At 42.5% G+C, this 109,116-nt stretch overlaps 2 protein-coding genes and 1 long non-coding RNA gene across 3 annotated transcripts; 2 read left to right on the top strand and 1 right to left on the bottom strand.

The window, feature by feature from the left end:
• Window positions 1-873: 873 nt before the first annotated feature.
• On the bottom strand, window positions 874-17,703 carry LOC141572074 (uncharacterized). The gene is made up of 4 exons (XR_012497132.1): window positions 17,481-17,703; window positions 17,170-17,246; window positions 13,941-14,046; window positions 874-3,807 (listed from the first exon to the last, which is right to left on the bottom strand). It is a non-coding gene; the product is annotated as an uncharacterized LOC141572074 (long non-coding RNA).
• An 87-nt stretch (window positions 17,704-17,790) lies between these two features.
• Window positions 17,791-42,090, top strand: CLSPN (claspin). The gene is made up of 25 exons (XM_019726506.2): window positions 17,791-17,945; window positions 21,112-21,220; window positions 21,746-22,194; window positions 22,780-22,941; window positions 23,621-23,698; window positions 24,545-24,617; window positions 25,198-25,306; window positions 25,484-26,064; window positions 28,425-28,616; window positions 30,234-30,460; window positions 31,396-31,574; window positions 31,675-31,739; window positions 32,298-32,497; window positions 32,822-32,976; window positions 33,562-33,788; window positions 34,780-34,891; window positions 35,785-35,860; window positions 36,094-36,197; window positions 38,076-38,240; window positions 38,348-38,469; window positions 38,712-38,839; window positions 39,170-39,275; window positions 39,879-39,961; window positions 40,217-40,378; window positions 40,695-42,090. The coding sequence occupies exons 1-25, from the start codon at window positions 17,922-17,924 to the stop codon at window positions 40,803-40,805; spliced, it is 3,999 nt and encodes a 1,332-aa protein (XP_019582065.2). The 5' UTR covers window positions 17,791-17,921; the 3' UTR covers window positions 40,806-42,090.
• Window positions 42,091-54,219: 12,129 nt separating this feature from the next.
• Window positions 54,220-58,223, top strand: LG06H1orf216 (linkage group 06 C1orf216 homolog). Its single transcript, XM_019726504.2, has 2 exons — window positions 54,220-54,407; window positions 57,050-58,223. Exon 2 carries the CDS (start codon window positions 57,055-57,057, stop codon window positions 57,739-57,741), a length of 687 nt encoding a protein of 228 aa, XP_019582063.2. The 5' UTR covers window positions 54,220-54,407; window positions 57,050-57,054; the 3' UTR covers window positions 57,742-58,223.
• The last annotated feature ends 50,893 nt before the right edge of the window (window positions 58,224-109,116 follow it).

Below are 109,116 nucleotides of genomic sequence, written 5' to 3'. Positions count from 1 at the left end.
ATGAGGTCATTAGGATGAGCCCTAATCCAATATGACTGATGTGCTTATGAAAAGGGGAAATTTGGACACATACACAGATATGGACAGAGGAAAGACTGTAAAGAGACACAGGGAAAACACCATGTAAGGATGGAGGATTGAAGTGATGCATGTACAAGCCAAGGAACACCAAGGATTGACCACAAACCACCTGAAACTAGGAAAAGGCAATGATAGATTCCCCTACAGGTTTCAGAGGGCGCATAGCCCTGCCAACACCTTGATTTTAGACTTGTAGCCTCAAGAACTATGAGACAATACATTTCTGTTGTTTTAAGCCACCCTGTTTGGGGAATTTTGTTACAATTGCCCTAGGAAACTAATACAGGGAGTAAAGGTGGAAAGAGGGAGGACAGGAAGCAAGTTATTACAATGATCCATCTCAATGTTGATGGTGGCCTGGATGAAGGTGGTAGCTGTGGACTCTGGATATGTTTTGAAGACAGAATTTGCTGATGGACTGAATAGGGGGTATAAAAAAAAGAACAGACATTAAGGATAATTCCAAAGGCTTAGTGCTGTTGTACCCCAGATGCCGCATCTCTGTGCCTGAGGTTTTTCTGAGATGTTCAAAAGGAAAGCCACTCTAATAATTCCTACCTTAGACTGGAAGTGCTGGGAAATTAACCCCATGTAGGGGAAGCCTTCAAATGGTGAGTTTCAGGAGTTGGTGTATAAATATCCCAGTTCCCTTGTCCCTCAGGTGGGATAATTCTGACACATGTATTACACGGTTTCCCACAAGATAAGTTCCAGTCAATCAGTGATAGCTGGCTTAACAACGTATCTTTTTTTTTTTAATTAAAGTTTATTGAGGTGACAATTGTTAGTAAAGTTACATAGATTTCAGGTATACAATTCTGTATTACATCATCTATAAATCACATTGTGTGTTCACCACCCAGAGTCAGTTGTCCTTCCATCACCATATATTTGATCCCCTTTACTCTCATCTACCACCCCTCTCCCGACTAAACCTCTGGTAACCACTAAACCATTGTCTGTGTCTATGAGTTTTTGTTTCTCATTTGTTTGTCTTGTTCTTTGATTGTTTTTGGTTTATATACCACATATCTGTGAAATCATATGGTTCTCTACTTTTTCTGTCTGACTTATTTCGCTTAGCATTATAATAACAACACATCTTTATTAGCTGTCTTCTCTTTCATATATCATTTCCTCACTCTCTTATTAGTGGCTCCTGCTTCTCTAAAATAAACTATTTGTACTTGAATCCTTATCTCAGAGTCTGCTTTTGGGGAAACCCAATCTAATACACAATGTGTATTTCAGCTTGAGCAACTGGAAAGACATTTATTAATATTGATTTACTCATAAATTGACATTCATTAAGATGGGGAAGACTCTAGCAGTACAGATTCTTGGGGGAGGGAAGATCAGTAGTACATTTTGAACGTATTGGTTTTGGGGTGCCTATTAGGTTCACGAAGTGGAGAGGTTGAGTAGGCATAGAGATATACAGTCTGAAGTTGGGGCAAAATTGATCTAGAGATATATATTTGGGAGTCAAGAGCATATAGATAAGATTTAAAGTCATGAGGCTGGATGAGATCACTAAAGGAGTGAGTATAGATGGATTAGAAAAGAGGTCCTGGGGTTGGTAGTGTCTTGGACCCTGTCACATTTAAAGGTAAAGGAAATGAGGATGATTCGGCAAAGAAAATTGAGAAGGACTGCACGATAATGTAGGCAAAAAATAAGAGTGTGTGGCATCCCAGAAACTAAGGGAGGCAAGTATTATATTAGTCCCTTTTTTGGTTTGTTTTAGTCTCCTTTATTTATTTTGAAGGCTTTCATCAAATGTTCGGTAATCCTTTTTTTGTCCATTTACATTGAAGAGTCAGGTATTAAAAGGTTGATTTGAATTCTGGATCCATGTGTGGAGTTTGTCATTTGGTGGCTTTCATAACAGAAGCTACCTCTTTAGGTTATTTTTCTGAGGCTGTTCAATTTCTCCAGAGAAAAATTCCCCATTTTCATGCCTAGGGAGGGAATAACCTACCCACCAAGTAAGGAGACAGTGGGGATGGGGTGAGAGTGGATAGAGAAGCGTGTTTTCTTTTTGTTCAGTAGGTAAACTTCCAAGTAATCTATCTTTTGCTAGTAAGGCACCTCTCTGGTTCTATTGCTCCACAGGCTAAACCTCCAGACTCCTGCCAGGGAGGAGGAATCATCTGACAGATGCAGCATTGTAGAGGGGACTTGGAGGCTAGTGGATCCTTACAGAGACTTTCATCCAGTCCTCTTGTCTTCAACCTGTTCTTCTCCCTGGGTCTTTCTTCCTGGGTCCTCTAGAACTTGCGCTTAGCTGGAACTCTGTGGCAGGAAATGGCTCGCTTCTCATTAGCACTACCTCTGCAGACACTTGGTATGCAGCTTTCTCAGCCCTGCTAATTTTTTCACTTAGCTTCCCATCTTTTCATTCTCTGATGTCTCCTACGCTCTTTATCCTTCTGGGTTTATTCATTTCCTTTCATTTTTGTGGGGCTCCAAGAAGGAGAAGAGATCAACATATGAGGTCAGACAATTAAGTTCACAAACTCATCCTAGAAAAAGTGCTACATACCCCATTGCTAAATATCACTAAGGTCACCTTCGAAGTACTCCCCTTGGGAAACTATGCACTGACGCCAGTGCCTAGCCCACCCTTCAAAGCAATTTTGGAACTCTTTTTCTGGAATGGCCATCAGAGCAGTCGTTGTGTTACCCTTGATGTCCTGAATGTCATCAAAATGTCTTCCTTTCAATATTTCCTTTATCTTTGGGTAAAGAAAGAAGTCACTGGGGACCAGATCAGGTGAGTATGGAGGGTGTTCCATTACAGTTATTTGTTACTGGCTAAAAACTCCCTCAGTGCCATGTGAGCTGGTGCATTGTCATGATGCAAGAGCCATAAATTGTTGGTGAAAAGTTCAGGTCGTCTAACTTTTTCATGCAGCCTTTTCAGCACTTCCAAATAATAAACTTGGTTAACTGTCCCGTTGGTACAAATTCGTAATGAATAATCCCTCCGATATAAAAAAAAGATTAGCAACATTGTTGCAACTGATGGGGAAACTGACCTTAAAATGGTTCCCTGCCACGTGGAACTGAGCTAAAATGGTGGCCCCAGCAGACAGAGAAATCCCCAGCCTAAGCCCCCGCCCACTTCTGCATGACCCCCTCCAAGCCACTCCTTAAGCCAATCACGAGAGGACACCTACCCCTTCCCCAACTCAAGGAAGTCCCCAACCCATAAAAACCTGCTCAAATCCTTGCGAGGGGCTCAGTCTTTTGGGAAGGATCCCGCTGAGCCCGCCAGCGTAATAAAGCTGATTCTCCTAACTCTCTTGAGTGCCACTTGGGTTCTTTCCGGTCTTGGATTCTGCAGCACAATTTCGCGAACTTCATTGTCAGACCTTGTATGTATTTACATTACCATGTTTCCTTTTCAACAACAGTGTTTTGAGACCATCAAATGAATAGCAATATTCTAGGTTCTGGGACCAGAATTTCAAGAGAGATGTGAGATTTTCCCTTGAGAAGCCATATTACTTAGAGTTCATGGTGCTTCTGGTCTTCCGCAGTAGCTCTTGTTTTCTTTTTCCTAGAGGCTAGAAGTGGGCCAGAAGAGTTTCTGCCTGCTTCATCCATCCATCTTACAGCCACCTCGCTTGCCAAGGAGCCAACTCAGGTTGACTCCTGTTGTCAAGTCTTATATGTTCGTGATATCCACATAGGACGATATACACATAATTGTATTAAGCCCTAAAAGGATGAATGGAATTTATGAAATTATGAAAAGGAATCTCTAAGTTATATGGGAAAAATATTTGGAAATCTTAGCTGAGAGTATGGCTTAAAGTATATGGAGTGGGTAGGGTGATTTGGGCCACAAATTTTAATTTATATCACTGTCCACACAGCCTGGTATTTCTGAATCTGCCAAAGTTGATGCTAATAATGATTGAAAACATTTTTATAATGTTTGTTATGAGCCAGTACCATTCTATATTAACTTATAATATAAATAATTATATATTAACTGTATAATCCTCAGCAACCCTACGAGGTAGGTACTACCATTATCTCCAATTTACCACTAAAGAAACTAAAGTACAAAGGAGTTAAATACAAGGCTAAGAAGAACAGAATTGAATCTAGGCATTCTAACTCCAGAGCCCAGATGCTATACTGCCTCTCTTCTTAGGGCTAGATCGTATTTTACTTTCTTTAACTCATTAGATAAAAATTTTAGGAGACCAAAATTTGGAAATCAATCAAAGTCTTCCCATGCCATTTGTTTCTTATTATATTTTACATCCAGGCAATATCTTGGTGGGAGCCTCAATAATTTTTAGTCTTCTGTTTAAAAATAGGATTTTTCAACCATCTGAATAGTCCTGGACCCTGAAGTGGTTATTGCTTCTCTGTAGTTGCAGTCAGTGGTGGGGTGGATGTCTGCAACCTTACAACAGAGTCTCGGGGTACTTAAGCACTTGGTCTGGGTTGCAGTTCCAACAAAAAGGGTCATTCTGATAATTTCTGTTATTTTCCCAGGCAGTTTGTGGGCTCCTGGTGAAATTCAATTACAATGTCCTTTTTTCTTATTTGGGACATATAAAAAAGTATTTTCTGAATCTATTTAGGGATTTACTCATAAAAAAAATAAAAAAAGAGGTGAGCAGGGACACTGCAGGCCTTAACTGAGGATACCACAGTCATTATGCTTTCTCCATTACGACTGGGAGAAAGATCTCCCAAGTCATAAGAAATCAGGCATGAGACTAAATCTCCAGTAACTCCCAATCTAGCAGGCAAACTGTAAAGTAGAAAGAGATCAGTTCAGAAATTTGGGAACTGGCTTAAAGCATAAAGAGTTTAATGGAATATTGTTGGTGTTCAGAGTCCTGCTGAAGGGAAAATCCTGATACGCCCTTAAAACTTTTGAAACCAGTAGTAAACTGAATCTAACTAGAGCAGCAACAAAGCTCAGACTCAGCTCAACTACAGGGAAGACCGACTAATTTCCCCCACATTAGTGACCTGACAAAAGGGAGATTGCCCTTTTCTATGTATTTTGGTCTCTACAATTCTTTTACACAAAAACATTTAATTAAAAATTAATTTGGGGAACGTACAGAGGGATAGTGGATGGGGGGCGGGGGGTTCACACAGTGTGAGGGATATAAATGATAAACGTCTAAGTTTTGCTTTGTCTTGTGCACCTGAAACTAATAAAAAAATAAATAAAAAATAAATAAAAATTATGAGTGGGGCGGCTGGTTGGCTCAGTGGTTAGAGTGCAGTGCTCATAACACCAAGGTCACCAGTTCGATTCTCACATGGGCCAGTGAGCTGCACCCTCCACAACTAGATTGAAAAAAACGACTTGACCTGGAGCTGAACTACGCCCTCCACAACTAGATTGAAGGACAACGACTTGACATGGAGCTGATGGGTCCTGGAAAAACACATGGTTCCCCAATATTCCCCCCAAAAAATTTAAAAAAATAAATTATGAGACACAAGTGTAAAAATAGTGCTAGAAGCAGTGATAGCTCTAGACATCTTATTAAAGATATGAAGTGATAGCTCAGATTTAAAATGACTAAACTCTTAAAAAATTTAAAAAATGAAATGATTAAACTCTTTAAAATAGCTATGACAAATATGTAAAAGTTCTAGTGGAAAAGGTGGATAAAATGCATGAACAGATGGGGAATTTCAGCAGAGAGGTGGGAACTATAAAAGAGAACCAAATGGAAGTGCTATAAATGAAAAATAAAATGTAAGAAAAGAAGAATGTTTTTCAATGGGCTTAGCAGCAGACTGAACACAGCAGAGGAAAGAATCAGCTGCTTGAAGACAGGTCCGTATAAATTATCCAAATTAAAATACAAAGAGGGAAAAAAGTGTGAGAAATATGGAATAGAGTGTTCAAGAACCAAGAAAATATTAAATGTCCTAGCATATGTTAATTGGGGTCCCAGACAGAGAAAATCAACAAAAACATATTTGAAAAGATAATAGTTGAGAGTTTTCTAAAATGGGTGAAAGATAAAATGTACAGATCCAAGAAATATATTGCAATCCTGCAAATCCCAAGCAGGATATACATATATATCCACACCTAGTCAAACTACTGAAAACTAAAGATAAGTGTTATATTTTAAAAGCAGCCAGAAAAGATATATTGCATACAGGGGAGCAATTATACAAGGTATGGATGACATCAGAAATGGAGGCCAAAGACAATGGATAACACCTTTAAAGTTATAGAAGAAAAAAACAAAAATATTCTTCAAAAATGAAGATGAAATCAAAACATTTGCAGGTAGACAAAAGCTGAGAGAATCTGTTTCAGGCAGACCTGTGTTATAAGAAATGCTAAAAGAAGTTCTAGAAGCTGATAGGAAATGATACTAGATGAAAATTCAGATCCGCAGGAAGAAATGAAGAGCACCAGAAATGGTAAATATCTGGATTAAATATGAAAGACCTTTTCAAAAATGATCCCTAATTATATTTATATATGTTATACTCACATGTATATGTAATATATTGTGGGATTTATAAATATATGACAAGGATTGAAAGGGCAGAGGTGGGTGAATGAAATTGTATTCTTGCAAAGTTTCCTACATTATTCATAAAAGAGTCCAATATGATTGCAAGGTGACAGCCATACCTTGATTAATGGTCATAATATAAAAGTCTCATTTGCTTTCACAAGATGGAAAAATTATAGCATTGCTGCACCACACATTTCATTTGGTGATCAATAAGCATCTGGGCTTATTGATCAAATATGTATCCTTATATTGCAAATTCACATCTAACAGCCTCCTAAAAACTTGGCATTTCTAACAGAGTTGACATATCTTTTAATAAGATAACAGGGTCATGCATCTGTAAATACAGAAAAGAAACATCCTGGAGGACTGGGAAGAGCACTGGACTTTGGGTTAGAAAGACTAGATTTGAACCCTAGCTAAACTATCAATCAGCTATGTGATCCTGAATAATAATCCCTTTTTCCTTCTCTGGGTCTTAGTTTTCATCTATAAACATAGCACCGACCTTGTAGCTTTGTTGTGTTGATTAAATAACATATAAGAAGGGTCTAGTCTAGGGCCTGGCACATCAGTTCCTTCTCAAAAATAATAGTTGAATCTGATGTCATAGTATTTGGAAAGCTAGAGGGAGCTCAAAGGGGGGAAACGGAAGTATTAACAGATAGAAAAAGAATATTGACTGGAAGCTACTTGAAGGCAGACAACATCTTCATGTCTTTACCATCTCTGTTCTTTGAATATAACTAAGTGCTCTGCTTAGCAAGTCTGTTGACTTGAAATGATCTTGTCAGGCAAGAAGAGCAAGAGAATTCCAGAAAATTATAGCCCAAATGTTGCTTCTAATGTTTGGTGACAAGAAGAAGCTAAGCCCTTGCTTAGAATTAGACTAGTCTTTCTGCATCCAGTCCATCATTTCATCTTATGGTTTAATGGTGGTGAAAGGAATTAGCACTTATTTAGTGCCTCCCGTGTTGCCTGCCAATCAGTGAGTGGGAGGTCTTAACATATACCATCTCATTTAATCATTATTTTGTTTGGCAAAAGTTGAAACTGAGAAAAGTGACTTCCCCACTGTTACGTGCCTGGTAAGTGGATCTCTCTGATGCCAATGCCAGGCTTGCTCCATTGCACCTGCTGCACCCCTGACTCTTGCCTCACCTGGGCTACATCAACGATGTCCTCACTGGTGTGCCTGTCTCCAGTAGTTTTCTTCCCAACCCATTCTTCAGACTGTAGCAAGCTAACTTCCTAAAATATTGTATTGTCTCCCTTGACTCAACACTGGTTCGTTTCTCTTTGGTAATGTGGGTCCAAATGATTTGTTTGGCGTTTAATGGTGGCAAGAATCAATTTGTTATTGACTTTAGACAAATCATCTCCTGTGGCAAACTGACCCAAGCCAATTTGTTCATTTATCAACTATATTATATTAATAAACATTTACTTAATTATTGAGTGGGTTTTTTTGGTTGTTGTTATTGCAGGGGTGAGGGGCAGAAATCAGTAACCTCCAACAGTGAGAGATCGGTCACATAGTCCTTTGCCAAACCTTAGTACCAAGTGGTGTGTTACGATGAAAACAAGTCTCACACTGAAATCTGCCACATGCTCAAATATTTACTAACAAGCAGGCAAAACCAGTCATACAACTTGTAAGCTCAATGCAGTCCCAGCTCTTGATCTTTTTAGACATTTTGCCAAGCACTTTTTGCATGAAAGGTTTACCTTAAGTAAATAGTATTCTAGCAGCAGGATTCATCTAACCTGCTAGTCAGAATCAGGTAGCAGGGTTCCCCACTAAATGGGGAGGAAAAGACTGAATAGGTCCCAGCCCATTACTGGGCTCACTAGATTCTTATATCTTGGTCAGACAAGGGTGGAGGTGCCTGTACAATACAATACTTCTAGCCAAATCACATAGCTTGACACTACTCTTTTCCACCCAGGAAAAACCGTATCTAACATCTAAACATATTACAGCCTTCTAGTGATGACTGGAGATAAAGATAGTTTGAAGTTCTTGTTGTAACTGCTACTGGAATATGGACTATTAATTAGAATTTCTCAGATACTAATTAATCATTCCTAGCATTTATGTTTCTTATTAGGGTACTTCAAATGTTAACTAATAGCCTCCAAGGTTTACACTAAAACTAGTCAATACACATATATCAAACTTTCTAGTCTAAAATATTTTAACATATATCATGTGTTTAACATATATAACTTTATATTATATATTATAATATTTAATATAAGTAAATTACAGACAACATAACACCTTCTCTGGGGTTCAGTTTGTTTTAGATGAGGAGGTAGAATGAGCTGACTTCTAAAGTTTCTTCCGTGACCCTATAAATGGATCTTAATGCAATTGGAAGGATCTGGGTTAGGATCATGAAAAAACATATTGATAGTTGCTAGAGGGTCGTCAAGCAGGAAAATCTGCTTTATTAGAAAACTCCAATATTTTCTTCAAAGTGTTTATTTTTCTAAAATAGCAGCTCTTCTCCTTAGTCTCCAGCCATACCTGTCATCCTCTAACTCCCTTTTTAATAAACATTTTTAAATTATTGGGGTATTATTGATATCGAATCATTATGTTGTATGCCTGAAACTAATATAATGTTGTATGTATATGCGTATATCATGAAATGATCACTACAATAAGTCTAGGTAACATCTATCACCATACATAGTTACAGAATATTTTTTCTTGTTATAAGAACTTCTACAATCTACTCTCCTAGCAACTTTGAAATATGCAATACAGTATTATTAACTATAGTCACCATGCAGTACATTACATCTCCTGGACTTATTTTATAACTGGAAGTTTGTACCTTTTGATCCCCTTCACCCATTTTGCCTACCCTCCACCCCCTGCCTCTGTTAACCACCAATCTGTTCTCTGTAGCTATGAGCTCAGTTTGTTTTTTAGATTCCACATGTAAGTAAAATCATGTGGTATTTGTCTTTCTCTGTGACTTATTTCACTAAGCATAATACCCTCAAGGTCCATGCCTGTTGTTGTAAATGGCAAGATTTCATTCTTCATTCTTTTTTATGGCAGAATAACATTCCTGTGTGTGTGTGTGTGTGTCTTTCATACCATGTTTCCCCCAAAATAAGACCGGGTCTTATATTAATTTTTGCTCCAAGACACATTAGGGCTTATGTTCAGGGGATGTCATTCTGAAAAATCATGGTAGGGCTTATTTTCTAGTTAGGTCCTATTTTCGGGGAAACATGGAATATATATACATATATATATACACACACATATAAGTATATATATATATATCATATATACCATATATACCACATCTTCTCTATCCACTCATCTACTGATGGATAATTAGGTTGTTTCCGTATCTTGGCTATTGTAAATAATGCTGCAGTGAACATGGGTGTACATATATCTTTTTAAGTTAGTGTTTTCATTTTCTTCAGATAAATATGCAAAGTGAAATTGCTGAATAATATGGTAATTTAATTTTTGAGGACCCTCCATACTGTTTTCCATAGCGGCTGCACCAATTTACATTCCCATCAACAGTAACAAGGATTCCCTTTTCTCCATATCCTCATCAACACTTGTTATTTCTTGTCTTTTGATAACAGCTATTCTATTAGGTTGGTGTAGAAGTAATTGCGGTTTAAAAGGTTAAAAATAATTGCAAAAAGCACAATTACTATTGCACCAACCTAACAATGTGAGGTGATATCTCATTTTGTGGTTGTGATTTGCATTTTCCCAATGATTAGTGATGTTGAGCACCTTTTCATGTACCTATTGGCCATCTGTACGTTTTCTTTCAAAAAATGTCTATTCAGTTTCTGTGCCCATTTTTTTTTTTAATTTTATTTTATTAAATTTATTGGGGTGACAATTGTTAATAAAATTACATAGATTTCAGGTGTACAATTCTGTATTACATCATCTATAAATCCCATTGTGTGTTCATCACCCAGAGTCAGTTCTCCTTCCATCACCGTATATTCGATCCCCCTTACCCTCATCTCCCACCCCCCACCCCCCACCCTCTGTGCCCATTTTTTAATTGGATTTTTTTCTTTTTTTTTTTGCTATTGAGTTGTATGAGTTCTTTATATATTTTGGATATTAACCCCTTATAAGCTATATGATTTGCAAATACTTTCTCCCATTAAATAGGTTGGTTTTTCATTTTGTGGACAGGTTCCTCTGCTGGGCAGAAGCTTTTTAGTTTGATGTCATCCCACTTCTTTTTTTTTCCATTTTAATGTTTTAGTTTTTTATACTTTTTTTTTTACCCTTCTTCTGCCTCCCCCCTCCACTCTGGTTCAAGCTGTTGTTTCTCAGTCTAGTTGTGTAGGACACAGCTCCCTGGCCCATGCTGGTGTTATGAGCCTTGTGCTTCGCCCGGCTGAGGCAGTCAGTCGCCGGTCAATCAGTTGGCTGCTCACTGTGGCTCACTGCAGCTCTCGCTGGTTGCCGGCCGCTCATGATGGCTTCCCCCTGCTCATGGCAGCACACGGTAGCCCACGGTAGCCCACAGTAGCCCACGGCAGCACACAGCAGCATTAGGAGCACGGCACTCCAACCACCTGAGCCACCGGGCCGGCCCTATACTTTCTTTAAAAATTTACTTTAAGTGTGTTTTTCCAGGACCCTTCAGCTCCAAGTCAAGTAGTTGTTTCAATCTAGCTGTGGAAGGCGCAGCTCACAGTGGCCCATGTGGGGATCAAACCAGCAACCTTGTTGTTAAGATCGCTCTAACCAACTGAGTTAACTGGCCGGCCCCTACTTGTTTATTTTTGCTTTTGCTGCCTTTGCTTTAGGTGTCAGATCCCAAAAAGCATCGCCAAGATTGATCTACAGGAGTTTACTGCCTGTTTTCTTCTAGGAATTTTATGGTTTCAGGTCGAAGTCTTGATCCATTTTGAGTTAATTTTTTGGTATGGTATATAGTGGTACAGTTCACTCTTTTGCATGTAGCTGTCCAGTTTTCTCAATACCATTTATTGAAGAGACTGGTCTTTCCCTATTGTATATTCCTAGATCCTTTGTTGTAAGTCAATAGACCCTATATACTCGTACATAGGTTTATTTCAGGGCTCTCTATTCTGTTCCATTGGCCTACATATGTTGTCTGTTTTATGCCAATACCTTAAGGCTTAGCTTCAAAAGCTATATACACAATATTACTTTCACTATATTCTGTTGATCAACACAAGTAACAAGAACAGCCCAGATTTAAGAGACTGGGAATTATATGGGAGGTGTAGCAAAATCGCACTGAAAAAGGGAGAGGACACAGAGAGCTGTGATTATTCTAACAATCTATTACAATGCTCAATAAAGGTTTGTAGACTGAATGAATGACTATTATATCATGTCTAAAGTTCCATGTTTCATATTCAAAGTCTGCTGTAATCTTGCTTCCAGAGCATGATCTCATATCTTTCTTATAGCACTCATCAAAATCTGCTTTGTAATGTATTTATTTGCACATATGTTTTATCTTCAAAGGTATCTTGTCTTGTTCTCTTTATATATCTCATATATCTAGCACATACGCAGGCTCCAAACAGACACTCTGTAGATCCTTATTGAGCTGAATTTAATTCAACAACCTTGACATCCTATCCCCTACCTTCCGTTCCATCATCATAAAGCACTAGTTGAACAATTCCCTGAAAATCTTACCATCATTCATGTCTTCGTGCCTTTACCCATTCCATTTTCCCTGCCTAAAATACTCTCCCTCTACCTCTTTGCTTATTTTGTGCTTCTCACTGACATTTAACAACTTTGGCCCCACCCACTGAATTTCAATAGAGGCAGGGTCATTATAACAACCATGATATATCCCCTGGTTGAATACCACTAGTGAAACCATTCTTTGGGTCTACAGTGGGAACAATATTGTTTTATCTATACAGTACCACCTCCTGTCCTAGGAAGTATTCCTTCCCTGTCTCCAACTAAATTGTGCTTGAAGGAGTTACTATATTCCTATAAGATTCTGCCCTTCTAGGTACAATTGAATTATCTGGAATGTCTTGAAGGGGATCAGGCATTAAGAGTCAATTAAAAATTTAATACAAAGTAAGAGTGGAGCAGGTCCCCTTTGTCCTAATGATAGAATCTCCTGCCGCTAAACATATATATATGAGTAGAGTCTCCCTAGACTGGTTGAGGCATATGTGATTGAGATGCAATAGACCAAGTCCTGAAGATGCTAATGTCTAAATAAACACCACTGACACCACCAAGCTATTAAATTTCTATAGGGTTTTAGGTCAAGGTTGGGTCATGAAAACACCTGGGTTTTTACAAAAACTGAATAAAAAAGCCTGAGGAAAAAATTTGAATAAAGAAGGGCAGGGAATTTCTCTTATACATTTTTCCTGGGGAGACAGCCAGAAAGAAAAAAGGAATTGAAGAGAAAATATATGAATGGACTACAAAAAGCTGCTGAATTAAGGTTTTGGGTACTGTATGGATAGCAGTTTGGAAATGGAATGGGGAGATGAACCTGTGTCTGGGGAGCACCTCTTTAGTCACCAGAAAAGCAGAGAGAGAGAGAGAGAGAGAGAGAGAGAGAGAGATCCCCAATTTGGACAATGGGTGGCCATGGATGAGCTAGGAAGTGGCAAACTTTTATTCTACGTTTTAACTTGTACCAAGCTAAAGTGAGTCTGTGTTTGAAATTAGTGACCTATATTCTCAATTTTGATGAATGGTACCACAATCTGTCAATTTACCAATCCAGAAACTTAAGAGTCATAAGAGCCACACTGTCTCCACTGTCCCTTGTCCCTCAAGGTTAGTCATCCAACAACCTTGTCAATTTTGCCTGTTTTTTTCCAGTCCATCTCCTCCTCTCCATTGTTACTATCATTGACTTAGTTCAGGTCCTCATAACCTCCCACTTAGACAACTGGTCTACCTGCCTCCAGTCTAATCCCCTTCCAACCCATCCTCAGATGCTGCCAGAATAATCTTTCTCAAATATATATCTAACCATGTCACTCTCCTTCTTAACAACTCTCCCACCCCCCAGCTACCCAGTTCATAACTGTCTACAAACTAAACTTTAAGCATAGCATTCTACATTTTTCCTTTCTTGTTTAACTTTCAGCCATCCCCACCCCCCACCACACATACATACACACCCAGTATTCTAGTCATACTAACCTATTTTCAGTTCCCCAAACACAACATGCTTTATCAAGTCCCTACACATACCTGGAATGCCTTCTCCTCCCGTGCCAGCCTGGAGAACTCCAATCTGTCTTTGAAATTCAGTTCAGGAGTCATATTCCCCGACTTACCCCAGGCAGTCAGCTGCTCCTCTCTCAGGGCCTTGCAGCTATTTGCACACACTTACACTATTACACGAGCTTATTTGCTTGTCTGTCTCCAGCCAGCAATGGAAACCTGAAAACAAGACTGTAGTTTATTTATCTTAATATTCTCTGTTTCTAGCATAGGTTTAAAATAGGTGCTCAAAGTTTGTTGACTGAGTGGGTGAATATTTTATAGGTACTTTAGGTTGCCAAAAGTTGAGGTAAAGGAGCTTCAGCATACAAAAAGCTGATGGTGCGTGTGCCGTCATGCCTTGGCAAAATGCCCCAGTATTTTTTGTTTTTGTTTTTTAGGCCATGTTTTTTTAATCATTCATTTCACAATTATTTATTAAGCACTCACTATGTATCAGGTCCTGTGCCATTTTTAAAGGTCAGGGGGTACATTAAGCAAGAAAAATAGCCCTGGCCTTCAAACAGGGTACTCTTCAAGAGAAGCTTTATAACTACATGGAATTACAGTACAAATTTTTTAAAGCAGATTCTGGGAGATGCAATTATTTCACTGTACCAAAGTAAAGCTTGAACAACTCTGAATAATTTTTAAATTAAAAATTAAAAAATGGGCAGGCCCGGTGGCTCAGGTGGTTGGAGTTCTGCGCTCCTAACGCTGAAGCCTGCCGGTTGGATTCCTACATGGGCCAGTGGGCTCTCAACCACAAGGTTGCTGGTTGGACTCCTCGACTCCGGCAAGGGATGGTGGGCTGCGCCCCCTGCAACTAACAAGGGCCACTGGACCTGGAGCTGAGCTGTGCCCTCCACAACTAAGACCAAAAGGACAACAACTTGAAGCTGAACGGCACCCTCCACAACTAAGATTGAAAGGACAACAACTTTACTTGGAAAAAGTCCTAGAAGTACACACTGTTCCCCAATAAAGTCCTGTTCCCCCTTCCCCCCACCCCAAAAAAAGGTTTTACCGTGGGATAGAGTAATAGGTAGACTGACATGACCAAGCCCTGCCACATGGTGGCAGTGTGTCTCCAGGAATGAAGATTCAGCGGCCTAGTACATTAGAAAAGCAAGTAGTTCTCACACTTTACTCCAGAGGAATAGCAGCACTAAAAATATAACATGGTAGCCTTTCTCAATTTGCAGAAAAGATGAACTAAAAGATATAATTTAATCAATGTTTTCCCTCCAAACTTAAGCCTTTGGAATCTGCTTTTGTTTGTCTGTCAGCAAGCAAATATAAATAGAATTTTGGAATGAGCTAAGCATGTTACATTCCACGGCTTATTTTTTCAGAGACATATAATCTCAGAATTGCTTTCCTATGTTGTTTTTGGGTAATATAATGATAGATCCTACTAGTGAAAATGTTTCCTAATTTACATGACCAGATCAAGTGTGTCAGTACTGCAAAATATTTCCTATATAGTACCTTACTTCCGGATGCTCTGCCAATTAAACCCATTTGAGAATTATGATCTAATCTATTGTTTTCTAATAACAAATAGAGTAAACAAGGCTCTGAGATGCTAAATGACTTCTCTAAGGTCACAAAGCCATTTACGGGATAGGTTCACTGGCTTATCCCTGCAAAGTGAACATTCCAGACCTTTCTCTTACTGTCATCCATCAACTTCATAAACAGAACTTGTTGGATGATTGACTTTGAGAAACAAGAGACAGAGAGGAGCCAATGTGACTCCCAGTTTTCTGAATTGGTGAGTTATGGATTATGGTGCCATTCATCAAAGTTGAGAATACAGACTGCTAATTCCAAATACAGACTCTCTTTAGCTTGGCACAAGTTAATACAAAGAATAAAATGTTTTCCCTTCCTAGCTTACCCCTTCCACCCATTGTCCAAATCAGACTGATTTGGACTGAAGAGGAGCTCTATAAAGAGAAGCAAATACTAATAAGTTCTGAAAATGCTAATAGCAGGAGTATTATCTCATTTATTCACTTCCAGAGGGGGTTCAAGAATAATAATATAGTTTTCAAGTGACTGAATTAACTAGTTCAACAATTGACTAAGCCCTTTGCTCTCAAAGTATGGTTTCCATACCACCAGCATTAAAAATACCTGGGAACTTGTTAGAAATGCAAATTCTTGGGCCTCGCATGAGACTTACTAAATGAGAAAATCTGGGAGTGGGGTCTAACAATCTATTTTTATCACCCCTTCAGATCATTCTGATGAATGCTCAAACTTGAGAATGAGTTTTCTAGATAGTGAGGATACGGTGTTAAAGAAAACAAAGTGCCTGACCTCTTGGAGCAACAATATACAAATAGATAAAATTTTACGCAGAGGTGAGAGTTATCAGGAAAACCAAAACAGGGGACAGAGGGAGAACGTAGGGGGTCCTCAGGCAAGGTCTTTCTGAGGAGTATGAGCTCTGGAGTCAGATTGAAGAGAATGTGAATATGGGCTCCACCAGTTACTAGCCTTCTAAAGGTTTAATTTCCTCATTTGCTAAAATGGAGGTAGTAATATTACTTACTTTACAAAGTTACTCTGAAGATTAAATAAGATAATGGTTGCAAAATTCTTGCAACTGTTTCTGTCACAGGGTAACCCCTCAATAATGTTGGCTGTCCAAACATGAGGGAGGAGTGTATAGATGTATATTTGGGAATTATCAATTAAAAATTAATAGCAAAGTGGGTGGAAAGGTGGATAGACTGAGATGTGAGAGAAGAGAATGGATGGTAGGCTCTTTTTGGTGGGGGCAGAAGTGGGTTGAGAAGTGGTGAAGAGGTGAAGAAATGAAGATGAGGAGAGAGAACTTTTATCCTAACCCAGCTAAAGGTGGAAACTTTGAAGAGAAGGCCAGTGGATTGGGTGACTAACTATCCTGGTTTTCCTGGGACTGTAGAGAGTCCCAGGAGGTGGGACTTTCCATGCTAAAACTGAGAAAGTCCTGGGAAAATTGGGATGAGTTGGTCGCCCTAATAGTGGATAGGGTCATGGGGGTGAAGTGGAGGTGCTAATACTGTGACCTTTCTTTCTTGGTACCCTTTGATCTCCTGCTTACAATAATTTTGTGAAGTACCTACCAGTAGTTTGACTCAACCTGAAGCCAGAGGGCAAGGTAGCTCAAGAATGCAGTGGAGAGAAGTCCACCTTGGTTGGACAAAGCAGGATAAGGAAAGACAGAGAATGGACCCGGAGGGGCAAAAACATAGTAACCAGCACAGTGGCAAGGGATTAGAATTGTCTGGAATTAATCTTATTCCATACCTTTTATTCTTTTGCCTGCCTTGTCCAAAGAGCTTAGGAGTGGGATGGGTGGGCGTTTTCTGCATCCTTGAATTAACCTTAAATAAAATTATAAAGGTTATCCAACGATATTCTTTAGTATCTGAGCAGCCCACAAAATTTTACTTCCTTGATGTTCAGTGGTGTGAGTGCTACCGGTATGTACAAGAAGGAGTAGGTAAGATGTAGCGGCTCCAGGGATGGAGGTCCTGGAGAAAATCCCCACAAGGCCACTAGACTCTAGTATGGGATAGGGATGCCCGCAGGTGCCCAAGAATTTTCTTCCAACTTACTTCCTGCTTGGAGGGCTTACTCCTCATATTGCTGCTTGATGGGAGCTGTCGCGCTACGGTAAAGATCAAAGATCAAATGCCACCACTTGCACAGTAGCGTCTAGCAAGGCCAGAGGGCCCGACGGCCAGGCGGCCAGGATACCTCCACTCGCCCCCGGGCTCAGTAGGCAAGGGGTACCGCGACCCGCCAACCCAAAGCAGATTATACTTGTAGAGCTGGTCGAAAGCGCCTCGTGATTGGTAGGACCGACTGGGGCGTGGCTTCATATAGAAAGCCTCCTCTGGATTGGTGCAAATCATCGAGGGCGGGGCCTCCACTCTGGCTAGGCGCGAAAGCTCGAAAGTCGCTGCCGGGCTGGAGACGGCGGGAGCAGCTGTTCAGCCGCTGAGGGAACCGGAATCCTCTTTCGTATCGAACGCAGTGCTGGAGAGACCGGAGTCATGACGGGCGAAGTGGCTTCTGAAGTGAGTTCATACACATGCCTCCATCCGCGGCTGCGGAGGCTGGGCGCTGAGGAGTAGGGTGGAGCAGGGGTAGTGCCTGGCAGAGTGGGTCGCGGAGTCTGGGAGGACTACAGCTCCCGGCGTGCACCGCGGGGGCTCGGCCTCGCGGCCAGGGGATAGACTCCTCGACCCCTCGATCTCCGGGTCCAGTCCCGGTGCTCGGGTTCTCACGCCTCGGCCTTCTCGGCCATGTTGCTCCTGGTCTTTGCGGCGCGCTCAGCGGACCGCGCACCCCCTCAGCCTGCGCCGCCCGCCCTCTCCTTTGGCGCGTTTCCTGCCATGGGAGCTCTTCCTTTCCAGAGAGCTCCAAAAGAGAGGAAGGCCCAAGCCGAACCGGGCGGCTGGGATGCGGGGCAGAATTCTCTGTATGTGGACGGCGAGGTCTAAAGGAGTTCATAAGAGGTCATCGCGCCGAATCCGAGAGGGGAAGTAACAGTCTCTAGGCCTCCGGGATGGTGGCTGGCTGATCGCTGGCGGAATAGGGTATAGAAACTAGTTTCCAGTCCTGTGTTCTTTTCTGGGTGGGATCTAGAGTGAGACACTCGCCTTGGGAGCTAAATTCAAGGAGACGCCAAAAAACTCAGTAATCAAGATCATATTTTAATGCAACATTAAAAAAACAAATGAATGCAAAAAAAATCCCATTACTTGCTATTGAGTAAAATGTCAAACGTAAAGGCAAAATCTGACTCTAAGCTTGCACCCCTCAGCCTCACCTTACCCTCATTCTGACCCTAGTTTCAATAAAACTTTATTTACAAAAGCAGATGGCTGACCTCATGATTTAAAAAAATATATATATATATATTGCCTTAAGATATTATCTTGATTAGTGAGTTTTTTGAGACCCTCTCTCCTCACCCAGGTCCTGGCCCTGTCTTTCAACGGTTGCTGGTACTGCTACAAATTGCCTAGAATACAGTAATGAACAACATCACCACGTATTGAGCTGTGTAGTTACCTACACTCAGTTTCCAGATCCACAAACAGAACTAATAGTCTCCCTGGATTGTTGGGAGGATCATCAGCACATACATGGTGATCCTCAGTGATTCTTTAGTACATGTTATTTTTGCTTATTATTTTAATAATTGTACCAATCATTCAAGTCAATTTAACAGTTGTTGGAGAAGCCTTTAGGGTGAGGCCTTGTCCTCTATTACATGACAGATATTAATATTTTTCACCTTATTAAGTTGATTCAGAGCCCTAAGGACACTAAGGAGGTTGGAGACTTGGCATCTAGGGCAGCTTGGTCACTAACTGATCAAATCACCCCACACACCTCTCCTTAGATTTTTTACTTGTGGTGTTTAAAATGATTTGTTTGGAAATTTTCAAACATACCAATGTAGAAGGGCTAGTATAATGAACCGATCACCTAACTTCAACAATTATCAAATCGTGCCAGTCTTGTTTCATTTATACCCCCACCCATTTCCCCCTCACTGGATTATTTAGAAGCAAATTCTAGACATTATTTCATCTAGAAATATTCCAGTATGCATCTCTAAAAGACAAGGGCTTTCCAAAAAAGATAACCACAATATTATTACCATACCTAAAAAATTAGAATTATTGTTTAATATTAAATAGCTAGTCAGTGTAGATTTCCTTCACACACACACACACACACACACACACACTTCACACTCACTCTCAGTTTGTTTGAATCAGGACCCACAGAAAGGCGGAATATTGTGGTTGTTGATATGTGTGTATAGGTCCCCCTCCCTCTCTTTTTTCTTGCAATTTATTGTTAAAGAAATCACATTGTGGTCCTGTAGAGTTTCCCACACCTGGGTTGCATCTCTATGTTATTTAATGTCATTTGGATATACTGAGAAACAGTTCACATAGAAAAGGCGTAATAAATGCCTGATTCTTTTCCTTTATTTACCATTATAGTACCCCCACTTATCCACAGGATATACTTTCCAAGACTCCCAGTGGATGCCTGAAACTGCGATAGTACTGAACCCTATATATACTATGTTTTTTTCCTATATATACATACCTATAATAAAGTTTAATTTATAAATTAGGTGCAGTAAGAGGTTAACAACAGTAATAATAAAATAGAACAATTATAGTAATACACTGTAGTAAAAGTTATGTGAGTGTGGTCTCTTGCTCCAAATATCTTAATATAACCATCCCTTACTTGCCGTAAATGGCTTGGTGTCACTTGTTTTGGGGGATTCCTTGCTGAAGTGTTCACATGGGCCCAGTGCTTTCTGGTGCAACACATTACTGTCAATTGGAACATGTTTTCTGTTCATGTTTTCCACCCACAAATTTAATGCCTTTCCCATCTTAATTAAGCACTTATCCAAACACTGTGGCCGTAACTTTTGCAGTTTGAGGTGCTACATCAAAAGCAGCACAAATTTCTTTTTCCTTCTCTACAATTTCACAGATAGATTAGTTCTTACTGCAGATCTTAGCAACCTCAGCATATAATGTTTTTTTCTTTCCTTATTAAGTTGAGAACTTTCACCTTTTTACTTAAAAGAAGCACTTTATGGCTTATCTTTAGTGTGTTTAAATTGGCAACATCACTGCTCTTGCCCTTTGGGGCCATTATTAAGTAAAATAAGGGTGACTTGAACACAAGCACTGTGATATCAGGACAGTCGATCTGATAACTGAGGCAGCTACTAAACGACTAACAGCTGGGGAGTGTATACAGTGTGGATACGATGGATAAAGGGGGGATTCACGTCCTGGATGGGCCGAGCGGGATGGTGTGAGATTTCATCATGCTACTCAGAACAGCATGCAATTGAAAACTTATGAATTATTTCTTCAGTTTTCCATTTAATATTTTCGGACCACAGTTAACCACAGGTAACTGAAATCATGGAAAGTGAAACCGTGGGGTAAGGCGGAGGACTACTGTACTCAGTGTTGGTTCTATAGTATCTTTCAAAGGTGAACGATGAATTTTTGTTTGTTTTTTGTCCAGTAATTCTTAATGTCATCCTTCTTTGAACCATTGCATTGTTTTTTTGGGGTTTTTTTTCCCCCTTATTTCATCCTGATGACCCCATGATGACTTGTTTATAATTATGTACTTAAAGCTTTCTGTCGCCTGGTTAATGCAAAGTATATTCTCACTTTCTAGGTTCACCTAGAAATCAATGATTTAAAACTCATTTCACAAGAAGAAGCAGATAGTCCTTCAGACAGTGGACAGGGCAGCTGTGAACTAATTGGACCCTTGAGTGAAAGAGGTTTGTAATAGTACATTTATTTTTAGGAATAGAATGTGGGAGCCTAGGTTGTAAGTGGATTGGATTGATTTCATTATTCTCTTGATTTATTAAATTAGTAATGCCCAACCTTATTGTTTATTGTATTTATTATAAAAGCAAAATAGTAATGTTTGTGCTCTTTTGAAAAAAACATTTCTATTATATCATTGAATGTCTGAAATGTCTAGAAGCTACCACATTGCCTCGTTGAATGCATTCATCCTATAATAAAAGGATTTTTCACACCTGCCAGAATGATTAGAACAACTTTATCCATTGTAAACACATATAATTAGACTTCTCAGTAAGAGACATTTTTCCAGGGAAAATGTTTTTCAAAATGTATTTTTAGATTTACTTTGCTACAATCAGTTCTTAATGGTAGTTACATAATTTCATAAGGTGATATATCACTTGGATAATTGGATATGTTTTTGAAGAAGTAGTGTGGCTAGGAGGAAGGCTAACTGACAGTAGACCTCTAAAAAAAATTGTTTCCTCCAGATTCAGATGAAGAGATATTTGTGAGTAAGAAACTGAAAAGCAGAAAGGTGCTAGAAGACAGTGATTCTGAAAGCGAGAATACAAATGCCTCCCCAGAGAAAACTACCGATGACAGTGTCGAGGAAGAAAATAAAGAGAACTTATACGCTGGAAAAAATGGCAAAGTCAGAAGGATTTACAAAACTCTGGCAGACAGTGATGAAAGTGACATCGAAGAGTCTTTGTATCGGGAAAATCTTGAAACCCAAGTGACACCTTGCTTGGAGCTGGGTCTCCAATCTGAAAACTCAGTGGACTTTACAGTTGACAGAAAGCAGTCCAAAAAACCCATACGTGAGAAAGAAGGAACTGGAGGAAAAGCAAAAGTAAAATCAAAGAGAAGAGGAGAGAAAGAGGAGAGAAAGATGGAAAAAATTAGGCGGCTAAAAAAGAAGGAAACAAAAAATGAGGTACATTTTAAAGAACAACTTGCTATTTCTAAGGCAATTCATATTTTTAAAAATACTGCTTTTAGTTCTTGAGATTGTTTCTGCACTCAGAATATAGCTTTGAGTTCATTGTTTTGCATTGCAAGTAATGAGGTATGTGATTTAAAACTTGCTCTCATTTTGCATTACAGATACATTGAGGGCACTTCTAGGTAAATGGGTTTCTGCTTTTCTTTGTGAGCACCTGGGGTAATTCTTTGCAGCTTCTGATCTAATGAAAATTAACTTTAAAAGGATTTTTCACGTGTTCATCAGTCAGAAGTCTCGTTCGCCAACTAGAAAAACCATTTTCATGTTTTATAAACTAGCAGCTTCGTATGTATTTAATTGACTGTTCAAAAATTTACTGTTTACTAAGTTAGTTTTGGACAGTTGCATAAAATCAGTGTGGATTTATGGCATGACTATGGGTTAGGAACCAGTGAGGATGTTCCAGAATGCCATATTTTTGCCTATAGATGAAACATGTTTTTTTCTGGCCTGATCCAAATTGCCATACGATGTTGTGAAATATTGGATTTTGCTTTTTCTTTATGCATCATCCAGGAAGATGATGTGACACAGCCATTTAATGATAGTGGCTGTCTTCTTGCGGATAAAGACCTTTTTGAAACTGGGTTGGAGGAGGACAGTAATTCTCCATTGGAAGATGAAGAGTCGTTAGAATCCATAAGGGCAGCTGTGAAAAACAAAGTAAAAAAGCACAAGGCAAGTAAAAGATTGCAATAAGAGCTACCCTATTGCTTCTAACCTTTGTTTTGTTTTCTGATTTACTATTGGAACTTTCTTTTTTTTTTTTTTTTTTCCAACTGGAGGAAAACACATGTCAATTGATTGAAGTTTTACAGCTGTCAATTTTGGAATCATGCAGTACAAGTGATTGGTCAATTTGTTTTAAAAACTAGTATTTTGATCACCTTCATAGGAATGTTGGACAAAAAAGTAAGATACTTTATGTTGTGTAAGAAGCAGGTAAGTAATGGGACAGAGATATAAATTTTATAATCCTGTGGCCTCTAAGAAATGAACCTATAGGGTTTTCGGAAGGGTATCAAAGAGACGCATCAGTCAAAGCATCATTGTCCTGAGTGTTTGGAAGCACAGTTATTCTTTCTAAGATTATCTTTAGCTCCCTGGGAGTCATTGTCCCTCCTTAGGGATAGATATAATACAGAGCTATAAGAAATGAGGGCCCAAACTCCATTGGAGACATTTGTTTTCTAGGCATTATAGGATGCTATTTAAAGTTTTCTGTTTGATAATTATTGATTTATTAATGTAGCATGATGTAATGTTGGAATGTAAAAGCAATCTTTGAGTAAGCAACATTCTCTTATTTCAGTTTCCTTTTTGTCCATATCATTCAACTTGTGATCTTTTATTTTAGAAAAAGGAACTGTCTTTGGAGAGTGGGGTCTCTTTATTTGAAGAAGAAAATGAGTTATCAAAAGGCACCATGAAAAAGGTGAGGTAGAGCCCTGTATTATATTGTTGTCATGTTGACCTCTTTCCCCAGGAGACTGTAAATTTCTCAAGGATAAATATTTGATCATATTTATCATATTTTCTGGTTACTCAAGATACTGCTTTGTACATAGGAGGGAAATGATGTAGGAGATTTTTTTTCTGTGAGTGTGTGAGTGCCAGGATCGTGTCTCGTGAAACCGAAGAATGGAAACATGGACCAAGGAGAGGACAGGAGTTGTAAAAGAAGATAGTTTATTAAAAAGCAAAGAAATGCAGCTCCTGAGCGGGAGGGGGTTCCCGAATGGGATGACCCCTGACTGAGGCAAAAGCTTTTACTTTTATACCTCCCCTTGTTTGGGGAAGGGGAGCTGGCGCCTTTTAATGGAATTCATCTATCAGGTTTGTTCTGTTTGCCCATCCTGAAGGGATTAGCAAAATAACCCAGTTTTATCTATCAGATCTGTTGCTTTTGTCTGGCAAAAAGGAATTTTACAAGATAATTTATTAACATCAGTGTGGTGTTACATTTTGTCCTGGAGTGAATGAGTTACTTCAGAACCTGGAGTTTTAGGATACGGCTGTCTTTTGTTTATTTTACCAGGGACCATTTCTGTCTGCTTAACAACATGCTAACTAACCTGTCTCAATACAAATATGGATTAGATTGAATTAATTCTATCTGACTTGCAAATAAATGAGCTCCTTGACTTTAGATTGTATTGAGCTTATTAGTGTTAACTATTCCCTCTCCATCCTCCTTTCTTGGAGAGAGCAGACTCTTGATGGGTAAATATCTTTCTGGATGATAGCATTAATGTAAGTCTCACTTTTTGTTTTCTTGAAGGAAAGGAAGGCAGCCAAGTTAAGTAAGGAAGCATTAAAACAACTGCACAGTGAAACTCAGCGCCTTATTCGAGGTAATACAAATCAGCACAGTAAACCTTGAGGCAAATCACAATATTTCTTTATAAGCTCAACTTAGATGTTGGGGATTTTTGTTTTTTAATACTGCTAGTATGAATTGGATTATAATATCAAGTTTAGAATTGATCTTGGTGAATGGCCAAGCCCTTTGGTGAATTGTTCTAAAGCCCCTGGGACATTACTACAAACTGAGAAAATTTCTAGAACTGTAGTGGTAGTAAGGAGAGAGGTTTTTTAAAATGATTTTCTATGGACCAGCTGCATCAGGACACCTTTGGGAACTTTTCAAATATGTAAATTCTTAGGCCCCACAGAACTAAGAATTTCTGTAGGCTTGAGAGGGGGTCCAAGAATCCATATTTTTAAAAAACTTCCTGGATCAGTTTGATTTCGCAACCAGGTTACTACTGGTCTTCAGGGAGTTCTTTTTTACTCAAATCCTGTCTTTAGTAAAGCCAGGATTGTTTTCTATTTCTGGTGATGTCTTTGGCTATACTGTTTAGTTAACTGAATATGAAATGACATTTCAGAATATACAGTGTACAGATTTGCTTGTTTTGTTCCATTTTATAGAGTCTGCACTTAATCTTCCATATCATATGCCTGAGAATAAAACCATTCACGATTTCTTCAAACGTAAACCGCGGCCCACTTGCCAAGGAAATGCCATGGCACTACTGAAGTAAGAACCCTCTTTCCTGTGATTACAATCCTCATAAACATTCAGTTTTGTAGCAAACAAAAAGTTTAGATTCCTTACACCCTTAAAGTTGATTGAACTGATTCATTATGTGCTCAAGGATGAGCGTGTTTCACATTTAGGATAATTTTCAACTCTAGCTCATTTCCCCTTCTCTAGGTCATCTAGGTATCAATCAAGCCATCACAAAGAAATCCTAGACACTACAAACACAACTGAGATGATTAGTGACCCCCTTAACAAAGATTCTGAGCAGACAACAGGTGCAGGATATGAAATGGAAATGAATGCCCTCCCTGCAGTTTCAAAGGAACCCCAGAGCACTATCGGATCAGGCGCGTCTTGCCATAAGGATTTGATGGGAAGTGAAGAGCTAGAAATTCAGGAGAAACAGAAGCAGAGTGATGTTAGACCTTCACCTGGGGACAGGTCAGTGGCACAACAGGAGTCCGGCTTCCTCGGGAACACGGACGGTGAGGGGTATCAGACTGGAGGGCTTGTGGCACCTGAACCTGATGCCCTGGAGGGAGAAGAAGACCTGAAAGAAGCAGAAGGAGCAGATGAGAAGGTGGAAGAGCCCAGGCAGCAAACTAAATCAGCAGCAGTTGTGCCACCTGAGAAAATGAGGCGGTTCACTGTGGATAGACTTAAACAATTGGGAGTGGATGTTTTCGTTCAGCCTCGGCTGGGTGCTGATGAAGATTCCTTTGTGATACTTGAAGAGCCTGAAACCAACAGAGGTAATCCTTTGAATTGTGGGGCGCCTCTCCAGAGCGATTTATTCTGGCAGTTTTCAATTATATGCTACTTTGGAGGGCGGGGAATGCAGGAGAAACAGATAACCACACATGATCTTATTCTACAGATGTATAGGGACACCTTGTTTTATTGCGCGTTACTTTGCTGTACTTCACAGATGTTGCTTTTTTTTAAACAAATTGAAGGCAAGCCGCTCCACCAGCAAAGAGATTACAACTCGCTTTATTGCGGTGGTCTAGAAGCACACCCACGATATCACTGAGATATGTCTGTACCAGATATGGGTAGAATCCCATTTAGATACATTTGGAAGGCTGTCAGAATGTTCTAAACCTTGTTTAAAATGGAAGCCCGTTGATAGGTTAATATACAAAAGTACATTGCTATTATGGTATGATAGTCATAAAAACGTTACTATTCAGTTTTACACAGTTAAACATTTTGGTTCAGGAAATTGTCTGCAAAACTGAACTTTTTTCCCCCCACTCATTCAACAGATATTAAACTATCCACTACATGCCAGATGCTGTAGAGCATACCAAGGAAAATCTGACAATTATCCTACACTTACGGTACTTACACTCTAGTAGGGAAGATAAATATACAAGAGAGAAAGTGGTGACATTTTATAACAAACATGTCACTGATAATTGCAAAAAAATAGTGTGAAGAAAAAGGAAAAGTATTCTTTGCTGAAAAACATTTAGAATACAGTGCTGTGAGAGCTCAGAGGAGGGATAGGTTTCTTCCAATAGGTGGTTAAAGGAAGGGTTGAAGGTGGATTCAATTTCTTGCTCACTGCCTTCCCCTTTATACATTGAGTAGGGTCTTCTGGCTTGTTTCCTTCTTTATCCCCAGTGCTTCCATAGTGGATGAAACATTGTAGGCATTCATATTTATTGAATGAATGAATGATCCTTCAAGACAGAACTCAAGTATTTTCACATTAGGTAAACTTCCTGACTCGTGGGTAGAATTGGGTGTTCCCTCTGCGTTGAGGCAGTGTGTGGCATGATAATTAAGAACTCGTGCTCTATAGCAAGACTCGGGTTTGAATCTAGACTGTGCTACTGACTGTTTAACCTTGAGTATGCTATTTGGCCTCTGTAAGCCATCTTTCTCTAAAAATGAAATAAGAGTCCTATCTGGCTCACAGGACTAGTATGAGGATTTGTTGAAATCATGCGTACAATTAGCATCAAGAGGCCCTCAAATAGTGGTTGCCACTTCTAATATTGTTGGTGAAATTAATACAGCAAGACTCTCCTTTAGTAAACAGCTTGTGGTTGGCAGATGCTTTGTCAGCCACAGTATTTGGTGTGTAAAATTTGCTCAGTGAGTCTTTGTTGATTGAATGGATGGACTTTGTGGAAATGGAGAGAAGAACATTCTTGGAAGGGACAGAAAGCGCTCCACATGATACATATTGGGAGGATGGGCAAGTCATTTTGACCAGAACAGGAGGTAGGGTGGAAGGTTGTGTAACAGAACTAGTATAGCTCCATTGGCAAAGAAGTGTGGGAATGAGCTGTTTTCCAGAACATGGAGGGGATGTTTTATGTGGGAATAGCAGTTACCTAAACAGTTCCAGATTAAGAGATGGGGAAGAAACATTTTTTGAGCACTTATTATACTAGAAACTGCTAAATTTTGTTGTATGGGACTAGAAGTTATCTAAACAGTCTTGGACTGAGAGACGGGAAAGGGAAGAAACCTATTTTTAAGTACCCACTATATAGGTTCTTGTATACAAGTTGGGTGTGTCGTTCAGGGTCCACCTATATGTGGGATTTCCTTTCTGATTGTACTGATTATGTTAGTATAACAGTTTCACCAAGAAACTTTTCTAGGCCTGCTGCTGAGTTATATCACTGACTGGATTGACTGTCATTTTTATTTTTTAATTGACCTTGCCCATATTTAATAAGATGGCTAATAAATAGTGAAATGTTCAAATAGGGAATTTTTTAAAAGACTGAAACCAATGAAAAATTAAGCCCTTGAATAATTGAGAATTATGGTATTTTTTTCTACCAGTTTGATACTTTTTAAAAAGAATTGCAAATATTTAGAAACATCAGTTGTAAATTTCCACCCTAAAATGATTTTTGAAGTATTCTGAGGAAGAAGAGTTGCAGCAGTCCATTAATTTGGGTTAAGTTACAGGAATTCCACACATGTGTTAAGTAGCAAAGGAGTGTTTGGTGTCTCATTGTGGTTTTTCTTTTTTCCCTACAACTTTGTCCAGCTTATATAATTTAGCTTTTCATTCTTAATTGGAATCTGAAAGGAAAGAGTTTGAATATGGCAAACTGACATCCTGTCTGACCTTTGGGTTTAGAACTGGAGGCCTTGAAGCAGCGTTTCTGGAAGCATGCTAATCCAGCGGCCAAACCCAGGGCCGGTCAGAAGGTCAATGTGAACATTGTAGTGAAAGATGTGAGCACTGATGGAAAGGAAGAGCTAAAGGCAGATGTGGTGCCTGTGACTTTGGCAGCTGAGAAGCTAGAGGGAGTAAGCCACGCAAAACCAGGTATTTGAGTTTCCTTTTGTTTGCTTTGCACATTGTACTCCGGCAGGTCTTTATAGCCACTGAAGACACTTACAGTGAAGAGTTACAGAATCTTTTTTCTTGGATATTTTGGAGATTGAACAGCAGTATCTCTCGCATGATTCACATGTACCATTCCCTAGATGTGTGGGGTGCGTAAGATGACTTTATTTCTTAAGATAGCCTTTGTCTTATTTTTGAAAAAACTAAATGTCCATTGTGGAAAAAACATAGGAAGAATAGACGGAAACTTCTACAATTGTGTCAGAAATGACTTCTAGGATCATATTGTTACATCTGTCTTTTTAAACTCTTTGCATGTGTGTACATATGTGTGTGTTGAAAAAAACAATAACAATGATCATACCATTCATTCTGCTGTGTAACCTGCTTTTTTGTTTGGACAACGTGTTAGGAACAGGTCTGTTGTTCCCACTCCCGTTTTGAAAATATGAGTAATGTGTCACATAGGAAAAAATGTAAAACACTGAGAGAAAGGTATAAAATGAAAAATTATCTTCCCGAAGGCAACTTAACTTTTTTTGTGTTATAGGAAAATTCTTATGCATACACCAGTGTGAGAGAGAGGGGGAGAGAGAGAGAGAGAGAGAGAGATTGAATACTTACTCTCTGCTAGGCATTGCTCTAGGTGCTTTACAGTAAATAACGTTAGTATTCTTGTTTTATGTATGAAGAAATGATATACAAAGCATTCACACGGCTTCCTCAAGTAGTAGAACCAGCAGCCTAATCCAGACCACCTAACTCCAGAGCTCAGATACACATTACATTGCTTTTGGGGATATTTTAAAAAGCTGCATAATATTCTATTGTGTGAATATAACATGATTTGTTTAACCATACTCCTATTAATGAACATCTTCTTTGTTCCAGTTTTTGGTATTTCATATAGTGTTATATCCTAGTATGAGATATATGTTGGTATATCTGAATGCAAAATTCTTTACAGTGGAGTCATTGAGTCAAATTTGGCTATATACTTCATTGTCCTTCAAGATAGTTGTACCAATTTTACACTCTGAATCACAGTATGTAAGAGTTCCTGTTTCCTCCTGTCAATGCATGCTATCAAACCTTCTAATTGTTATGAAATATGTCATAAGTTATGTTATTTTGATTTGTTTCTTTAATTAGAAGTTAGGTTAAGCATTTTTAATTTGTTTATTAACAGTATATGTTCATTTTTCTGTGAACTCCCAGTTCATATCCTTTGCCCATTTTACTCTTGAATTGGTTCTTTTTTTCTTTAAAAAAAGATAAATTTATCAGTGTTTTCCTTCATGGCTTCTGAGCCAGACTCGAAGTCCCACTGCTCCCACTTTCTTTGCCCTTTTAATAATAATTTTATAATCTCTGTGAAGTATGTCATCCCAGGGTGTAGAACATAATTCTGAAAATTTTCTTACACTTCAATTCATAATTTATTAAAATAACAAAAGCCTAGAATACTAAGGTCTCTGACTTTCCTTTTAGGATATGACTAGTACACTTATGGAGGTGCCTAAAACGCACACTCATATTACTGTAATATGTAGTCAGTTGTTATGTCTAAAGCATTTCTTCACATGTTCTGTTCAGGCGAAAAGCTTCAGATGCTGAAAGCTAAACTGCAAGAAGCAATGAAACTCCGAAGGTTTGAGGAGCGCCAAAAGCGCCAGGCATTGTTTAACTTAGATAATGAAGATGGATTTGAAGAAGAGGAGGAGGAGGAAGAAATGACTGATGAGTCTGAGGAAGATGGAGAAGGGGAGGAAGAGGAAAAGTTAGAAGAAGGAGAGGAGGAAGAAGAGGAAGCCAATCAGGGGGTTTCTGGAAATTATGTAATTTTGGTACTTGGTCATGACAAATAAGGGAAAGAGAAAATCAGATTTGAATAAGAGGATGATAAGCATGTTCAATTTTATAAGCGGTTTTAGGGATAAAGATGGATGCAGCTCCTCAGATGTACCTAAATCCTAGTGCATTTAGTGCCGTTAGCACCGTTGCACACCTGCAGTTCACAGAGCTATGGCTTGGCTTGTGTTAGTTTCCATATTGTAATATAATGCTGATAACTGAGATGGCTTCGTGTAAACAGGGACTTTCATCTTTGTTGTTTATTTAGGTTTCTCTGTATAGAATAAAAAGCAGTTTTGACCTTGGCCAGGCTGAGGTCTGGAATGAATGCTCAGGCAGGCCGAGATCTTCCTGAGTTAATTTCATTCTTCGTTGAGGAGGGTATTTGTAGAGGGGCCTCTTGCCCTTGTTCTATAATATTGTTTTCTGCCAAGGGAAGATAGATGATGATAGGATGTTTGGTAATAGAAAAAAGAAAAGCTTCCTGGTTTGAATGCGGAAGTCACTCGAAAGAGTTGGTTAATATTTAATCTGGGTAAAGGAAGAAGAAAACAGTGGCTGAATTGGGCAGCACGTCAGTCTGTGGTTGGGTTGAGGTCAGTAGTCGTCCTGAAGTCTCAGGCGAATCTTTTAACCTCTCATTGCCACAGTAAGATGGTAATTCCAGTCTTCATAATCCTGTAGCAATTTGGGGAGGATAAAAGGTAGAATAAAACGAGTATAAAAGAGCTCTAAAAGTGTCAGGGAAAATTATGTCATTGATAAGATTAGATTGAGCTTCCTTCAGGTTTACCTTCTCAGATGTAAGATGTGACCAAGCAGCCGTATTTCAGGCTAACGCTGTGTTTGCTTTAAAATGTTTTGACGTGTATTATTTTGTTTTGGGGCGGTATAATTGATAAAGGTTGAAGAATTCCTTCTCAGTAATGAAGACATAGAAAGCAAAGATGAGAAAGAAATGGATAAAGAAAACAATGATGACAGTAGCGAAACTGGCAAGTCGGTTGGCCTTCTGTCTGTCCTCAAGCCTCTGTCATCAGATTCTACCTCATTTCTATTTAAGGACAACTCTTCCAAGATGGAGTAAGTAATTCTCACTAAGGAAAGATATGATTTCCCCAGGATTTGCCCCTTAAAAGGAGCAGCAACAGATACTCGAACAATTTACCTTCTTATTTTGTAGTTACTTTCCTACTGAAGAAAAGTCAGAAACAGACGAAAACTCAGGCAAAAGACCTAGCAAACTGGGTAAGTAGTGACTCTTCTGCAGACTTTTCTTTGATCCTCCAGCTTTGATACTTAAGAACTACAGTTCTATTCGATTCCATGTTTTGAACCTTCGTGGACTTTTCCTAGTCTTACAAGTGGCAGTGAAAGCAATTGATGAATTAGAGTATTTTTCTTTGTTCAGTTTTTGAACACTTATACACAGTTTCTTTATAGGTGACCCTGGGCACAGTTTCTTTATAGGTGACAATAGGTCTGTAGTACATATGTGTTGATTGCATGAACCAGGAAACATTTCCAGGAAGAGGTATAAGTGATTCGATAATGGAGGGAGAGAACATAGGCTTAGGCGGGTGACAGAAGGAACTTGCACGTGTTGCTTAGCTCAGAGTGATAAACCTTGACTGTATAATGCTATGTTAGTACTATAATTTACCTGTAACTTAATGTTTTGGAACATATAACTTGAGAGGTTTGCCTATGAATGTTACCTGACAGTTTCACTCTCAACTCTTTTTCCTAAACAAACCCACTTTATTTTTGGAATCACACACTTAAAACTTACTTCCCTTTCGTTAGATGAAGATGATTCATGCTCACTGCTAACAAAGGAGAGCAGCCACAATAGCAGCTTTGAGCTGATTGCCTCTACAATTCCATCCTATCAGCCTTGCAACAGACAAACAGGCCGCGGGACTAGTTTTCTCCCAACAGCTGCAGGATTCAGATCTCCGTCCCCTGGGCTCTTTCGAGCCAGTTTGGTCAGCTCAGCTTCTAAGGTAAGATGGTAATGGTTTTCTGATCTCCTCCCCCTTTTGCTTCCCACAGTGCTAAATAAAGTGTGTCCAAGCCAACCAACTCCCACCACATTATGTATGTTCAGTTTAAAAATCCACCCCCTTTGTGTATTAAACACAAACTTCATCCAGTGTTCTTACTTTTTTGGAGATATTTTTCTTTATGCTTCTCTTGGCTACGCATTGTCCTCCTCAACTGCAATTGCCTGAGAGTCGATTAAATACTGCAAATAGCAACTTCTGTTGTTGTCATGACAGTGAATGACATTTGTAAAGTGTTTTTGTTTGGTTTTATTTCGGTGCCAGAGTTCAGGAAAGCTGTCTGAGCCTTCACTTCCCATAGAGGATTCCCAGGATCTGTATAACGCCTCCCCAGAGCCTAAGACACTTTTCCTAGGAGCAGGAGACTTCCAGTTCTGTTTAGAAGATGACACTCAGAGCCAACTGTTGGATGCAGATGGGTAGGTAGTTTTATGTTTCTGTGGGTGGGATGGTGCTGGGTACTGCTTAATTTTGCTTAAAAATAAAGTGAGCTTCTGTCACTCCATCTGTGCTTTCTCTTCTGAGAAAGAGAAGGTGTACAGACCATTAGTATTTACATTGTACAAGTTTGAACAAAGTCTCTCCAGAAAATAAAACGTAAATAGCCCTTGCTGGCATTCTAATCCTTCGATCTCTGCCTTATTTGAAATGCATAGCTCTTGTCAAGGCATCAAATTTCCCTGTATCTTTCCTCCTGTTATGATTGTTGGGTGGGAGTGAGAATTGACAGACCTGTGGCACATGACATGTATATAGCCCCAAGCCCTTACTAAGCATTATCTGAAGCCAAAATTATCCTTTACTCTTTACCTTTTGAATAGCATTTATTCTTTCATAAAATATGCCCCTCCCTCTTTAGGTTATCACAAGGCTAAAGGTTGAATCTTTTGTCTTTTGGTTTGGGATTCAGCTTCTAACTTTGGTATTGGAAATGAGAGCAGTTTTTTACCCACTGCTTTGTTTATTCCCTAGAGAGTTTCTTACATTCTTCATTGTGCTTGTAGGTTCTTAAATGTTAGAAACCACAGGAACCAGTACCAAGCTTTGAAGCCTCGATTGCCGTTGGCCAGTATGGATGAGAATGCCATGGATGCTAATATGGATGAACTGTTGGATTTGTGTACTGGAAAGTTCACATCTCAGGCTGAAAAAGCTCTGCCCAGGAAGAGCGACAAGAAAGAGAACATGGAGGAACTTCTGAATCTTTGTTCAGGAAAATTCACTTCTCAGGGTAAATACCCACCAATGAGCATCAGGCTTACCGCAACCAAACATCTTAAGTCAGTGTCCTTGAAAAGAAGCCCCTTACGGTCGGGTGAAAAGTTTATAGAAAACAGAGTGTGATGGATTCTTGCATGTGGGTTGAATTCACTGCTTCTTAGCTCTGTGACATTTAGATCCCTTCTTTTTTTTTACCCCCTTCTTCCGCCTCCCCCGGTTCAAGCCATTGTTTCCCAGTCTAGTGGTGTAGGACACAGTTCCTTGGCCCATGCTGGTGATATGAGCCTTGTGCTCCCCCCTCCCCCTCCCCCGGCAGTCGGTCACCAGTCGTCAATCAGCTGCTCATGGCAGATCTTGCCAGCTGCTGGCCACTCACGCTGGCCACCGGCCGCTCATGGCAGCACACGGTAGCCCACGGCAGCTCATGGCAGCCCACACCAACCTCCGGCTGCTCAAGGCAGCCCAGCTCCAGGGAGACCTGTTATTCACAATCTTAGCTATAGAGGGCACAGCTCACTGGCCCATGTGGGAATCGAACCAGCGATCTCATTAGCACAGTGCTCCAACCACCTGAGCTACCAGGCCGGCCCCCACTTATTTTCTTAGGGTAGTAAAATGTCGACTTAAGATTGCTCTAGCTTTGGCCATGTGATTTGTCATTTATGGTCAATATATGCAAAGCTTAGAAAAGTGTCTGGTGTGTAGTGAACTTTATATAAATGCTAATTATTATGTCCACCTGCACACCCCTTTCTCCCCCAGACACTTCTGCTATAATGTAAGCTCTGTGGGAGTTGTGATCTTTATTTTGTTTACTCCTGTATCCCTGGTGCCTGGCACATAGTAAGCACTAAGGGTTTGTTGAATGAATGAATAGATGGTGAGCTCTTTTTAGCAAGCTTACCTTTGAACTGTACTGAGCTGGCATGTCGTTAGATGGCTGGGAAAAGGATAAAGCTGTCATTCCTTGGTAACAAATCTTTTTCTTTGTTATGATGTAGATGCCTCCACTCTAGCTCCATCAGAGTTAAATAAACAGGAGAAGGAGAGCAGCATGAGTGATCCGATGGAAGAAGCACTTGCTCTTTGTTCAGGCTCTTTCCCAACAGACAGGTGAGTCTCAGTGATTAGGAGAAACTTGTAAAAAACAAACAAGGAAAGGAAAAGGAAAAACAAACAGAAAATAACAAGAATTGGTGAGGCTAGAGAAATTGAACCGTTGTGCTCTGTTGGTAGGAATGAAAAAAGAAGCTGCTGTGGAAAACAGTATGGCAGGTCCTCAAAAAATTAAAAATAGAATATGATTCAGCAATACCATTTTTGGGTATATATACAAAAAAAGTGAAAACAGGGACTCATAGATGTTTGTACACCCATGTTCATAAAAGCATTATTCATAATAGTCAAAAGGTGGAAGCTTCCCAAGTGGATAAACAAAATGTGGCGTGTGTATGTATGTGTGTGTGTATGTGTGTACACAATATTATTCAGCCTAAAAATAAAGGAAATTCTCATGCTGCAATATGGATGAACTGTGAGGACATTATGCTAAGTGAATAAGCCAATCACAAAAATACAAATACTGTATGACTCCACTTACATGAGGTACTTAGAATAGTCAAAGTACTATTCTAAGAGGCAGAAAGTAGAAAGGGCTGGGAGGGTGGAATAGGGGGTTACTTTTTTAAAGAGTATAGAGTTTCAGTTTTGCAAGATAAGAGTTCTGGAGGTTGTTTGCACAACGACCTTGTGACATGTACTATGTCACAACCATACACACTGAATGTACTTAACACTACTGAACTGTATACTTAAAAGTGGGTAAGATGGTAAATTTTATGTTACGTGTATTTTATCACAATTGAAAAAAATTTTTTTAAGGGCATGATAATCTTGTTTCCTGTTTCTTGAAGAGATTGTTGGTACTAATAAAATCTTTTCAATTCTTACGTTCTTGTAGTTTGCTTTGAATAACTTATTTATTGACTTGTTCATGTGCATTTTAGGGAAGAAGAAGGTGAAGAGGAGGAATTTGGAGACTTTCGGCTTGTCTCAAATGATGATGAGTTTGATAGTGATCAGGTGAGCTTGAAGGGAAAAGTAATCATAACTGAACTCCGTGTATTGCTGCTATGTGGTTTTTTGTTTTTGGTTTTTTCTAGTTTGAGTTTTTGAGAATTCTAAGGTTGGCATCTTATCAGAAGCAGTTTCCTAGAATAAGATGTTTGGGCAGAAGTTTATCAATCCTGTTTCAGTTGAGGACACATTTTATTCTGCGTAACTTTGGGTGTGATCCTTCCTATATGATTTTGCAGGATAAGCTCAGTGACTCTGATAACGAAGATGTGGCACTGGAAGACGATGAAGATGATGATGAAGAACAGCTCCTGAGGCAATCCGAGAAATTGAAAAGGCAAATGTAGGTGTGAGTTCCATTCCTTCAATCGCTAGAAAGTTCTCCCAACAGTTGAGTTGTAACCTGCCACCTTTTTAACTAAGTTCGTTGGTTCTATTTTTTCTGTTTGTGGTTAGCACAGGTGAAATAAAATCTGTTCGCATGATAGCTCTTAAGTATCCCAAGATGGTCCTGTCCTCCTTAAGTGATTTCTGTACTGAACATCTTTAGTTTCTTCAGTTGTTTCTCACATGGCATTGCTTCCATACCCCTCACGTCCTGGATATTCTCTTTATTTTCAGGTGTGGTCTGATTACTGCTGTGTGTAGTTGTCCAACCACATTCCTTATTCTGGATGCATACTACTGAGAATGTAACCAAAGGCCGTAAGAACTGAGTCACAGATCCTAAGGATCTAGTAGACAACTAAAATTCCCCGGATCCTTTTTCCTATGAATTACTGTCATTCCAGGTTTTCCTCAGCCTCGTCTTGGGCAAATGACCCCCATTTATTTTGTTTTAATATTTTCTTGTTGTACTGATCATAAAAGCAAACCAATTTATTTTCGACTTTAAAAGAATATACAAAGATAGAAATAAAAAGTCACCCATGTCCACCATCCAGAATATTTATGAAAGTGTTCCTGGTAATTACTGCCTCATGACCTTTCTTGTGCATATATTTTAGTATAGTTGAAATCTCTACAACTTTTTCACATGTACAATTTTGCTTTCTTTCCCGCTTAGCAATTATCCATAAGCAATTCCCCATGATGTTACAAGTTTTATAATCATTTTAATAGGTATTCAATATTATACTGTATGGGGATGGCTTTTGGGATTCACATATAGGACATCGTATTGATCCCTATTAGATTTATATTATTGTTTTTAGCCCATCATTCCAGTCTACTAAGACCACTTTTGGGTTCTAATTTATCACTTGTCAAATTATCTCATACAGCTTTGGGTCATCTATAGATTTTTCTAAGGCAGTGGTTCTTAAACCTTCTTTAACTGCAGAGTCCTTTGTTCAAATGAAATCTTATAAAGAATAACACTAAAAGTTGAACTCCTCAAAGTGTGGATGGGAAGATTGGGAAGCTTAGTGGCTAGTAGCCCCTGAAGGAATTCCCCAGAAACTCTAGGATTTAGAGAAACTCCGCTTTAAAAAAAATAACAAGTCTATGATGAAAATCATCCTTCAGAAAATCATCAAACTTCGGCTACTCATGAGCATCGATAACAGGACTTTGGATCCAGAGTGACAGTAGTTTTGTTCTCAGTGGGAACTGAAGTCAGGAAAACTAACTAGTAGTGGATTTGGTTACAAGTAACTCTGAGCCTCAGTCATGCCTCTAACTTGGGGTCAAGATTTGGTGGACTGTAAGAGATGCCAGTCTATTTCCTTTCTATATCATTCTATCTCTAGTCTGCCTCCTAAAGCTAGTGAGCGTAAATACAAAACAAGATAGTTTGAACCTTCTAGCAGGTGTAGCTCAAATTTATAGAGGAGATTGACAGTTCTAGCTTTAAAGTCACCTACCTAATTGAATCCCTGTTCTGCTGCCTCCTAGCTGTGTGACCTTGGGTAAGTTGTTTACTCTCTGTGTCTCAGTTCCTTCAACTGTAAATTAAAGGGAATAATAGTACCCCCTCCTGAGATAATGTGACGATGCCCGTAAAGCACAGTTATTGTCACACAGTATTATTAAATGATAGACTTTTAAGTATCAAAATGTATTACTATAAAGTTAAGCCTATTGTTATTATTATTGTTATTAGTGGTGGCTCAATGTTCAGCTTTTCTCATTGCTTCAATATTCTGTGTGTGTCTTCATTTTTAAAAAAAATTATGTGTATACCTTGTTGCATTTTCTAATCTTCAAAATTATTTTCCAGGAGATTGAAGAAATACCTGGAGGATGAGGCAGAGGTGTCCGGGAGTGATGTGGGAAGTGAAGACGAGTATGACGGGGAAGAAATTAATGAATACGAAGAGGATGTAATTGATGAAGTTCTTCCTTCTGATGAGGAATTGCAGAGTCAAATCAAGAAAATACACATGTCAGTATCCCAATAAGTCCTTCTGAGTAATGGGGTGTGTCTTACGGCAGGCCCTGTGACCAGCCAGAGTGTTCCTGGGTTTGAACACCCTACTTCTCCTGTTGTAGGAAAACGATGTTGGATGATGATAAGCGACAGCTGCGTTTATACCAAGAGATGTACCTTGCTGATGGGGATCTGCACAGTGATGGTCCCGGACGAATGAGGAAATTCCGGTGGAAAAACATAGGTATCTTGGTGGCTGCCTTTAGAAGCAAATGGTACAATGTGCATGTTTGTCTAGTTTAAGATGACAAGTGGAAATCAAAACTATAGCAGGCTGTTATGGAGGATCTGTAACCATTATTATCTATCAGTGGTTGGGAGGAGTCTGTTGGTATGTGGTAGATGAGAAGCGTTCACTTGTGTCTGTCCAGGCATCCGCTCCTATGGGAATTGCAGCATGCTGATAGCCTTAACTCTTTGCTTTAGATGATGCTTCCCAGATGGACTTGTTCCACAGAGACTCTGATGATGAACAGATCGAAGAACAGCTTGATGAGACAGAAGCCAGATGGAGGAAGGAGCGAATTGAACGAGAGCAGTGGCTTCGGGACCAGGTAGGAAGTATGCAAGAAATTCACCTCTTCTGACCCTAGTGTATGAGGAGAGGACCTAGTCACCACGCTTGTCGTGGTAGTTTCAAAATCTTGGGCAACAGATTGCTGTCCCTTTTAATCCTTGAATTTTCTTTTGTACTTTGGGAAGGTTTACCATGGGCAATTCTCTTCATGTTTGTCCCAAATCAATTTTTTTTCCCTAAAGCAACAAAAGGCTGGAAGAAGGAAAACAAATGATATCCCAGTTACTTTAGCTTCACAATCCAGGCTGCGCTTACTATTTGGGGCAGCTGTAGACTTCTGTTAATGCTGTCTGATTTTGGTTTGCAGGCACAGCAGGGGAAAATTGCAGCTGAAGAAGAAGAAGAAATTGGGGAAGACAGTCAATTTATGATGCTGGCCAAAAAAGTTACAGCCAAAGCGCTGCAGAAAAATGGTGAGCTCTTATTCCTCCTTGGGGTCTAGTCCCCTGGATGGTTAGTGCGGGAGCCTTGGAGGTGACCCCAACCTTCAGGGGCTGTTGCAACTTAGTTATGGGTCTGTGTCTAATACTGTCTTAAAGAGGCCCTTCAGAGATGGGAAAGACAGTGTTCTTGGCTCTTAGACTATTGATTGGGCAGTGGATATTTTCATTGTGTGTAGAGGGAGTTGTTTTTCCTTTTGCTTTAAGCTCTAAGACAGTTCAGAGGAGTGAATTTTGGGTTTCTTATCTAGTTGCCAAGGATTCTATACCTAAGTGTTAGAACTGGAATTTGAACCCAGACATATCTAACTCCAGAGTTAAGGCTCTTAAACACTACTTCACACTTTTAACCACTCTCATCTTTTCTTATTACTGTTAATGATTAGTCGATCAGTTCAGCTTGGTTGTCTTTCTTCACGTAGCCACTTATTATAGTTTCAAGTCACCATTGTAAAATAATCAGAGTTCCTATGGCTTTAGTTGATTGGTTTAGTTAAAGGCTCCTTAGCTTGTTTAGATTTAAAAGTAATTCTACCCAGTTTTGCCCAGAATAAGCCTCTCTGTCTTTCTTTTCAGCCAAACGCACTATGGTTATTGAAGAATCAAAGTCTTTACCCAGAAATCCTTTTGAAGCCATCAGACCAGGAAGTGCCCACCAGGTGGGTCGAGGACCTTGTTAACCTGATGTCATGACCTACCTTGTTATAAAGGCCCAGGTCCAGCTAAGGGAATGCTGTCATTAGGGGAGGGAGGTGGCTGCAGGAAGTGGAACTAGATGGCGAAGGACCCTTCTATCTTCTACTAAGTGGGGTAGGAATATGTCCCCTCAATACCTGAGGAGGCATGGACACACTGACTTCTCATTCTTTCTTTGGCACTTGGAATTTGATACCAAATGACTCTTCTGTCCTCAGCTGAAGACAGGCTCACTGCTAAACCAGCCCAAAGCTGTGCTGCAGAAACTGGCTGCCCTCTCTGACCTCAACCCCAGTGCTCCCCGAAATTCAAGAAACTTTGTCTTCCATACACTTTCTCCTGTCAAGGCTGAGGAAGCAAAGGAATCGTCTAAGCCTCAGGTAGGGAATTTGAGATTTGATTTGGTGGCTTTCCAAAGCAAATTTATTTATTTTTTAATTTAAAAAATACAGATTCCTGTTTGCAGGCTTATGCTGCAGTGTTAATCTTGCACCCCCCAGTAAGGTGCCAGGGTATTGTTACCCCGAGTAGGTAATCAGTTTTAAAACTTGCCTGGAAAGTTTATATTGCTTTCCTTTTTTTTTTTTTCTGTTGTGAATCGTCCATGATTTAACGATGAGTTCCTGAAGAGCTAATTGAAGGTAAGTACTTGAATGAGGGTTTTGAACTGGCCTTGACTCTCTCTCTGCTCTCTAGGTGAGGAGAAGGGGTCCATCTGTAATGACAACTCCTTCACCTAAGCGCCTCAAAACAGATGGTAGCACTTCAGGACTAAAGCAGAGCATCTTCAGATACTTGGAAAGTTAACACCATCAAGGGTGCCAGCACCTACGCCGAGGCTACGTTGAGAAGTTTCTGACTTTGAAAGTTGGAATTGATGCTCACATGGATGATTCTGCCCTTCGTTCATAATCAGTGCATTCAAGTTGCCGACAGAGATTTCAGTTCTTTCCTCTGCGTGGCTCTGGACCTCTCTTTCCTTTCCTAGTATTACTCCCTGGGTTGGCCACTAATCTTAATTCTGCAGTGTTTACAGCATTGCCTCATGGGACACTCGGATAAAGACTTACTTCCTGCATTAAACATTATCCTAGCAGTTTCCTGAGTTGATACCTCTTTGTGAAAGGGGTGGTAAGAGGAAGAGAAGGAAAAAGTGGCATTACAGAAAATTACAGAAAGCAGTGACTGTTGATACCAGCATGACTCCTTCACAGCCCTAAGATCTGCACCACGGTGACCAGGACTCAGTGAAAGAGAGACTTCTTAGGCAGAGGACCTACGAAGAACCACAAGATGGGCTGTTCTCTTAGTCTTGCCCTTTCTATTTTCTTGTATGCCTCTTCTCAAGACAGCCTCAAGCTCCCAATTAACCTTTGCTTCCTTTATGATAAGGACTCAAACTGGTACCCAAGTCAGAAAGACCTTGCCCCCAATTTTCTGGTCTATAGGGATGATGATAAAGGGTTACACCTAATGTCTGTCCACATGAGCTATCCCAATGGGTAGAGAACTCTCCTAGGACTAAATTCTTCATTTAAAACACTATTGCTCAAGGACCACCCTTCTCATCCTGACAAAAAGAAATATAACCATTATTTATTGCATTCAACTGGGTGGAGTAAATTGCCCTAACCAGTCAGAGGACAATTTAATGCTTCATTACTTATTTTGAGAGAAGATCACGATGGGATTTAATCAAAATATTGTTAAGAGAATTGCTATCACTCCTGAGTTTCCCTAAACTTCCATGAGGCACTCAGATTTTAGACAGATTTTTTTTTCCCCCCTCAGAACTGAGCATCATTGCTGCTTTGGAAAAACATGCCATGTGAATAATGTGGTTTCAGTGTCAGAAGCTGGACTTGGGAAGTTAGATGAATTGTACCAGGTTTTTTTTATTGGCAGGTGAGGAACACCAATTTAACTGGTGGAATGAGGGTATAGGTTTTCTCCAGTTGTTGCTAATACACAAGATGCTGACTTGGACAGAATTTATGTTTGTATATTTGTAATCTTGTAATGAGGAAAATGTATATAAAGATGTTTTAATATGTATGTGGTTTTTCAATAAATCTCAGTGCCTTGAAGGCAGGATTTGCTGTCCAGATTGAATGCTCATTCTTAGGTCAGTGCCTGTCTAATGTTGACCATTTTGTTTTCAGACTCTCTTCCAGGGAAGCCCTCTGGGTCTCAAGTGACAGACTGCTGCAATTGTCCCCTCACTGGCTTCTCAACTCCAGTGATTTGATCAAATTAACTTACCAAGTGGTTTGGGTACAGTGCAGGTGAGGAGAGTTTACATAAATGGTACCTCTTATTAACAACCCTTTGACTGGCAGCCATGGGTCCAAGGTGAAAGTTATTGTCCCTCCCGTTGAGCTCTCTAAACAGTGTCCAAGGCTAGGCAGTCCTTGCCGGGCAAAAGAGAACTGGGAAGGAGGGCTAGAGATTTCTCCCCTTGTTGCTTTCCTTTTTGGGGGGGAGAGATTGAGTCTCTTTGGAATTGATCAAATCAATGCCTGATAAATCTGGGGAGCAAATCGTTTCTGTTCTGAGGGTCCATAAAGAAAGCACTCTGAAGAAAGAAAAGTTGAGTCTTACGGTTTAGGTCATTCTCCCCCATGCCAGTATAGCTGTCATAAGTCAAACTAAGCCTTGATCTTCGTAACAGAATTGAAGTGGAGAGTTGTGACCTTACTTACATGCCCTGTGCCCAAAGCCTTGGGCCATCAGCTTCAGCTATGTTTTAATGAAACAGGCCCCAGAGCTGCTGCTATGGCTCCTTTCCCTCCACTAGTCGGAAATTGCATACTTGCAAGAATATGAGTCTGGGAGACAGAGTATGCTCAGTGTCAGTCCTTTTACCACCTCCTTGTTTCACAGACTGGTGTAGGGACACATGGTGTTCACTTCATTTTAACAGGTCTCTGACCTCATTAATTTGGTCCACAGTTAATGGCAGTTACACAAGCCATTGTAGGGTCTCTTCCATAAAACATCAGGTTGTGTTCACCAAAGCACTGTAGAGACGGGTGCTCAACTCGTTGTGCATCCCTCATGTTCTCAACTGCTTCTCTACAAATGTTACTCCACTTTGAGAATGTCGAATGGCTCAGATTGGGCATTTTTGGTCTTCATCTCCTAGAGTTGTCTAAGACAGGGCTTCCTGTCCTGAGACGTGTGCACCTAAGGATAGGGGACTGAACAGGAGGAGTATTGTCATGACATTATCTGGTTGTACCCTCCTTGAGACTGTATTATGTCTCCTACCTTGTATCTTACTCACTGCCTGGCACATGGCCTGAAATGTAGTGTTGCCCAGCAAAGACTGAATGAATAATATCACACCTTTCAGAGCCTGTTTATATCTGTAAAATGGTGATAGTAATTCATGTCTCAGTTGCTGTGAAGCTTGAGTTGGAAACTATGAGGTCTGAAAATTAAGTTCATGAACTCACCCTAGAAAAAGTGCTACGTACCTCATTGCTGAATATCACTATGGTCACCTTTGAAATACTCCCCTTGGGAAGCTATGCACCGACGCCATCGCATAGTCCACCCTTCAAAGCAATTTTGGAATTCTTTCTGGAATGGCCATCACAGCTGTTGTCATATTACCCTTGATGTCCTGAATATCATCAAAATGTCTTCCTTTCAATATTTCCTTTATCTCTGGGTAAAGAAAGAAGTCATCGGGGGCCAGATCAGGTGAGTAGGGAGGATGTTGCAATACAGCTATTTGTTGACTGGCTGAAAACTCCCTCACAGACAGTGCCGTGTGAGCTGGTGCATTGTCGTGATGCAAGAGCCACGAATTGTTGGCAAAAAGTTCAGGTCGTCTAACTTTTCACGCAGACTTTTCAGCACTTCCAAATAGTAAACTTGGTTAACTGTTTGTCCAGTTGGTACAAATTCATAATGAATCATCCCTCTGATATCAAAAAAGTTAGCAATGTGGCTCGAACAAGATTGCAAACTAAATTGTCAGACCTCATATTGCATTATGTCAAGTGCCACTCTGCAAGCCTAAGAAATTGCCAATGTTATAATTGCATCGTGTTTTGCAGACCACTCCTTAAAGGGCTGTTGTCTCGTAAGCATCTCAAAGTTAATATTTTTAAAAATGTGATCTTTCTTCCCTAAAAACCTGCTCATCCTCTGGTGTTTCTCATTTCATTCAGTAGAGGGTACCTCCACACACCCAGTCACTCAGGCTGGAAACTTGAAGGACATTCCTGACACGACCTTCCTACTCCCATAATCCCTTGAAGTCCTATTATTTCTACTTTCAAATTACATCTTAAATCAGCTCAGGTCTTACAGTTCTATAGCCAATAACCAATTCCAAGATTCCATTAACTTCTTGCCAGGATACTGCAGTAGCCTCCTGATCTCCCCATTCCTATCTTTGCTTCCCTTCCGTCCAATCGGCACAGCAGCTGGAAGGTGACCTTTGTATAAACATAAATGGGAGGATGCCCCTCCCCCACGTAAGACCTTCCAATGTCTTCCATTGTACTCAAAATTAAGTTCAGACTCCTCATGACATACAAGGCCTTCCAGAATAGAGCTCTGCCTTTCAACCTCCTGTCCACTCTTTCCATTCACATTACACTCAGCTTCAGGGCTTTCCTGGAATGCCCTTCCCTCCACCCTCCTTTGTCTGGCTAATGTATAATTCTCCAGATGTTGGTTTCTATCTAACCCTCAAAGATGTCTTCCATTACCATGTTACCACCACTTTCTTAATTAGGTTACCTCTGTTAGTTTCCTAGTCTTTTTTTTCTTTTCCTTTTTATCTTTTATCACAGTTTGCCACCTTAATGTTTGTTTAGGTCTGTTTTCCCCATTAGACTAAATTCTGTGAAAGCAGACACCATATCTATTTTGTTTAAAAAAATTATGCTTTGGGTAGCACCATGCCTGGCACATAGAATAATATCTCAATGCTTATTAAATATTGAGTGATCTGAAGTCTGGGAAAGCTAATGGTGAAAAACTTGGAGCTGAATCTCCTACAAAGAAGCTTTCTAGTGTGGGATAGAAGTGGTTGCTACGTGAGAACTTAAATCCTTGCTCTGCAACTTACAAGTGACATGACCTTGGATAAGTCATTTCCTCTGAACTTTTTTCCTCAACTGGCAAATGAGGCTAAAGTGAAATGCCTTGCTTTAGCTCACAGGCTTAGGATCAAAGGGACAAATGAATGTGAATTGATTGAGGCCGAGATAATGCTCGCTAACCCACTGCCGAGGAAGGGGTGATGCTGATGCCTCATGTTATGGTCTGGCTGAGTGGGAAAGAGGCCTAGCCTCACCGAAATCCACAGCTACCAGTCCATGGGCCTATCTCAGGACCAGTGATGCCTAGCTCTGTGCTGGGACTTGTGAGAGTGGTCAGCATACAGGTATGCTTGTGTGCCTGGCCTCTCACAGTGAGCTGGGGAAACAGGCCTTGTATATGGCTGATGGCACCTCAGATTTTTACCTTTTGAGACCCAGGTGCCAGATCTCTCTGTCTCTAGTTGTATTGTCTTGGTCTGTACTATCCACGTCCTTCCCATCCCCTCTCATGTCCTCTCTTCTCTCACCTTAAAGGTTTTTCATTTTCAGTTTATTGATCTAGTTCTTCCCTGTGGTGGGATACATGATGGGAAAATGGGGTTTGAAACAGCTACAGCCTAAGGGTGATTGGCAGAAACTATGGAGCTGGACACCTGGGTTCTTTCCCTTCATTTTATAAGGAACCACGGTCTGGGTTTCTTGATGGCTGGTGGTCTAGAAGTAGGGGTGAAGAGGCAGCTCCCAGCTCCAGACTGGAGAATCACTGGGCCTAGTCTAAGGGGTGGAAAGTGCTGGGGCAGAGTTGGGAGTGAGGCATGGTGTAGGTTTTTCATCCCCCGTCTTTTTCTCAGAGGCTGAGGGAAGGAAAAAAGCTAACTGCCCACCCCTCTCTTTGTTTGTCTTGTCTAATTTAACTTACGTTATTTATCAAATAGACAGGTTATTTGGAAAACCAGATGGACCCAGGCAAAAATCATCTGGGTTTTCCAAATGTGAAAAATTAGGTTCTGGGGGCCCAGGAGGAAAGGCTCTGCGTGTGTGTGTGTGTGTGTGTGTGTGTGTGTGTGTGTGTAAGTGAGGAGTATTATGGGTACTTTATGGCTCTGTAGTCAGACACAGAAATTGCTCCATGACATCCAAGCTTCTCCCCGTCCTCTTTTTCCTTCAATTTCTTTATGATTAGAATATAAATGAGAAAACTAAAATTTTTATGTTGATGGCTGGGAATGCTGAAAGGTTTAGTTGGCCAAGGATGAGAACATGTCAGGGGTATCATAGAGCAACAGCTGATAGCTTTTTCTGTCTCTCCAGCTCTCACCTTCTACAGAGCCAGTGGGTTAGTAAGAGGTGCAGGGTGCAGAGAGATTTCTGGAGCAGAAACCTCCACTTGTCCCTTCGATGTTGTTCTCCCAAAACGATCGCAGCAGATATGGAAGTTAGATATTAGGGGAAGAGCTTACCCTTTCATAACTTTGATGATCAGATGGCCAAAAACACTGGGGATTCAGGGTTGTCTCTCCATTAAATTGCCAGGGAAGGAGCTAGCTCTGTAGTTAACGACCAGGAATATTAAAACCTGTGGTTCTGTTACCTCTGAGCAGCAAGGAAGGAATTGAAGCAGGGGGCTCTGGAGGCATGACTCTTGGCTGCAAGAGAGGAAATGATCTGGCCGAAAGCAGAGAGAGAGCCATCTCTCTACATACACACATGCACTAACACAGAACAGAGCCAAGACCCTTTCTGGCCCGAGGAATCTGGCAGCAGCAATAGCACTTGTCCCATTGTGTGAGTGTCATTATTTTAAAGTGTTATTGGCCTGTGAAAGCCACTTAATAACTTGAGCTCATCGGAATAATCTGAGTTAATACTAGCTCCACAGTTGTGAGGATTAAATTTAAAAAAAAAAAAGTAGACAGTCTGCCTCCAGGCCTAGCACATAGTAAACCTCAGTGAGTGCGAGTTGAATGAATGAATCTGAGCAGTAAGGCTCCCCTGACCATTTCCAAAAGTCAGTATATAACTGAGAATTATGGGCTGTCCCATTGGACCTGGAGCCTGAGACATGATCTTACCCTGCCATTCATTTAACACATGTTTAATGACTAGCTGTGGTGTGTGGGGTAGACCCCACGATGTACCATCCCATCTTTCTTCACTGAAGGCCTTGACCCAGCTCCCGGGAGCACTGCAGACAGAGAGCCTTCCGCAGTCAGCCGCTTTGGGGATTGCCTCAGCTGCAGAGAACACCTTGCCAAGATCATGCCCCTTTTCAATACAGCCCACATCGAATGACAGCTGGCCATGTCAGCTCATTTCAGGACAATTCTGAAAGGCCATTCTAGCTTCAGAGCTCCCCTGGGGGTTGGCTGAGGCTATCATGGACTTGCATGGCAGTTCAGCTTCTGTCCTCTCCCTTCCACAAATGTTGATCCAAAGGGCACTTCGTAATAAACATCCTGCATGCTAAACAGTCGGCTAGTCCTGGGGGCCCAGGCACGAGGACAGAAAAGGACAGACTCCTGTGCAGTTTCCAAGCATGGGAGGTGTTGATGCTGTCTTCTTACACCCACCAGAGGGCAGCATCATCAAAGCAACCTGCCCTCCTGAGGCTCAGCGAGTCCCCTGCGGCCTTTTCCTGGTTGGTCCCCTCTAACTTCTGTTATGCAGGATTCCCTCCCGTAGGGTGACCACTCTTCTATCTAAGGGAAGACAACTTTCTGAAACTGTGGAGGCCTTTGTTTTGTCAGTCTCTACAACCCCCCCCCCAACCACCAATCCCCCCCCACACACACACACACACACACTGAAGGCCAATCTGTCTTCCTGCTGCGACCCCTCCCCCCTCCTCAGCGGGGCAACCTCCTTGCCCAGGATCTTCCAGCGCTCCACACTTCTTACCACCCACAATACATTTGTTTTCTGTGTGACAAGGTAATTATGAGCTTGGGGCCAGAAGGCCCAGGGGCCCGTCTGAGGATGGTCACTTCAATCTGGTTCTCCCTGTTCTGCTAACGTTATTGATTTTTAGTTTTATTTATTATGATGATTTTTGTGTGCGTGTGATCTGGCCCTGGTGACACGAGGTATGAAGGCGAGAGGGCAAGAACACATTTATTCTTGTCACAATTTAGCTTCTTGAAACCACCTACCCACCCGACATTTTTTTTTTTAATCTACTGGTTTCAGTATCTTTGTTTACCTGTCTTCATGCTGTCTTCCTAATCCCCATAGTCTCCCAAAGATTCTTCCAGGAATCAGAGCTAGATGTGGTTGAAGGATGGGGGCTGCGGAGAGAAGTGGTGACAGCAAACATGGCACCTTTTGTTAACAGCCATTAACTCATCCATCAAACCTTTATTGCATTCCCATTACCTGTCAATTATTTCTAGGCTAAGCTCCCCAACTCCCTGCTTCTTTCCCATTTCTTCCTCCTGGCGTAGTCCTGAGTCAGGCCAGGCTCTGTACCTTTTTTTCTCTACATCAGTTTCTCTGACTGTGAGATGGGTGAGAGAAAAACTTGATCAAGAACCTTTCAGAGAGAGTGGGATTGGGATTGGGTGGACCCAACTCAAATTTTGCCTGCCTGTCCTGCAGGCTAGTAAAGGCCTCCCATAATGTACTCTAATCTACTTCCTTATGGGCAAGAGGAAGGGCAGGCTTTAGGCAATAAATTACAAGTAGGAGGGGGCACTCTTAACCGGGATGATTGCCATGGGAATCGGCCGAGGCCAAGGGCGATTTGTGAGGCCACGTTCCCCCAGCCTGTTTACTCTGTGTGTGCCAGGAGAATGAATAAATCATTGTTCAGGGGCGGGATGCAGCTGCCGGGCTCCTCCCCTCGGCACATGCCCCGACTTCAGCTCCTCCATTGAGGGCTGCTGGAGCAGAGCAGTTTATACACCCAGCTCCCCAAATCCTATTGAGGCCTCCCCCTCCGCACGAGCCACCGGCTCCAAGCCCATTCAGCCTGGCCCTTTGTGCTGGAGGTTAAGTGGTTACATGTGGGGGGCACCCAGAAAGGACCTGTCAGGCCCTGAAAGGCTGTGCTGATACTGAACCCTCCTACTAGTGAATGGGGTGGGTGGAGGAGAGGTGGGCGGCCAGAGGGTGGGGTGGGGTGGGGGAGAAGGCCTGGGGATTATGGAGCCCACAGAGGCAGCTGCTAGGAAGGGGGTGGAACAGGCACCCCCTTGTCTCATTCCTCCTTCAGCTTCTCTGTTGTGCTCTGGGGTGTTCAGCAGCCTTGGGACCTTGGGTTTGGCTGTTCTGGTCTCTTGGTGGAAGAGAGGTTTGGTAGAGATCATTTACCACCTGGTCTTCATTTACCACAAGAGTGCATTGGGGATAAAGAGTCTACAGTAACTTTTATTCTTCCAGCAGCTCCAAAACACCCCTCAGTTTCTTCTTTTTCCCTTGAGGTGTGGGAGGGCAGGTGGGTGGCAGGGAGTCATGTCCTAGGTTCATTTGGACACTGTCCACTGAGCTTTAAAAGCTTCCTGGGAGCCACCTCAGGAGCTGTTTAAGGTGAAGGGTTCAGGGGAGGAGAGATGATCTCAAACTGGGTGTATTACAAAGATTTTTGCCTGAAAATAAAAGATTCTTACGCTTCAAAAAAAATTTAAAACTTCAGATTTGATGTACCTCCCCCTCATTTATAGCTGAAGAAACAGTCATATTGGGGGTAGGAATGGCCCTGTCTTACCTAACGTGATCACACAGCAATTTCTAGATAGAATGGCACTACCGTGTTTCGCCGAATATAAGACCTAGCCAGACAATCAGCTCTAATGCGTCTTTTGGAGCAAAAATTAATATAAGACCTGATATTATATTATATTATATTATATTATATTATATTATATTATATTATATTATAAAGACCCGGTCTTATATTATAGTAAAATAAGACCGGGTCTTATAATATAATGTAATATAATATAATATACTATAATACATATAATATAATATAACATAATACCCGGTCTTATTTTACTATAATAAAATTTTACTTTTGCGGTAAAATAAGACCGGGTCTTATATTAATTTTTGCTCCAAAAGACGCATTAGAGCTGATTGTCCGGCTAGGTCTTATTTTCAGGGAAACACAGTATATCTTTAAGAGGCAGAGGACACATGGATGAAGAAAATGAGGTCACCAGCTTTGTGGGCCTTCCTTTCCCAAGATGAGCTAATTCTGGGGAATGATTTTCCTTCTAATCTGCCTTAAGGGCTCTCTGGTATATCAGTTGTCCTCCAGAACTGCGCCTGATCTTGGGAGTCCAAGTAACAATATTCACATCATAATGTTTTTTAACAATGTTCAAGGCCGTATTATCTTTATGTAACCTAAAAAGATTAAAATGATTGATTTGTCTAAGTTCCCTAAGCTATGTGAGGAGGTTGGCAGATGATAGCTCAGGAAAAGAGAAGAAAGCAGGTAGCAAGCAATGTAGCTTGTACTCCAGGACTAGACGCCTGTGCTTTGCTCTGATGTGAAACTTTTGGGGGCTTCCTCAGTTATTTCCCTGCTGCCCCCAGGAAGAAGCCTAGCTCCTGGGAATGGCAGTCAGACCTTTCACCACTTGGCCCACTTTATCCTCCAGCCTCATCTCCTACCTCCATTTCCCCACAAGATCCAGTCACACTGGCCTCTGTGTTGTCTGAAAACACTCTAAACACACACGCCACCTACAGTCTCCTCTGCCTTCTCCTGCTTTCTCTCTGTGAGCTTCTAGTTATCTTTTAAAGCTTGGCTCAGATATCACCTCTGTGAAGCCTTTCCTCACCTTCTTACGTACTCATTACTTTTGCCTTCCAGCTCTGTTTCAGGGCCCGCCACATTGTATAGCTCACTCTTTTTCTATTTTTCTTTCTAAACAGGGAACTCCCTAAGGCCACCGCCAGCTCTAATTCCGCTCTGAATCCCCAGCACAGTACTTGGCACAAAGTAAGCACGCCATAACTGTGTGCTGAATGTGAACAAATTGACGGGAAGGGGCAGGTCTTTGATGTTGAAACACCTTGATCCTACCCATTCCTTTCTTCCTGGGAGAACTAACATTCAAAAATTATCTGCTTATAGAGGAACTCATGCCTGTCCTAGTTGCTGGAGTAGAAATTCCTTTCATCTTCCCTTGTTTCCTTACCTGACACCCCAGGCCCCCAGGGCCAGGACCTGGCTACTCGCTGCTAGCCTCTCTTGGCTCTGACTTCTGTCTGCTTGCCAAGATTATCTCTCACTGCTAGGTCTTGGTGATGGGCTGGCCCGCTGCAGATCCCTGTTCAGGCTGGTACTGACCATTTCTGGTGATTTCGGTGTGTCTGCCAATTAAGTCTCTGCAATCTAAGTAGTTGGGTGGACATAGTCGCAGATACCGCTTCACTGAGGGTGACAGATTCCCTGGTATCCTGACTGAGGATGCTTCTGGCCAATGAATAACAGACATCTATACATCTGCTTTTCTGTGGTCATGTAGACACGAACACCTCTGCCTTCTGGGGTTTTTTTATTCTCCAGGCTCCTAGCTCTTTGAAAATTATGGAGTGGCCAGGCCCACTGTCTGAGCACTTACTGCATTAATTATACAGTGCTAGAGTATTCCATACACTGTTTCCTTCCACTAAGAAAAGAGAGGCTACAGTCTGATGCCCTTGGAATTCACTGGACTTATCAGGTATTATGTTATTTAGAACAACTAGCTTTATAGAAAAATGGAATGAACAATTGATGACTTGGCTATGCCAGGTTGGGTTTTGCTATGCCGAGTACAATATAGGTATTAAATCAACAATCAGTATATAATTGTTGGTCTTTTGTAGCCAGAACACATATAAAGAGGTAGAGATGGGTGTGATACCTTCCATGATTGTACCTAATGACTTTCTCGAAGAGTTTCCTTCCTGTCTCTGATATCCTGGTTCTGCAGGCCAGGAGGTTTTAGCAGCTAGGGAGGAATGTTTCTAACCAGGGAACACAAAGATGATTCCACTGCATTTTAAGCTCCTCATAATATAAGAGGAACAGAAGAAAGGAGGTTACAGTGTAGGCTGATCTGATAAAGGCTATCAAGGGGAAATAGAGTTGCTACCACTTAATGAGGGCTGAGAGGTTCATGCATGAGTGGGACCCAAGGGTGTTCTATTAATCAGCATTCTTTTGATTGCTAGTGAAAGAAATTCCACTCAAGTTAGGCTTGGTAAAATGAGGGCCTTATTGGAAGGTATACAAAGGCCTCAGGAAACAGGGACAGGAACTTCACGAGGACTTCTGTCTTTCGTCTCCACTTCTATGTGTCAATATCATTTTCTCCTACTAAAAACTGACTTCTACTTGCCAGAGAATGTGAATGTTACAGCTTACATCTTTCCTGCTTTGTCTTCCTTTAATTTTATTTCAGAAAGTCGCAGAGAAGGGCTCTGACTGACTCCCCGGGAGTGGGGAGCTCTATCTCTGGACTCACCAGGCTCCTGTTTAACCCACGTGGTTAGAGCTGGGAGAGACAGAGCCAAAGTAGAGGTGGGGCGGAGCTGTTCTGGGCCCAGCAAACATTCAGATGACATTATGGCTGTATGGCATGGGAAGATTTGCATAACTCCAGACCACTGAAGCTCAGAGCCTTTAGGATTGAGGGTTTGGATCACCTCATAAGGAAGCAAACTCCGGCTGAAGGCAAGGGAAACTTGCAGTGGTTAAAGGAAAAGGGAAGACTAGTTAGGTCTTGGAACCTGATGTAGAAATAGGGCCGAGGTCTCCACCTGTATATTCTTAGCTGGGGGAGTGTCCAAAGTTTGAGATACTTTTGCTTTCTCCCTTTTATTTCCTTTTCCCTCTTAAAATAGGAGTTGTCATAATCATGAAATAGTTTTTTTCTTCTTCCACTCTCCTTATTTTTATACATAGGATTTGTTGGTGTGATTTAGTGTGCCGTTTAGTCTCTAAGTTGCAGAATGGTGAGTTGGAATCAAGTTGAAACTGGAAGAGGATGCCCCATCATGGAGATCACAGAGTTGAATTCTTCCTCATTAAAACAAACAAACAAAAACAAAACAAAAAAAGCAGCAAAAGAGAGGGATGAGGGAAAGATAAGGCATTTTAAATGTATTATGGTTCAAAGATGACTCCATGTTAGTTTAGTTTAATTTTGAAATGGGGTGCTGGGTACATGAGGAAGGTGTAGCCAATTGTGTAGTTTGCTCAGTAAAATGGGGATGTGGAAGGGACCTTCTGGAAGCTCACCGTGTCTTGAAAGCTAAATTTGTCCCAGTCTTCTTTCTGAGGTTGCCTTAGTTAAGAACTTAATTTAAGAAGTCTTAAGTTCCCGAACACCAGCCATTGCTTTTTGGTGTTTATCATTAAAGTCAGCAATTACTCTGTTTTCTTTAATTGCAAACTGGGCCCCCAAACCCTCAATTCCCCCAAAGAGGAAGAAAGTGAGGGGATCAGGCTTCAGTAAATGGAAACTGAGAAAAGCTCACTGCACTGGCACCAGAGAGGCATTCGTCGCCCTGTGGGAAGCCACCCGGGCCTGGGTGCAGGACAGTAGCCCCATGCCTGACCCAGAGTAGATTTTCTTTCCTCTCTTAAAAATGTAGCTTTCGTAAGTGGCTTTAATAACTAAGCATAAAATGAATACAGAATTTCCAATTGTGATAGAGACTATAAAGAAAAGGAACAAAATGCCCAGGGATAATATAATTAAGGGATCAGAGAAGGTTGATCTGAGAAGAGATCTGAAATATGAGAGGGGGGAGAGAATGTTAGGCAGAGGGAACAGTGTTTGCAAAAGCCGCATGGCAGGCAGAAAGAAGCGTCAAGCCCGGTTGCAGAGATGGAGCGCAAAGGCTGGAGCCGGAGAAGCAGACAGGGCAGGACGATCAGAATTCTGAGGCTGCTGCCTTAAGGATCTACCTTGCAACGGGTTTTTGGCAGGAGGGTGGTGACATGATCCGATTTTCATTTTGAAAATGTCAGTGTCTCCGCAGTGAGGCAAGCCGATCGGAGAGGCCCAGTGAAGGCAGTTAGGAAATAAAACTGTACCTGCAAGGCCTCGGTCAAGGCTGCGGAAGGCGAAGGAGGGGAGGCGGATCCCGCGCTCCGGCCTCCGAGCGCGGCTCCGCGGGAAACCGAACCGGCCCACGTGGGCCAGGCGGCCCCGCCCAGAGCGCTGACGCCGCCCGGCTCCGCAGTCCGCAACTAGGGCTGGGTGCACCGCTCCGGAACCCCGCACCCCACGCCCGAGTCCCGCGTGACGCCCAGGCCGAGGGACTCCTCAGCCCCGAGGGACGAGTTCCCGTCGTGGGTCCCGCGGAACCAGAGCCAGCCACGCTGGGCAGACGCCTCCAGGCGGTGAGTCCAGACACTGAGGTTCGGGGGCGAGGAAGGAAACCAAAGCCTCGGCCCAGCTGCCCCCGAACGGAGAGATTAGGGAAGGATGGTCTCTATCCTTTGTCTCCGGGGGTAGTCTTCCTCTTCCACTAGGCTAGGCAGGAAGGGAGGCCGCTTCCCCCTGTCTTTACAGAATCACCCTTCCCCCTACCCACCCACCCCTCGACCCCGGCAGACTGCGGATTAGCTTGGAGAGAAGCCTGACCCCGGGTGTCTGGGTTTCCATTTTACCCTCTCTGAGAACCCCGCTATTCGTAGCACCACCCTCACTGCTTCCCAGCCTCCTTCGTGGCCCCGCCCAAGTTTAGGAAAAAGAAAACATTTGGGCGGGGAAGAGCTACTGGCACCTTGTTTAGCAGGGAGGGAGTTGGTAGGTTACGAAGGGACGGTCCCTACATCATTCCCCCAGGACTTCTGCCCACTACTGGAGGTGGGGAGGGTCCCTGCCACTTCCACTATCCTCTCACTCTTACTGATCCCACATTTTTCTAATCCTAGTAGTAGATGGTCAGCGGAAACCTCTTGTCAATTCAAATACTAATTTTGGTAAAGCTGGTTGTTGGGGAGGAAAGAAGAGCGTAGTATGCCCTCCCTCCAGGGCCTCAGGATGGAGCAAGCTGGAGGGACACAAGATGGTAGGCATGGAGGGAAGGGGACAAGGTCCAAGAGAGGCTTGTCTGTGCGTGTGTGGGTGCGTGGGTGGGGGTTCTCCTTGGGCAGAGGAGGGAACTGAACCCAGCTCTTCTAGCCCTGGGCAATAGGCAGTAGCGTCCTGCTCCTACTGTTGGCCCCCATCCATGAGTGTAGATATCCCGCTCTCACCCCCATTTACTCACCCAGCAAGTGTGGACTGACACTTGCTTAAATGCCAAGCTCCATGCTGTCTCCTAGAAATATGATGGAAAATAGAGGAGTTCCACGTCTAGTCAGGCAGCCAGATTTATGAACTGCTTTTACAAGAGAGTTAAACAAAAATTGAATAGACATTTACTGACCATCAACTATGTGCCAGGGACAAAAAAAAAACACATGAATAAGACAGTGTGTACCCAGGGCTGTGGGGACCCAAAGGGAGGCAGTGTTTATGTATATTGGGGCAGTGGGGAGAATTTCAGGATGGCTTCAGAAACAGGGGATATAAGAGCTGAGTTTTGAAGTACAAAAAGGAATTTGCTGGGCGGAGAAGGGAGGATCTTAGAGAGCAGGGGCGAGGAAAGGTATGGCAGACTAAGGGAACTGTGTGAGGAGAATGACGGTGCATTCTGAGACCTCTGAGCAGTTTCTTGCGGTGGGAGGGGCAGAGCATCTAGAGGCAAGTCTGGAAGGGTGAGCAGAGGCCGGATGAAGCACAGCCGGGCAGGCTGTGGAGAGATTTAGCAGAAGTTTAGGGAAGGCAGTGGGAGCTGTGCCCAATCAAATTTTCATTTTTTTTAAAATAAAGCTTTTTTTCTTTTTTTCTTTTTTTTAAAGATTTTATTGGTGAAGGGAAACAGGACTTTATTGGGGAACAGTGTGTACTTCCAGGTCTTTTTCCAAGTCAAGTTGTTGTCCTTTCGATCTTACTTGTGGAGGGCGCAGCTCAGCTCCAGGTCCAGTTGCCATTGTTAGCTGCAGTGGGCACAGCCCACCATCCCTTGCAGGTTGTTATTAGCTGCAGGGGGCATAGCCCACCATCCCTTGCGGGAGTCCAACCCGCAACCATGTGGTTGAGAGGACACGAGCTCCAACCGACTAAACCATCCTGGAGCTCAGCGGCAGCTCAGCTCAAGGTGTCATGTTCAATCTTAGTTGCAGGGGGCGGAGCCCACCATCCCTTGTGGGAGTTGAGGAATCAAACCGGCAACCTTGTGGTTGAGAGCCCACTGGCCCATGTGGGAATCGAACCTGCAGCCTTTGGTGTTAGGAGCATGGAGCTCCAACTGCCTCAGCCACCGGGCCGGCCCCTCAAATTTTCATTTTTAACTGCAGGCAGAAAGATCAGTGAAAAGGCTGTGGCATTCAGTAATCCAGGTAAGAAATGGCCTGAACCAAGTGAAAGTGAGGGGAGATATATGTGCATAAACACAGAGGTTTTTAAGAGGAAGAATTGTCAGTGTTTGGTGGCCGATGAGATGACAGAAGAAAGCAGAGTCCAGGATGCGTTCAAGTTTCTGGTTGGAGTGACTGAATGGAGAGTGAGGTCATTTTGCTAAGGACACTGAAGATGGTGAGCTGGTTTGGACGTGTAGAATTTGAGGGGCCTGTGGTTGGTTGCAGAGTTGGGTATCCGTTGGATCTGGGCTGGAGACAGATCTGAGAGTCAACAGCACATGATGGTTGTTGAAGCTACAGCAGAGGATGAGGTCACCTGGGGGAGAAGTGCATAGAATGAGAAGACAACATGCTTCAGAGGGCTGAGGGAAAACCCTCTGCAGGAGACCGAGAAGTTACAGTCAGAGAGGGAGGAGGAAAACCACGAAGGGAGATGTTAGCAGAGACCAGAGAAAGGGACTGAAGGAGCAGCCAGGCTCCCGCTTGCTGCCTTGTCCCTGCAGCTAGGTTGCCTGGACTCAGGTATCCCACCCTCTCCTGCTCTGACTCATTCTTCTGCTTCCCCTCTACAGACCAGATGTTCGCCATCCAGCCAGGGGTGGCTGAGGGGGGCCAGTTTCTGGGGGGCCCACCTTCTGGAGTATGTCAGCCTGAGTTCCAACCAGACAGCAACTCCAACTTCATGGCAAGTGCCAAGGATGCCAATGAGAATTGGAGTGGGATGCCAGGCCACGTGGAGCCCATTCTGATGAAGAACTCCGAGTTGCCCTCTGATAACCAGTCCTTCCAGGCCCCTGGACTTCCTGAGGGGGAGGTCCGAAGCCCACCAGAAGGGGCAGAGATCCCCAGAGCTGAGCCTGAGAAGATGGGTGGTGCTGGCACAGTCAGCTCCCCTCTGGAGGACAATGGCTATGCCAGCAGCTCCCTGAGCATTGACAGCCCTAGCAGCAGCCCTGAGCCTGCCTGTGGGACCCCTCCAGGCCCTGGCCCTTCAGATCCCTTTTTGCCCTCGGTGGCCCAGGCTATGCAGAAGCTGCAGGCTCAAGAACGATACAAAGAGCAGGAGAAGGAGAAGCACCACATGCACTTGGTGATGTACCGTCGCCTGGCTCTGCTCCAGTGGATCCGAGGTCTGCAGCACCAGTTGATTGACCAGCAGGCCCGCCTGCAGGAGAGCTTCGATACCATCCTAGACAACCGGAAGGAGCTTATCCGCTGTCTCCAACAGAGGGCAGCACCATCCAGACCCCAGGACCAGGGCTAAGAGCATGCCTCCATGGGGTGCAAGGGGTATCTGTAAATATTTGCAGGCATGAATGCGGTTGTGCACAAGTACGTGATTATTAGCTGGTATGAGTGCAGCTAAGGATAAGTGAGTAGTATGTGCTAACATGTAGTGGATATGTGTAGGCACGTATGAATCAGCACCTGTGCACCAGCTTGCATGTGTGGTGTGTACACACGAGCTAACTTACGTGCAGGCCTATGTATGAGTGTGTCCATCTGTGTATGTGTAGCATGTATGTAAGAGGGAGTAAACTTGTATATGCATATGTGGACGGGCACCCAGAAGTGTGTGTATACGAGTATATGCATGAGTGAGGATGTACAATTGACCCTTGAATAACACAGGTTTGAACTGCATAGGTCTGCTTATGAGTATATGTGGATTTTTTCAATACATATGTATAGCACTGTAAGTGTATTTTCTCTTATGATTTTCTTAATAACATTTCCTCTTCTCTAGCTTACTTAATAGTACTGTGTTTCCCAGAAAATACTAAGACCTAGCCAGACAATCAGCTCTAATGCATCTTTTGGAGCAAAAATTAATATGAGACCTGGTCTTATTTTACTATACTATAAGACCGGATCTTTATAATATAATATAATAATATAATATAATATTATAATATAATTAATATAATATAATACCAGGTGTTATATTAATTTTTGCTTCAAAAGACACATTAGAGCTGATGGTCCGGCTAGGTCTTATTTTCGGGGAAACACGGTAAGGATAATAGTAAGTATGTGGTGCCTATAACATACAAAATATGTGTTAATCGACTTTATGTTATCAGTAAGGCTTCTGGTCAATAGGCTATTTAGTAGTTAAATTTGGGGGGAGTCAAAAGTTATACACGGATTTTTGACTGTGTCAGGGGTCAGCAGCACTAAACCCTGTGTTCAAGGGCAACTGTATATGCAAAAGATGTATGTGCCTATGAGCGAGTTTGAGTGTGCAGGCTTGTGGTGGGTGTATGTGAGGGAACCCTTGTGTGTGCAGGCCTATGGGTAGGGATACATGTGTGTAGGTGCAGGCATGGGAAGTGTAGATTAGGAATGTGTATTTGCAGGCAGACTTGTGAGCAAGAGTGTGCAAGTATATATTCAGTTGCACATGTGGAGCATCCATCCATACCCTATGTTACCCATGGGCTGCCATAGCCTTTTTTCTCCACAGGGTCCCACTGCTTCCTGGAAAGAGGGCGACCTGCTGTCATTTATCTGAGGCTTATGGCTGATCCATTCTCTGGGGATTTCCCAGGCCACCTCTCCTCCCTCTCTTCACTCCTCCTAGACCTTGCTTTGCTAAGGCTGCTGTCCCTGATGATGGATTTGCTGTAGGTGGTCGCTGCTTTAGCCTGCCATGGCTTTTTGGCTGCAGTTTTGCCAGGGCAATTGGTAGAGAATTAATTTCAGGGAGGGGAGCTGGGGGTGGTGATCGACACCATGGTAGGAATGGGGGGCAGGATCAGAGAAGAAGATAGGGGACTGGCCCTCTTGAACTCTGCCTTTGGGTACATGGGAGATGGGGCTGGGGGAGATGATGATGGCAGAACCCTGTGAAGAATAGGAGAATGGGAATTCTAAAATACCAGTTCCAAATAAACCATACCTCTGCACTGCAGAGGAGCTTTTGCAGACCATACAGCTTCTGATGAAAAGAAATGTGTGCTTATGAGCTTGCAAGGAATGGACAAGGTGATCCCAGGGTGTTGGGAAAAATCGCCCTTCCCTCTCTCTGCCTCTACTTCGTATGGCTCCCTGGCTCTAACAACACTGGATGTTGAATGAGTTTGGTCCGTTTCCCTGAAATTAGCCTGTCTGGGCCAGGAGGAGGCACAGTTCAGCTTTCAAGGGTGGGCAGGAGCAGTGTCAGCCCAGCCTCTGGAAGCTCTTAGGATGCTGGGTCATACCCTCGTCCATCACTGTATGGCCCTTTGAATGGGGCTTGACAGGTTCCAGCAGAAGCTCTGTGAGATGGAAAGTGGGTGAGTTCTGGGAAGAGCCAAGGACAAAGGTAGCCAAGCAATGTTGGCCTCTGAGAGCCAAGAGGATGCAAAATCCTGATGGGTGAGCTGTGGCATGGATGTCACCAACACTGCCTCTGGCCCTTAGTCTTCCTATCTACAAAATGTGGGGGCTCTTTCTGATGATCTCTAAAGAGTTCCATTCCTGATGGGGGGTGGTGGTGAAACAAACAGGGAGTGAGGCTGAAGCAATGACCCTGGGGACTTTGTGTCTAACTCTTGCATGTTGAGTGTAAACCAAGATAAATAAACTGGAACAGAAAAATGCATTTCTTATTTTTTTTAAAGGTTTTTGTTAAAAAATATAGCTAACATACAACATTATATTAGTTTCAGGGGTACACCATAGTTATTCAACATTTATATACCTAAAGGAGTGATCACCATAAGTCCAGCAACCATCTGACACCACACTATGCTATCACCATATTATTGACTATATTCCCCATGCTGTACATTACACCCCCATGACTTATTTGTTTTATACCTGGAAATTGGAACCCCATTCCTCTTCACCTTCCACTCCCTTTTTAAATTTTCCAATGACATGTAACATTCAGTATTGTTATGTATTAACTTCAGTTGTACAGCATAGTGGTTAGACATTTGTATAATTTAAGAAGCGATCCCCCTGACTAGTCTAGTACCTGGCACTATACAGTTAATTAACATATTATTGACTATATTCTCTATGTTTTACTTTACATCCCCATGACTATTCTGTAACTACTAATTTGTACTTCTTAATCCCTTCACCTTTTTCACCCTATCCCCCAAACCCCCTCCCATCTATCACCCCAATAAATCTAGTACCCATCTGACACCATACATAGTTGTTACAGTATTATTGACTCTATTCCTTGTGCTATACCCTTCATCCCCATGACTACTGTGTAACAACCAATGTGTACTTCTTAATCCCCCTTTTTCATCCATCCCCCAACCCCCCTCCCATCTGGCAACCATCAAAATGTTCTTTGTATCTATGAGTGTTTCTGTTTTGTTTGTTTGTTTATTCTTTAGATTCCACATATAAGTGAAATTATATTGCATCTGTCTTCCTCTGACACTCAGAACAATGCCCTCCAAGTCCATCAATGCCACGCAAATGACAAGAACTTATTCCCTTCCATGGCCAAACCATATTCCATTGTATATATGTACCATTTCCTCTTTGTCCATTCATCCATCAGTGGACACCCAGGCAGCCTCTACATCTTTGCTATTGTAAATAATGCTGCAATGAACATATGAATGCACACATCTCCTCAAAGCAGTGTTTTGGGTTTCTTCAGATAAATACCCAGAAGTGGGATTACTGGGTCCTTCTTTGTCTCTTGTTATAGACTTTGTTTTAAAGTCTATTTTGTCTTTTTGTCTGGTATAGGTATTGCTACCCCAGCTCCCTCCCCCTCCCCCATTTTCATAAAATAACTTTTCCATCCCTTTACTTTCAGTTTGTGTCTGTTTTTCAATCTGAGGTGAGTCTCTTGTAGGAAACATATGTAAGAGTTCTGTTTTCTTATCCTTTCAGCCACCCTATGTTTTTGATCAGAGCATTTAATCCATTTACATTTCAAGTAATTGTTGGTAGATATGTAATTATTGTCATTTTGTTCATATTTTTTATTTGTTTTGTCTTAAAGAAGTCGCTCTAACATTCCTTGTAGTACTGGTTTGGTGGTGATGAATTCCTTTAGCTTTTTCTTGTCTGGGAAGCTCTTTATTTGTCCTTCAATTTTAAATTATATCCTTGCTGGGTAGTGTAGTCTTGGTTGTAGATCCTGGCTTTTCATCACTTTGAATATTTCCTGCCAATCCCTTCTGGCCTGCAAAGTTTCTGCTGAAAAATCAGCTGACAATCTTATGGGAGCTCCCTTGTAAGTTACTAGTTGCCTTTCTCTTGCTGTTTTTAGGATTGTCTTTAACCGTTTCCATTTTAATTATAATGTGTCTTGGTGTGGGCCTGTTTGAGTTCATCCTGTTTGTGACTCTCTGCACTTCCTGGACTTGTATATCTATTTTCTTCTCTAGGTTAGGAAAGTTTCCAGTCATTATTTCTTCAAAAAGATTCTCAGTCCCTTGCTTTCTCTCTGGTACCCATATGATGCGAATGTTGTTATGCTTGATGATATCCCAGAGGTCTCTTAAACTATCCTCATTTTTTTGTATTCTTTTTTCTTTTTGTTGTTCCGATTGGCTGTATTATGTTACCTTGTCTTCCAAATCACTGATTCGATCCTCTGCTTCATCTAGTCTGCTGATGATTCCTTCTAGTGCATTCTTCATTTCAGTTATTGTATTCTTCACTTCTGACTGGTTCATTTTTATGGTTTCTATGTCTTTTTTTTTTTAAGGTGGGCGCAGCTCACAGTGGCCCATGTGGGGACTGAACCAGCAACCTTGGTGCTACCAGCATCACACTCTAACCAACTGAGCTAACCAGCCACCCCCTCTATGTCCTTTTTTATGCTTGCTATCTCTTTGTTGAAGTTCTCACTAAGTTTCTTGAGCATCCTTATAACCATTGTTTTGAACTCTGGTAGATTGCTTGCCTCCATTTTGTTTAGTTCTTTTTCTGGAGTTTTCTTTCATTTGGGACGCATTTCTTTGTTTCCTCATTTTGGCTGCCTGTGTTTATTTCTATGTATTAGGTATATCTGCTATATTTCCCAGTCTTGGCCAGATAGCCTTTTATAATAGGTGTGCTGTGGGGCCCATTGGCACAGTCTCCCTGGTCACCTGTGCTGGGTGCCCCAGGAGTGTCCCTTCTGTGGGTTGTGTATGCTCTCCTGTTATAGCTAAACCTTGATTGCTATTGGCATGTTGGTGGATGAAATTGACCCTCAGGCTGATTGGCTGTGGGGTTTGCCCATGTCCACAGCTTATGGGCTACTATGCAGCGGGAGTACCTCACAGAGCAGGGTTTACCCCAGCCAACTCTGTTGCCTGTTGAGACTGCCCTTTGTGTGTGCTGCTTGTGGAGCTAATTGGGTGGTGGTCTGCTGTGGTCTGAAGCCCACCTCCAAGTATGTTGGTTCTGGGGCTTCTTAGGAGGGGCCCCGGTGCAGGCCCAGGTCAGCCACTGCCTGTGATTGGCCAGTTACTACCTGGTAAGAACTACAAAATGATCCACGGTTGTTCGCTGCCTGAGCTAAACCTAGAGGCGCACGGGAGAGGCCACACTGTGAACTGAGGATGGCTGCCACCAGTACCAGGCCTGGGATTACTCAACAAAAGCTAGGATACCTGGAGGCCAATTGCCACCTGCCAGCTTGCTTAAGGTCCAGCCACTGATAAAGCCTCCTGCAGTACACAAGCTGAATGAGGCAGAGTCTCAGGGAGTCACTAGAGTGTGAAGAGTTGTGGTCACCATGTTAATGTAGACTGGTTTGGTGCCAGTGTTGAGTCTGGAGCTACTCAGCAAAAGCCTCAGAGCACACTGAGGCCAGTCACTGCCTACCTGGGGTCCGTGGTATCTGATAGTTTTCCAAGAAAAAGCGCAATGTGGGAGGGGCTGGCTGCTTGTAGAGAAAGTGCCTCCGCCTGTGAGTGATTTGGGTGGGGCAGGGTCCCAGTTGAGTCAGCAGGGTAGAACAGCAGAACTCACCAGGTCAATCAGATTTAAATTTGGCCGTAAGCATAGGGGGTGGACTTAACATAGGAAAGATGGCGTCCACTTGCCAGCTGTATAGGAGGACCCCTCACTGTGAAATTACCGACTGTCCTCCAGTCCTCCCCCTGAAGGCACACACCTCAGTCTACCCCCCATATGTCTCTGAGGCCCCCTGAGTTACTGTCCCTCTGCTGGAGCCCAAGGTGAGTGCCTGCGAGTGAGTCTGTGCACGGGCCATTTGAGAGGATGTCTTGGGTTTCCTGCAGCCTTCCATCCCACCTGAATGGTCAGAATCCCCTCTGTTTTTCACAGCCAAGTGTTGTAAGGGCTTATCTTCCCAGCACCAGTACTCTGAGCGGGGCAGCCTGGTGTGGAAGGCTGGTCTCTCTCGCTCATCCAGGGGGACCTCCAGAGCTGATATCTCCTTCCTGATTCTCAACTGCCAAATGGAGGTTTGGGGATCATTCTGCTTCTCTGCCCCTCCTACCAGTCTCCATGTGGCTTCTTTATAATTTTAGTTATAGGACTTACGTTCAGCTAGACTTCAGATGGTTCTCCAGGTTGATTTATAATTTGGTTGACATATCAGGGCTCCATGTAGTGGCTATCTCTAAGGAGATTGAATGCCCTCTGGTAGCAGCCTATGACCTACCAGTCTGTTTCCTACAAGCCTCACCCAAATTGAGTGTTAGCGTCTCCTAATTGCAGCAAGAACAAGTGACAGGAACAGGAAAGCCATGAGATCTGTGAGTGCCTGATCAGGAAGGCTTTGTGGAGGAATAGAAGCCTAGAGAATGAGTAGAAGTTGAAGCAACAGAAGAGTGCTATTTGGTGTAGACTGGACCCAGATGTCTTGGATCCTCCACTTGCTAGCTGTACCTCATTTTTCTCAGCTGTGAAATGGGAGCAATTAGTATTTCTCTCATTGGGTTCTATGAGAGTTAAATGAGTTTACACATATAAAGGGCTTAGACCTGAGCTTGGCACATAGAAAGTAGTCCATAGATGTTATTATCTGACTAGGAAAGGATGAGGAGGCCGTCAGAGGTCGGAGATGCCCCGGGGCAGTTGTGCTGTATGTTAAAAAGTGTTGTTAAAGGGCCGTGAGTCCCAGACCCTTTAGTTTAATGGGTGCTGGTGGTGAGAAGAGGGACATAAGATGGGGATGCTCTGGGGTCTGAGCCAGGCTTCAAATGAACACTCATATACATGCCCACACCCACACACACAGAGGCACCAGACCCTACACTTATGCATGCATTCACACTCATGCGCACACAAAAGCACTGACACTCACAAATGCACATTCTTGGACATAGACATACGTGCGTGTTCCCTCTGCTTCCCCACCCCTCTCAGAAACACGATTGCACCCAGACTGGGGAGGTTTAAATGCCCCAGCAGCCCCCTGAGACTCTCCCAGCCCCAGCACCAGATAGCCAGAAATGTGTCTGCTTCTCTCCAGGCCTGAAGGCTTCTCTAGCCAAACCATATCCTTACCCTGTTCGTCCCCCAAGCCCCTAGGCTCAGAACCTGTCCATCCTCTAATCGCTCCTTTCTCATTTATCACCAGTAGATTTGAGAAGAGATTCATTTGGTTGTGGGACTGGCGGGCGCAGGGAGGGAGGAGGCGTGGGAGAAAGGGGTGTTTGCACTAAAGTCAGGGCCGCGGGAGGGGCCTAGGTTCCCCAAGGGCCTGTACATCTCCCCCGCCCCCATGAAAGAGGGCTCCGGCGGTGGGCTGCGAGCAGTCCGAGAGCTCCCGGCTGGGGGCCACGACCTTGCCCCATAAGGGGGCGCGATGTGGAGCTCCAGTGCTCTGTGCTGGGGAAGGAGGAGAGGGCTGGAGGCTGGCGTTCAGCTGGTGTTCAGCGGTCCCTGGGCGGGGCTCGTCCCCGGAAAGGCGAAGACAAAGGGGCAGCCACTCCGGACCCAGTGCCGCCTGGAGCCGCGTGGGCGGGGCTCTACACAAAGCAGGGGTCGGGCGGGGCCGAGCCCGCCCCACGCGCCAGCGCGACCCCCACTGCTGATCCGCACCCCTGCGAGCGACGTTCCCTACGCCTAATCCCAACAAGCATGAAAACGGCTGGGGCCGGCCCGCCAGCAGGCCCTTTGTCCTAGCCTCTCACGGGACAGCTGCAGCCGGAATCCCTCCTCGCTTTTGTGTCTCCTCCCCTGCCGCCCCTGTCGCCTTCCCCACCTCAGCTGCCTGGAAGGCCGGCAGCCTTCCAGGGCTTTCGCCTTGGGCATTTGGACGCACAAAGGGGGGCAGCGCCCCTAATCTGGGGGAGGGAGAGGATTAACCCTAGGGTCTGCGAGGGTTGGGGCCCTGGAAGGAAGAGCAAGAGAGGGCTACAGGGTAAACCTTTCGCTGGGTGTGCAGGGGTGTGCAGGCGATGTGGGCCACAGGTGAGAACGTAGATGTGAGACTGGACCTGTGGGTGTGAATGTCTGAGTGGGTGCGAGTTAGCAGGCTGGAGGGGACTCAGGTGGTTCCGCATGCTTCTTGGACTCCTCCAGCCAGCCCCAACACCCAGTATTCAGACAGCTCTCTGTAGCCCTTGATGTTCCCCTGGGCTGTCCTGGGACCTCTTCTCTCCACACTCCTCCTGGGATCTCCTCCACTCTGTGCCTTCAGTCCCCACCTATCCTGGGGACTCCAACACCTCTGTCTCCAGCAGGGCCTCTGCCTCCCACCCCCACTTGTATATCCAACTGGCCACTGGACAGTTCCACCCAGATGACCCAGAGCAACTCAAGCTTCCTATGTCCTAAACTGAGCTCATCTCCACACCCACACATTGGGTCACTCCGCTCAGTCATTTAGGGTGTGAGTTTCAGCCCTCCTAGTCACTCCTCATGGCACTCAGTCACCAAGTCCAGTCCCTTCCATCTCCCAAGCACATCTCCAGCCCATGCCTTCCTCTCCACTCCAACTCCCCCCACCTTGGTTCAGGCCACTATCATCTCTCACCTGGACAACTGGAAGGGCTCCTGGTCTGGCTCCCTCCCTTCCATTTGCCACACTACTCGAATATGGATTCCTATAAGAATCTTCCAATGTAAGACCTTTCCAAGGCTTTCTAGTGGCTCAACATGCTTAGCTTGACTTGCCAGGCCTTCTCTATCTGGTTCCTACATCCTTGCTGACTTGATACGAGTATTTCCCGAGGGTCTGGTGTTCCACACGTTACTGTCCTGTCTGCAAAGACCATCCTCAGGAGCCTTCATGGAGATTTTTCTCTCTCAGGAAAGGGAATGAAATCGCTGGCTAGCCTTGTTCCTCACAGACCCATCCTTCAGAGCCCCAGGTTCAGGGGACTACAGGGCAATGGATGATTCAGGGAAGCCAGACCCTCCAAAGATGGTGAGTGTTGGCTCAGCCTTGCCCACACAATGCCTGTCACATGCAGGACAGCTGGGTTCCTCCCAAGCTGATGAAGACTTGCCCTTCCTTGGGCTCCCTCAGGCCATTATGACTGCAGAGGCCACGCCAGGTGCCTGAATCCCCAGGGATGCTGGACACCCTTGCCTCTGTCCCAGATCTCTCAGGATGGACCACATCCCCAGAGGGCCCTGAACTCCACAGCCTGCAAGCATGTCTGCATCACACTGTTCCTCTCACCATTGTCACCAGGCACCTACCTCCTCCCAGGCACTGCCAGGAACCTGCCTCCAAGGTGCTCCTCACATCCTCATCTTAGTCACAGACAGGAAATTCCTGGGTTCAACAAATATTTGTTGCCTACCATGTGCCACGCCCTTTGCTAGGCACTGGGGACCCACATGAATCAGACACAGTCCCATCTTGCTGGACTTCACAGTCTATTCGGGAAGACAGACCCAGACATGGGTAATGAGAGGGCAGTGTGGTAAGTGCTAATAGAAGTCTGTACAGGGTGCTATGGAAGCATTTCCAAAACATGTCCTAACAGGCGGGACGTAAAAGATTTCTGTGATCACAGGGTCTTGGGAAACACTGGGGTAAATGATGTCAGCTGGACTTCTTTATTGCAGGACTCCTCAGGGCCTTTACTGTGCCAGTTATGTGTTGTGGATTCCGGAGAGAAGGGCTTCTCAAGCTGTTTGAGCATGAAACCCTTTTTTCATGGGTCATTTTATAGATTGAGTGTTCCAGGCATCACATTTGGGAAACTTTAGTGTGGGAACCTAGAAAATGGAGATACTCGTTCTGTGTTTGGGGTACAGAGAAGAATGAGGGACAATCAGGAAAGAGTTCACAGAGCAGCCGATGTCAACCTGGAAGATGAGTAAAAGAGCATCCTAGGAAAAGTGAAAAGGACTTGCTCTGGGGAGGCTGGAACCAGCGGCCTCTGAGGGTTTAGAAGCAGGGCACTGTCCCAGAGACAGAGGAAGCTTTCTGAGCCACCAACTGCAGTGTGGAAAAGGGCTTTATCTGTACAACTGTTATGAATACTCACCCTCATGAGCTTGGCCCGAAACATCACATTACTTCCTGGGATGCTGGGCAGAATACTAAGGACAGTAAAATATCCCACTAGTGTGTGAGCCAGCCATACCCCTGTTTTCAGGGACACTCAGGACCTTCACAGTTTGGGTGTCTATGGGGTAGTAACAGGTGCAGACTGGGAACACCAGGAGCCAGTCTTCTGAAGAGAGGTGTTTTGTACCAGCGTCACTGGGCTTCATTATGGGAGCCAACAAGACTCCCTCAAAAGATCTTCCTTGCTTTGTGTCAGCTGAATTTGCTTCTGCAGGAACTGTCAACATAGGTTCAGTCCAGAACATGCAGATGTATACAGATGTATATGTGTGTGTCCAGACCTCTGTGAGGAAGTCCAAAGCTTTTTTTTTTCCTTTTTCTGGTAGGGCTGCTGAGTTTCCATGCTATGCTTATCCTCATCTGTTATTCCCATCCCCGTAGCCAGCTAACCTCTTCCCACTCTTAACACCGTCTTTCCCAACTGACTTCTCCATTATAGCCCATACCATCTCCGTAACAGCAACAATAAGAGAAAGAAACAGAAGAAGGAAGAGGAGGAGGAGGCAGAAGAGGGAGTGGGAGGAGAAGAGCATGCCCAGGGTGCTTCCTTTGTGCCTGGGCAGGCACTGTTCTTGGTGCTCTACGTGTGTTAACCCAGAATAGCTACCTATGCTGCTTCCTGTGCCTCGAGTGCTTAAAACCCTCATACAGCCTCCCAGGACTCACAAACCACCTTACCCCTAAATTCATCCCTATCCCCCAAACTCACCCACACAGAAGAAGCAGACTCTTCTAAGTGATTGCCTGGCTCCCCCACGCTCCAATTTGTCTCAGTACAATCACCACCTTGCTCTGCATAATGAAACTTCTTTAATATGGGACACTCAGATACTCCCCTAATTCTGAGATCTTCTAGTCTGTGTGTGTGTGCTTGCGTGTGTGCGCGTGTGTGTACATGCATGCACGCACATGCACGTAGTGTTTTGGGATGGCTACATACTTATCTAACAGATGAGGAGACTGAGGCTGGGAGAGGAGAAAGGAGATCTTTCTGACTCATCAGGAAATGGCAAATTACATGATGGATTCTCCTCGTACCTTGTTTCTTCATAATACCGGTATGCAACATTTTCCAAATCATTTCCAGTTCTGTTATTTGACTATAGAATAGGCACAATCAACACCATCTTTCAGTGGGGAAGCTATAGTCAAGGTCAAACAGCATTAACTATGGACGCTGACCTTGTGATTATGAGCCTCTCACCCAGTGAGGCAGGAGTGGTTAGGGTACCACAGCCTTATAAACCTCGCCCAGAGAAGGATAAATGCCTTTAGAAGCCCCTTACCAAATTAGCAGGCTCCGCTCCGCTCCCCATTATAACAACATCCCCTGATGTATGCTCACACTTTTACTCTATTTCCCATTGCTTTCTCTTACTACATTGAGAAGGAGGCATTGGCATGCCTTTTTATAAAAGAAGAAATGGGGCTCAGAGAGGTTAAGTGATGTGCTTGTGATGGAGCAAGGACCCTGCTCATTCAACTAACTACATCCTCAACTGCCCAGGTCCTACCCAGGTTGCTATTGAATTTGGTGGCAGCAGTGTGGCAGGACTTAAAGGAAAGGCTTGCACATACATGCAGGGAGGGTTTCCGGCTCAATGGGAGTACCTTTGGCATTTGGATAATTCTTTGAGTGAGACTGTCCTTGGCAATGTAAGGTCCCAATTTAGCATCCCGGTCCCCTAGACATGAAATACCAATAACCCTGCCTACCCAATTATTGAGACAACCGAAAGGTCTCTTTCATATTTTTAAAAGCTCCCTATAGGGGTAGTGTCTTCCCACACTTCCTTCTTCCCCCTGCCACTTAGAACCACAGGATTAGGGTCTCAGCTTTGGACACTGGTCCTCTTTCTATTTTTCCCAGTCTCAGGACCCCTTCTTCTTGGGCTCTCTCAGCGAGAAAGTGTCAAGAGTTATTGAGGTGTCAGCTCCAACCTGCTTCTGAGGCCTAAGGAAGCTGTTCTTTTAAAGAGGCTGGTTCCCAGGACCGAGGGAGGGTGAGGGAGGGTGATGGGAAGTGGGACGGGTGGTAGAAGGAAAGGAGGGAAAGGACCCCCCCCCCCAGGCCTCACCTTATCACCACACTCTGCATTATTACCCACCTAATGCAGCATCCTTTTAAATAATATATGCAAAGTTTTCCCTCTCAATTTATCTCCTCAGGCAAGCTAGCTCAACTCCAGCTTGTTAATAGAAAAAATGCAAATAAGGCCTCCCATTTCTCTCCCCCAGCCCCTAGGCTCTGGACAGTTAATGTGATTTCCTTCTTTTGGGGAATTTCTCTATTTCCATTGAAACCTTTTTTTTTGGGGGGGGGGGGCTGAGGAGTAACGCTTTTCCCAAGTGCCATCCAGAGGGGATAGTGTTAGAAGGGCCAGAACAGCTCAAGTAGAAATTTGAGGAAATCACTCTATTATGAAGCCTCCCCCTTTCTGAGCCTCTGTCTCCTCATCTGAGATCTCAATTAGTCCTTCCCAGGACTGCTGTGAGGCTGAATGGAGGGCAAGGCATGGAGCCCTGCACCGTGCAGGGACACCTTTTCAGTTTAAACCTGCTATGCCTGGTGGATACAGAAATGGAGAAAACAGATATGGCTTCTGCCTTCATGAAGCTCACAGTCTAGCACGAAAAAGAACCCACAGATCATGTGAAATTTTTTAAAGCAATTATAGGACACCTTAATTAAGCAATCAGAGTCAATATCATCATAGTGAGACAAATGGACATCCACTTCCTGATGTGAAGCCCTGAGGATGCACCACTCTGCCAAAGAGGCAGAAAACAAGAAAGGCAGAACAGGGAGGGAAACAATCAGACAAACATGAATTCAGAGTCAGCCTAGGAAATAGTGGCTGGGGCTCTTTAGAAATACCAGTGTCATAAAAGAAGAATGAACTCTTCCAGATTAAAGGGGCTAAAGAGACTATACAACCAAATGCAATGCACAATTCTGGATCAGATACTGGATTGGAAAACATTTCTGTGAAGAAATTGAGACATTTGGCAAAATGTGAATATGAATTGTATTATAGGCGTTTTATTGTATCTATCTTAAATTTCCTGAATATGATCATCATATTATGGTGAGGGGACAGAGTCCCAGAGAGCAGTTTCCAGGCTCTCAGCCTCACGTGGAAAGATGCTGGCTGGGGTAGTAGATGGCCATCAGCTGTGATTGGCTGGCCATCAGCTGTAACCAGTTAGCCAATTAGCCACTGATATAACTGCTGTAACTGCATTGGTTGGTTGGTTGGTTGGTTAGTTGGTAGGCAGAAAAGTGGACAGCGGATTGCAGATCATGTGGCTACTACTTCTTGTGTGTGTCTTGCCCAGCTGCCAGCGAGACTGGGGTGCAGGAAGACCCCTTGTTGGGGTACTGGCGGATGTTTGCTCCCTCTGTCTCCAGCCCAGCTGCCAGCAAGAATATAGTGATATGACTCCCCTATCTATGGCTCCATGGGTGTTCCTTTTTGGCCTCACCATGTCCTGCATTATTATGGGGGGAGCGGGGCCAGAGACCCCGCATGACACCCTGCGTGACATATGGTTACATAGAAATCTCCTTCTTTTGGGGAAATATATGTGGAAATGGTTAGGGGTCAAAGATCATCATATTTGCGACTTAGCTTTGTATGGTTCAGAGAACAAATATGGCAAAATATTAGCAATTGGTGAATTAGGTGAGAAATTTAGGGATGTTCATTGAATTACTTTTGCAACTTTTCCATAGGTTTAAAATTTTTCAAAATAAAATTGAAAAAAGAAAAAAATATGGCTTTTAAAAAGCAAGATAATGCTATCTATTATAACTATGATTTTGAAAGTCCTTATCTTTTAGAGACACTTGCTATATACCGTGTTTCCCTCAAAATAACACTGGGTCTTATATTAATCTTTGCTCTAAAAGACACATTAGGGCTTATGTTCAGGGGATGTCATCCTGAAAAATCATGCTATGGCTTATTTTCCAGTTAAGTCTTATTTTGGGGGAAACGCAATATATAAAACATTTTCAGGTGAAATAAAATGACCTGTATTATTTGCTTAAAAATAATACAGGAGAAGGGAAGTAGTTTGGGGTTTAGGTTGGCCATCTGTTGATAATTGAAGTTGTATGATGAAAATATTCTCTTTTTTTATATTTAAATTTTCTATAATAATAAAAAAAGTATTGTTGTTTTTAAGAAAAGCAATTACAAGAAATGTGATGAGTGTCAGGAGAGAAGTATGGGTCTAGCAGGGGAACACAATCCAGTGGAGGGATTTGGAGCAGGCTTTCTGGAAGAGAGTCTTTAAGCAAAGACAGAGTGAGTGGGGCCAAAGAGGGTTGAGTAGGGGTGAGGTGGGAAATCGCTCTCCAGGACAATGGGCCAACAGATACAAGAGTGAGATAGCCTGGTGGGGTTTGTAGGACCTTAAAGTAGAGTAGAGAGGAGAGGCCAGGTGGAGAATGGGGAGGGATGGAGCTAGAGAGGACCTTGAATGCCAGGTATGGGTTTGGGGATTTTATCCTGAGGGCAATAGAGAGTTTTAAGCAGGGAAAGGCCATCTGACAGGATCAGATTTGCATTTGAGAAAGCCCACTCTGGTGCTTTGTGGGCTAATAGGAAGATGCAAGGCTAGGGACAGTTAGAAGCTTCAGTCCTGTGAGTTGGATCTGAATCGCTTCTCTTCCCCAAGGCTTCCTGACCGTGCTGCCTCCATCCCCAACTAAGGAAGGAGCTTGGGTACCTGATTTCTAACATGAGACCAACCCACCCCCAAAGCTCCAATGGCTGTCGTTCCATCTCCAATTCCCTTTGCCTCTATCATTACAGGGAAGAAATATGGCTGGCGATTAAGAGTTTTGGACTCTAATGCCAGGCTGCCTGGATTTAGTTTCCTCCTCTGCCTCTTACTAGCTGATGACCTTGGACCAATTTCTTTACTTTAACTTCCTCATCTGTAAAATAGGGATGACAATAATATTATTTATTTCACAGGGAAGTTGTGAGGATTAAATGCATTGATATGTATCAGGTGCTTAGAACAGTGTGTGGCCCATAATAAAGACTATCGACCGGCAGAAAATAACTCTCCAGAAAATCCACTAAAAGAACAGTTTATTCGGGAAAAGAAAAAGAAACAAAGCCACCAAGGAGTGTGTATATGCACACTCGCTGGTAGGTGTCCCAACCAGCCACCCACGTGGAAAAAAGAGGGCCAAGACCAACAGGGCTTCCCCCTTTATTTTCATCCTTACCCCAGAAGTTCAACAGGAAGTCAAGACTAGAGAGTTAACAAGGGGCCCAGCTCCACCCATAGTCCTCCCAGCTCTATGGTTAAGCATTTTAAGATGCCAGTTCACTTTTATCAGGACTTAATAAGTCTACTCTGTACCAAGTACTGTCCTGGAAGGATGCCAATAGATGGAAAGGGAAGAGAAGACAGGTTCTTCATCCTCAAAGACCTCAGCCGTACCGGACAGATGGAACACATGTCAAAAAAAGAGAGCAACATCAGAGCACTGTATTACATTATTTACAATATTAAATGCATCTGGAAACAACCAAATGTCCATTAATAGGAGAATGGCTAAGGAAATTGTTACATGCAGTAATGTTTACAAAGAGGTTGAGAAAATTCCCATTTTATCATATTAGGGGGAAAAAGCCAGAAGCAGAACTTCAAATGTCACATCACTTCAATAATATTTTTGAAAGAATAGAGGGTGAAAAATTCAAAGGAAACACACTGAAATATTTACAGTAGTTACCTCTAGATGGTGCTATGTGGGTGTGGTTTAACTTTTTAAAATCTGTCTCCAAAATATCTAATAATATGCATGAATTACTTTTATAGTGGGAACATTTCAATTTTACTTTGTTTTTAAAAAAATGTCTTTTGGTTGCAAATGAATAATGGTAAGCATCATTAGCCATCAAGAAAATGCAAACCAAACCACAAAGTTACCACTTCACACCCACAAGGATGGCTATAACCAAAACAACAGATGATAAGTATTGGTGAGGATATAGAGAGATTGGAACACTCACCACCTGCTGGTGGGAATATAAAATGATGCAGTTCGGAAAACAATCTAACAATTCTTCAAAAGGTTAAACGTACAGTTAACACAATTCCACAACCCAGCAATTTCACTCCTAGTACATATATACCCAAGAAAATTGAAAACATATATTCACACAAAAACTTGTGCATGGTGAGTGTTCATAGTAGCCAAAAGTGGAAACAACCCAAATGTCCATCAAATGATGAATGGATAAACAAAATGTCATATGGTATATCCATATACTGAAATATTGCTTAGCAATAATAAAAAAATGAAGTACTGATGCATTTTTATTTATTATATTACATTACATATTATATTGTAAAAATAATAAGGCTACTAACTACAACTTTGAAAAGTAGGGTTGTGTGGGATTATAAATGTCCGGTGGTGACTCCATAATTATTGGGTAAAAGGGCCCTGGGATAGCAATCTGATGGAATGGAGTGGATCTTAAAGTTGCATTTCCATTGCACTTCACATACTAAGAAAATCAAAGAATGAGGGGGAGGTTATGGTGGAGGAAGAAGGGTTAAAGAGACCAGGGATGACTTTAATACAAGAACTCTTAGCGTGCTGGTGTATTTTGTTCCAGAATGTTTTCCCTGATCATACTTTTTACATAGTTGCAATCGTAATGCATAAGCATGATGAATCCTAATATTTTGATTTAACATTGCAATAATCACTTTCCACACTGTTACATAGACTTTTTGACCATTATTTTAAATGATTTTATAATGTCACATAGAACAAACTACACCTTACTTAACTCATTCTCTACTGTAAAATATTTAAGTTGCTTCCATTTTTTAAAACTATAATTAATAATGCTATAATTAATATCTTTGTTCGTATTTTTCCTCATATTTCAAGCTATTTTTGGGGTAGATTCTCAGAGCTGCAATTCCTGCATCAAGGATCTTTATGATTCTTGAGAAATATTGTAAAGTCATTTTCCAAAGACATCCTTGCAAATTTAATAAATACCAAATCAATTATTAGGTATAACTGAATACATAACAATTAACAAAATACACTATATCTTGTTATATATAATATTACAATTAACTCTACATATTATTGAAACTGTTATTTTAATTTCCTTCCTTCCTTTTTTCTTTCCTTCTTTCTTTTCCTCTTGATTTCTAGTGAGGTTAAATATTTCTCTCTCTCTCTTTTTAAACAGTATCCAAATCCACCTTTCATTTAGCACCTATTCTGTGCTATTTCCACGGAACCTGTTGGAAGGTAGTTGAAGTACAGAGCCATAACACGGTTGTGAGGGCCTGAACCAGGTCAGTGGTGGTGGAAAGGAAGAGATGGGGATGAATTCAAGAGACTTTAGGCAAAGTTTAATGCCCTCTATGGGACGAGGTATTAGTTGGATGTAGGATAAAGCAGAGGGAAGATAACTGACTTGACTTGACAAGCCTAGGAATCTGGTCATAACACTAGAGAACCCAGAAAAGGAGCAGGTTCAGTCTGGGGCATATTGAGTTTGAGATACCCAAGGACATCCAAGTGATGCCTGGTGTCGTGGATGCCGTGGTATATCACCCAGCTCCCTATTTCAGGGCCAAAACACTCATTCCCCATTTCTGGAAGGCTTCATGGCTGAGTGCTCTCAGCTGAGTCCCCCTCTGTGTTTACGCTCAGGGAAGGATAGCCCCTCGTCCACAGTGACACTGCCTTTGTAGAAAGCTAACATCATATGACTGACCCCTGTGGGGATATAAAGGCCGGGCACCCTTGCTCAAGGCAGGACACATCTGAAGGCCATCCAGATTCCAGAGCTCATTATGGGATTGGTTGTGGCTTTGGTTTTGACTGCCCCATTCCTTCATCTGCCCAACTTTACTTCCTTCCCTCCACCACTGATGTTGATTGACCTCAAGAGCACAGCCCAGTAAACTTTCTGCCCACAGATCTCCATCTCAGAGTGTTTTTCAGGGAATCAACTTCAGGCAGTTGGAAACGCATATCTGGGGTTGGGAGGAGAGTTTGTCTGAGAAATAGGGATTTGGGGACCATTTGTCATAACAAGGATGGTGGAAGTAGGATAGTGGATGAGATGATGGGAGGTGAGGGGCCAGAGAGCAGAGACTGTATCTTAGGGAATGGAGACCTACATTGAGGGGGTGGGAAGAAGAAGAATAGACAGAGAAGGGAGCAGAGGCATGACAATGCAGGATTGATGAACGTCGTTTCAGGAGGGACAGCCAGTCAGTGACTCTTGGATGTTGACAGAGTCCAGGCCACTTCTGCTTATTTGAGGGTTAAAGGTACATTAAAAAAATGTCTAATACCCAAACGGTGTGCTTTAGATGCGGTATAATTTAAATGCTTCCATTAATAAATTAATTATTTTAATAATGACACAAAATTACAAAAAATCTATGTTTGATCTCATTGGAAATAAAATTAAAAGTACAAAAACAATTTAAAACTACAGGCTCTTCATGCATAGGAAGCCTGGGCCAAAAGTCTTTCCTGGTCACTGACTGTCCCCCCTCCCCCTACACCAGGTCCTGCAGTCAGCAGAAGCTGACCTGGTCAGAATTCGGAAAACAAAAACAGAAAATAGCAAGTGTTGGCAAGGATGTGTAGAAATTGGAACCCTTGTGCATTGCTGGCAGGAATGTAAAATGGTACAGCTGCTGTGGAAAACAATATGGCAATTCCTCAAAAAATTAAACATAGAGTGACCATACGATCCAGAAATTTCACCTCTGGGTAAATGCCCAAAAGAATTGAAAGCAGGGACTCAAACATGTTCATAGGAGCATTATTCACAGTAACCAAAAGGCGGAAGCAGTCCAAGTGTTTGTCAGTGATGGCTATGTAAGCAAAATGTGGTATACACATGCAATGGCATCTTATTCAGCCTTAAAAAGGAGGGAAATTCTGACACATGCTGCAACATGGAGGAAACTTGAGGACATTATGCAAAGTGAAATAAGCCAATCAGAAAAGGACGACTACTGTAAGATTCCACCTATATGAGGTGCATAGAATAATCAAATTCAGAGAGACAGAAAGCAGAATGGTGGTTGCCAGGGGTTGGGGAAGGGAGGAATGAGGAGTTATTGTTTAACAGGTACAGAGTTTCAGTTTTGCAAGATAAAAAGAGAGAATTCTAGAGATGGTGATGGCTGTACAACAGTGTGAATTTACTTAATGCTACAGAACTGTACACTTAAAAATGGTTAAGATGGTAAATTTTGTTATGTATATTTTACCACACACAGAAAAATTGATTGCCACAAGCTCCACCCTTGTGAGAGTGCATCTATCACGGACTTGCCTGGACCAATTAGACCTAAGTGATGTCATACAGTCCACACTCATCATAAGCAAATAGCACTCAAGTTACACCAGCCATCAGAGCTTAGGAACTAAACTAACTCTGTAGGTGATGTGGCATTTTATAGGTTGTAATTAAAACATGAATTATTTGTAGTGGGTGACTGAAAAAATAATTAGCTTATACCCACTGGAAAAACCAAAAATTGTTTACAAGTAAGGAGCGTGGACAGTTTGAATCAGGTGTTGCAGAATAATTCAAGTTCTGCTTTTGGAAGGATTCACATCTTCAACTTAGGTAACCTGTGCCTTTTGGAAGAAAGAGAACTTGAACTCATGTCAGTGGGCTTGACAGCCAGTGGTGACTGGAAGGAAGTCCAAAGATGGTTATGTTATCATCATGGTCTGTGTGAATGGTGCCCTAGAAATATACAGTCTGCAACCTGCACAATCACGAGGAGCAACCTGGGTGGCAGGCAGTGGGTTAGAGGAACACGTAAACACTTTCCAGAATCTTCAGAAATACGTGGGAGAAGTGGTGGACTGTGGTCACCCAAGATGGGGGCTGGGATTACTGTTATTTGAAAAAAGCCTCCAAGGCACATTAGAGAATCTCCAGTTTACGTGTGGGCCGATGTGTGTTTACTGGACACAGAGGTCACCCTCCCCTCGGGCAGGTGAGAGCAGAGGGAAGGGCTTTCTTCCTAGTGCCAAGGGCTTGGTGTGATGCCCTTGATGATTAGAATGGTGTTAGTACAACTCCCATAGATGTAGGCACTCTTCCAGAACAGATGTGAATTGTTGTGGGCTGTGAGGGCTGAAATCGGATCCTGAGGTGCTGACTTTAGAGACAAACCAGCCCTTCCTGGCCCAGTGGTTCAGCTCGGCCCCATTCCCATTGTCCTAATTCTAGGGTCAGAGAAGGAGGACCCAGCGCAGAAGTTAAGGGCTCTGAGCTTAGTGAGTGTGCTGGGTTCCTGTGACTCTAGTGTTTTGGGTGGGGGGAGGGGGCACTGAGGAGCCTTCCCAGAATGCACTTAGGCCTCTTTGAGGGGCTGAGCTGGGGCTCCAGAGGCTTGGAGTTCTGGCCAAGTGTCTGCTCCAGTGCTGGGCAACCAGTCAGCCTCCCAGCCTTGTTCTTGGTTCTCTAACCCTTCCCCACCCCACCCCCAGTTCACCAGAGATGTGGCTGCTGGTTTTCTCCAGGCAGGTGCATAGACTGGCAAAGCCCAGGGGAGAAAGCAGTCCCATTCCTTCCCCAGGACCATCTTTGCCTCTCTTTACAACGTCTTTCCCAGGAGGTCTTTTGAGGAAATGGAGTGAGAGCCAGAACAGAGTTAAGCCTCTGGCTCTTTATTAAAGACGTGTGTGTGTGTGTGTGTGTGTGTGTGTGTGTGTGTGTGTGTGTGTGTGAGAGAGAGAGAGAGAGAGAGAAGTGTGCTGAAAAATGAATGTGTCCCTTTTCCAATTTCCCCACAGCTTTTACCTCCCAGACCTGCTCATCTGTGCAGGTGGACCCCGGGCTTGTCATTAAGTCTCTGGCTCTGACACCTCTGCAGCTTCCATGCCTGGGGCACCTCTGCTTCTCCCTCTTCCTCCCCCTCTCCCTCCCACTCTCAGCTTCAGCTTCCTACTGCCATCCAGCTTCCCTGAAGTTGCTGCCTTCCATTCCAGTGCCCCACCCCAGTGCCAGCCCCTCAGCTGCTCTCCAACAGCATTGAGCTCCTAGATAACTGGAGGAAGAGACAGAGGAAGGAAAAAGAGGAGGAATGCGGAGAATATAACAGAGTCTAGAAAGATCAAGTTTAGGGAAGAATCAGTCAGTCTAGCTATTTTATGCTCATCTATTCACTTAACCATATGCCCACTGGCCTGTCTTTCTCCCCTACTCTCTCTCTTTCTGTGTTTTCCTTCGATCTATTCTCTCTCTCTCTCTCTCTCTCTCTCTCTCTCTCTCTCTCTCTCTCTGCTCTCTCTCCCCCTGATCAAGTCCCAGTCAAATAGAACTACAAAGCAATTTACATGTAACAAATAATTTCCAAGCTCTCCTTTTAGAAATGTTTACTTTCACCTAATACTCCCACTTTGCTTCCACTCTCTGCCCAAGGATGATTTGTACCTATCCCCCTTCTCTCTCTCCTTTCTTTAAAAAAAAAAAAAAATTTAAAGAGGCAGGGGCCCGGGTCACAAGCCGGGGCGCCCCGCAGCCACCAGCTTCCCTGGGTGAGCGTCCCTCTCTCTCACTCTTTCTACTTACTCCACGCAGGTGCACCTGTGCCTCTCCATCTTCTCATTAGCATCCAAATTCCCTCACCCTTGACCTCCTGCAATACCTGCCTAACATCCATTCCAGGCTGGCCCACTGAGGTTGGTGGGAGGGATTCCCATGGCCTTTCTTCCCTCAAGGTGTACTCATTGATGCCCCTCTCTATTTCCACAGCATCCCACATGCTCAGACCTCCCCTGCTCTCCTTCCCCAGGTCCCTACCTATTCTCATCCCTTAACCAGGGCCAAGCTACTGACTCCGCCTAGCCATGGATGTGAACCCCCTCAGTTTGTCCCTTCTGCCCCAACTCAACTGACCTCTGCGCTCTCCTTATCCTTCTTTCCCTCTGGATTCTGATTTTCCCTTCGGGGAAAGCCCAATAACAACCTTTTTAAAAATTGAGATATTATTAACATATAACATTATATTAGTTTCAGGTGTACAAAATAATGACTTGATATTTGCATACACTGTTAAATGATCACCACAATAAGTCTAGTTATCATCCATCACCATACATAGTTTCAATTTTTTTTCTTGTGATAGAAGTTTTAAGATTTACTCTCCTAGCAACTTTCAAATAAGCAATACAGTATTATTAGCTATAGTCACCATGCTGTACTTTACATCCCCTTGACTTATTTATTTTATAACTGGAAGTGTGTACCTTTTGGTCCCCTTCACCCATTTTGCCTATGCCCCATCCTCCCTTCCCTCTGCTTTGAACAGTTTGTTCTCTGTATCTATGAGCTTGTTTTTCATTTTGTTTGTTTTGTTTAGATTGCACATATAAGAGAGATCATGTAGTATTTGTCTTTCTCTGTCTGACTTATTTCATTTAGCATAATGCCCTCAAGGTCCATGCCTGTTGTCACAAATGTCAAGATTCCATTCTTTTTCATGGCTGAGTAACATTCCTCTGTGTGTGTGTGTGTGTGTGTGTGTGTGTGTGTGTGTGTGATATCTTCTTTATCTGTTCATCCATCGAAGGACACTTAGGCTGTTTCCACATCTTGACTATTGTAAATAATGTTGCAGAGAACGGGGGGGGGGTGCATATATCATTTTGGGTTAGTGTTTTCTCTGGATAAATACTCAGAAGTGGAGTTGTTGGATCATATGGTAGTTCTATTTCTATTTTGGGGGATACCTCCACACTGTTTTCCATATTGGCTGCACCAATTTACATTCCCATCAACAGTGCACAAGGGTTTCCTTTTCCCTATATCCTAGGCAATGTTTGTTATTTCTTGTCTTTTTGACAATAGCCATCCTAACAGGTGTGAAGTGATATCTTATTGTGGACAACATTGGGTTTAATCTGAGCTTTCTCTAGCCTTCGTGGGACACCTTTCTTTCCTGTCTCTTCTGCCTGCACTGTTTCCTTCCCTCAGCGCACAAACATCTTCCCCTCCACCCCTTGTGTCACTACCAGCTCAGTCTTCTCTCTGCAAAGTCCCACTTCAGGTGAAGGATCTCCTATGTCCTCTCCATCACCTCCCTTTCACTTTTTAATTCACTACAATTAGGCTTCCCCCACTACTCCATGAAAAAACTCTCACCAGTGTAACAAATGACCTCCATGACTTCAAACTTAATGGTATCCATTACGGAATGAATACCATTTATTTAATTTGTCCACAATGCAGTTTTATATAATACACTTTCTTGCATCATTTTTCTCTATTGTCTTCAGGAAAATCATTATCTCCATGTTCTTATCATGACTTTGCAATAATTTCTTCCTAGCATTTCTACTTAAAATGTCAGACTGAGTTGCTATTCTGATCCAAGCACATAGAAATGTGGGTTAGAAGGTTTTAGGGTTTTTCCTTCCAATTAAAAAAAATGTGTAGCTGAGCTTGAAATCAACAAAGGCAAACTTTCAAATGCCAAAACAACACTGAATTCCTTCAGTGGTGAGTGGGAACCAAAGCCATGTAGCCCATGAAAGTGTTGAAATCTAAGTCAAAAGTACAGGCTATAACTACATATTTATCAACAGTTATTTTAACGTAAAAGGATTAAATGTTCCAATCAAAAGGCATAGGGTGGCTGAATGGAAAAGAAAACAAGGCCCCTATGTGTGTTGCCTACAAGAGACTCACTTCAGATCAAAGGACACACACAAGACTGAAGGTAAAGGGATAGAAAAAGATATTTCATGAAAATGGAAACAAACAAACAAAAAAAGCTGGGGTAGCAACACTTGCACCAGACTAAATAGACTTTAAAACAAAGGCTATAACAAGTGACAAAGAAGGATCCAGTAATTCTACTTCTGGGTATTTATCTGTAAAAACCCAAAACACTAATTCAAAAAGACATATGGATCCATATGTTCATTGCAGCATTATTTGCAATAGCCCAGACATGGAAGCAACCTAAATGTCCATCAATGGATAAATAGATAAAGAAGAAGGGGCATATACATATATACAATGGAATATTACTCAGCCATAAAAAATGAAATCTTGCCATCTGCAGCAACATGGATGGACCTAGAAGGTATTATGCTAACTGAAATAAGTCAGACAGAGAAAGATAAATACCATATGATTTCACTTATATGTGGAATCTAATGAACAAAAAAAAAATGAACAAACAAAACATAAACAGACCCATAGATACAGAGAACATTTTTTTATTCATTATATTATTTTTTACTTGTATCAGTATGTTTTAAATATTTTATAATTAAAAACCAACATTATTATTCTGATGTTTACACTAATCTACTTAAACTGTAAAAAAATATTCTCACAAGTGAATGTAGTTTTTCACTGTTGGATATATGCAGTTATCTTTCTTCCTTTAAAAAATATTTCGTTGGCTTTGTGGTATTTATTTCATCAAATTGCCATCAAAATACATTGTAAAAGTATTCTACTCAAATTAGCTTTTCCCTTTTCTGAGAAATGGGAAAAGACAAGGATTGTGTTTATATTCTTATTCTGAGTTGTTTTGGCTTTTTAATTATTTTATATGATAGAAGATTCAAGTTAAAATATTTTCATGAGCTTTTACACTATTTAGATGCCTTAAGATACTCAGCTATTTTTGTAACATTTTTTTATTAGTTTCAGGTGCACAAAACAATGTAAGTTAGACATTTATCATTTATATCCCTCACACAGTGACAACTGTGACACCCCTCCCCCCCAAAGAACATTTTGATGGTTTCCAGATGGGAGAGAGGTTGGGGGATGGGTTAAAAAGGAGAAGGGATTGAGGAGTACAAATTGGTAGTTACAAAATAGTCATGAGAATGTAAAGTGTAGCATAGGGAATACAGCCAATAATATTGTAATAATTATGTATGGTGTCAGGTGGGTACTAAGTTTGCAAACTTGTTGCAATGATGTTGCTAACCTTTTTTGATATCAGAGGGGTTATTCATTATGAATTTGTACAAACTGGACACACAGTTAACCAAGTTTACTATTTGGAAGTGCTGAAAAGGCTGCGTGAAAAAGTTAGATGACCTGAACTTTTGCCAACAATTCATGGCTCTTGCATCATGACAATGCACCAGCTCACGTGGCACTGTCTGTGAGGGAGTTTTTAGCCAGTAAACAAATAATTGTATTAAAGCACCCTCCCTACTCACCTGAAGATAAAGGAAATATTGAAAGGAAGACATTTTTATGACATTCAGGACATCAAGGGTAATACGACAGCTCCGATGGCCATTCCAGAAAAAGAATTCCAAAATTGCTTTGAAGGGTGGACTAGGTGCTGGCTTTGGTGCATAGCTTCCCAAGAGGAGTACTTCGAAGGTGACCATAGTGATATTCAGGAATGAGGTAGGTAGCACTTTTTCTAGGATGAGTTCGCTAACTTAATTGTCAGACCTCATAAGTTTTATAAATGTCTAACCACTATGTTGTACATCTGAAACTATAATAATATTGTATGTCAACTGTAACTGAAAAATAAAAATATTGAAAAATAAAAAATGCTTTTAAAAAGAAAAAAAGAATGAATAATGTTAAAAAGTTTTCCAAATATTTAAAGAAATGTCCTATCTCCTTTATAGGCTTCTCCTTCTCTAATCATCCTAAATATTGTTATTCCCTTGAATTCTATCCTCTTTTATTTTTCTGACTCTACTTGTGAAATCATATCCACACAAATGCTTTCAACTATCATCTAGAAACTGATGCTTCAAAATTCCCTCTCTTCATTCTTGCCTTTGGGCCCATAGATGCAACTGTCTGATGGACATCCCCCTTTGAATGTCCCATAGATTCCTCAACGCATCATGCTCAAACCAAATTCACCACCTTCCTTAAACTCAGTCCTCCTCCAGGTTCCCGCTCACGGTAGATGGCACCAGTAACCACTCAGGGGCCCAAGCTATAGACCTGGACATCGTGCTTCACTTGGTGTCCCTGAATCCAATCAGGTACTGACTTCTAACCTGTTTCTTAAATCCACCTGTCCTTTCCCAAGTCATTGCCTTGATTCAGGCCACCCTCATCCCGAGCCTTGCCTGTAAAGGCAAGTAAGCTTTTACTTGTAAGCATGGACTTAAACGAGGCCAAACAACCGGCACGGTGCCTGGAAGAAATTAACTACTTAATAAATGATAGGTATTTAGTTTTTTAAAAATTAGATGATCATAAACACTTTGTGAAGTAGGTGCTACTCTTATTCCTATTCTGGAGTTGAAAAACTGATGCTTACAGAAACTAATGTCACTTACCCGAAGTCACATGGCTTTCTGATTGAAGACCTCCAGCTCTTAACCACTGTGCTACACGGCTTCACTTACCACATGATGTTTTTAGTATATGTGCTGCCGAAGCGAGCACGACCAGATGATGTTTTAATCATAGAGAGACGTGTTCTATGTCCTTCAACATATCAGAAGCTGGTCAAGGTCAGGGACTAGATTGAATTTGTTTCTGTGTTATTAATAAATATTTGCTGAATTGAATCTGATTGAGAGGTTTGATGATGGAGTTGACACTGGATGGATGCCCACAATGATTAATGGTAGAGTTAGTCAAGAGATTTGCAGGAGGGGGGTTGATTGTGGGCAAGAGGTAGGTTTGGGGGCATATGGAAAGAGGGGCTTGAGGAGTGGAGCACCTTAAGGACATTGCCTGGGAGTTTGAGCCTCTGGCCCTATAGCTATTCCACCTTGATGGTCTTTCTGGCTTTATTTGGGGAGGAGGGGTAGGAATGAAGGGTGTGTATGTTGGTACTGAAGGGGTCACATTGTAAGCATCCAAACTCTTCGTTGATCCTCTGGATGGAGAAGAAAGAAATATCGGGCTCATCTCCCAGAAAAAAATTGTGCCTGATTCAAAGCCAGCTATAGAATGTCAGTTTCTTAGTTTTGGCAAATGTACCAAGGCACTGTGAAATGTTAACAATGGGGAAATTGAGTGAGGGGTATACAGGAACTCTCTGTACTATCTTTGTAACTTTTCTATAAATCCACAATTATTCCAAAATAAAAAGTTTATTAAAAACAGAAAAAGAAGGTACAGCGGAACCTATGGCTGGACTCCCAGAAGAGCGCAGCCTCTGAACAGAGAAAGGAAAGCTATTGGTCTTATACAAGCTAGTTTGCTGCTCCAAACTTCAGTTTGTTCATCTGTGCAACGGCGAAACGTCCTTTTGCAGTGAACATGCCAGGGATATGGTGATAACAAAATGAGCAAAGGAACAGGAAAGAGGGCAGGATCTCAGCAGAGCAGTGAGATTCAGGACTAGCGTACAGGTTCAGCAGGGAAGCAAACCCAAGCCCTGGGCAGAGGCAATGGTGGGGCAGGGTTCAGCTCATTCCAATATACCAGATACTGAGGCCAGCTAATTCAAGACCTCTGTCCTGGTAATAAGGCAGGGGTCTGCTTGATGGGGCAGGGGCAGGCAGAGACTACCATTTCCTCAGAGATGATGGCCCCGAAGCCTGGACACTGGATGCCTTAACTCTGGCTCCTCCTATCCTCCTGGATCTCCTGGGAGAGGTGGACAGTTCAGGGGAGGTTGAGGGGGCCAGAGCCCAGTAAAAGTAATAGCTCAGGTTCTGGCCCCAGAGAACGGGTCCTCCCAACCCCCATCCATGGAGGCAGCCAGGCAGGTAGCAGCTCATGGCCAGAGGGACAAAGTGGCAACTTTGGACTAGGGACAATTAGTGAAGCTGGGTTGTGGCGGGTAGAAGCTAGGCATTCCTGCACGCCTGGGCCCTCCTTTGCATTAATTACCAGCTGACACGGTTTGTGCACTGTTCTCCCTTTATGCTATTTTAATTAACAGAGATCTCCTCCGAGCAAACCAGCTGCTGTGTAAGTTGTCAAACTGTCAGCACACATAGGATGGGCGCCATGGGGACGTTAAGTGTGGGAATCATCAAGGGGCTCCCCATCTCCTGGCGTATTTGAACCTTTCTCTAAACTCTCTGCAGTAGTAATAATGGGCAGAAGTATATCAAGATCAAGAACTTGGCTTTGGGACAAGGGCCAAGTGAAAACAAGGGAATCCCACCTCCCCATGGGAAGGAGTGGTCAGCAACGACAGCAGGGATGCCCCTGGGAACACCTGTGACACCTCTCCTAAATCTTGGATATTTCACACCCTCATTTGAATAAAATCGTAAGCCTCTTTGTTCTTTGGTACAGTTGCTCTTCTTCTGGGCCAGCCCACTCTCTCGCCATCTTGAGAGTGTGTTATAATATTTCCTTTCTTTTGATAAATCCACAGCTTGTTTGGCTTTGTTTGCGTTGCCTATTCTGTATGTCCTGGAATTCCTTCTTGCAATGATACAAGAACACTTTTCCTCCAATAACACCCCCATAAAAGACCTGGTTCCTTAGAGGCAGAGGTTGGGAGCCCCAGAACACAGCCCACCATCACCCATGACAAGGGGACTCAGCAGAAGCTTAATCCCACACTGGATAGCTGTGGAGGTGTTGTGGCAGAGGAGTACTATGTGAGCAACTGGAGACCTGATTATTTGTAGCATGCCATCATCGTCCATGACAGTTTAGGGGTGTCTGAAAATCTCCCAGGATTTGCTTTAGGATTGGAATGATTTTTTAAAAAAATGGAACTTGGTTTTGGGTTCAGACAGACTTAGGTTTGAACTTTGACTCTGTCACTCATTTGCTGTGAGAATTTGGGCAAATCACTGAACCTTTCTGACTCTTGTTTTCCTCATCTGAAAAGTGGAAACAGTAATGCTTATCTTTAAATCTGTTTTCCTGGTCAGTATAGGGTTTCCCACAGGCCCTTTATAAGTTCATTATGGCCAGAGAAGAACCTTTAACTATAACATATATGGGAGAAATTCCTAGAGTTCTCATTATTGAATTTCCATTTTTCTCTGTACTCTCAGCCTATGTTCAGTGAACCCCTGTTTTCCCAGTACCTTTGCCTCCTGACAAATCACTGGGACCCTCCAATCCTCTTCCCCCAGGTTCATCCCTTCCTTAGCAGGTCCAGGGATGGACTGAGCATTCTCCTTGAGGTTCTTAAAGTTTACGTGCAACTAGCCTCACTGAATAACTGGACAAATAAATAAATGGATGGGAGGGGCTTTAAGGAGGAGCTGATGGCTGAGTTGAGCTCTGAAGGATCAATTATTTAGGTAAAAGGAGGGATTGAGGGTAGGAGAGGGTGTTTTAGGCAGAGATAATACTATGTTCAAATGCCCTAAGGCAAGAGATAGCATGGTATATTTGAGGAGCTGAGAAGGGTTTAGTTGAACTGAAAAGATGTGTAGAAGGCAAAGAGGTAGGGTGAGAGATGAGCCTACAGAGGAAGGTGGGGTCTGAACACGGAGGGCATCGTTAAGTCCTTTTTCAGAGTTTGAATCTTATGCTGTATGCAATGAGAGGCCAATGAGGGATGTTATGCAGCAAAAGGATGCAGTCAGATTTGTGGTGTAAAAGGATTACTTAGATGAGGTACAGAGGATAAGTTAGAAAAGGCAGGAGTGGATCCAGGGCACCCAGTTAGGAGGGCGTTGTTTGAATTCAAGTTAAAGCTGAGAGTCTCAGTTGGGATGAAGAGAACTAGACTTCTTTACCTTTTGAAGGTCTTTAGGAGACATAAGCTACAGAATTAATATTCACTGGACACGGGAAGTTGAAGAATAGGGCAGAAGAAGAAGAGGCCAATAAGGGGTGGCCAAAGAGATAAGACAAGAGAGAGTCAAAATTTGCCAAGACAGGAGACAGCCTGACAATTTGTTGGGAGGTGAAATCATTTGCTAACTGACATGTCGTCCCTGGCTCCTGGATGTTGAGTCAACTCAGCCCTCTTTGGACTGGAAGACTCTCAGCTTAATTTTGTGCAAGCAGGTGAGCCTCAGTGTGTGTGTGTGTATGTGTGTGTGCGTGTTAGCCTGACCTATTTCTGTAGGTCTACAGGGGAGTGTGTGAGCATGTCTTAATGGAGTCATGGACCCATGTGAACATACATACTGCAGCCAAACAGTGTGTGCTTTTGTGTGAATCTGTGTGTGTAAGATTGATACATGAGAGCCTCTGCGTGTGTTCATGGGCTTATGTGTGCGTGAGACTGTTTGTCAATAATTATAAAAATAATACATAATATTTGTATCATTCATATTTTACAGAGCATTTAGATATGCTGATCATTTGATCCCCACTACCTAGTGAAGAATATGGGATGGAATATTCAATAAAATTTCCACGTACGTTAAAGATGTCTACTGTGTGGCAGGTAGTGTGTTGGAAAGGGTATATGTGGGTGCAGGGCGTAGGAGTGAGGGTATATGTGGTTAATCTCAGTGTTGACACACCCACATCTGCCCATGTCAAAGGGCAGAGTCCCTTCTTATCAGCACAGGCAGAGTCTGAATTGATCTGGCTCTTTGACGGCACACACAGGGAGGACAGGGATGTGGACATATGTGACCCTTGGTCAACCCTTCACGCTTCTGTGCCTTCAGCCTGTATCTTCACCTTTCTCCTGATCTACTGCTCCTTCTTTAGCCTATAAACTTGCTTAGGTCTTCTTCATTTCAAAATGGACATTTCTCTCCTCAAGTTATCATTCAAATCCCCTTCTTCCTTTCACTACCAAAATTCTTGGAAGAACAGTTGTGATCAATGGATTCTCTTCCTTCTTTTCTATTCTTTCCTCAACACGCTGAAGTTTGGCTTCCACCCCATCACTCTTGACAGAACTACCAATAAGTACAAAGGCCAATCCCAATTGCCTTTCTCACCATCTGTCTGAAACACTTGACACTGGGGACCCTTGCCTTTCTCCTGAGACCCTCTTCTCCTTAGCATCTGTGACAACACCCTATACTTTGTGATACCTCAGTGCTCCTCTTCTAGCCTTTAAATGCTGGTGTGGACCAACCAACCCTCTTCTCTTTTTACCAGCAAATCTCATCTATGCCCAAGTCATGTTCTTCCAATGTCTCACTTGCAATCCAGACACTTTTATCCCATTCTTATTAGACACCCCCACCCCACCCTTTCTCACATTTACATCATCGTGTATATTTACATTAAGTACATTCATATTGTCGTGTAACCATCACCATAATCCAGCTCTAGAACGCTTTATCTCGCAAAAAAACCCCTGTGTATCCCATTAAACACTAATTCCCCATTCCCCTCTGCCTCCAGCCCCTAACAACCACCATTCTACATTCTTTTTCTGTGGACTTGACTACTCTAGGTACCTCATATAAGTGGAATCATACAGTATTTGTCCTTTTGTGACTGGCACTTAGCATAATGCCTTCAAGTTTCATTCATGTTATAACATGTCAAAATTTCCTTCCTTTTTATGGCTGACTAATAATCTATTGTATGGATATAGCACATGCAGTTTATATTTTATATTCTTACTTTATCTGTGCAATTCTGTATCTCGAGATAGGTCATGTTCTGAGGTACTAGTGGTTAGGACTCCAACATTATCTTTTCTGGGGGGACAAAATTCAGCCCATAATGGGACAATTCTTTGCCTTTTACAACCTCCCCCTCTGAACACCATGTGTCTTTAGGAAACACCTAAGCCTTTGCATTCAGAATTATAACTTCCTAATAAGACATGGTGATAGACATATCTATGGCCATGGAGAGGAGACAGGAAGGGAGGAAGGGGAGAGAAAAGAGGAGGTAGTGGAGAAAGGGAGGGATTGAAGGAGAAAAGTCACATCCAAACTCATTTTCAGGACAAAGCTAATGAGAAAGGAAACCATGGCAAACTCTCTCTAAGGACTTGGGTTAAATGTCTCAGCTGGGCCCAAACCAAAGTCTTGGCCAGGAAATATGATTTATATTAAAGAACCTTTCCTATCACAGACAAAATGTTGAGTGAAAGTAGTCACACAGAAAAGAGGACATGCCATATAACTCCACTTATATAAAAGTAAAGACTAGACAAACAAATCTATGGTGGTAGAAGTCACAAGTGGTCACCTTTGGGAGGTATTGATTAAGAGAGGGTATAAGAGAGTCTCTAGGGCATGTTGTTCTGGGTGGGTGACACCACTAAGCTTTATACTTAAGATGATCTTACTTTACTATAACTAAATTATGCCATAGATAAATAAGTAGACTAATCCATTTGTTACTTTTCTTCTCACCACTGACCACCCCAGGCCACTCTCAGGCTGTTCCCACACTCTTCGTGCTCACTAATGCTCACAAATGGGAGATAATATAAATGTTTAGCATGATGTCCAGCACACAAAAGGTACTCACAAAATACAAATCCACGTCATGCTTCTGTGCACATCATGTTCTGGGGGTACATAAGGGGCAGGGTCCAGAGATGATCCTTGCCTCCCACCCATGCAGCATGGCACTGAACCGTAGGAGTAGAAGGTCGTGGAGGAGGTCTAGTGAAAAATCATGTCCCCTATCCCCAGGAACAGAACACAGCCCAGCAGAAACCCCAAATCATAATTAAAAGATGCCCTGCAACTCTCTTGGCAGCATACATTTTGAAGATGAAAGTAAATGATTAAAATAATTAAACACTTCAAGCTGACAAGCTGGAGTAAAATCTTGCCAGCGGACGTTTGTCAGTAATTAGCTAATTAATCCTGGCGCAGATTATAAGCCATAACAAACCAGTCAGGCTGAACAGAACCGGCTGCTCAGAATTAGACTTTTAAAAAAGAAGAGTAGGGTTGGCGGGGAGGCTTGGGTGAATGAGGGAAGGAGAGAAAATAAGAAAGAGACAGCATTTGGGGCCACCTGTCCTTATCCTAGCAGACAGTGTAGGCCCAGCCTGTAGGGGGCTTCCTAGAGAGTTCTGGGCCTGTGTCTAGGCCGGACACCCAGCATCTTTTCAGACTAGGAAGAGAAGAGGGAGTGCTCTGGCCCCCAAATCAGAAGGCACAGTGGGAAGGAGTCCAGGTAGGAGGTGAGGTCCACATCAGGTGGGTACAGCATTACCTCATTCATTATTCCATCCAGCAAGGAACTCCAACGGTGACAAGGGTTCCATTTCTGTGGAAAGGCATGACAAGATCCAAGCAGGGGATCAGGGCCCAGCCAAGTAGTCTGAGCTCAGGACAGGCTGCAGACTGTAAACATAGTGTGAGCCACAAATGTAATTAAGTGAAATACAAAGAAACAGATGGAATTAATTTTAATAATATACAGAGGTGCCAAAAAAAGTATACACATTTTAAGAAAGGAAAACACTGTATTAACATTGTAATACTCAACATACACCAATAAAAAAAGATGAATACAAGTCACGTGTATACATTTTTTGGGCACTGCCGATATTTTATTTAACCCAATGTATCCAAAAGGCTATTGTTTCAGCATATATTAATAGTAAAACATTTTTGTCATGAGATATTTTATATTCTTTTTTGTTACTAAGTTTTTAAATTCTGTTATGTAGTTTATACTTATAGCCCATCTCACTTCGGACTAGTCATATTTCGAGTGCTTAATAGCCACACACAGCAATGCTCCCATGTTGGACAACATAGCTGTAGACATAACAGAAAGAGGGGGACGGGGGGGTCCTAGGCCTGGGACGATCTGTAGCAGGATGGAGGCAGACCAGAGTGACATGACCACCTCATTATCTTTCTCTCCTTGGCCATTCTCCCACCTAGCTTCTGCTGGCTACTTCCAGCCAAGTCAGCCTCAGCTTCAAGGGTCTCCAAGATGAAGGGTCTGGGAAGGACAGAGGAGAATCCAGAGGGACGGGATTTCTGCCCTGGTGCATACACATGGGGCAGGGCAATATCACCGCTGCACAGAGTTGTGCCCTGAAGTCCTGGAGTGTGAGTGTAACCTGTGTGTTCCAGAGGTGCCCCAGGACCTGAGCACTGACCTTCAAAGAGCTTCCTGAAACTGCAGCCATGGGTTAAAGCTCAGTTTTCCTTCATAATAATCACATCGGTCAGGGCCAAGAGATGGCACATTTCTCTAGTAGAACGTTCTGTAAAGACTGTCAGATGGAATCTGTCTGTTGGAAAATAATCAGGATGTTTTCTCTTTTTCCATTTTTTTATTATAGTAAAATATACATAACATAAAATTTACCATCTTAACCATTTTTAAATGTACAGTGCAGTGGTATTAAGGATATTCATACTGTTGTACAACAATCACTGCCATCCATCTCCAGAACTTTTTCATCTTGCAAAACTGAAACTCTGTACCCATTAGTCAATAACTCCCCATTCCCCACGCCAACCCCTAGTCCCTAGCAACTGTCATTTTACTTTCTGTCTCTATGGATTTGACTAATCTAGGTATTTCAAATAAATAGAATCATGGAGTGTTTGTCTTTTTGTGACTAGGTTACTTCATTTAGCCTCAAACTTCATCCTTGTTGTAGCATGTCAGAATTTCCTTCCTTTTTAAGGCTGAATAATATTCCACTGTATGTGTATACCAAACTCTGCTCATCCATTCATCACTGATGGGCACTTGGGTTCCTTTCACATTTTAACTATTGTAAATAATCAGTATCTTTCTAAGGCAGAGATGTACTGCTTCCAGCCAGAGAATAGTCTATTTTCCACCACTATCTTGGCTTAAGCTCTGTTTTCCACCATCATCTTGGCTTAAGATATGAATTGAATCTCTCAGAACCCACATCAGAGCTCCAATAAGAGTGAGGGAGTAAAAGGACACAGCCTCTGGACCAGTGGCACAGACTTGTTGGTGCAGTTTTGCCACTGCCCCCATTACTCAGCGGAGAGGTCTGGAGAAGGCATAGGAGGCAGGAGGGAGAAGATGGGCTTCAAGGTCCACAGTCACAGCTCAAAATGCAGAGCAACAGAAGCCACGTTGACTCCTAAATTTATGACCAAAGAAACAAAACACCCCTTCCCCTGTCCCAGAACCTCATCCTTGATTAGCTAAGCCCATGTCTCCTGCCTGTAGGAAGAAGGAGGAAGGTTCTCCTGTTGTACACTGACAGAGCCACATTTGATTATACATCTCAGCCAGTAGCTCTGTGCCCACAATAGAGTAAAGCAGCTCTGTTTAGGGCCAAGGGAGATACGCAGAGAATCCTGTGGTGGCTCAGGGCTCAGGAACATCCCACTTAGCTGAGTTGAGCAGGGAAGGCCCCAAGGAGGAAGTAAGCTTGAATTGTACCGTGAGATGGGAGGAATCAGAGAGCAGAGAGGAGGAAGGAGGGCACGTTAGTAGGGGAATTTAACATAGACCCTCTCATTCACATAGCTCTGTAGAGCTTACAAAGTATGTTCACATGTGTAATCTCATTTCATCCTCACTGGGCTGTAGGATCCCAGAGGTACTGTCTCGTTTGAGAGGCAATATAGCATAGTAATTAAGAGTGCAGTCTTTGGATTTCTGGTTAAATGCAGCAGATGGAGTGCGTGCATTTATATCTTCTCCCTCAACAAACCTCACTAAAATAAAAGTAAAGGAATAAAAAAGGCAATGGTGGACCACAGATGTCAACACATTTTTAGAAGATGTCAAATGAATGGAGGAGTTGGCAGAGCTGGGATAGCTGCATACCAAGTGTTACAACAAAGGATGCCAAAGAGGAGCCAGCCAATTGGAGACCCAGGACCAGGGGAAGAACGGATATTGGAGACAACAGTTACCACAGAAGGTGGGAGAGAGGCTTGGGGCTAAGAACAAGGGAATGGGTTGAAAGTCTGCATAAGAAGCAGGTCCCTTCCCTATCACATGCAGACAGCTGACTACATCTTTCATACCCTGGCAGGGAACGGAGGTTTTATTCTGTTGAAAAAAGTGAACCAGAAAGGCTCCAGCCAGGAATACTGGGCACAGCAAAAATCAGGGTAGAATGTCATAATGAAAGAAAGGACATTAAGGGAGAATCCGAGAAGTGAGATTCTAGGGCCCATGGGACTTGTTTTCTAGAATGCTTGTGGTCAGGTGGAGGAAAGCTCTTTAGATATTGAAAGAGAGGTTAAACTAGAGATTAGAAGAGAGATTCACAGATAATGGAATAAAATTTCTCAGAGCTAAAAGACATATGTTTCCAGAGTGAAAAAGCTCACTAAAGATGTGATGAACATAATTGAAAATAAGCCAATACCAAGTCTCATTAGCATAAACATTTAGATGGTCAAGGAGATAGGTAAAATCTTTTTCCATACAGAAAGGACAGGATACATGAAAAGAATAATCTAGAATCAGGAATGGCAATGGACTCTCATTGTATGGACCAATGTTTTCAAAATTCTAAAGAATTTCTATACCAGTTAAGCTATAAATCAACTGTGAGGGTAGAATAATGAATTTTCTGAAATTCAAGATTTCAAAAATTTTGCTTCTCATATATTCTTTCAGGAAGCTACTAAAGGATGTGTTCCATCAAAATCAAGAATTAAACCAAGAGAAAAAGATGTGGGTCCAGGAACAGGGGATCCATCCTAGAACAATTACAAAAGGAAGCCATTGAACAACTACTGTTCAGAAGGCCCAGAGAGTAAGTACACAGTGAGCCAGGAGATGGAAAGCTGCAGGAGGGATACCTTATGGGAAAAATAAGTGAATTACTAGCTTACCTGATGTGTTTCATCCTGTGGAAATTAGCATTTAGAAGGTTTTTACATTCTGTTAAAGAGTTTGGGAAGAATTCTTGATAAGGATACGCAAAACTAAGAAAATGAGAGGAAGGAAAGAAAGGCCATTAAAACAAGGGAAGACAAAAAAAATCTGTACAAGAAAGTTAATGCAGTATTAGTTTCAGCAGTGAATCATGTGTACAAAATCAATAAGGCAAACCCTGAATATTGACTTAACTAAAATTTGTGATATAATTTTATCAGAAGGCTGCAAGGGATGTGAGTTGTGGGGATTGAGTGCTATAAGAATATTAAATTATCATCTTTCATAATAAATTAAGAACTGGCATACAGGCATGCTGTTCAGAGGTAAATATCAGTAGACACAGCTAAAGTGATTTTAAGTGGTTGCTTTGAGAAGTGAGACTTGGGCGGGTATTGACTGCTGTTTTTTTGTGTGTGTGATAAGACTTGTTGTATTGGTTAACTTTTTAAAACCATGTACATGTATTGATTTGTTTATTTAAGAAAAGAAACATAAATGGGATATTATTCAGCCTTTAAAAAGAAGAAAACTCTGGCAATGCTACAACATGGATGAAACTCATTATGCTAAATGAAATAAGCCAGTTACAAAATAGACAAACACTATATGATTCCACTTATATGAAGTACCTAGAGCAGTCAAGTTCAGAGAGACAAAAAATAGAATGGTGGCTGCCAGGGGCTGCAGGCTTGGGGGAATGGGGAGTTATTGTTTAATGGGTATGGAGTTTTAGTTTTGCAAGATGAGGAGAGTTCTAGAGATGGATGGTAGAGAAAAATGTGTAAGTACTTAATGTCACTGAACGGCAAACTTAAAAATGATTAAGATGGTAAATTGTATGTTATGTTTATTTTTACCACAATATAAAAAATATAAATAATTCCTCAGCTATAAAAAAATGAAGTCTTAGGATTTGCAACAGCCTGGATAGACCTAGACGGTTATATGCTGAGTGAAATGGGCCAGACAGAGAGAGACAGATACCATATGATCTCACTTTTATGGTATAAAGAACAAAATCAACAAAAAAGTTCAGAAATTAGTTAATATGGTAAATTTTGTCATGTGTATTTTACCACAATTAATTCTTTTCCCATTAGAAGAAAAGAATGCAGCCTATGATTCAGATTTTCAGGAGATTAAGTGTAGGATTAGAATGTAGGGATTAAATGTAAACTACAAGAGGGCAGAGAGTTTTGCTGTCTGCTCACTGCTATATTCCTGGAGTATAGTAGTCACTCAATAAACAAATGTAGTGGGCACTCAGTAAATGCTAGCTATTACTATTTTTTGTGTTTGTCTTCCGGGTACGTCCCTTTATGCTGGAGCACCAGCATTGCTTCTCATCATGCGTATGCACACGTGTGTACACATGCACACAAGTATGCAGGTAAGCCTCAAGGAATATTCCTTCAAGTACTTGCTGAACAGATTAAGAATGACTCTTCAAAGCAGGCTTTGTTATCCCCATTTTTCAGATGAAGAAAGCGAGGCCATCTGGCCCATAAATAGGATAAACAGCATTTCCAATCTTGGCCTTCAGACTCCAAATCTGTCCCTCAGCAGTGGACAGCTGAAGAGTTGTAGAAGCATAGAGCTGAGAAATGACCTATATTTAATGGGCATGACAAATGGACTTGCTTGGTTGAGAGAGAATAAGGTTCGTGCAGGGGAGGAGTGGGCGATGACTCAGAGATGTGCGTGCTTGTCAGACAGTGAGGGAGGGCCTCCAATGTCAAGCAAAAGGGCCTGGAAATTATTCAAAAGCAATGTAGAGCCATTGAAAGTCTTCATGTGAAAGAGGCTTTTTAGGAAGCTTCATTTGGCAGCAGAATGCAGTGTGTGCTAGAGTGGGAGGCTAGAGTATAAAGGCCTCTTAAGGAGGCTGCCACAATAAAATGATAATGTTCTAAACTTGGCACAATGGAGGCAGTGGCAGGAATAATGAAAAATCAGTGAAATTTATAAAACTCTAGTCAGACTAATCAGGGAAAATGGAGAGAAGGTGCACATTACCGATATCAATATCAGGAACCAGAGAGATTATCACTGTAGATTCTACAAAAATTAAAAAGATAATAAGGGGATACCAAGAATAACTTTACATGAATAAATTTGACAACTTGGATAAACATACAATTTCCTTGAATTACTCAAGAAGAAATAGATAACTTGAATAACACTATATTTGGTAAAGAAATCATATCTTGTTGTAAGGTAAAGAATGAGCCTATAACTTCCCACTGCTCACTACATCAAGTCGCCACGTTCAGAGCCACCAAAGGGCCCATCTCGCTCATCTGGCTCATCCAAAGACTAGCTTAGGCTAGTTTGAAGTAAGTTTTCATTTCTAGGAGTCAGAGAAATCTTGACTAACCCAGGGTCTTAAAGACTGTGAACTTCAAGGATAACAAAGACTGTGGTGTCTGTCCATGGTGCTGACTCTGCGCCCCTTTCACTGTTTCAGCGTGGAGTCAGAGCCACTAAATGCATCCTTACCCCCAGGAAGCCTGTACCCCGTGGATTCTGTCCATGGTCCTGACCACAATTCTCATTTGCCACTACAGCCCTAGGGGTTAGCTTATAACTCTTAGTGACACTCCCCATGTTTGGAGACTCAGGAGGAAGCTCCCATCTGTCTGTAACATTAGAGACCTTTGATGGTTTTGCAGTGCCCAACTCAGGCAAGGCTGAGGCCAACCTCTGGTGACGGAAGGCCTAAACAACATGGGGTGTAAGACCATCCATCAGTAGACAAGTAGACAAGTCCAGGCCCCTGTGGAGAAGTTTGACAAGATCAAGGCAGGGAATCAAGATCACTATCAACTGGGCAGAGCTCTGGACTTGGAAGGACAGGAGAAAAAATCAGTGGAGGAAGCCTGCCATGTCGACTAACTACAACTACAGGTAATGGAAGAGGTCAGAGCCTGTAAGGCACAAAAATGTTCAGGGCATCCCTAGATACCAGGTGGCAAGATTAAGATAGAACCTTTCACTCCAGATGGACACTGGGGGTCTGATGAATCTGAGCCCATCTGGTTCCCTTGCTGGGAATTGACAGTTCAGTCCCCAAAGGAAACCCATTACTACGGGCTGAGCTTCCTTGGAGGTAGAGCTTCTCCAGGTCAGGGAAAATGCTGAGGCTCTTGATGTCATTTGCACATGACACTCAAATGATGGAAACAAAGATAGAAGAGGGGTCAACGAGAGAGGCTTCCCAGAGTGGGTGCCTCTTGAGGAGAGTGGAGAATTAATTTCCACCTAACAGTTTTAGTTCTAACTGTGTGCCAGGGACTGTAAAAATACTTTCACTTTCACACACACTTCCTTATTTAATCCAAACAATCCAGTGGGGAAGCTATTTTTAATCCTATACTGTATTAATCAGGGTTCTCCAAAGAACAGAACCAGTGAGATACACACACACACACACACACACACACACACACACACACGCGCGAGGAGATTTATTGTAGTAATTGTTTCACATGGTTATGGAGGCTGAGAAGTACTACACTATACCCCTGCAAGCTAGAGAATCAGGAAAGCTGGTGGTATAATTCAGCCTGAGTCTGAAGACCTGAGAACAAGGAGCTCTGATGTTCTAGGGCAGGAGAAAATGAATGTCCCAGTTCAAGGAGAGAGAGAGAGAGAGAGAGAGAGTTCATCCTTCCTCTGTCTTTTTGTTCTATTTGGGTCCATCAACAGATTGAATGATGCCCACCCACATTGTGAAGGTAGATCTTCTTTACTACTGATGTGAATGACATCCTCACAGACACACTCAGATATGTTTTACCAGCTATCTGGGTATCACTTAGCTCAGTCAAGTTGACACATAAGATTAACCATCACACATACACATAAGGGAACTGGAGCCCAGAGGGGCAAATGATTTGCCCAAGATCACATGGTCAATATGTGGCAAAGCCCTTGCTTTGTCCATTGCATCATGAAAGCTCCAAGCTGAACCCTGCACCTGCCCACTCACTCTGGACCCTCCAATGAGATAGTGTCTTTTGGAAAGGCCATCTGTCCTTCTACCAGCTGCACCTAGCATGGCCCAGTGAGGTGGGTACCAGATATACCCTCCTCTTTTGGTCAAGGGCAGCTAGAGGAGCTTTGAGCACCCATTAGGCCTAGGAGTTGGAGGAGGTTTGGAGACTTCAGCCAGCAGGGAGGGGGAAGAAACCTCTGTGGAGGGAGGGAGCTGGTGGGGATGGAGGTGGGAGAGGACTGGCTCCCTGCTGCTCTCAGAACGATTCTCACCTGCCAATCAATGGCCAAGGCTGATGGCTAGAGACTCACGCAAGTGCTAATCAGCTCCATTGACACATGCAGGCTAGGGCTACAATCCATTTTCACATGGGATGGCAGATCGATTCCTCATTCTCTGCAGTCCCCAACCAGCCTCATCAGGCCATCCATTTTTGAGGGGCCGAGAAGCTGGTTAATTCCCTGCACCTCCAGACACCTGCAAGCTTTGGCCTTCTCTATATTCTCCCCAGATACAATCTGGCTTCCAAAAGCATGCCAGGCAGAGCAGTACAGTGGAACTCTGGTCCTAGGAGTCCAACAGGCCTAGGTTCCACTCTCAGATCACCATTTAACTTTGTGAACTTGGACATGTCACTTCAACTCTTCTAACCTCAATTTTCGCATCTGTGTAATGGGGATAAAAATCTCAGCCTGCAGTGTCTCTGTGAGGATCCCAGTTATACCTAGTGAATGCAAAGTTGGGAAATGCTGCAAAATATCGCTAATATAAAGCACAGAGTGCTGCTCCTAGAAGGATAGGTTCTTTCCCCAAACCTGGTCCTCCCCTTTCACCTTAAGCCCTGTCCTTGAAGTCTAATAATATTGGGAGGGAAGTTCTGTTGACATAGGTCTAGGAGAGATTTTTCTCCTCTCTCCAGTTATGTTAAGTAGCCAAAAACAGCTGTCCTGACATGATCAGACCTTTTGGTGAAGGCCTCTGTGTTCTGGAAACAGCTTAGAAGCAGTAGAAACCAGGCAGGCAGGAGAGGACTCAGCCAAGGTCAGGTGGAGTGCCTGGGAAAAGGGTGTTTCTAGGGCTCTGGGTAAATTTCCAGGCTTATCTCCTCTTAAAAATGAAATCTCACCCATGTTGACAGATACTTTTACTTATCAGTTTTATTTAGTTTCAGAAAAGAGGACCATGTTCTAGAGATGCCCTTTACATTCTTCGCCATGGATGTCCCCTTCCAAAAGGAGGAGTACTCTGTATCCCTCCATCCTCTCCCCTGATCATAGATGATTAGATGGGAGTAGGGAACATTTGCCCTTAGCTGGGCTGACCAGATTTTTTTCTAACTTCATGTCCATTGGGGCAGCCATAATAGTGTATGTGGGCACAGAGGAAGCCAGTTCACTAAGAGAAGAATGGAGCAGACATGCAGAGAAATTAAGAGGCAAGAAATTATGGGGTCCTAAGAGACAGTAATGGGGGGAGTTGCTGCCTGACGATTTTCTAGTTCGAGATCACATCGACTACTTGTTGAGCGGGGGTCAGTGAGTTTTTCAAGTCCTTCCAATATAAACAACCTTTTATTAAGCTAGATTGGGTATATTTCTGTTCCTTGCTGCCAAATAGCCCTCTACCTAGATCAGACCTCAGTGCACGATGACTGCTTTAACTTTTTTTTTTTAAACAAAACACATAGTGTTAATATTGATGTGTTAAGTGGGACAATTACCAAACACTGAATTAGAAGCTGTTTGTCCATGGAACAGGTCTTCCAAAGTGCTTCTGAATTAGCATCAGCACCCTGCACATACCCCAGAGGTAGAGTATTTCTTATTCACTCATTTAAAAAGTATTTGGTAAATATCAAGTAATACTATGATCCAGATACCATACTCTGTACTGGAGATACAAAGAAGCAAAACAAACAAAGTCTCTGCTCATAAGAGGCTTGCATTCTGCTGGGCTCACTTTTTTTCATATATAAAATGGAAATAATAGGAGTAATAAATAATTGAAACAGTTGATTGAATCACATTAATCAAATGATTTAAATACATAAATAAGAACTAATGTGTTCTGGGAGCTATTATACATTCTCTTCATATAATAATTAACTCAATTATTCCATCATCCTTATGAGGCAGACTATCATTATTTCTGTTTTATAGATTAGGAAGTTGAGGCACAGAGAAGTTAAGTAACCTGCCCAAGGTTACACAGTTGTTAAGTGATAGAGCTGAGATTTGAACCCAGTTTGACCCATGCACTTAACCATTACGTCATACTGCCTCTCAGTTTAAATGAATAACATCCTAAGTCAGGGATGAATCTGCATAAGTTGCTCTGGTCTCACTTTGGCTCATTTCCACAAGTGAGGGCCAGAAAGCTAAGCAGATCTAAATAGTCACTAAGAATAAAGAGCCTCATCAACAACCTCTGGAGCTAGAGAAGCGCACAGAACTTGGAAAGGAGCTCTGGCCATTGCCTGTTCCACCTCGGGCTCTGCACAGCCATCTGAACTCCCCCAGACCTGCCAGGCTCCTGAGCTCTCTAGGGAGATTACTGCCAGGTCACTCACATAGATAGCTGCTGAGCGAATGTTTCAAACAGAGGGCTGCCCAGCCTAGGGCCTGCATCTCCTGACTGTGCTCTCAGTTCCTTTTTTCCAGAGCATTTGTAGCCAGCTGTCCTGGTTCAGAAGTTTTCTCACATCCATGCCCTCCTCATCAGCCCCTGTCCTGAGCGCACCATTTCCCACTGGATGATATTAACAGAATACATGCCTGACTATATCATGCTCTTGCTTTAAAAGCAATGGCTCCCTTTAAGATGTTCCCATTAGGGGAAATTGAATGTAGGATATCTTGGAACTCTCAGCACTACTTTGCAACTTTTCTGTAAATCAAAAATTATTCCAAAATAAAAATTTTATTTAAAAAAAGTAAAGGCTTATCACATGTCTTACCCTGACATCCAAGGTACGCTGGTAAACCCCTGCTCCCCACTGCCTTCTCACTATTCCTTGAGGATGCCATCCTGTTGGAAACCTCAGTACCATTACATGGTTTGGAATGCTCTTCTTCACACCATTAACTTTCCACCCTATCAGCCTGATGGGTTCCTAGCCAGTTGTTTGATTTATCAAACACTTAGGTAGTACTATGTTATACTATGTATGTAGTACTAACGCTGTATTCTGAGCACTTTACAAATATTAACTCATGTAATCTTTACAGCAACCCCATAACGGACGTACGGTTATTAATCCATTTTACAGATGGGGGAACTGAGGCACAGAGGAATTAAGTAGCATGCTCAAACCACACAGAACTGGTATTCAAACCTAGGCACTCTGGGTCCAGATTCTTAACCAGTACACGGTGCTGCCTTTTCAGCTTTCAGAATTCAGCTCAAACGTCACCTTCCCTAGAAGCCTTCTTTGACTTCTTTCCAACACAGTTATTCTTACCTCCCCTTTCAGATCCCATAGACCTTTGTTCGTTCATTCATTCATTCATTCATTCATTCATTCATTCATTCAGTATTCATTAAAATACATTTACTGAGCACTCATTATGGCTTGTCATTTCCTAGGGCTGGGAATTTATCCATCTATAACAATCTGTATAATCCTATACTGGAATTATGTGTTGATCCCTCTCTATCCCTGTGGACTACCCCTTGAAGGTGTTAAACTTTGTAACTCCTTTAGAATCTTGCACAGAAACTGGCATGCGCTTTGTCCTCTGTAAGTGTGTTTTGCAGAAATAAATGAATAGTTATCAAGAATGGTGATGACAGTGATGATAATGTCAGCCATTCAGATGAGTCTGGTGTGCGACAGCGACAGTGTGGGCCAGGGGCCAGGTCCATGGTCACAGTTTAGCCCCAGGCCAGGAAGCTCCTGGGGAGATGACAAGTACCTTCTGCATGTAGACCAAGCCGTTGTTGTCACTGTGATTATTTTTGTTATTAGTGTTGGTGTTATGCTACAGTGTGGCAGGTGCCAGCAGCAAGCTGGCCTGCCACACTTTCTCATGGCAGGAGAAGCATCAGGGAAGCAAATGCTCTCAGAGGATGAGCAGCAAGGAGGACCAGGCTCAGGATGGGCTTCCAGCCTGGAATCTCAGTCTTCCAAACATCATTTTGGGGTGGCTGGGTCAGGACACATTTGTGTCGTACTCTTGTCTCCACAGCCCAAAGCCGCAGACATATTGGTGAGTGGGGATATAGAGGAGGAGTGCTACGGCGCAGGAACTTTCAGGTTAAAGGGCCCTAATCCAGAGGGCTCATCAACTTTCCTTGGATCTCTGAATGGGTGATGGGGTAGGTAAGGGTGGGCTCCAGGGTGGAAGCTGGATTTGGAGTGGGAATGGAAGGGGGAGAAATAAGGCAGGCTTGACATGGTCCTGAATTCCTTTATAGACCCAATCCCAGCGAGGAAGTACACCAGGCTTCCTGGCTTTGTATAATCTCCTTGGAAACCATGAGTCAGATGGCAGAAATGACACTTCTGATGTTTGTGCAGAATAAGTCCTCTATGACTTTTCCTAAAGGACCCCAGAATCACTATCTGAGTAATAGTAGGTTTCTTGGGCCACTGGAATTCTCTAAGCATCATTAGGTCCTTTCCCCTGCCTCTGGCCAAGAGGTTGAAACAATTACACGTGTTAAATAGCAATTGGCTGCCAGGGATGTGCTTGGTGCAGTCACTTTCAGACAGTACAAGGCAGCAACAGACCTTTGATCACGGACCACTTCAATTCTACTGGGGCTGAGTCAGCCCCTGTGGGACCTATTGGCAGAGTTGTGTTTTCGGCCATCAGCAGATGTGACTGCCCTGGTCCCTGGGGGTAATGCAAGGAGCAGGAAGGTGTCATTCGTTGGACAGCCTCTGGGATGCTAGAGCTAGCTGCTGAAAACACCAGCCAGCCTGGTGTTTGTGTTTTAGGTCTACCACATACTCCTGGGATGATGGGGGTGGAGAAACTGGGAGATTTTCTGGGGGAAGTCTTCCTTTAAAGGTGGAAAAGCTAAAACTTGGAGTACAAAACCCAGTCACAGAGTTTGCCCAATATCTAAGTCCTTGGTTTTCAATTTAACCTCTTTCCCCAGGCCTGGCTTCATTCTAAAGCCTCTGACAGCCAAACTTCTTTTTCCCAGGTCAGAATGGGGAAGCAGGAGAGAGAACTTGAAATTTGAGAAGGTTCTTATTTGTCCTGGCTCTTTTTCTCTGAGACTCTGCCTCTATCATCTCATGGTAGATGGGCCAGAAAGGATATTGCCTTTCAGGGTATTCATTCTACATCTGCACAATTTACCTGTTTGTACTTTAATCTTTCTCTGGTTACCCCAAACACACCCTCATCCATCCCTGGCCTTCTTCCCTACCCTGCCTCTCCAGCTGAGACTTTGATGGGCTGCCTTCCCCTTTTTCACACTTTGGTTTGGTGCCCTGTGTTCTGTCTAGCCCAACCTCTCCCGTAATAAACTTCCTTCTGGTACAGCCCTGACACATCCACCTTCCATAGTGGGTAGATGACTCTGATGGACAGTTCTTACTGGGCATTGATTGGTTCCTTATGTACGTACTGGACAACTCCGGGCATTTGAAAATGGTGAATAAGATAATAATAATTTATTAAATGCATACTGTATGCCAGGCACCAGGCTAAGCACTTGGTTTTATCTCATTTCATCCTCACAACAACTATACAAGGCAAGTACTATCACATTTATTTCCCCCATTTTATAGAAAATGAAACAGAATAAAAAATGTTGAACATCTTGGTCAAGATCTCCCAATTGGTAAGTCGTAGAGTCAAGATTTCAACTCAGGCCTGTTTTATTTCCAAATATAAGCTTTTAGGTTTTTTTTTCCTTGCCTGATTGCTGTTGTGGCTAGGACTTCCAATACTATGTTGAATAGAAGTGGTGATAGTGGATATCTTTGTCTTGTTCCTGATCTTAGAGGAAACGTTTTCAGCTTTTCATCACTGAGTATATATTAGTTGTGGATTTGTCGCATACAGCCTTTGTTATATTGAGGTATGTTCCTTCCATACCCACTTAGTTTTTCTGATGCTGAATTTTGTCAAGTGCTTTTTCTGCATCTACTGAAATGATCATATGATTTTTATCCTTTATTTTGTTAATGTAATGTGTCATGTTGATTGCTTTATGGATATTGACCCATCCTTGCATCCCTGGGGTTAACCCCACTTGGTGATGGTGTATAATCCTTTTAATGTATTGTTAAATCTGGTTTGCTAATCTTTTGTTGAGAATTTTTGCATTTAAGTTCTTTAAGGATGCTGACCCTTTTAAGTTTCCTTTTTTGTAATATCTTTATCCGGTTTTGGTATCATGGCAATGCTGGCTTCAAAGAATGAGTTTAGAAGCACTCCTTTCTCTTCAACTTTTTGAAATAGTTTAAGAAAGATAGGTATTAATTCTTTATTAAATGTTTGGTAGAATTCACCTGTGAAATTGTCTGATCCTGTACTTTTATTGTTGGGAGTTTTTTGTTACTGCTTCAATTTCATTGCTAGTAGTAGATCTGTTAGACATTCTATTTCTTCATGGTTCAGTCTTGGAAGGTTATATGCTTTTAGAAATTTATAAATTTCTTCTTGAATTTGTTGGCATGTAATTGTTTGTAGCAGTCTTTAATGATTCTTTGTATTTCTGTGATGTTGGTTGTAACTTCTCTTTGATTTATGATTTTATTTACTTGGGCTTTCTCTCTTTTTATTGATGTTTGGCTAATGGTTTATTAATTAAGTTTATCTTTTCAAAGAAACAGCTCTTAGTTTTATTGATCTTTCCTATTTTTTTATTATTTCTATGTTGTTTGTTTCCACTCTGATCTTACTTATTTCCTTCCCTCTGTTTACTTTGGGTTTTGTTTGTTTTCCCTTTTCTAATTTCTTTAGGTTTAGAGTTAGATTGTTTATTTGGGACTTTTCTTGTTTCTTGAGGTAGTGCTGTATAGCTATGAACTTCCTTCTTAGAACTGCTTCTGCAGCATCCCATAACTAGGATCACTTTTGGTACCAATTATTTTAGAGTGAATTTCCTTGAAGCAGAACCAAAATGAGAATGCTTTTTCAAGTCATTTACCAAAGGAGTGCTTCCAGCAATTTATAATAGGAGAAAAGGAGTAGCACAAGCAAGATTGGGCAGGGGAGGGGCAACCAGTTAACTCAGTTGGTTAGAGTGCGGTGCTCTTAACAACAAGGTCGCCTGTTGGATCCCCACATAGGCCACTGTGAGCTGTGCCCTCCACAACTAGACTAAAACAACTATTTGACTTGGAGCTGATGGGTCCTGGAAAAACACGCTTAAATAAATAAAAAGTTAAAAAAAAAAGATTGGGCAGGGGCAAAATGCTAAGCAAGAATGTGGTCTTGGCTGGACACTAGCTTTAGACTGACAAAAGAGATAGTTGTGAGTTATTGACCAATATTTATAGTAGCTGGGGGATAGCAGCTAGCAACGACAAGTAGGTAAAAGGGATATGGGCAGGGCATCAACAGTATCCAATACTTTAACATTCTTAAATATTTAGGGATGAGCCTCTGATCTTTAATCTAACACTGTCACAACCCTATTTTCTAACTCACAGGGTCTTTGGAGTGCAGGCTGTAGTGGTGCTTCTATGTCAAGCTGGGGCTTGAGAGTCTTGGCAAGGCTGGTAGCCTCCCACAATGGCCATTTCCCTAGATACACCAGGGAATAACTCCCTAGGGTTCATGAAGGATCAGGACATGGTTTCTTATACTCATGGAATCAACCAAGCCAGCATCCCTTTCCCAACTCAAGAGAAATACAAAGCAAATCTCTCTTCTGAATGTCTCTTTTATAAATAAGGAAATTAAGGCTTAATGAATTTTCCGTTAAGATTGGAAAGGTAGAGCTGGGATCAGAGTTAGGTGTTGATTTACAGGCCTCCTATTACATTAGAGGCCAGCAAACTATGACCCATGGGCCAAATCTATCTCTCCCCTCCCCCCTCACCTGCTTTTGTTTTATTGGAAGGTAGCCATGGTCACTTGCTTATGTATTGGCTATGACTGCTTTTGTACTATAATGACATCATTGAGTAGTTATGACAGACACTGTATGGCCTGCAAAGCCAAAAATATTTGCTATCTAGCCCTTTACAGAAAAAGTTGGCTACAACACGCTGTTTCTGGCACCTCCACAGACACTTTTGCTAATTCTAAGACTCAGTTACTCTAAGAATTTAAGTGAAGGAGAAATTCTCCCTGACTCCTAGTGAGATAGCACAAGTTGGATCTTGGAAATTCACATTCTTCTATATTAACAAGAAGTCAAGAGAATTTCTGGTGTGACTCAGCTAGAGGGGATTTCAAATGAGTCCTAGAGAAGAAGAGCGATGGGCCAACTTAAAAGATCCTTGAGTCCTTTTTAAAAAGATTGTGGCTCTTCCAATTCAGAATTCTGCAGCATTTGTGAATGAATGAAGAATGAATATTGGTATGTATGAAGGAAAAAGGTCTGGAAGGATACAGATACCTGGTGGGTAGTTAGTTACCTTTGGTGGAGGGAGAGGTGTTTAACTCTTTACTTTTTCTGTAGTGTGTGTGTGTGTGTGTGTGTGTGTGTGTGTGTGTGTGTGTGTTTGTGTAGCATAACTATGTCATTTTTGCAATTAAAAACATAAGTACACACAATGACAGAGAAAGAGGGAGAAAAAGAAAGAAAGGCTTGAGAAAGGCTTCGCAGTGATGTTTAAGAAAAGGATTTCTAGGATGATGGATGCATCTGTGTTCATAGTGGGATGGTTGACTTAATGACCTCCTTGCCGGGGGCGTCCATCCCATGATAGATGGGCTGCCCCAAACTCCTCAGGGTCTATGTTCCTTCATGGGCAGAGAGCTGGAAGAAACATTCAGAACAGAATAAGTACTACAAATTTCTGCAGAAGCAAACTAAGTGCATAGTTGTGTTTGAGATATAATTGCAACTGTGTTTCTATTTCTCAGGAAGCTAGTATGGCTGGTATGAAGACTGAATTGTGTATGTCAGAAACTAATCATGGAGTATTTCAGCTTTTTCCAGAATGGCTGCAAGATATAAACAGATAGCTGTACTTTTTCCTATTTAGAAGAAATGAGTAAGGGGTGGCTGCTTAGCTCAGTTGGTTAGAGCATGGTGCTGATAATAACCAAGGTTGACGGTTCCATCCCTGCATGGGCCACTGTGAGCTGCGCCCTCCCTAGAAAAAAGAAATGAGTAATACATGTGCATTGTGAAATATTCAAACAATACAGCTGTGTATAAAATAAAAAATGAAAGACCTCCCTTCCAATGACTCTTACCAGAGGTAACAACTACATATAATTTGAGGTTGGAACATCTGTAGATATATCTTTTTCCATTCATATTCATATATATATATACATATATATGTGTGTGTATATATATATATATATATATACACATATATATATACCGTGTTTCCCCGAAAATAAGACCTAGCCAGACCATCAGCTCTAATTTTGGCTCTAAAAGACGCATTAGAGCTGATGGTCTGGCTAGGTCTTATTTTCGGGGAAGCACGGTGTATATATATATGCAGTTTTGGGTTTTTTTAATTGGGGAAGGGGAACGGGACTTTACTGGGGTACAGTGTGTATTTCCAGGACTTTTTTTTTTCCAAGTCAAGTTGTTGTCCTTTCAATCTTAGTTGTGGAGGGTGCTGTTCAGCTTCAAGTTGTTGTCCTTTGAGTCTTAGTTGTGGAGGGTGCAGCTCAGCTCCAGATACAGTTGCCGTTGCTAGTTGCAGGGGGCGCAGCCCACCATCCCTTGTGGGAGTCGAACCGGCAACCTTGTGGTTGAGAGGACGCGCTCCAACAAACTGAGCCATCTGGGAAGCTAAGCTCAAGGTGCTGTGTTCAATCTTAGGTGCAGGGATTCGGAGGAGTTGAACCGGCAACTTTGTGGTTGAGAGCCCACTGGCCCATGTGGGAATCGAACTGGCAGCCTTCGGAGTTAGGAGCGCAGAGCTCCAACCGCCTGAGCCACCAGGCCGGCATCTATCTATCTATCTATCTATCTATCTATCTATCTATCTATCTATCTATCTATCTATCTAGTTTTTAAGAACAAAACAAAAAGGCATCCTGCTACATATAAGAATGCATTTTTATTTTTACTTATCTGGGCCACATGAAATATATAGGCATATTTAGATTCATTTTATTCTTTGTAATGGCTGCATGATATTCCACTGCCTGAGTGTATCATAATTTATATAACAATTTCTCTACTTATGAACATTTCAGTTTGTCCCCCCTCCCCTTTCTTCTTTTTTGCTGTTGCAGTGCTACAATGAATATCTCTGCATACAAATATTTGGGTATTTGTGCATGTAATTGTTTAGGATACATATAAAGAATTATGTACATTTAAATTTTAATAAATATGCATTTGTCCTCTATAAAAAGTTCATGACAATTTATAATCTTTCCAACAATTTATAATTTCTCAATG

Source organism: Rhinolophus sinicus, linkage group LG06, assembly GCF_036562045.2.
Source record: "Rhinolophus sinicus isolate RSC01 linkage group LG06, ASM3656204v1, whole genome shotgun sequence".
In the NCBI taxonomy this organism is placed as follows: Eukaryota; Metazoa; Chordata; class Mammalia; order Chiroptera; family Rhinolophidae; genus Rhinolophus; species Rhinolophus sinicus.
This window is presented reverse-complemented; position numbering and strand designations above follow the sequence as displayed.

Excerpts from the sequence above, each read along its gene's own strand:
- CLSPN (XM_019726506.2), top strand. The coding sequence starts at position 17,922 with ATGACGGGCGAAGTGGCTTCTGAA. Across the intron at positions 38,470-38,711 it reads ATTCCGGTGGAAAAACATAG|ATGATGCTTCCCAGATGGAC; the intron begins GTATCTTGGTGG and ends TCTTTGCTTTAG. Across the intron at positions 40,379-40,694 it reads AGGAATCGTCTAAGCCTCAG|GTGAGGAGAAGGGGTCCATC; the intron begins GTAGGGAATTTG and ends TCTGCTCTCTAG.
- LG06H1orf216 (XM_019726504.2), top strand. The coding sequence starts at position 57,055 with ATGTTCGCCATCCAGCCAGGGGTGGCTGAGGGGGGCCAGTTTCTGGGG.